The 142,737-nt window shown below is 35.3% G+C and overlaps 14 protein-coding genes, 2 long non-coding RNA genes and 2 pseudogenes across 19 annotated transcripts; 5 read left to right on the top strand and 13 right to left on the bottom strand.

Moving 5' to 3' along the window:
• Nucleotides 1-1,876: 1,876 nt before the first annotated feature.
• LOC113712163 (uncharacterized) lies at nucleotides 1,877-2,752 on the bottom strand. Its single transcript, XR_003453241.2, has 2 exons — nucleotides 2,251-2,752; nucleotides 1,877-2,169 (listed from the first exon to the last, which is right to left on the bottom strand). It is a non-coding gene; the product is annotated as an uncharacterized lncRNA (long non-coding RNA).
• A 5,907-nt stretch (nucleotides 2,753-8,659) lies between these two features.
• LOC113712152 (protein NRT1/ PTR FAMILY 5.10-like) lies at nucleotides 8,660-46,894 on the bottom strand (annotated as a pseudogene).
• Nucleotides 32,640-33,705, bottom strand: LOC113712157 (putative germin-like protein 2-1). Its single transcript, XM_027235448.2, has 2 exons — nucleotides 33,541-33,705; nucleotides 32,640-33,317 (listed from the first exon to the last, which is right to left on the bottom strand). The coding sequence occupies exons 1-2, from the start codon at nucleotides 33,659-33,661 to the stop codon at nucleotides 32,764-32,766; spliced, it is 675 nt and encodes a 224-aa protein (XP_027091249.1). The 5' UTR covers nucleotides 33,662-33,705; the 3' UTR covers nucleotides 32,640-32,763.
• A 5,281-nt stretch (nucleotides 46,895-52,175) lies between the features above and the next one.
• LOC113711270 (uncharacterized) lies at nucleotides 52,176-52,655 on the bottom strand. The gene has a single exon (XM_027234433.1). It carries the CDS (start codon nucleotides 52,653-52,655, stop codon nucleotides 52,176-52,178), a length of 480 nt encoding a protein of 159 aa, XP_027090234.1.
• A 14,038-nt stretch (nucleotides 52,656-66,693) lies between these two features.
• LOC113712156 (putative germin-like protein 2-1) lies at nucleotides 66,694-67,759 on the bottom strand. The gene is made up of 2 exons (XM_027235447.2): nucleotides 67,595-67,759; nucleotides 66,694-67,371 (listed from the first exon to the last, which is right to left on the bottom strand). Exons 1-2 carry the CDS (start codon nucleotides 67,713-67,715, stop codon nucleotides 66,818-66,820), a joined length of 675 nt encoding a protein of 224 aa, XP_027091248.1. The 5' UTR covers nucleotides 67,716-67,759; the 3' UTR covers nucleotides 66,694-66,817.
• An 11,660-nt stretch (nucleotides 67,760-79,419) lies between these two features.
• Nucleotides 79,420-80,759, bottom strand: LOC140015090 (uncharacterized). Its single transcript, XM_072066972.1, has 3 exons — nucleotides 80,622-80,759; nucleotides 80,241-80,537; nucleotides 79,420-80,136 (listed from the first exon to the last, which is right to left on the bottom strand). Exons 1-3 carry the CDS (start codon nucleotides 80,757-80,759, stop codon nucleotides 79,420-79,422), a joined length of 1,152 nt encoding a protein of 383 aa, XP_071923073.1.
• An 8,379-nt stretch (nucleotides 80,760-89,138) lies between these two features.
• LOC113712151 (protein NRT1/ PTR FAMILY 5.10) lies at nucleotides 89,139-92,981 on the bottom strand. Of its 3 annotated transcripts, none has more exons than XM_072067627.1 (4): nucleotides 92,815-92,981; nucleotides 92,464-92,681; nucleotides 90,795-91,342; nucleotides 89,139-90,391 (listed from the first exon to the last, which is right to left on the bottom strand). In XM_072067627.1, exons 1-4 carry the CDS (start codon nucleotides 92,933-92,935, stop codon nucleotides 89,575-89,577), a joined length of 1,704 nt encoding a protein of 567 aa, XP_071923728.1. In that variant the 5' UTR covers nucleotides 92,936-92,981; the 3' UTR covers nucleotides 89,139-89,574. The 3 variants fall into 3 exon arrangements, with proteins under 3 accessions (XP_071923728.1, XP_027091245.1, XP_027091246.1); XM_027235444.2 differs by having other exon boundaries at nucleotides 92,785-92,981; XM_027235445.2 differs by having other exon boundaries at nucleotides 90,795-91,203; nucleotides 92,785-92,923.
• A 5,920-nt stretch (nucleotides 92,982-98,901) lies between these two features.
• Nucleotides 98,902-104,353, bottom strand: LOC113712161 (protein NRT1/ PTR FAMILY 5.10-like). The gene is made up of 4 exons (XM_027235454.2): nucleotides 104,124-104,353; nucleotides 103,802-104,019; nucleotides 100,263-100,810; nucleotides 98,902-99,854 (listed from the first exon to the last, which is right to left on the bottom strand). The coding sequence occupies exons 1-4, from the start codon at nucleotides 104,275-104,277 to the stop codon at nucleotides 99,035-99,037; spliced, it is 1,740 nt and encodes a 579-aa protein (XP_027091255.2). The 5' UTR covers nucleotides 104,278-104,353; the 3' UTR covers nucleotides 98,902-99,034.
• Nucleotides 104,354-106,587: 2,234 nt separating this feature from the next.
• On the bottom strand, nucleotides 106,588-108,407 carry LOC113712162 (uncharacterized). The gene is made up of 2 exons (XR_003453240.2): nucleotides 107,972-108,407; nucleotides 106,588-106,871 (listed from the first exon to the last, which is right to left on the bottom strand). It is a non-coding gene; the product is annotated as an uncharacterized lncRNA (long non-coding RNA).
• Nucleotides 108,408-109,144: 737 nt separating this feature from the next.
• Nucleotides 109,145-111,621, top strand: LOC113712153 (F-box/LRR-repeat protein At4g14103-like). Its single transcript, XM_072067725.1, has 3 exons — nucleotides 109,145-109,405; nucleotides 109,573-110,644; nucleotides 110,787-111,621. The coding sequence occupies exons 1-2, from the start codon at nucleotides 109,247-109,249 to the stop codon at nucleotides 110,410-110,412; spliced, it is 999 nt and encodes a 332-aa protein (XP_071923826.1). The 5' UTR covers nucleotides 109,145-109,246; the 3' UTR covers nucleotides 110,413-110,644; nucleotides 110,787-111,621.
• Nucleotides 110,461-111,131, top strand: LOC140015091 (FBD-associated F-box protein At3g49020-like). The gene is made up of 2 exons (XM_072066973.1): nucleotides 110,461-110,616; nucleotides 110,787-111,131. The coding sequence occupies exons 1-2, from the start codon at nucleotides 110,461-110,463 to the stop codon at nucleotides 111,129-111,131; spliced, it is 501 nt and encodes a 166-aa protein (XP_071923074.1).
• A 271-nt stretch (nucleotides 111,622-111,892) lies between the features above and the next one.
• LOC113711272 (protein NRT1/ PTR FAMILY 5.10-like) lies at nucleotides 111,893-117,682 on the bottom strand. The gene is made up of 4 exons (XM_027234435.2): nucleotides 117,388-117,682; nucleotides 117,083-117,300; nucleotides 113,709-114,256; nucleotides 111,893-113,113 (listed from the first exon to the last, which is right to left on the bottom strand). The coding sequence occupies exons 1-4, from the start codon at nucleotides 117,545-117,547 to the stop codon at nucleotides 112,297-112,299; spliced, it is 1,743 nt and encodes a 580-aa protein (XP_027090236.2). The 5' UTR covers nucleotides 117,548-117,682; the 3' UTR covers nucleotides 111,893-112,296.
• A 7,076-nt stretch (nucleotides 117,683-124,758) lies between these two features.
• Nucleotides 124,759-125,829, bottom strand: LOC113712158 (glutathione transferase GST 23-like). The gene is made up of 2 exons (XM_027235449.2): nucleotides 125,470-125,829; nucleotides 124,759-125,238 (listed from the first exon to the last, which is right to left on the bottom strand). Exons 1-2 carry the CDS (start codon nucleotides 125,779-125,781, stop codon nucleotides 124,879-124,881), a joined length of 672 nt encoding a protein of 223 aa, XP_027091250.1. The 5' UTR covers nucleotides 125,782-125,829; the 3' UTR covers nucleotides 124,759-124,878.
• Nucleotides 125,830-126,544: 715 nt separating this feature from the next.
• Nucleotides 126,545-129,518, bottom strand: LOC113712154 (protein NRT1/ PTR FAMILY 5.10-like; annotated as a pseudogene).
• LOC113712160 (uncharacterized) lies at nucleotides 126,579-127,441 on the top strand (the record flags this gene model as incomplete). The annotated part of the gene is made up of 1 exon (XM_027235453.2): nucleotides 126,579-127,441. A coding segment is annotated over one exon (732 nt), but the record flags the coding sequence as incomplete, so codon positions are not given.
• A 1,638-nt stretch (nucleotides 129,519-131,156) lies between the features above and the next one.
• LOC113712159 (glutathione transferase GST 23) lies at nucleotides 131,157-134,044 on the bottom strand. Of its 2 annotated transcripts, XM_072067413.1 has the most exons (5): nucleotides 133,780-134,044; nucleotides 133,488-133,705; nucleotides 132,861-132,966; nucleotides 131,911-132,230; nucleotides 131,157-131,694 (listed from the first exon to the last, which is right to left on the bottom strand). In XM_072067413.1, exons 4-5 carry the CDS (start codon nucleotides 132,220-132,222, stop codon nucleotides 131,347-131,349), a joined length of 660 nt encoding a protein of 219 aa, XP_071923514.1. In that variant the 5' UTR covers nucleotides 132,223-132,230; nucleotides 132,861-132,966; nucleotides 133,488-133,705; nucleotides 133,780-134,044; the 3' UTR covers nucleotides 131,157-131,346. The 2 variants fall into 2 exon arrangements, with proteins under 2 accessions (XP_071923514.1, XP_027091253.1); XM_027235452.2 differs by lacking the exon at nucleotides 132,861-132,966.
• A 2,515-nt stretch (nucleotides 134,045-136,559) lies between these two features.
• Nucleotides 136,560-137,571, top strand: LOC140014988 (uncharacterized). Its single transcript, XM_072066741.1, has one exon. It carries the CDS (start codon nucleotides 136,828-136,830, stop codon nucleotides 137,371-137,373), a length of 546 nt encoding a protein of 181 aa, XP_071922842.1. The 5' UTR covers nucleotides 136,560-136,827; the 3' UTR covers nucleotides 137,374-137,571.
• Nucleotides 137,572-138,345: 774 nt separating this feature from the next.
• On the top strand, nucleotides 138,346-140,786 carry LOC113712150 (wall-associated receptor kinase-like 20). The gene has a single exon (XM_027235443.2). It carries the CDS (start codon nucleotides 138,351-138,353, stop codon nucleotides 140,262-140,264), a length of 1,914 nt encoding a protein of 637 aa, XP_027091244.1. The 5' UTR covers nucleotides 138,346-138,350; the 3' UTR covers nucleotides 140,265-140,786.
• The last annotated feature ends 1,951 nt before the right edge of the window (nucleotides 140,787-142,737 follow it).

Consider the following 142,737-nt stretch of genomic DNA (forward strand, 5'->3'; position numbering starts at 1 on the left):
AATGATGCAGAGAGGATCCTAAGCATTCCACTAAGCTTGTCAGGGAGGGAGGACAGTTATTATTGGCAACCACAAGCAGGAGGGACATACACAGTCAACTCAGGCTATAGAATCTTGATGGAAGAAAATAATTGTGTTGAAAAATGCAAAACTGATGCAGCTGGTACAAGCTACTTAGATGGAAGCCAATAAGTTAAACAGATGTGGCACACCCTATGGAAATTCAACATCAAACACAAAATCAAGATCTTCATCTGGAAATGTATAAAAGGTGCATTGCCAGTAAGAGAAGCAATATACAAGAAGACAGGACTGGGAGATCCAATGTGCAGAACCTATGGGGAGGAACAAGAAACGGTAGAACACTTACTACTAAGCTATCCACACACTGTTGACATATGGAAGGCTGCCCCTATCCAATTGGATGGTGCTAAAGATCAACAGGGAGACTTCAAAAGATGGTGGATCAGAATTTCTGAGGCAAGGAAAAGACCGGAAGGGCTGGAACATATAGGTCTAACTGCAAACATCTTGTAGCAAGTATGGAAAGATAGAAACAAAAAAAGAATTTGAGAACTCAAGCAACTCCTCACCAGTAAGGACAGTTGAAAAGGCTCACAAAGAATGGTTGGAGCATGAGGCAATTGAGAAATCTAAGGGAAGGATGAGCACAATAGAAACAGCCTACATGCATGCAGAGCAATGCCAGGATCAGGATGGTGAAGAAACCATAGTCCTGGATGTGGCAACAACAAGTCAGCAAGGACATACCTCACTTGGAATTGGAGTCACAGCTAGGATAACTCCAAACACTAGGATTGCAGAATGGGAGCTAAAATAGAGAAGTTTGGGAAACAAAGTCCTAGATGATGCAGTGGCATTAAAACTTGTCTTATGCAAAACTGTGCAACAACAGTGGAGTAGAGTTAAGCTCAACTCACACAACAAGGAATTGAGAGACAAATAACACATCAGAGTCCCTCGGATAGCAGAATGGCCACTTTGCTTAAGGACATCTCTAATATGCAAGTTGTTTCGCATGTGCTCTTTTGCTTGGTTAGAGAAGAAAATATGGAAAATAGTATAAGACTTAGCTTTAATGCCTTAGGCATTCTTTTGGATGAGGAATGGAATGTTCCTCAGTGTCTTTGAACACTAAATGTATAGTTCTCTCGAGTCTTTGCTTGCATATGTAAATTTCTTTACACTGAATGAAATTATCCTAACGTTTCGAAAAAAAAAGAAAGCCAAATTATTCTGTTACAGATTTAAATAATAAAAAATGCCAAGTTTTCTTTGTTATTCTTTTTGCAGTATGGAGATGGCAGATAGGTTTGTTTATTACGGAATAAGTGATCAGTTAATTGATGCGACCACAGCTACGGCGGCCGAGAACGTGAATGCTTGGTCCGGCACAGCGCAGCTTTTGCCACTTTCGTGTGCTTTTATAGCCGATTCGTTTCTCGGCCATTACCGGACCATAGTACTTTCCTCACTGTTCTATATCCTGGTTGGTACTTGTATTTTGGCTTCATCCCTTGCAGCCTTGTTAGTTGGAATATTCATTGTGTACTTGTGCTTGTTGCTTTATCTCTGGTGCCTACTTTGTTTTCTCCATTTGTTTGTACCTTTTGTTTATAGTATGTTATTTTAAAGCAGAACTCTACTATAGTTTGATCATATGGAAATGGAACCATAAATCCTTTTGCTTATGAAGTGAACTAGACAATTTTTTTAAAAATTTTTTATTGGGCAAAAAACCTCAGCGGCCATTAAACTATTGACGGGATCAGGTTTTGACCATCAAACTATTTTTTATCAATAATTGGCCACTAAACAATTTAATCTATAAACCCGTGACCATTTCGTCATTAATTGCTCTTAAGTTCTGAAATTAGCATTCCACGTGGCAATTTTCGGGGGCAATTTTGTCCAGCTACAACTCAAATCCTCTGTTTACTAAAAAAAAGGGGGGTACTACCCCCATTGTAGGAAATGATTAAACAACACACGGATGAGATGATGCCTGCTATTACCAGAGGAATTGAATTGGATCTTCTAAGGCTTGGCGTCTTTATCAGCCGTCCTCCTTGCCCGCCTTTTTCTAGAGCTCATGGATGACTCGAAACCTCCATTACCAGTAGACTCTTCCAACTCTCTAAAAGATTTCTGGAGGGTACAAGTTAGTTAGTTAGTTAGGAGGAGTATGAAGATGGATTGGAAAAAAAAAGGGAGTACGGAACCTCCTACCTCTCTAAGCTCGGCGAAGCTCATGGCATAGAAGGTAATAGAAGCAGCTGCAAGAATTCCCAATACAGGAAGCGCTACCTGCTGAATCGTCTACAGTGGAGGTCCATGAAACACCCTCAGCTAAAATTCTGGTTTTAGAGAATTCTTCTTCTTCTCCTTCATCGTCATCTTCTTCTTCTTCTTGGTTATCTTTTTCTGCATTTTCTGAAATTTGAGTAATGGGTTGGGCTTGGGTTGAAAAAGGGACTTGGAACTAAAAAGATTGAATCTTTGGGACTTGAATGGGAGTTTGAATGAAAGAGAGGGAAAAGAGAGAGTGGCGTTGAGCGTGGGAGGTTTGTGGTGAAGCTGAGGAAAGGTTCTGGTGGAAGCAGAAGAAGTTTGTGGGACATGATGGCAAATGGAGAAGACGAAAAAGTGCCATTTATGGGTAGAGAAATCAAAGTTGAAAAGAAAAATCTAATGACTATTCATGATTTGTGGTGTTGGGTACCCTGTTTCAGAAGGGGAAGAAACAGAGGGGTTGAATTGTGTCAGTAAATTACTGGACAAAATTACTCCTGAACATTGCTACGTGTAATGCTAATTTCAGAACTTAAGAGCAATTAACAACGAAATGGTTACGGGTTAATGGATTAAATTGTTTAGTGGCCAATTATTGACAAAAAATAATTCGATGGCCAAAATCTGATCTCGTCAATAGTTTAATGACCGTTGAGATTTTTTGCCTTTTTTTATTTAAGGAGGTAGATAAATTGGTGGACAAATTATAAAGAACTAGCCAATTTTTAATTAAGCTTGGCTCAATCGATTAATCAAATTTGTTTTCTTTTTCAGAAGCCCTTTTGCGGGGTTAGAGCTTGATTTGATTATTGAGAAGCTCGGTCCACAATGCGTACAATATTATTCTCACATTCAAATTTTGGAATTAGGAGTAGTGCATTGTTAGGTGAGAAAAGTTATCTTTTCAAATGGATAAGTGTGAAAAGCAGTGGCTGAGCCACATACAAGCAAGTGAGGTCAATTGACTCCACCTAACTTTGAAAAATTAGTTCTTAGGCTTAAGAAATTTGAAAAATTTTAAAGTTACATATTATTTGACCTCACTATATTTTATCAAATTCTCTTTCTTATATACATTGACCCCAAAAAATTGAAAATTCATAATTCTTACCATCACAATAATTTTGAATTTATTTCAAATTATCTATGGAATTTAGTTCAAGAATAAATTCATCTAAAATTTCCAAACACAAGGGGAGAACTTTCTTGAGTGGAGTGAGAGAACCAATTTTTCAAATCATTTTTTTCAAACTTCAAAATCTTCAAAAACAAGAATTATTCAAGTGGATAGTAAACTTTTTATTTATAATACGAAATCAAGTTATTATGATTTTTATTTATAACATGGTAAAGATAAATTTTATAAAAGAAATCTGTAGAAGATCAAGTTGATGGTGATTTGTAGATTATTTTAAAAAAATTCAAGAGATTCAGTTACTTACATTGAAAAAGATGCATTTAACAAAATTGATAATGAATTGATTTTGCAACATTTTTAAAAAAAAGAGTACTTGTAGGGCATAATTACAACATGTATATGATATTAGTAGTTTTTATTTTTAAAAAAAAAATAAATTTTACTGTACTAAAATTTGACCCACTTACTGTGGGGTCTTAGCTCTACCCCTGGTGAAAAGCAATGAAACATTCCATTGACATTTCAAATGTGGCTCCTATTTTGAAGCATTAAAAAAGTGAAATAATGAAAAAAAATTGAGGAAGTAACATGGTAGCACTTGAATGTGAGATAAAAAAAATGATTATAAAATTAAAAAATTAGATGAAAAAATAATGATGCAAATAATGTCTATCCATACAATTGTCTTTGAGAAGATAAAGAAAGTGGCTTCAGATCCTCTGTCCCCAAAATAGTCCATGTCCCCTCTGTCCCTTATTTGTACAGCTGTCACGTGTCTCTAACCTTTTGTTAATCCAAACTCAAATAAAACCGATAATAATTGGTTTACAAGTTTTGTTAACCCAAATTCAAACAAACCGATAATAGTTGATTGACAGGTTTACTCAAAATCAATTAAAACAGATAACTCAAAACTATTTTTTATTTTCTTTTTAACAAAAAAGAGTCTTGTTGATCATAAACATAGAAATCAACTAAAACTCTTCTTTATTTTTTACCCCAAATCATCTTTTTCTTAAACCCTAACAAGTATTTTGATTCACTCATTATATCTTTAATCTTGCAGCAAAAACGCTCAAAGGATCAAGTAGCAAGATTCAATTTCATCTTTATCCAGGTAAAACAAATCAATAGATCATGTATGCCAATTTTACAATATATTTGATTCATGATTTGTCTTGTTATATTAGAAATTACCTGTATTCATTGGAACTTGTATGCGTTGGGAACAATATTGTACAATCCCCTCTCAACATCATTGTTCATATAAGTATCTATATACACTGTGAAGTCAATATAGTTCATAAACTAGTATCTAATTGAAGTAAAGCCTTTAGTAATGCCGTAAAGCCCCTTTCAGTAATAAACTAGTACAATCCCCTTTCAGTAATGCCGTAAAACCTTTAGTAGTCAAAGTGATTGAAGTAAACTTTTTCAGTGATAAACATTATAGTTAAAAGCTTTTATTTTTGACTAATGTCATTCGATATTTAAGCAGGTCTATTTGTATTTAATTACGTCGTAGATATTCACTCTTTATTGCTTTTTTAAAAAAAAATAGATTCCAGTTTTAGCTCCAAATCAAATGAACCAAGTTGCACATTTTAATTTTCTTGAAGAGTTGCAAGATTCTATGAGATTGACAGACTTACTTCAGGTAACTTAGTAATTGTCCATTGATAGTATTTGATGTTATGAGAATTTCATCTCAATATTTTAGTATTTATGATTATTTTTTCTACATTTACAGGTTGAAGTAGGACACAAGTTCAGTGGATCAAGTGTCAATGACTTTATAGACCTTAATGTCATTTCCAGCCAACCGAGTTCAAGTTTGGTTGCTTGTAATGAAATTTGCGGCTGTCCCATGCCATGTCCTGGTGGTTTTGTTTGTAGATGCACAACTGATGGAAAATCCGACAATCTTTAGAAGTTTTGAATTATGAATAGGCAAGGGTTTGATATTACAAACCAACATGATAGACCATGGTTATTCAAGTATTAGCAGGGTTTTTAGGTGTACTTAGTAAGAGTGGTTGAAATTTTATTACTATTCTCTTATTTTTATCCAGCAGATGATTTTTTGAGAATCAAATTCCAATATCTAACATTCTTATCAACCATGTGTGTGTTTATATCAACTTATTTAGCTCTTTCTAATTTTTTTACATCTCGTAATTATGTAAATACGATGATTTAAAATTAATTACTTAATAGTTTTGAGTTATCTGTTTTAATTGATTTTGAGTAAACATGTCAATCAACTATTATCGGTTTGTTTGAATTTGTGTTAACAAAACTTGTAAACCGATTATTAACGGTTTTATTTGAGTTTGGGTTAACAAAAGGTTAGAGACACGTGGCAGCTGTACAAATAAGGGACAGAGGGGACATGGACTATTTTGGGGACAGAGGATCTGAAGCCCTGCTGATGAGGAAAAGAGTCGGCTTCAAGATTTCTTATCCAGCAATAAATAGAGCTAAAAACAAACCGAGTTGAGTTGAATATCTCATGTTTGAACTCTATTCATTAAACTACTCGAACAAATCTCAAGTTCGCCCGATAATATTTGAGCTCCAAATCTATGTTTGTATTCGGCTCGTAAGCAAAATTCTAGTTCAATTTCGAGCTCAAACTCTACTCGTTTAACATAAATGAGCTATTCACAAACAATTAGGCCCATATTTGCAAGCAATTAAGCCCAGAATTAGGGATTAGAAATACAATATTAACCATAAATTTTGTGAAATGACAATTAAGTCCATTTTTGCGAACAATCGTTTAAATTCGTGAACGAGTTCGTGTTTGTTCGATTCGTTTGATTACTTATTGAATCAAAATATTTGTTCCAACTCAGCTTATATAAAATTTAGAATGAGCCTTTATCTAACACAAAAGAGTCTAAACGAGCCAAGCTAACTAACAGCTCGGTTCGTTTAAGCTCGTTTAATAGCTCTAGCAATAAAAACATCTTCCCAAATCTCGCAAATTTTGGATTTCGCAAATAAGCAAGCGTGCCCATACCAGAATTCTAGTAGTTTTCTAGAAAATTCTCCTTTTTAAACTCCTTTTAAGCTAAAATGTCTGTAAACAACACAAAGCACAAAATGTAAGCCTAATCTATCAATTAACACCATATTTTGCCAAATTTATGATGAAACATTCACGAATAAAATGCATTATTATCTCTCTATCACTTAGTTTCAAAAGTCTTAACAATCTTCTTGATTCAAGTGCTATTTTCCATTTTTCAAATAGGATAGTGGAAAATTTTTATATTTTTAGGTGGGGCAATATGAGAATAAAAGAAAATGTTGCAAAATTCAGGGGTAGAATGTGAGATAAATTAAAAATAATAGAAACTTTTAACGCTAATTAATATCTAATTTTTTGAAAGTTAGAGAGAGGGGAGACAATTGGCAACCCTCACAACCATTTGACTCTGCCCTTGAGTGTTGTGATTTTTTGGAAGTTGGATGCTCATATAGGACTTGTTCTCGATTAGTTTAGATTTTGCAAAATTTGATTATAAAAAGTAATTACGAAAAAAAATATTCACAATCAGCGAAAATTATCCTTTAGGTGATTATGGATTTTAGCACTTTTATTATTAAAAAATTGATAATCTGAATATAAAAGCAAACAAGAATATAAAAACTAATTATTTATAATCAGAATCTATAATCATTCAAAAAAATCAGCGAATAGCAAGCCCATATTCTAATAAAGACCGTTATTGTATACACTTGATGAGGACGAAATGTTTATCTTTTACAATTTATGTTCAAGATTACAGGTGCTCTTTAAATGTAATTATTTCCAATAACTATTAGAACAAATATATGGAAGAAGCCTATTTTATTTTATTTTTATGGTTGCCCCTTTTGCAGTAGAGAAAACTTCTATCTTCACTTTATTTATTTATTTATTTTGTAGGTACATGTTAATAATATGATATCAGGATCCTAAGGTGAAAGGAAGTTTTCCACGGCTCCCAAATTATCTGAGAACACACTCAAATCTCTTCTTCTCTTTTCTTTTGCCAAAACTTAAACTTTTATTTTTATTTCTTTATTTATTTATTTACTCTTTTTTCTTCCTCTTCTCTCCAAAACTCCCAAATTAGGAGTAGGGGGTATTATAAACAAGTCCAAGTGAAATTTCCTGAATGGGAAATGATCAAGCACCCCGTCATAATTTACAACTAGGTTACAAATACCAAATTTAGAAACCAGCTGCTACTTCGACTACAACATAAACCAGTGACCTTTTATGTTTTCTGAGTTGATTATCCACTTTGTTCTGTTTAGAGGAGACAATGGCTGATGCACTTGTCCCTTAGTTCTCTTTTCATAGGCAACTAGATCCGAAAATCACGTAAGCCATTAATCCAATCAGGCCCTACGAACATAGCAGCATATACTAGTAATTATTTTAAATAATATTCCAAATAAACACCAATCCAATCAAGAAAATTGTTTCCCCACGACATCATATATCAGGTTTGAGGCAAACTTTTCCGCACAATTACTAACCTGATTACCTTGTCCTTTGACAAAGGCAAAACTACAGCTACTGTATCTATCTCTTAATCTAGCAACTTCCTGTACAAAAACACTAAGATGACTGCCGTCATTGCTACATAGAGCATCCCTTCTTGTCGTGCACAAATTTTAAAGGGCAAATTTCACTTTACCCCTGTGATTTAGCATTTTTACATAATTTTCCTATAGTTTCAAAAACTATACATAATTCTCTTATGATTTGAATTAAAATGACAAAATGACGGGAATGATCATTCGTAACAGAGTCATCTAAAATGTCAAAATTACCCTTATGTAAAGTTGAAAATTATTTATTAACCAAAGGGGGTTATGTGTATATTTTGAAAATCATAAGTGAGTTGTATGGTACAGCATTAAACCACAAGGGGGTTATATGATAAAATATAAAAATCATACGAGGTTAATGTGTCATGTATTTATAAGGGTAATTTCATCATTTTTAGAAGTTCCGTTACAAATAACTATTTCCGTCACTTTAATACAAACCATGAGGGGGTTATGTATACCTTTTGAAATCATAGGGGGATTATGTAAAAAAAAGCTAAATCACATAAGGGTAAAATATAATTTGCCCAATTTTAAATCGTGACAGTCCACAAACTTTCCACACAACCATTTAGCAAGGAATGGTATGAGGCAAATTTAAATACTACTTCCTCGATTATAAATATAGGATTTTGCAAAATATAGATAAGCAGTAAATGCAATAGCACTAAGTCAGGCAAGCAACCAGAAAAAAATAATCGAGGTGTGCCTTATTTGAGTTGTCGGAAGAACCAACTCTGATGTCCATGCCAGCTTGTGCCTTTCTCAAGAACGGAGATGAGAAAGCTGCTTAGAGAGCTTCCTATCCCAAAGATGATGATAAATAGAGCGAGACTTGTGGTTCTCAATCCACTTGGCACTCGATCATAAAAAAATTCTTGCAAACAAACCATAGTAAGCGCTTCAGAAATTCCCAGAATCAAATATTGAGGTGTTAACCAGACCAGATTCATTGGCACTGTAGCCTTTGGCTTGTCGACAACCCATACTCTTGAGCAGTTTGAAGACGCTTCATCTCAACAAGGGCAGCTATAACCATGGAAAGACATGACAGAACTATTCCAGTTCCAATTCGCTGCAGCGTAGCCATACCCGATGATTTTCCAGTTATGGCTGTTGCAATAGGAACCAAAATGTGGTCATAGATAGGAATAAAGGCGACTAGTGATAGGCGGAGGAGAACATGCAGGGAAGCAGCTGGTACATCAATGCTTGGGCTCATAGATCTGTCCATTGTAGCTCCTTGCTTCGCAAACAAGGTGGATGACTGGGAAAATACAATTCCATACACCAAACAGGTGGCCCATATTGGAAATTACCGCAGAACTGCTTTTGCCTCCTCAACTTCCTTGATACTACAGACATTCCTACCTCCCTCTGAACCATCAGTGCCAGAAGGTCAAGGAAGTTGGTGACCTCATAACAGGGGACCCAGCGACCGAAGCCCCAGTGAATGATGGCCGTAACTATAATGGTCCTAAAGTAGCGAAATTCCTTGTTGAGTAAGTTCCAACCCGCACAAAAGGCATAACGATCTAGGCATTGTCTCCGACAGAGACTGGATGAAATAAACATGTCCGTTAAGATGCGGACTACCGGCACCTGGACAGAAAGATCCTACGAAGTTTCACTGTTCCCTGGGATTGGCTTTGGGCCTTTCCTGCACAGCTTAGGTGGAAGGAGAAGAAGACCTCCTTGCGGGGGGGCCCGAGCCATCAGGTGCTAGCAATGCTTTGTTCAGAAACCTATGACAATTGCGAACTTGCAATGAGCATAATAACCAAAATATTCAAAGGAAGAGTGTTTGTTTGGTTCCGGGGTTCTGAACATGAAAGTTAAATATAGACCTCAAGAAGTTGAGCGGTAAGATCAGTAGAAGTCTTGATTTAACCACATCCGAAAAATGGTCATCATGAGCATGATTTTACAAAATCCCAAGAACCATCAGATTTGCTTCCAACTACATTCAAATAAGTTCATTAATTTGATAAGCGAGAACAGACTTATGCACGTTATGTTTAGCCAATCCTTTCAAGACAGAAGACATTATCAGAACATATTAAATCATATGGACAACGTATTTAGAAGTCAGCAGTATCTACGAGAAGTTAAAGATCAATAACTTCATCTCAGGTAGTCATGATAAATTACAGGACAAGATAATTCCTTACTTGAATTGTTGACAACTTAGATAAGGCAGAAAGCCCTCAGACTCCTCTTCAGTGGATATTACTGAAGAATTGGTTTTACAATTAAGAGCTGCTTTCAGAAACACCCGGCCAATTCTCTCAAAGGGGCTCATCTCCTCACTGCTGAAGCAGAATGGGTAAGTAAAAGTGCCAAGCAAGAAAAAGATAAGCGCAAAACCAATGGCGAGGCAGAGATTCCCAAATCCAAGGCCCCAACTATGGTTATCCCGAAAATAGATCAAAATCAGTACCCAACTATGGTTATCCCGAAAATAGATCAAAATCAGTACCAAATCCAAGGCCCCAACTAAGGTTATCCTGAATATAGATCAAAATCAGTAATATGACCGACACAACCCCGCAGACCCCAAAGTTCCACCAGTTGAAAAACGAGCTTTTCGCCTTGCGTTTTTCTCCATCAAATTGGTCAGCTCCAAAAACTTGTATACAAGGCTTAAACCCTCCATGGGCTACAGCTACTAGATACAATGGAAAAAAGAAGAAAATAACTTGGAACTCCGAAGGAGAACATTTCACAGCATTTGCCGCAGGGTTAAAGCCATGCATTAGTAGCGTGCATGATGAGAAATTATATTCAATTCTCAGAGAATACATCTACAAGACTACAATGTTTTTTTTTTTTATTTAGCTTGTAGTATGACTTCTTAGAGAATAGAGTATACTACAAACATCTTGTTACGTACTTGGGTGTTAATTTTCCCTCTAAATCACCAAGATTGAGCTTAGGCATAAAAACATCCACTTTGTTTAATCCTCCGCCCACTAAAAATTTTTAAAAGATAAAATTAAACCAAAAAAACATTATATTCAAATTCCCAAATCCACAAATAATGTTGGAAAAGGGGTACCAGTACAGGCACAAAATATCAGAGTTAGCCCAGGACAAATTTCTCTTCCCACAAGTACCAGTTAAAAAGGAATAAACCAAATTACCAAGTAATAATACCAACAGTGATAATAAAATGCAGGAAAATTAAAAGGCACAGGACACCAAGATTTTTACGTGGAAAACCCAAATTGGAAAAAATCACGGGACCTAATCCAGTCAAAAATCTCCACTATCACAATAATGGGAATACACAGGTCTACCCGAAATATCCTGATGACAATAATATCACCAATACCAACCAAGCCAATCTGCTACAAAATCACCCTCAAAAACTACAACTGTCAAAGAAGTAGGTTTGGAAAGGTGTTACCAAACGAAGAGGAAATCTAAAATCTGAACCGATAGATGAATAGATCTTGTCGAGAGAATCACGTGTGTAAAATTTCGTCTCAATCGGGTTTCGAATCATCCTCCAATTAAGACCTTGAAGTCTCTCTCTCTCTAGCCTCTCTCTCTCTAGCCTTTCTCTCTCTTCGTTTCACTCAAAAAAATGCCGGCTGGCTCTTTTTCTTTTTGTCGCACAAGCACCGAAGAAAAAGAATTACTACCTGCGGCTGCTGCTTGCCTTTTTAAGCTTGAGAAAACCCTCAAGTCTTAGTGGCTTGTGGTTTTGTGGGCTGACCCACACCCAACAAATAACAGTACCAATATTAATTAACATAAAATAAAAGGTAAGATAAAAAGAGAGGAAAATAAGATGGTAACGGCCCGTGACTTATCCCAGAGTTGTGCTAAAATTGTGGGAGGAAATGGATTATCTTATATTTTTATCTTTCTATGTTTCTATCCATCCGCTCTCCCTCTCCCACTGCACCCTATAAACTTTCTATCTCTGCCGTTGGCTCCCAAATCCTTTTAATTACCAACTTATTTGTCTATTGACGGCAATCATTAGATTCTAACCGTTACTCAGACCTTCTCCCCATCCGACTTCGTCTCCCAAATTTTCTTTTTCTTGAGAAAATTCTATTTTTTATTATCTATTGAAAAAAAAAGAGAAAGGAACTTGTACAATTTGAAAGGACAAATCATTGGGTTTTTAACTACAATTTTCTAAAACTGTTTTAAATGTTTGGCTTCATTCCTGTTTGCTGTCCATTTTTGAGGCATTGAAAGCTAATTAAAAATTTTGGAGACGTTGCTATAAGCAAGGGATATGATTAATTTGAGATTCATTTTGGTTTTCATTTTGATTTTTACATGTCATTTAGGATTTGTTGTTGAAAAAGGTTAAAGTTATGCATCGATTTGGTAATGATTTGCAGTCGCTGTTTCGTGTCTCCAATGGGATTGTGATAGGTTGTGGTTGCCGGCTATTATCTCCATCCAGATTGTGGTGCTTGCTCCCAGCAGTTGTGATCGGATGCAATTTTCCTCTTTCCATCTTAATTGAATGCGAAAGTATTTTCCTAGCACTAAATTATATTATTAACTGATCTGACAGACCTCCTCTGTAAGATTCAATCTAACAGACCTCGGTAGATTCAATCTTAAAGGCGTCTGTGATGTAAATGTTGCTCAAAAAGAAATAACAACGAAAGGAAAGCAACAACTAATACATGGCCTCAAGATAGGATGCTTTTAAAATTCAAAAATCAGGTACACTTTCTTTATCTTCTCAAAGACAATTGTATGGATAGACATTATTTGCATCATTATTATTTCATCTAATTTTTTAATTTTATAATCATTTTTTTATCTCACATTCAAGTGCTACCATGTTACTTCCTCAATTTTTTTTTCATTATTTCACTTTTTTAATGCTTCAAAATAGGAGCCACATTCGAAATGTCAACGGAATGTTTCATTGCTTTTCACCAGGGGCGGAGCTAAGACCCCACAGTAAGTAGGGTCAAATTTTAGTACAGTAAAATTTATTTTTTTAAAAAATAAAAATTACTAATATTATATACATTTTATAATTATACCCTACGAGTACTCTTTTTTTTTTAAATGTTGCAAAATCAATTCATTAGTAATTTTGTTAAATGCAGCTTTTTCAATGTAAGTAACTGAATCTCTTGAATTTTTTTAAAATAATCTGCAAATCACCAACAACTTAATCTTCTACAGGTTTCTTTTATAAAATTTATCTTTACCATATTATAAATAAAAATCATAATAACTTAATTTCGTATTATAAATACTATCCACTTGAATAATTCTTGTTTTTGAAGATTTTGAAGTTTGAAAAAAATGATTTGAAAAATTGGTTTTCTTACTCCACTTAAGAAAGTTCTCCCCTTGTGTTTGGAAATTTTAGATGAATTTATGTGAAACCCATGACTGTTGGCACCAATTTTTATTATTTTATTTTCTCAACTAATTAAAAAGATAAAGTTGTTATGTAAAAGGGAAAAATAAAATAAAATAACTGTAGGATTGGGTTAAGGGGGCTAATAAAGTAAAACTCTTACCCAAGCCACCTACTAGTAAGTAGTGCTAGGTTTAGGGTTTTATTAATACCCTAGACAAAAAAAAAAAACCCCTTTCTTTCGTCCGCCTCCCTAGAGCAAGAGCCGTCAGAGAGGAGAGAAGGAGAAGCAGGCGACACCGTCAATCGATCCGACGATTAGACACCTAAACCTGTAAGTCTCCGTTCACTCAAGAAAACCTTCTTGTAAGTTTTAGTTGTGGTATTAATGGTTCTAGGAATTTTATGGGCATGTATTGTCGCTATATAGGTATAAATATATATGTTTTGATAAGTTTCGTATCTGGATTAATAGAATAGGGGGGTTGATTTTCTTAGCCTTGAGATTATAGGGGGATTGAATCTGTTTTAAAAAAAAAAAAAGTGAAGGGAAGAGCAGCAGCGGCTGCCGCTGCTCTGTCTTGGTAGGACGTTGCAGAAGCAACGCCGCACACAGGGATGTGTGAGCCGCCACTTCTGGCGGCAGAGAAAAGGAATTCCAAGAAAAAAAAAAAGAGAAAGATGATGTCGCCGGCACTTGCGGGCGACAATAGAGCAAATTCATGGTTGGCTTGAAGTTGGGTCGCCAGACCCTCTGGCGACCATGGTCAGACATGGTTGGCCAAAAAGGGTTTTTGGCCAACCATGGGTCCCACCCGGAAAAAAAATAAATAAATAAGAATAATAATAAAAATAAATAAATAAATAGAAATAAAAAGGGAGGCAATTTAAACTTGGACCAAACTATAGTATAAAATTTGGTAAATGGTTAATAAATAAATTTTAAATATAACTAGTCCATTTTTATGGTATATCGTGAATATTAAAATTCAAGACCCAATTTAAGGCAATTGTTAGAATTGAAGGGTTGGCCATTTAAACATTATACTTAATTAATTACGTCTAAGATACATAAAGGAAAATCTAAAACGTCTTTATCTAGCTTTATTAGGTTAATGTAGACAAAGTGGGTTAAGTTCTAAATAGTTAAACGAAACATGTAAAATAATAATAATAATAATAATGATGATAATAATAATAATAACAATAATATTGGATAATCATGAACTATAAATAAATATAGTAAGATAGTAGTCAGGATAATAAACAGGATTGTGAATAATTATTTTCTTTTAAATTAGGAAACCTTACAAAATGAACACTTTCCAAATTAAGAAACGTTCCAAATTAGGAAACTTTCCAAAAAAATAGAAATCGTCCAATTTGAGGGAAATGCTATTAGGGTCTGTTTAATGGTCGAGATACGAATCTTTGACGTACTCAGAGGTTGTATATTTATGCATCTATAGGAAGTAACAACTAATTAGGGAACCTATGCATTTGATAGGTATGATACAAGGACCTAAGGTAGTTCCACTCAAGCAGCCAAACAGAGGTAGGTGGTACTTACTCTTCTGAGATTTCAAAGGTGCAAAAATGAAATTTTTTTTTTCAATTCTATGTTGTTGTGTTGAATATAAATGTATTTGGTTAAATGCTTTACTTGGATATTTATGAAAGTTATATTTCTTTTTATACAAAAATGGACCATGTGACTTCTTTGAAATGTTTTGATACGTTATTATATACCAAATGAGCGGAATCTTTTATGAAATCAAAGATTTATATATGTGGCGTGTGGAATGAATTTTTGACAAGTAAAGCTCAAAACAGTCATGGAATAGACGGTAGGGGCTATAGTCCTGTCTAATCGCCATGGTAGCCTGGTATAAAATTCGGCCGATTGGCGAGGTTATGGTAGCCTGGTTTAAAGCCCAGCCGATTGACCGATTGATAAAGTCATGATAGCCTGGTATAAAACCCAGCCGATTGACAAGGTTATGGTAGCCTGGTATAAAGTCCGGCCGATTGACCCATGTATAAAATGAGACCAATCGGTAGTCATGAAACTTATTGGTCGCCTACCTAGAAGGGGTAAAATCTCTAGGTTGAGTACTCAGTAGCCGGTCCTTGCATGTACTTGTTATGAGCTGAACTGATAGAAGATTTATGAACGGATATGAAATGATTTATGAACTGTTTTGAAATGATCTATGAACGGATATGCGACGTTTTATGGGATGATTCATAAATGGATATGAAAAGACTTATGAATTGTTACAAAGTGATTTATGACATTGCAATTTCTCATGTATGGTTATCAATAAAGTGCTTTTAAATTTCTTGTCATTCTTTACTACTGATTGTTTTACAAATGTCGTTACTTTCAGAATTATAGAGGTGATTTATGTGCAAAGGATTTGATATGTATTTATAAAGTTACGAGTACGTGGTCCAACAGAGGGGTAGATATTATCTACTGGGCGATTTGTCGCTCAACCCACTTTTTACCATTTTGCAGATTTTGAGGAGTATGAATTGGTTTACGTAGAAGACCCTGAGGATGACTTCTATTAGTTTGGAAGTTGGCAGGCTAGCTACTCTAGTTGTTAGATTCATTTATTTTTGTTTCCGTGGTTTTAATTAGAGAATAAATGTACGAACGTTATTGGATACTCGTAGACTACTTGGTATATGAGATTTGTACCGCACTTTACTTTAGTTATATTATTTCGTACTTTTGAAGTTTGGATTAGTTAAATGATGCCTTGTATTCTTGAGTGGGATTTGAGAATATGGCGAATGTCACGTGACGGGCGCATGCGGGCTCGGGGCGTGATATTTTTAGTGGTATCAGAGTCTAGGTTCAAAATAAGACCATAAGGTAGAATAATTCATGAAATAAGTAGTATAAGTAGTAAATTATGTTTGAAAAGATCTGTGTACTGTAAAGGGGAAGGAAGCATGACTGATGGTGTTCCATTTGGTATTATAGGAGATGGCTGAACCAGTGCACGGGAAGCAGGAGAATTGCGACTGCCCAGGCCATTTGACAGGATGTGACGTGGCTCGTCTTAGGAAGAGACAAAGGTTTTATAGGGACAGGTTCCTCGAGGAGTTAGAGAGAGCCACGGACGGAGCTAGGAAGGCTTATACATTGAGTGACCGAGTAGCTGACCAAAGGCAAGAGATCTCGTCGCTGATAGTGTCGAGGGAACATATGAGACAGGACATGGAAGGCTGGCGTGGAGAGGCCCTCCGCCTGCAAGAAGAGGTCATTAAGTTGAAAGCAAATATGGAAGTACAGAAGGGACTAACTGATATGTATAATGAAGGATTTGAGGAAGTAGCTTCCCTACTCCAGAATCGACTGGCGGAGTACGAAACCCTAGTGGGAAAATATAAAGAGAGAAGGCAACGCGTGATGAACTGGATAGCTAACCACCAGCCCCTTGCACCTCAAATGCATAGGTGGAATCACCTATGGCCTGATAGTGATGCGGAAATAGAGGATGACCCCGAGGAGGACCCTGGGAACATGCCCATGGGAAATCAAGAGGGGGAAGATGGAGTTGAGGACCAGGACGGCGCTGGAGAGGGCATAGGAGATGGAGCTATTGTGGATGCGGATCCACCAGTTGATGAGTAGTAGAGTTGGTCTAAGAGAGGTTTCATTTGACGAATCACTCATTTTATTAGTATTATGGAATATTATTCCAAAAACATTGGTAGGTTGATTAGCGATTGTTCGCGTAGATTAGTCCTCTAGCCAGTCGTAGGCTATAATTAGACAGTTTAGACGCTAGGTTGTTAGACATTTTCTTCTTGGGAAAATGTTGGATTATTGGCCCCGATGTGTAAGGGGTCGATTGTTCTTCTCGTTCGGAGTTAGCGAATGAAACCTCCTACTTAAATTTTTTTTTAATATTTATTATCATTATAATTTGTTTAATGCAATTTTTTCGCCCATATTATTTTAAGGGTAGTATGCGTAAAGTATACAAGTAGGCAACTCTAGTTGGATCGTCTTAACAGCGTTAAAAGCGTGTTTTCTTATGTACCTATATATATGTATACATGTATGCATAATAATAAATAGGGGTTAAATACTTAGTATGGGGTTCATTTGTGTGACTTAGGAAATGGTACCAAGAACTAGACGCAGCGGGAATCGCAATGGCAGCTCTAATGGCGAGAACGTTCAGGGTAGTCACAGCCAAGAACCGTATCAAGGAAATAATGATCAGGATACGGGTTACCAGGGGACTGGTTCAAGCGGGCATCAACCCTACCTAATGCTACCAACGGAATTAGTGACTGCACTAACTGGAGTACCCCAAGTATTACAAGCCCAATCACAGTTAATACAAATTCAGGCTGTCCAAACCCAGGGTCATGGACAAGGGGGAATCCAATCCGACTATAAGAAAATGAAACCCTACCTAATGCTGCCAACGGAATTAGTGACTGCACTAACTGGAGTACCCCAAGTATTACAAGCCCAATCACAGTTAGTACAAGTTCAGACTGTCCAAACCCAGGGTCATGGTCCATGTCCCTACGTTTGATGGAACCCCTGACTCGGACTTGGCAGAAAAGTGATTAGATGAAATAGAAAATAATTTTGCGCTTCTGCAAGTGCCGGAGGAGATGAAGTACCTAATCGTCAAACCCTTTTTGATAGGAGAGGCCAATAAGTGGCGGGCAACTCTGGAACCTACCGTCGTCTCACCAGTAAGTTGGACAAAATTTAGAGAGGAGTTCCTGAAATACTTTTTTCAACCTGTCGTGAGGATACAGAAAATAGATCAGTTTGAAAACTTGAAACAAGCACCGGGGATGTCTGTGATGCAATATTCGAATAAGTTTACGGCACTGGAAAGGTTCGTGCCGTCAACCATGCCGGATGTCGAGTTGAAGAAATATAAGTTTATACGGGGGTTGTCGAGTAGGATTCAAACTAGGGTGAACACCGCTTATACCCCTACGTTTAATGATGTACTGGATGCCAGTGTTAAGGCGGAGGCTGATTGCAAAAGATTAGACGAAGAGGGTAGGAATAAAAGGCCTAAACTAGGAAACGAACTTGCGGTGTCGGGAGCACCGAAACCCGGCGGACGATTCCGCTTAATTAAGAAGAGTCATGGGTCACTACCAAAGGTAACTGGGGGAAATACCTTTCCTGCGTGCAAAACTTGCAGGAAGATGCACCGGGGAGAATGCCGATTTAAGACGACTTTCCCTCCGTATAAGACTTGTGGGAAAATACATCGAGGGGAATGCCGAATAAGAACTGGAGCTTGTTTTGAATGTGGACAGCAGGGTCATAGAGCTATGGATTGCCCAAGTAAGAACGTAGAAGGAAATAAGGATAACAATCTCCCTGATAAGAAGCCAAAGGTTAACGCGATAGTGCATGCCATGACCAATGTTGAGGCAGGAGTGTTAGGCGACGTGGTCATAGGTACTCTTCTAATTAGTTCTGTACCTGCATACATGCTATTTGATTGTGGAGCTAGTCACTCTTTTGTCGCTAAGAAATTTGCAAAGTACTTGTGCATACCCCCTGAATGGATGGACCACCCCTACCGAGTAGCTGCTCCAGGAGATAAAATCTTAGTGTCTTATACTAGGTATCCGAACTGTAGTGTGGAATTGGAGGATAAGAAATTAGAAGTGGATCTGGTACAAATAAACATGAGTGACTTTAATGTTATCCTAGAAATGGATTGGCTAGCTAGACATTTTGCACAAATTGATTGTAGGAAGAAGAGGATATTATTTATGAAACCGGATGAGAAGGATTTCTCATACCAAGGAACTGTTGGTAATAGGAGAGTTCGTAGGTTACCTCTTCTGTCTGCCATGCAGGCATATAGGACAATAAGAAAAGGGTGTGAGGCCTATTTGGCTTATATTGTGGATACGGAGAAAGAGGAGATGTCTTTAGAAAAGATTCCAGTGGTGAAAGACTTTCTTGACGTGTTCTCGGAGGACCTTCCTGGTCTACCTCCGGATAGGAAAATAGAATTTGAAATAAATGTTATACTTGAAACGAATCCCATATCTAAGGCCCCATATAGGATGGCGCCTGTGGAATTGAAGGAACTCAAGGAGCAATTACAGGAGTTATTGAATAAAAAATTCATTAGACCTAGTGTTTCTCCTTGGGGTGCGCCAGTGCTCTTTGTAGAGAAAAAGGATGGTAGTTTGAGATTGTGTATCGATTATAGGGAGTTGAATCGGATCACAATAAAGAACAAGTACCCCCTTTCAAGGATAGACGACCTTTTTGACCAATTGAAGGGAGTTAAGGTATTCTCTAAGATAGATCTAAGGTCAGGATACCATCAATTGAAGATAAAAGTCGAGGACATCCAGAAGAGTGCATTTCGTACAACGTACGGGCACTATGAGTTTTTGGTAATGCCCTTTGGATTAACCAATGCTCCGGCAGCCTTTATGGATTTGATGAATCGGGTATTTAAATCGCAAATAGACCGTTTTGTAGTAGTGTTTATTGACGACATTCTAGTGTACTCTCCAGATGAAGAAACTCACGCTGCCCACCTCAGGGAGGTCCTAGAGATACTCAGAAGAGAGAAACTGTATGCTAAGTTCAGTAAATGTGAATTTTGATTGAAGAGTGTGGCATTTTTAGGATATGTGATATCAGGTCAAGGGGTGTCGGTTGACCCAAAGAAGGTAGAGGCAATTGTGAACTGGCCACAACCCACTAATGTAACCGAGGTGAGGAGTTTCTTAGGATTAGCTGGATATTATCGAAAATTTGTGGAAGGATTCTCCACCATTGCTATGCCTCTCACTAGGTTAACTCAAAAGAGAGCAAAGTTTGAATGGACAGATAAATATGAATCAAGTTTTCAGAAGTTAAAGGAGAAATTAGTGTCAGCCCCAGTACTTACCCTACCCTTTGGAACGGAAGGATTTGTGATCTATAGTGATGCCTCTAAGAACAGTTTAGGATGCGTTTTGATGCAAAATGGAAAAGTTATTGCTTATGCCTCCCGCCAACTGAAATCTTACGAGCAGAATTACCCAACGCATGATTTGGAGTTGGCAGCAGTAGTATTCGCATTAAAATTTGGAGGCATTACTTGTATGGTGTACAATGTGAGGTGTTTACCGATCACAAGAGTTTCAAGTATTTGTTCACTCAAAGGGAATTGAACATGAGGCAGAGGAGGTGGTTAGAATTAATTAAGGACTATGATTTGACAATCAGTTACCATCCGGGCAAGGCAAATAAGGTAACAGACGCCCTTAGTAGGAAATCGAGAGTGTTAAGAGAGCCCACGGCAAAGGATCAGATGAAAAACTTTGAAGTGGAGATGGTAGACTTCACGGCCCAAGTGCTAGTTGCCCTGATAGTCGCACCTACCTTGATAGATAGGATAAAGGAGGCGCAACACTCGGATGCCGGGCTTGCAAAAATTAAGAAAAAACTGGAATTAGAACCCTTTGATGGGTTTAAATTGAAAGACGATGGGAGTTTGTGGAAGGATGGTAGATTGTGTGTGCGAAGAGATGAAGGATTAAAACAGGAATTGCTAAAGGAGGCACATAATTCAAGCTTTTCGATCCATCCTGGTGGAACCAAAATGTATCGAGATCTGAAGAGGAATTATTGGTGGAATGGGATGAAACGAGAGATAGTCGAATATGTGGCGAAGTGTCTGGTGTGCCAACAAGTAAAGTCCGAGCATCAAAGACCTGCCGGCTTTTTGCAACCCCTAGAGATTCCCCAATGGAAGTGGGAACATGTGACAATGGATTTTGTAGTGGGATTGCCCCGAACCATTAGAAATAATGGTGCCATTTGGATTATAGTCTATCAATTAACCAAATCGGTCCATTTTCTACCAATGTCGAATGGGATATCAATGGAGAGGTTAGTAGAGAAGTATATGGAGGAAATCGTATGCCTTCATGGTATTCTAGTGAGTATAGTGTCTGATCGAGACTCTAGATTCACGTCCAAATTTTGGTCGACTTATCAAGAGGTTATGGGGACTGACCTAAGATTAAGTACAACCTTCTACCCCCAAACGAATGGACAATCGGAGAGGACCATACAGACTCTAGAAGACATGCTCAGGGCTTGTGCACTAGACTTTACGGATAGTTGGGACAGGTTGGTAAAGCTAATGGAGTTCTCGTACAACAATAGCTATCATAGTAGTATAGATATGGCGCCGTTTGAGGCATTGTATGGACGAAAGCGCAGATCCCCCTTATATTGGAAGCGCTAGTCTGAAACATCTAAGAGATTTCATAATTACTTGTCAAAAAAAAATCCTTTTTAAAAGTGTATTCTTTAGAGATTTTCTTTTCTCATTTCTATTATAGTTGAGTAAAAAATTCGTTTAGACAATTATTGTTTTGTATATATTCATGTACATTTCATTCTTTATTTGCACATTAAAAGATTTCATGATGGACTTTAAAATAAAACTAAGTTGAGATTTTTCAATCTCTTGCCTGAAAATTCACAAGTGTATATTTAATTTTCTAAAATCTTTGCTTATATTAGATTTGTGGTCTAGACTATTCGATGAGAGCGTTCGAATTCAAAAGAGTAGTTTGTTTTAAAAGACCAACTATGATACCTTTTCTCTTTCATTTTACAATTCATATTTTGTCCGCTTCTATTAAGCCTTCAAAATCAATCACATTGGTTGACAATCTTCAAAGTAGGGCAATTTTTATTTTGGAAATGCCCACTGTATCTAACCAGATTCAATCCACATCTGAATGAAAGCAAAAATATATATATTACTCTTATTTGTTTTGAAAATTTGCAATGATACTTTAGGCGTTCGTTTATCTATCTATACAAATTTTATCATTTGTTCTCCCATTTGAGCCTTTAAATATACAATTTTGTTTCACATAAGAGCCTTAGTGATCATAACCCTACATTGAAAAAATTTTCAAATGTCAAAAAGGAATGGATTCTCTCAATGGACTATTCTTTATTTTGGTTGCTATGCGAAATAAGAATGATACTTTGACCATCATTTCTACTATCTGAACATTGTTTATCCTTTGCATCCTTATTTGAGTTTAAATTGGTGGTTCGTTTCAAAAGCACTTATGATCGCACCCCACATTGGGGAAGAAAATTGAAGAATTTTTCAAAAATAGCAAAAATGCTAAAATTAAAAAAAGAAGAGAGAGAAACTACAAGTTGGGGGAATTTGATCCTACCATTAATATTTGGACTCCAATTTTGAAAAAAAGAGAGGGGGCATCTATACTCTAAAAGTTAGGGGGTTTTCAATTCTATTATTAATTTCGGTATTGGCAAAAAAAGAGAGAAAGAAAAGAAAATAAAAATAAAAATGCAAAGAGATTTAATGTTGAAATTTCCTTGTGATTAATAATAAAAGTCAAGATGGAGTCCAAGATCTTTGAATCCAAAACTGGGGCAATTTTTGAAAAAAAATGCGATTTTAAGTGCAATGTTCTTGAAAATCTTGTTTCTTTTAACTATCGTTATTAAAACCACATTACAAGTTCGTAAAGTCCATCGCTGACTTATCTTTTTTGACAATTCGAAATAAGGATCATGCCTCTAAGGAATCTACCAATCACTCGTGATCATAAGACCATAACCTGTTTCCATATGTTTAACTATCGTTTCTACCCATATATTACAAGCTTATAGAACTTATATGTTGACTGAATTCTCTCAAAGAAATAAGAGTGATAAACTATTCGCTTTTACCAAGATGTGATATTAAACGAGTTAAACATAATTTCGGCACAAAAGCAAAATAGATACTGACATACCATTTCTCATAACCACCTCAAAATAAAAAATAACACCCACTTGATTGGTCCTGAAAAATGAACTAACAAGAAAGGGTAACCATTGTCCCTCAACACCGATCTTCAAGTGAGGAAGAGATCTTTTGCAATTTGGTTTTATTTTGAGAGGTTCATCATGGAATCTTCTACATGAGTCTAAACACGACATTTAAATTTCTTCATTTGAAAAATGCAATTTCTACTGTACATCAATTCATATTGCAAATTAGTATGTGATTATTTTCTAAATTTTAGAAAACAAAGTTTTCTTGTTCTATCCAAATAAATGGATAGTCATCTGAACAAATTTTTTGCAACTAAAATAGGTCCAAACTAGGGCAAATTTTTGTAATATATTTGTGAGATTTCAAAAAATAGGTTCAAATTGGGGCAATTTTTTTGTAATATATTTGTGGGATTTCGCCCAAGAATCAATTAATATACTTTTGAATCTATTGTTCAAAATTCGACTTTGACAAGACCGTTCCTTTCATAAATAGAAATTGCATCATTTTTCAAATAAAGTAAGAAATTTTTTTGTGAAAATTCAAGTGCATGTTGTAATTTGGCAAAACCCCTCTTTGTAGGTATTTATGACTGAAAATGACAAAGAAGTGCAAGTCAGAATTTTACAAATTTGAAGGTCAATCACAAATAAAAAGGAGTAATAATACTACATGGCAAAGTGGAGGATTGGCTTATTCATTCAAAATGAGTACAAACTTCAAAGAAAAAAAATGAAGAAGAGAAGTCCAATCAGAATTAAATTGGGGCAATTTTTAGTTCAAAAAAACAGCCAAATGGGGGCAAGTTTTCAAAAATGCGATTTCAAACCGTTTATTTTGTTGAATTTGGGTTATCTCACCAACCTTCATCTTGTTGGGTTTGGATTTTATCTCACTAACCTTTATTTTGTCGAGTTTGGGTTTTATCCCACCTAGCATTTATTTTGTTGGATTTGGGTTTTATCCCATCAACCGTGTCGGATTTGGATTTTATTTCACCGACCATTTATTTTGTTAGATTTGGGTTTTATCTCACCAACCGTGTCGGATTTGGGTTTTATTCCACCGATCATTTATTTTGTTGAATTTTGATTTTATTCCACCAACCGTGTCGGGTTTGGGTTTTATCCCATCGACCGTTTATTTTATTGGGTTTGAATTTCATCCCACCAACCATATCAGGTTTGATTTTTATCCCACCGACCGTTTATTTTGTTGGGATTGAGTCTTATCCCACCAACCTTTATTTTGTTGGGTTTGGATTTTATCCCACTAACTTTTATTTTATTGGGTTTGGATTTTATCCCATTAACCATTCACTTTTTTGGATTTGGATTTTATCCCACCAGTCCTTTTATTTTTTGTATTTAAATTTTCTGATTCATTAAGTTTTGCTAACTGTTTCGATTATAGTTGAGTCAGACAGGCGAGTAATTTGATGTCTACATCTTTGTCTGGAATTTTTTCAAAACTCAGACAAAAAGGAGCAAGCTATAGACATCAAAATTTTACTTTAGTTTATTTGTTTATTTATTAGTATTATTATTACTTTATTTTTGTTTTATTTATTTATCTATTTATTCCTTTTCATTTCATGATATTTTTATTTTTCTTAAGAAAATCATTTCAATACATTTTTTTAGAAAATTAGAAAGAAAAGAAAAGAAAGGCAGAAAAAATCAAAATCAGATTTTTACGAACAAAAAAAAAAAATCATTCCCACGAGCACACACGCCATTCTTCTTCAATGGTACAAACCCATAAACCAGAAAATAGTACAAGGAAGATGCAACTGCCATTTGATCACATTTCCACTCAATTTTTTTTTTTTTGCATTTTTTCTTTTCATTCAAGCCCCTCGGTACAGAGATACGTAACCACAACCAGAAACATCAAGAAAGATCTAGAATCAAACTATCTAATGGCTCTCAAAGTGTCACAAAAAATGGGTTTCATAGGATCCATTGAGATGAGGGTTTGGCAACCCTTATCTCATATAAATGGAAAAAAAGGTGCATTAGAGAGAGAGGAAGAGAGGGAGGCGGCGGAATGAGAGAAAAAGAGAGAGAGCACAGGGAGAAAAGAGGAAAAAAGAGCAGAAAATTTTTGGAGCCAGGGTTGAGTGTTCAGCCCTATTTCCGATCAAATTCCGATCACGATTCTAGTCATTTAGGCATTTTGTTGATTTTTACACACTCTTTGAAGTTAATAGAGAAACTTTTGTTCATAAACCTTGTGGAAACAATCACTGGAAGTCCATCGTATTCAGCCTCAAACTCGCTGCAGTCGGAATTCTTGAACTTCTGCAACAAAGCTAGTTTTTCATCGTCCAACATCTGGGTTCATTTGCTTGTGATTTCCCACGTTATTTTGGCTCTTTAAAGCGCTAAAAGGTAACTTCCTTCATCCCTTTTCTGTCATATTTGCTCAAATCCTCGCCAAATTCATGAGATTCTCGTTGCTTTTGCTTGTTCTTTCTTGCTGGCTTTCTTATCCATGTTGCATCATGTTAAGTTGGATTTATATCACATAAGATTGTTTAAATAGTCCATTTGGATTGTGGATTTGTAGTTGGGTTGCATAAATACTTGTGTGGTTGGAAGATAATATGAGTTTTGCGGTAATCATTCTCATGTGTTCATAGAGAGTTGCTGGGTCTGCAACTCCCCTTCAAGCTTCGAACTAGATGCATGGAGTTTTCAGAAAATTGTACTTAGACTCCATGATTTTTACATAATTTCACTATGGCTCAAAAACTTCTGCAAATGATCCATTTTGTCCCCTTTTAAATTTTAATCATCTTTTGCATATTTTAAACATGTTTTTGGACCGATTAATTTTGGATTTTAGGGGATAAATAAACCTTAATGATTTTTGTTGATTTAATATTTTGGTTGGGTTTTGTAAGAAAGAGAATTTTTGGGTTTAGGGTTAGTCTAATTGGGTTTGGCAAGGGTGTTTTAGTTTGTTTTTCTGGTTTTGACATGGGTTTGGGACGACAAAACCCACACTTTTTCGGTTGAGCTTGATTGGTAAAAAAAGATGGGTTGGCCTACTTGTTTTCTTGACCACTGGGCCAATGGCTCAGTAGCCACCAGGGAGGGACTTAAGTCACTCCTTGGGCTGTAGGTTGAGGGTTCAAACCTCACCTGCAGCGAAAAAAATCTAAGGGTTGTGCCATAGCACTCGCTTGGTCTAGTTGGCTCTGTATACCCACTAGCCCCTATCTCAGCCTCCTTAGGCTCCCCCTCCCCCCTAGATTAGGATAGAGTAGGTTATACAAATGTATCGTTACTGACAAAAAAAAAAAAAAGGCCTAATTGTTTTCTTGGACTTTCTACTGGGCTTAGAGAATTCTGGCCCAAAGAAATAAGGAAAATGGCTCGTGGCCTGATTTGTCAAGAAACATGAAAATATGTTTGCAGATAAGTCCCTAAACTTTTGTGTAACTACATTATCGCCCTAAACCTTGAGTTTTCTTTCAATCAGGTCCCTAATTTATATGCATTTTGGTCTCTAAATTTTATTTTTCTTTAATCTTGACCCCTAATATTTGTTAAAATTATAATTTGACCTAAAAACTTTCTTAATTTTTGCAATTAGGTCCCTAATAGTTTTGATTTCTTAAATATAAGTTACTTTTCTTCTTTAATTGTTAATTATACTTCATTTAAGTGATTTAATTGGTAGATTTCATGATTATTTCCATTTCTTTATAATTAAATTGGTGCCTTGATCATTTTATTGATTTTGGAGTATACGTAGGGCAAATTTCACCCCATTTAACCACAACTTCAAGGGAGGTAATCTCTTTTATTATTTTAAATTCTTTTATGGGCTCCAATGTGTTTTTTATATGTAATTGCATGTTTTGAGTGCCTTTTCTTTTAATTATTCATTTTTATTCATTTTAAGTTTCATTTATTTTATTCAATTTTGATGATTATCTGAGAGTCATTAAAATGCCAAATTATAATAGATAGGTACTAAAGACATGAATTTAACTAGCATATGTAATAGATAGGCTTTAATTTTTGCTAAAAAATATATTTAGTTGGATAAATGTAATAGTTAGGTTATTATTTTTAAAGTTTCCCTCTTAGATTGTAGTTAGGGCCTCGAATGTAATAATTCAATTTTTATTTGCATTTATTTGCTTGTGTGCTTGCATTCTTGTGTGTTTACTTGTTTATTTGCTTTCATTAGGGTTTTGCATATAGAAATTATGCTTATGTGTTATGTGTTTTATGTGCATTATGAGTTTATTTGTTTTAAATGTGTTAAATTTATTATCAACCAGTATTTTGATAGCAATAAAAAAAAAAAAGAGTTTATTTGTTTTAATTATGCTTTATATGATTTATTTAGTTATAATAAATGTATGACGTCATCACACTAGTCCAACGCTAGTTGTGGCCTTTCTCTCCGATTTCTCACTAGTCCAATGCTAGTAAAGACTTGTAAAAATGGGCTAATTCAATGTTAGACCCTTTAGGCCGTCTCGCTATAAAATCACATTTTTTGCATGACATTCATCGCATTTCATACATATTTTTCATTTTTAGGATACTTTCTCATCTTACATAATATTTCCTCTATATATTATCTCCCTTATCCCTTTGTGCATGAAACATGACATTTAGACTTGTATTCCGTTCAGGAAATTAGAAATAGGCTAGTTCATTTACTTGATTAAATTAGGAGAGTCATCCTTCCAGTATGGGAAAGGAACGAGTGTGGCTTTTAGCCTTAGCACGCTCTCATCCCCTCTATAAAAAGGAAAATAGAGTCACGAATCTTAGTCCCCCGTACCTGTTATGTTGCATTTCACTCCTTTAGGTCACATATTATAATTCTTCTTTTCTTCGAGTCCCATTTTTGCATATTCGTGACCTCTTCTAAGAATCATTTTTGGGCATCACAATTAATGTGATTTGCACCAATTAAATTTTGAAGAAATATTTCGACCATCTCGATATCCATTAGGTGTAGATTTGCATCCATGTAGAAACATCTAAATTTGATAAGTTTTATAGGTTAGACTAAAAAAATTTTCGACTAAATCTCGCAGCTAGCTTTGGTTAGGTTGAAAGAGGGTGCCTTTGATTAAGTCTTTGCCTTCCTTTTCTTCAACTGTGATTCCCGAACTCTTTTTTCTTGTTTTTCGAAGACCTGGAGTCGTCTAAAAAAGGTTTTATTTATTTTTTATTTAAAAAAAAAAACACATTTTGGGTGAATTGGTATACCTTAACTCAATACCAAGTGGTGACTCCTATTTTTTTCTTAAAACTCTTTATAGACTTATTTTAGGCTAAAACCGTCACATATTTTAAGTCCTATTTAGGCCCTTTTTTCTTTATTTATCCTCTGAAATCAAAAACCAACTTTGAAATAAAAATTAATCAAAAAACCATATTTTTCTAATCACTTATTTTATTTTTCAAAAATAGATTGTGACACCTGGTGGTCACTGCCAAACACTTAAGTTTTGGTGGTGTTGGGAGGTCGGCAAGGGTTCAACCCTTGTCTCCCACCAAATTGCCACTATATGTGGCTATTTTCAATGGCTTTCTCAGATGGAGTTTCTATTCTTATCAGCTCCCTATCCCCCAGATTAGGATAGATTAGATTATAAGAATGTTACCATTGCGACAAAAAAAAATGGAACCATCAAGGAGGAAGATAAAGTTTCATAGGAAGATAAGAGTTTTATCATCCATCAATTTCCTACTTTTCAAGCTTGAGAAGAAGCTGTGTTTTAAGGACAAGGGAATGCCAGGAACTTAAAATTATTATAATTGTCATATTACATAAAGTAACTTGCCGTTTGTAATAAGAGTGATTACAAGCCCTAGACTAGGTCGTTTACTTAAGTGGCAGTTATTTTTACAAATAATCTATATATCTATATGTATTGCAAGAAGGGTTTTCAGAATGATTAAATCAGAATGCTTATAACTCCTTTTTTTTTTTATAGAATTTTGAATTTTTTAAATTGTTATATATCCTTTCATGTTTTTTGAATTTAAAAGTAAGAAGTGGCCCACTTATGTAGGATTTGATTTGAAATATATTAATGTGACGGTAAATAAAGAGGAAAAATTACCAAACCTACTAAAAGTAAAAAAGTAAATAACAATATTTTACCCTTCAACTTAGTAATTCTAACTAAAGGGTCAAATTATATAGAAAACAAAAAGAAAATAATATTCGTTGGTCTTGGATTAAAAATATCAATAATGGTACCATTTGTGAATCCTAAATTATGAAATCACTGAATAAAAAAAATATTACTAGCCTAAAAAAACAAATTATGGATTTAAAGGGTTTGGGAGAATGGTGAAAGGAAAATAATAGAAAATTGGGGGGGTAGGGAGGCAATGATAGAGAGCTAGAGGCTAGCTATAGGTGAGGGAAAGACAATAACAAGGAGTTAAACAGTGGTGGAAAAAGTCGAAAAAGGAAGGTGAACTATTACAAGATTGGACGAAGAGAGGGGACAAGAAAGGATGGGATTATGGGGATATGACAAGAAAAATGGCACCGTGATAAGAAGTCTGAAAGTCATAGAAGGTAGCAGATAGCCAGTTAGCAGGTAAAAGATAGGAGAAATAATTTTCTAAAATTGAGGAAAATGAATTAGTTGTACTTTATATTTTTAATGTTAAAAATTTTGATATATAGGTATAACATGATATATTAATGAATAAGTTTATAATTGCTCTGTCATATAAATTGTTATATGTTAAATTATTTCATTCAAATTGTTATCATATATTGACAAACAATAGGTTAACAAAATTTGGTTTCAACTTATTTAAAATATTAAAATTAAGAAAGTTCATTTTGTATTTACGAAATAAACCTTTTTTAACATGTTAAGTAAACACTTCTTTGAATTTTTTTTGTCTTTTCATATACTTTATCCTATACAATAATATATAAGTATTGTTTTGAATTGAAATATAAATCTGTGCCTAGCACAGGTCAGAATACTAATGGCTACGTATTAAAGGCAAGAGATATAACAGAAATTGTATAGGATAACTGAATGAAAGATTCTGGGAAAGTTGGGGTAGGAGGAGTAATTAGGGATGAAATGGGAATCTGGAAAAGGGGATTTTGCACAAACTTAGGAATAATTAGCAATGTCACTGCTGAGCTATGGGGCATAATCCGGGGTTTGGAACTTGCATGGGAGGAAGGCATCAGGAAGATTGAGGTAGAAATAGATTCACTAACCAGTATTATGCTGATAAAGGAGAAGAATAGAGAGGGACCGTATGCAAACTTGGTGAAGATGATTCTAGACTGGGTGAAAAGAGATTGGGAGTGCAAGATAATCCATACAAGGAGAGAAGGAAATAGAGTAGCTGATTGTTTACCTAAGCGCAATATGGAACAGGACATGGGATTGACAATTGTGCAAGAACCACCAGATAGTATGAGGAGTCTTTTACTTGAAAATATTATAGGGGTTGCTATCCCAAAGTTTGTAAAAAGTTAGTGGGCCTTAAGCCCTCCAACGCACTAAAAAAAAAAAAAGATTCTTCCTCCTTGCTCAATTCTCTCTCTCTTTCTCTTTCTGTGTATATATATAATTAGTTTTGTAACTTAATGAAAATGAAACGTTGCAAAATTCAAAACAATGGCCTTCTACATAAACAAAATGAATTTTGTGAATTTTTCAGTAAAAGTAAAAATATAGAGTAATTGTGTTGCTTAGTAAAAATAAAGTAAACCTAATTTTTTTTTTCAAGAAAGTGGAGGTGACTTTTTAATAAAACAAGAAGTTTTATATCCTTGTGCCTTAGAAAACTATAGCTATGTGGTTACTTTAAAAGGTTTTTCATATATTTTTTAAGGAAAATTATTGTATTATTATGTAATTTTGTGTTATATTACTCATTGAATAGAAATTTTTATATCTGTTCAAAGCGACTACTTGGCATGTCCAATTGTTGCTCCAAAAACCAATAAAAGACTTCCATGTGAATATACAAGATCCCCACTAAATAGATGTAATATAGTTTATGTGAATATTGTTGTTATGTACTACTTTTAGGAAAGATAAGGAAGAAATTTTGATATTATTTTTGCTCCCACTAACAATTATTTCGGGCTCCGCCACTGTTGAAGCCCCACGTTTAGGCCACTGATCAAGCTTACTTCTCATGTTGCAGATATTCTAGATAGTTATATCTATGCAAAAGTCCTTTATGATTTGATCGTGATGTACATGGCCTGTGATATAAAGGCTTAAAGATGTACCACACAAATTTTCTTTTGGATTAATGCAGTAAATTATGCTATTCATCACATATACACCGCAAACAATGTGGTTCCTTGTTTAAAGAAGTACAAACAATATTCCCGTTTTTATACACTTCCTTTAGGAGTATAAAAAAAATATATTTGACATGTTAGATCCTGATCAAATTTTTGCTGATAATAGTAGCAGAATTAGAAAATTTAATTTGAGGGTGTGAAATGCATACACATATAAACTTTGGAGTCAATATAAAAATTTTTGAAAAGTTTCGAGGGACAAATAGCTTAATGCATATAGGTAATTTTGAAATTCTCAAACTTTTAAAAGAAAAAGCATGATTTTCTAGAAACTTGGGAGCAAATGGCTAAATATATATAGAATATTTTAAAAATTCTTAAACTTTTATAGAAGACAAAACATGAATTTCTAGAATTTATGAGATGGTGGCCCCTCCCTGCCCTTAGTTCTGCCTTGCCTAAGAACATGCTGAAGATTTTTCAAAATTGAGAATCCGGGGTTGGATTCTATGGAAACTGAAATGGATTTAATGTCCGGATTCAATCCAGAGAATTGTGAAAATTTTGTCGAAATCTGTCAAACTGGATCCATAAATGGATCCATTAGGATCGCGGTCGAATTCTTAGTAGCATTCAAAAAGTTTCAATTTTTTGTTTTGGCACATTTTTGTATTTTGGCACATTAGGATCGCGGTCGAATTCTTTGTTTTTGTTCAGCCATTTTATTTGTTATATCCATAAAAGAGCATTAACCCGGTGCAAATTTTTTTGTTTAGCAAACAGAAGAGATAACTTTGGTGTTAAGCTAACTCTTCTAAGAGAATTTTGTAGCGAGTTATTTGATGCCAATTAATTTACGTTTCTCAAATTTTAATAATTCAGTCCTCTACTCGACAACGTTGGAATGAAGTCTAATCAATAAAACTCAGCAAGGTCATTATTTTCTGACGCTGTCACCTTCAATTTGTGTACTAACCATTTTATTTTGAGCTTGGACAAGCCACGTGACGTTTGGTAATTCAACATAACTCCTTTTTTCTTCCTTGTTGACTTGTATATGCAAAAATTACTTGATCTAAAAGGACAGATTAAGTAATTAACAAAATATCACTTTATTCTCATACATTTAATAAAGTAGTATTACAAATCAATCATTACAATGCCCTGTGCATATATAGCACAAGAGTCATGCTAGTAGAAATTTAGAACAAATCCATGGATCATTTCAAAAACTGTGCCTCAAGTAAGTCAATGACTTTCTTGTCGACTTGGAATGCCTTGGCGAGAACATCTGCAGAAATGAGAGGATCTGATCCAAAGACTGCATTTGCAATAGTAATGACTCCTGGATTTTGGCTGCCAAAACCAGCAAATGCAACAGCATTCGTCTTCGCAACATTAAATTGGAAGTGAATCAGACCTTCAGGGAACACGAAAACATCTCCTGGATTCAACGTTTTCGTAAAGAGTTGATTTTTCATGTTATTTGGTGGATTTGAAGTGACAAACCCAACATTAAGAGTGCCCTCTAACACGAATAGGACCTCGGTTGCACGAGGATGAGTATGGGGTGGGTTTAGGCCATAAGGAGCGAAATCGAGACGAGCTAGGGAAACTCCCAAAGTGTTGAGCCCAGCTAGATTGTTGACGTTCACAGCAGTAACATTAGAACCTTGTCGATTTGCTGTATTTCGAGGTATGTTCAGTCCCTGAAAGAAGAAATCATTGGCGTTCACGACCTTTGGGTCCTTACAAATCTTTCCGTTCACAAACACTGCATTAAAAAAACTAGCTGTTAATAATGTAATAATGAGACTAAACAAACCCACATTGAATTTTGCATGTCTTATTAGGTGTCATGCACGATGTTGTGAAAATAATAATAATAATAATGAAGAGAGAACTCACAGGTCAAAGCAAACATGATAGGATACGAAAATTGTGCTTAGAAAAAGAAAAATGTTTTGCAACATGTTCTGATAGGTATAAGGAATTACCAGCATTTTTGGGATCATTGATTGCAACACAAAAATCCTGCAAAGGGCTAGGATCAGAAGCGATAGCAAGGGATGAAAGTAGTGCCATTGTGGCTATGGTTATCAGGAATGGAGTTCCCATGGTAGTTGTGGATGAGATCTAGTATTTCTTACACTAACTCTTTGGTTGATGGTTTGAGGGATTTGGGCAAAGATTGAAGGTATATATATATAGGCATGTTTCAATTGACTAAGTCACCAAGTTTTTCACTATTACATTAAGAAAATCAGATTCCTTGACAACTAGGCCATCAGGTTAGGTTGGTGACTTTTTAAAATTGCAAGTTAGTCAGCAAGAGCGAACTTTCCCCAACAACTAGGCACATGCATTTAGCTGCCTAAGTCTCTTATCTGAACTCTATTTTTTTTTTTTTCGCCTCTTTCTTGAATCTTTTTTCTTTGGATAAATTATTTATTACCCCCTATGATTTTACCTAAAACTAGATGACCCCTCAAAGGTATTAAAATAACCACATAACCCCCTGTGACTTTATATAAAGTGAAAAATGGATGGAATACACAATTAGTTATGGCATTTGTATCAAACGTGCTTTAAAAATGCATGTGATAAAATCGTAATATCCACGTAACTCCCTTATGATTTGTATAAGTATCCATTTTACCCTCCTATGATTTTTACATTTATCCACGTAATCTCCTTATACTTTTATACAAGCCGGTTACGCCGTTGATTAATTTAGCATTTAAGTAAGGGTACTAATAGTATTTTAACTAACAACGTTATATAGGTTATTTTCTATCAAATCCCGCTTTACACAAAATTATAGGGGAGTGAAGTGGATATTTTAAAACATTAAAGAGCTCATGTGGCAATGGACGAAACCACCGGAGGGTTATATGTAATTTAACCTTTTTCTTTTCTCAATGTCATGCACCAACCAATCCGATCATTTCTCCATTGCTAGCGCTTTACTGGAAAATGTTTCGACTTTCATTGGGCACTTTAGTTTCTTTTAATGAAATTGGTTTGGGCAGATAGTGTACGATCTAACAAGCATGGAATGTCTGGATTTGTTGCCACTCGACTTGTATTGTATGAGAGCATGTTGCTCCAAATTTATAAGCCTATATCTTCTTATGGCCAATATTCTAAGTATTCAATATCAGTTTTTCCTTTCCTGCTCCTACAAGAAAAAAAAAAGAGAAAGAAAGAGCAAGAAAGGTATATACCAATTGGAACGGTCTCCTATCAGTGTTAATTTCTTGATTGAACTTTTACTTTGATGGTAAAAAGTTTGAAAAGGTCATGAAGCTATTCTTGAAACCCTTGTAATTCTAGATATAATGATTTTTTTCTGTTGACCATCCTCCAACAGGTTCTAATGATATGCTTTGTTTGAATGTTCAGAGTACAGCTAATACTTCGAAATTCGTCTTTAATGCAAAAGAGTTAGCATGAGAAGCAGTCAGAAATTCAATCTTAATTATCCTTTTTAGATTGGATCCTCTGACTAAATATACTTAGCTTTGTTTGGATTTCATTTTTCTGGATTTTTTATAGAAAAATTACTATAGCGATTTGATATATGTGAAATAAAAAAAAATAATTAAAACATGTATCCACAAAAAAATCGTTTTGAAAAATTGCAATCCAAACAGAGCCTTAGCTGGATATGCAATAATAAATTAGAGCATTAATCTGATCCAAACTCAGAAAGGCTTTGTGATAAAACGTACTATCCCACGCCATTGTAATTTTCCATATTACCTAGTCAAACCTTATTAATTGTGCCCTCAGGGGCTTGGTCTGGTGGTTGAGGTTGTTGAAGATGGAGTTTCAGATCTCTGGTTCGAACCTTGCTGCCAGCAAGTTGTTGAGGGTGGTGAATAGTCTGCGGGATCCACTCCCTGCGGGACACACCTAAAACAAAAACAAAAAAAAACCTTATTAATTGTTTCTAGAAGTTAAGAAGTTAATATTCATGCACTTCTGCCCGCTGTAAATCCAGAGAAATTTGGTAGCACAACTAATCTCGTTTGCAAATTAAGTCTTTTTAATATTCAGTTGGTGGTGTTAGTTGATTAAAAAAGATATATGACCTAAATATCAACCGTTTAGGTGATCATTTGTCATGACCTGGTTTTTAAAAATATAGAAAGTAGTTAATTCCAACCGCGTTATTAAAAAAGCATGCACTTCCAGGCAGGCCAGAAGAACTTCTTTGCCTCTTTCTTGAAAATGATATATGAACTTACGTTAAGGATAAGAGATGCCCGAAAGTCTTTGCTGCTGGTTCAATGCAAACATGCTCAAACATGGCCTTCAGGGATTCAAAAAATATTTGTACTCCAGTAACTAGAAATGACAGAAGTGCTTATAATTAGAAGGCTGCCTTGCAGTTTTTCTGCCTGTAGTTGATTGCCCATGTTTTTCCATTTTATTTTTTGTTGATTCCAAATATTTTCCAATATATTGGAAATAATTTTTTTCACATTATGTTAATTCATTTAGGATGTTAAAGAATCCCATTATCTTTCTTAGTTTCATTTCAAGCGTAGAAAATATGCAACCATTATACAGTCACATACTCTCGAATTGCTTTCAAAATAGAGGTATCCCATCAGTAAATATACCTTAATAAGTTATATACAAAAGAGCATGCAATACTCTATAAAGGTCATCAGTTATTAGCAAAAGTTGGAGAAACTCTTGGTTCCATTTGTGGCTATAATTGCCCTAGTCAAAACAAAGCAGGGTATTATTTCCACATTGATTTTTCCTATGATTTTCATTGCACCTTAAGTTATATCAATATTTATAATGAAATACTGTACTATCCAAAAAATGGATATAAAATTCACAAACATGCCAAAACATCATCTATGTTTTAAATGTCAAAGCATCATAAGCTAAATGCAGGGATTCATGTCCTCCGATGCAGTCATTACAAACTTACGAGTGACGGAGTCAAAACTTCATAATTAGAGGGAGCGAAATAATCACCTAAGCTAATAACATACTGTTAGTAAAATTAGGCTGGTACAATATAGGAAAGAATAAATATAAACTGAAAATGGGTGGAGATAGAAAATAACAATCTGAGGCTTGTGAGCGCAATTTCCTTAAAACAGATTTGCCCCCTATAGGTAGAGTGCTCGAAGTTAAGTAGGCGTCTGTCTCCCAGGATACAACGGATTAAAGGTGAAAATGTTAGCACCAAACTTCTTCACCACAGCGAACTCGAACTAGAGCAATATATATGAAACACTATAAAAGATGAAGATGCAAAAGAATTAAAAAAAATTGGAGAGAGAGCTCTATTTTTTTAAAACAAAATAAAAAGAGAGTTATTTATAGATGCTGGCCAAGGGTGATTGTAGACATTGGAAACAAATGTTAAATTTCATTTAATTATCTTCACATTTATCAAAGTACCACATTCACGTACATACATGTATTCTCGATAAGAAAACTCCAAATTCATGTATTAACAATTACGTACATAAATACTTAATTCCTAAGTACATGAATCCTAGATACATGAATCTTTAAGTACATGAATGATAGATAATTATCCTTGGATTCTATCAAGAGTGTCATTATGAGAACGATTTTCTCATTCACTCTACAATGGATTTTCCATTTTCCCAACAATCCCCCACGTGAATGAAAAAATTGTTTTGAATTTGACTCTACAGTAGTGTTCCACAACTGAGACCTGCATAAGATAGGTTGGTGTTACCCTTTGAACCTTCTCTCGTGAAATACACTTACTTTACTAGCAATCCAGTAGACATGATGTCTTTGAACTGTCCCGCTTTTCAGTGTAAATGAACCATATATTTCACACAGGAATCATGCTCCATTTGTTCAGTTCTCATAGTTATGTTCGTTTTGGCCATGAACATCAACCTGGTTCAGCAAGAGTTTTTAGAATTGAGCCCTAAACAATTCTCTTTTGAAGCGGCCCCACTTCACTCTCACATAGGTGATTTACTTAAGTCTCTAGCAATTAATTACTGCACTTAAGAATCATTAAAGCACACCATTGTACTATCCTCAATTCTTCTTTGCGTCATTTTTTCATTATGGAATGGGTCTAGGGATATCCCCCCCACAATTACTATGCTAAGTCCTTATAATTAGGTTGTCCCTTTGAACCTAGATATTGGGATCTCCAGTCTGTTAGGTTGGGTTTCCTTTATAACACTTAGCCTTCCATGGGCTTTAGTCCCATTCCCTTTGCCATTTTTTCAACCAACTCTCTATTCAATCCTTTGGTTAGCGGATCCGTTATGTTATCCTTTGATTTCACATAATCAATAGAGATAACTCCTGTTGAGAGTAGTTGTTTAATGGTATTGTGCCTACGACGTATATGTCTAGACTTACCATTATATATGTGATTTTGTGCTCTTCCAATTGCTGATTGACTATCACAATGAATACATATTGGTGGCACAGGTTTTTCCCATTTTGGAATGTCCTCAAGGAAATGGTGTAGCCATTCAGCTTCTTCTCCACATTTATCCAAGGCAATGAATTCAGATTCCATTGTAGACCTAGCTACAATAGTTTGTTTAGAAGACTTCCAGGATACTGCCCCACCGGCAAGTGTGAACACATATCCACTTGTAGATTTTGAATCTTTTATATCAGATATCCAATTTGCATCAGCGTACCCTTCTAGAACAGCAGGGTATCTAGTGTAATGCAGTCCATAGTTCCGAGTGTACCGTAGGTATTTAAGTACCCTTGAAATTGCTTTCCAATGATCAGCACTCGGATTGTTTGTAAATCTGCTCAATTTGCTCACTGCATATGCAATGTCAGGTCTAGTGCAACTCATTAAATACATTAGACTTCCAATGATTCGTGAGTATTCTACTTGAGAAATACTCTCTCCTCTATTCTTAGATAGATGGAAACTATTGTCTAATGGAGTTCTTGCAATTCCAGAATCATTCTTATTGAATTTTTCTAGAATCTTGTCCACATAATGAGTTTGGCTCAAGACCAAGCCGTCTGATATTCTTGTATAGTGTTCCATATTTTGTAGGAGCTAATATAGTGTTCCATATTGCTCTAGTTCGAGTTCGCTATGGTGAAGAAGTTTGGTGCTAACATTTTCACCTTTAATCCGTTGTATCCTAGGAGACAGATGGCTACTTAACCTCGAGCACTCTACCTGTAGGGGGCGAATCTGTTTTAAGGAAATTGTGCTCACAAGCCTCGGATTGTTATTTTCTATCTCCACCCATTTTCAGTTTATATTTATTCTTTCCTATATTGTACCAGCCTAATTTTACTAACAGTCTTAAAACAGATTCGATTCTCAATGGCTGACAATAAAGGAAGAGAAACCAACAATTCTACTTCTGATGCCTCTGCCTCTGGCACTATTGTGAAACGACCTGAAGGAATGATTACTCCTATGGTTTCTACCAACCATAGTAAGAAACCTGAGAAGTTCCATGGCTTGAACTTCAAGACATGGCGACAAAAAATGTTGTTCTATTTGACAACATTGAATCTCTCGAGATTCTTAAGTGAGGATGCTCCAAAACTACCTGAGGGCTTAACTGATGCACAAGCTATCAGTGCTATTGATGCTTGGAAGCACTCCGATTTCCTTTGTTGAAATTATATCATGAACTGCTTGCATGACTCGCTGTATAACGTGTATCAAGTACACAAGACGGCGAAGGGCATTGTGGGAATCCTTGGATCAGAAATATAAAACCGAAGATGCCGGGGCAAAGAAATTTGTCGTCGGAAAATTTCTAGACTATAAAATGGTGGATTCCAAGACTCTTATCAGTCAGGTGCAAGAAATTCAGATTATCTTGCATGAGATTCTAGCTGAAGGCATGATTTTGAGTGAAACCTTTCAAGTAGCTGCTGTTATTGAAAAGCTACCTCCTGGGTGGAAGGATTTCAAGAACTATCTCAAGCACAAGCGCAAAGAGATGAGTATGGAGGACCTTATTGTTAGACTTTGAATTGAAGAAGACAACAGGGGTTCCGATTACAAGGCATTAAATTCTTTTGATGCTAAAACAAATATTGCGGAGTGTAAGCAAGAGCAAAACTCCAAAGGCAAAAAGCCAAATCGAAATTTTGGGGCAAAAGGGAAAATCTCTAAGCAGAAATTTCAAGGGAAATGCTTCAACTGTGACAAAAAAGGTCACAAGTCCACTGAATGTAAGCTTCCAAAGAAGAAGAAGCATGAAGCGAACTTGCTTGATAGAATCGAGAGAGACATGGAAAACATGAACCTGACTGCTGTGGTTTCTGAAGTGAATATGATGGGGTCAAATCCGAAAGAATGGTGGATTGACACTGGAGCAACAAGACATGTTTGCACAAACAAAGACCTGTTCACTACCTTCGAAAAAATTAAAGGTGAAAATGTTAGCACCAAACTTCTTCACCACAGCGAACTCGAACTAGAGCAATATGGAACACTATAAAAGATGAAGATGCAAAAGAATAAAAAAAAATTGGAGAGAGAGCTCTGTTTTTTTAAAACAAAATAAAAAGAGAGTTATTTATAGATGCTGGCCAAGGGTGATTGTAGACATTGGAAACAAATGTCAAATTTCATTTAATTATCTTCACATTTATCAATGTACCACATTCACGTACATACATGTATTCTCGATAAGAAAACTCCAAATTCTGGTATTAACAATTACGTACATAAATACTTAATTCCTAAGTACATGAATCTTCAGGTACATGAATGATAGATAATTATCCTTGGATTCTATCAAGAGTGCCATTATGAGAACGATTTTCTCATTCACTCTACAATGGATTTTCCATTTTCCCAACACATACAACTTAAGTTTTAATTCTTGTTATACAAAAGAAAAATTAGGCAAAAGTTATTCTTTGTGCTTGTTGATAGGAGTCAATATCACCAAAAATAAAATATCTACTCTTAATATCTACTTTTGAGTGCAATGGCGAGTAAGGTCATATCCATAGGGATTGGCTAATTTATTTTTTTGCAAAAACTACAAGCAACATGAGAGGGGGGAGACTTTTAGAAATTTAACTAAATAATTTAATTAAAAGTAAATAAAAATGCAACAATATAATAATACTAAATTAATATTATACAAACTTCTAGTTAACTAATCATTGATGCAAGGATAAAAATCATATATTCATAAATAAATTGGTTATAGTTGTTAACAAACTCTAATAACCAATCTTTCCTTACTTTCTCAATAATCACAGCAGGCTCTATAGTTACTTTTTAAATCAAAAGACAACCCTAAACAAGCTATTAGGATTTGATCTTTCAAAATCATTAAGAACTAGAAAAGCCAATTCTAGCCAACTAACTCGCAGATTCGATTCATTTAGATTGGATTATATATTTCCATGACATATATTTGAAAGTTTCTACTACAATCAAATTATATCACTAACCATAAATACTAAAACTATTAAAAATTACGGAATTGATATTTTAGATGTTGATAGATTATTCTGACAATTAAATATTGACCAGATATTTAATCATGCAAAATAATTATCTCAAGAAAGCACATAGAATTTATAAATACCCATGAACTAATGAAACATAAAAAAATCAAATTAGATCTCATTGTAGAACCAAAAGCCTTTATTATCTGTCAACTAGAGATGAAAGTAACAAGAGAAAAATATAGAAAAAAATATAAAAATAGGATTCACAAGAGAGTGAAAGAGATAGAGAGAGCCGCCCTCCAAAAAGAATGTTCTTATGTCTGTCACGTCTCCTTTTATATGAGACTCTTTCCCCAAAATTAATCCTCTACTAAAAAGGAATCACTCTTATTTTATAATATTCTACCTACTAAAACCTCTTCTAAAAAGGAATAAAGTAATAAATATCCAAGACTAATTGGTTACTATCTAAAAATAAAAGTTTGCTAAACAAAGTTGGATTCAAAGTCTGCTGCCGATAAGGAAAAGAGTCGGCTTGAAGATTTCTTATCTAGTAATAAATAGAACTGAAAACGAACCGAGCCAAGTCGAATATCTCATGTTTGAACTCTGCTTATTAAACTACTCAAACAAATCTCGAGTTCGTTTGATAATATTTGAGCTCCAGATCTGTATTCGTACTCGGCTCATAAGCAAAATTCTAGTTCGATTTTGAGCTTAATCTCGACTCGTTTAACATAAACGAGCCATTCGCAAACAATTAGACCCATTTTTGCAAAAAATTAAGCCTAGAATTAGGGATTAGGAATACAATATTAACCATAAATTTTGTGAAATGACAATTAAGTCCATTTTTGCGAACGATCGTTTAAATTCGTGAACGAGTTATGTTTAGCCAATCCTTTCAAGACAGAAGACATTATTAGAACACATTAATTCATATATACAACGTATTTAGAAGTCAGCAGTATCTACGAGAAGTTAAAGATCAATAACTTAATCTCAGGTAGTCATGATAAATTACAGGACAAGATAATTCCTTGCTTGAATTGTTGACAACTTAGATAAGGCAGAAAGCCCTCAGACTCCTCTGCAGTGGATATTACTGAACAATTGGTTTTACAATTAAGAGCTGCTTTCAGAAACACCCGGCCAATTCTCTCAAAGGGGCTCATCTCCTCACTGCTGAAGCAGAATGGGTAAGTAAAAGTGCCAAGCAAGAAAAAGATAAGCGCAAAACCAATGGCGAGGCAGAGATTCCCAAATCCAAGGCTCCAACAAGGTTATCCCGAAAATAGATCAAAATCAGTACCAAATCCAAGGCCCCAACTAAGGTTATCCTGAATATAGATCAAAATCAGTAATATGACCGACACAGCCCCGCAGACCCCAAAATTCCACCAGTTGAAAAACGAGCTTTGTGCCTTGCTTTCTTCTCCATCAAATTGGTCAGCTCCAAAAGCCTGTATACAAGGGTTAAACTCTCCATGGGCTACAGTTGAAAAACGAGCTTTTGGCCTTGTGTTCTTCTCCATCAAATTGGTCAGCTCCAAAAACTTGTATACAAGGTTTAAACCCTCCATGGGCTACAGCTACTAGATACAATGGGAAAAAGAAGAAAATAACTTGGAACTCCGAAGGAGAACATTTCATAGCATTTGCCGCATTGTGACAGCTTGGAACTCCGAAAGGGTCAAGAAGCCAAGTCCCTGATGATTGACAGAAATGTAAAGCTTAAAAAATTGTGATACCGAAATTAAGCTTTTGGCCACTTGTTGATGACTAAGTAACAAATCTGGAGTCATGCATAATTTTCTCTAGGTAATTATTCCGTTCTTCCTTTGGTAGTAATTAACCCCTCAACCTATTTTCACTCATAATTGATATATGAGGTACACATCAAACTTCTTGCGGAGCGCTTTTTTCTTTTTCTTTTTTTTTTTGTTTGGGCTTCTTGTGGAGCATTAGCCATTGAAAATCAAATTCAGAGCATTATACAGCCAAAAGAGCTGAGAGTTTTAACTACAAAATTGTCTAAATAGACAATATTCAATTATATTCAATTCTCAGAGAGTGCATCTACAAGACTACAATGTTTTTTTTTTTTTTTTATTTAGCTTGTAGTATGACTTCTTAGAGAATAGATTATACTACAAACATCTTGTTACGTACTTGGGTGTTAATTTTCCCTCTAAATCACCAAGATTGAGCTCAGGCATAAAATCATCCACATTATTTAATTCTCCGCACACTAAAAATTTTTAAAAGATAAAATTAAACCAAAAAAAAATTTTATATACAAATTCCCAAATCCACAAATAACAGTACCAATATTAACATAAAATAAAAGGTAAGATAAAAAGAAAGGAAAATAAGATGGTAACGGCCCGTGACTTATCCCAGAGTTGTGCTAAAATTGTGGGAGGAAATGGATTACCGGTTCCTCCCATATTTTTATCTTTCAGCTCTCCCTCTCGCACTGCACCCTATAAACTTGCTATCTCTGCCGTCGGCTCCCAAATCCTTTTAATTACCAACTTATTTGTCTACTGACGGCAATCATTAGATTCTAACCATTACTCAGACCGTCTCCCCATCCGACTTCGTCTCCCAAATTTTCTTTTTCTTGAGAAAATTCTACTTTTTATTATGTACTGAAAAAAAAAGAGAAAGGAACTTGTACAATTTGAAGGGACAAATCATTGGGTTTTTAACTGCAATTTTCTAAAACCGTTTTAAATGTTTGGCTTCATTCCTGTTTGCTGTCCATTTTTGAGGCATCGAAAGCCGATTAAAAATTTTGGAGACGTTGCTATAAGCAAGGGAAATGATTAATTTGAGATTCATTTTGGTTTTCATTTTGAGTTTTACATGTCATTTAGGATTTGTTGTTGAAAAAGGATAAAGTTATGCATCGATTTGGCAATGATTTGCAGTCGCTGGTTGGTGTCTCCAATGGGATTGTGATAGGTTGTGGTTGCCGGCTATTATCTCCACCCAGATTGTGGTGTTTGCTCCCAACAATTGTGATCGGATGCAGTTTTCCTCTTTCCATTTTAATTGAATGTGAAAGTATTTTCCAAGCACTAAATTATATTATTAACCGATCTGACAGACCTCCTCTTAAAGACTCAATCTAACAGACCTCTGTAGATTCAATCTTAAAGGCGTCTGTGATGTAAATGTTGCTCAAAACGAAATAACAACGAAAGGAAAGCAATAACTAATAAATGGCCTCAAGATAGGATGATTTTAAAATTCAAAAATCAGGTACACTTTCTTTATCTTCTCAAAGACAATTGTATGGATAGACATTATTTGCATCATTATTTTTTCATCTAATTTTTTAATTTTATAATCTTTTTTTTTTATCTCACATTCAAGTGCTACCATGTTACTTCCTCAATTTTTTTTCATTATTTCACTTTTTTAATGCTTCAAAATAGGAGCCACATTCGAAATGTCAACGGAATGTTTCATTGCTTTTCACCAGGGGCGGAGCTAAGACCCCACAGTAAGTGGGGTCAAATTTTAGTACAGTAAAATTTATTTTTTAAAAAAATAAAAATTACTAATATTATATACATGTTATCATTATGCCCTACGAGTACTCTTTTTTTTTTTAAAATGTTGTAAAATCAATTCATTATCAATTTTGTTAAATGCATATTTTTCAATGTAAGTAACTGAATCTCTTGAATTTTTTTAAAATAATCTGCAAATCACCATCAACTTAATCTTCTACAGGTTTCTTTTATAAAATTTATCTTTACCATATTATAAATAAAAATCATAATAACTTAATTACGTATTATAAATAAAAAGTTTACTATCCACTTGAATAATTATTGTTTTTGAAGATTTTGAAGTTTGAAAAAAATGATTTGAAAAATTGGTTTTCTCACTCCACTCAAGAAAGTTCTCCCCTTGTGTTTGGAAATTTTAGATGAATTTATTCTTGAACTAAATTCCATAGATAATTTGAAATAAATTCAAAATTATTGTGATGGTAAGAATTATGAATTTTCAAATTTTTGGGGTCAATGTATATAAGAAAGAGAATCTGATAAAATATAGTGAGGTCAAATAATCTGTAACTTTAAAATTTTTCAAATTTCTTAAGCCTAAGAACTAATTTTTCAAAGTTAGGTGGGGTCAATTGACCTTACTTGCTTGTATGTAGGCATGGCCACGGTTCCAGAACCAACGGTTCTGGTTCCAGAACCGCCGGTTCTGGTTCTTCAAAGAGGTAGAACCAGAACCGCACCATATAAGATGGTTCTGGTTCTGGTTCCAGAACCGGCGGTTCTGGTTCTTCAAAAAGGTAGAACCAGAACCGCATAGTTCTGATTTCGATTCCTTATGGTTCTGGTTCTGGTTCTGGTTCCGGTTCCGGTTCCGTATGGTTATATACAATTTTATTTAATTTCTTATCCTTACCAATTTTAATACGAATATAACAATATATTTAAAATTTTAAATAAAATGTAAAAAAATAAATACAAAATAAATATCATATTTTAATTTTATTATTATTCTACAAAGTACGAAATAATAAATAGATAATAGATGAAGAAATTGAGAGTAGTTTAGAGATGGAAGAGAGAAGATTGATTTTGGTGTAGTAGAAAATAAAATTTCAAGTCTTATTTATAGGACAAAATGAAATTAAAAATTTGGAACGTTGTATTGTAACGTTCCAAATTTGTAACGTTGTATTGAAAATTTGGATAAAATTACAACGTTGAATTGTAACGTTGTAAACTTGTAATTCACCCTAACCCCCAATTTGTCAAATTTAGCAGGCAGCCACCTTTCTTGTTTTTTTTCTATCCTTTGCTTTGTTTCTTTCTTCCGTTGAGAGCCTGAGGACCTTTGTGCAAGTCAGGAGGAGCCCCCGAGAGCAAAAATTGAGAGCAAAAATTGTGGTGGCATCATGATGACCTTGGTCATCATGATGCCTCTACTTTTATTATTTTTTATATTAATTATTTTTAAATTTTTTAACGGTTCTGGAACCGGCGGTTCTGGTTCTGGTTCTATTTTTTAGAGAACCAGAACCGGAACCTTTATCCAAGGTTCTACTACGGTTCTGGTTCCACGGTTCTGGTTCCGGTTCTGGTCCGGTTCCAAACGGTTCGGTTCCGGTCCGGTTCCCGGTTCCAAGTGGAACCATGGCCATGCCTACTTGTATGTGGCTCCGCCACTGCTTTTCACACTTATCCATTTGAAAAAATAACTTTTCCCACCTAACAATGCACTATTCCTAATTCCAAACTTTGAATGTGAGAATAATATTGTACGCATTGTGGACCGAGCTTCTCAATAATCAAATCAAGCTCTAACCCCGCAAAAGGGCTTCTGAAAAAGAAAACAAATTTGATTAATTGATTGAGTCAAGCTTAAATAAAAATTGACTAGTTCTTTATAATTTGTCCACCAATTTGTCTACCTCCTTAAATAAAAAATTAAAAAATTAAAAAAAATTGTCTAGTTCGCTTCATAAGCAAAAGGCTTTATGGTTCCATTTCCATATGATCAAACTATAGTAGAGTTCTGCCTTAAAATAACATACTATAAACAAAAGGTTCAAACAAATGGAGAAAACAAAGTAGGCACCAGAGATAAAGCACAAGCACAAGTACACAATGAATATTCCTACTAACAAGGCTGCAAGGGATAAAGCCAAAATAAAAGTACCAACCAGGATATAGAACAGTGAGGAAAGTACTATGGTCCGGTAATGGCCGAAAAACGAGTCGGCTATAAAAGCACACGAAAGTGGCAAAAGCTGCGCTGTGCCGGACCAAGCATTCACGTTCTCGGCCACCGCCGTAGCTGTGGCCGCATCAATTAACTGATCAAATTCCCACTTATTCCGTAATAAACAAACCTATCTGCCATCTCCATACTGCAAAAAGAATAACAAAGAAAACTTGGGCATTTTTTTTTATTATTTAAATCTGTAACAAAATAATTTGGCTTTCTTTTTTTTTTCCGAAACTTTAGGATAATTTCATTCAGCGTAAAGAAATTTACATATGCGAGCAAAGGCTCGAGAGAACTGTACATTTAGTGTTCAAAGACACTGAAGAACATTCCATTCCTCATCCAAAAGAATGCGTAAGGCATTAAAGCTAAGTCTTATACTATTTTCCATATTTTCTTCTCTAAGCAAGCAAAAGAAGCACATGCGAAACAGCTTCTGCATGTTAGAGATGTCCTCAAGCAAAGTGGCCATTCTACTATCCGAGGGACTCTAATGTGTTATTTGTCTCATCAATTCCTTGTTGTGTGAGTTGAGCTTAACTCTACTCCACTGTTGTTGCACAGCTTTGCATAAGACCAGTTTTAATGCCACCGCATCATCTAGGACTTTTTTTCCCAAACTTCTCTCTTTTAGCGCCCATTTTGCAATCCTAGTGTTTGGAGTTATCCTAGCTGTGACTCCAATTCCAAGTGAGGTCTGTCCTTGCTGACTTGTTGTTGTCACATCCAGGACTATGGTTCCTTCACCTTCCTGACCCTGGCATTGCTCTGCATGCATGTATGCTGTTTCTTTTGTGCTCATCCTTCCCTTAGATTTCTCAATTTCCTCATGCTCCAGCCATTCTTTGTGAGCTTTTTCGACTGTCCTTACTGGTGAGGAGTTGCTTGAGTTCTCAAATTCTTTTTTGTTTCTATCTTTCCACACTTGCCACAAGATGTTTGCAGTCAGACTATATGTTCCAGCCCTTCCGGTCTTTTCCTTGCCTCAGAAATTCTGATCCACCATCTTTTGAAGTCTCCTTGTTGATCTTTAGCACCATCCCATTGGATAGGGGCAGCCTTCCATATGTCAACAGTGTGTGGACAGCTTAGCAGTAAGTGTTCTACCGTTTCTTGTTCCTCCCTACAGGTTCTGCACATTGGATCTCCTAGTGCTGTCTTCTTGTGTATTGCTTCTCTTACTAGCAATGCACCTTTTATAAATTTCCAGATGAAGATCTTGATTTTGTGTTTGATGTTGAATTTCCATAGGGTGTGCCACATCTGTTTAACTTGTTGGCTTCCATCTGAGTAACTTGTACCAGCTGCATCAGTTTTGCATTTTTCAACACAATTATTTTCTTCCATCAAGATTCTATAGCCTGAGCTGACTATATATGTCCCTCCTGCTTGTGGTTGCCAATAATAACTGTCCTCCCTCCCTGACAAGCTTAGTGGAATGTTTAGGATCCTCTCTGTATCATTGTTGTTGAAAGTTCTAAAGATGATATTCCTCTTCCACCTTTTATGACAGATTAGCTCATTCACCATCTTCAAGTCACAGTTTAGAGGTCTACTGGAAGTTGGTTTACCAGTGGTTGCCCCTGGTATCCATTTGTGTTCCCAAATGCTTGTACTCCTTCCATTTCCAATTCTTCTGATCAGACCTTTATCAATTAAACTTCTGGTTCCCATTAAACCTTGCCAGATCCAAGAGGCATTCTTGAGTGGTTTGCATTTTAAAATGGATTCCTTAGGGAAGTATTTGGCTCTCAAAACTTTACTGACCAGGAGGTTTGGTTTGGTGAGAATCCTCCAAACCTGCTTCCCTAACAGTGCTTTATTGAAAGCTTCTAGGTCCTTAAAGCCCAATCCTCCTTCATTTCTCTTCATTGCCATTTTCCTCCAAGAAATCCAATGCATTTTGTTATTGCCATTTGTTTCTCCCCACCAGTAGTTGGCCATCAATGCGCTAATATCTTTGCAGAGTTTCCTTGGTAGCTTAAAGCAGGACATGGCATACGTTGGCATTGCCATTGAAACTGCCTTCAGCATTACTTCTTTTCTTGCTGTGCTAAGAAGCTTGTTTTTCCAGTCATGCAACTTTCTCTTTATGTTTTCTCTGATGAAGTCAAAGATCGGATCTTTTGTTCTCGAGATCACGATTGGAAGTCCTAAGTATTTCCCTTGGTTTGCTTCTACCATTCCTCCCAGTGATTTGCACACTTCCTTTCTTTGCTCATAGGACATGTTTTTACTAAAAAAGACTGCAGATTTGTCAAAGTTGATCAATTGCCCTGAGGCCACTTCATAGGTTTTGAGGACTTTCATAATTTCGGTGGCCTGTTGCATGTTAGCTTTACAGAAAATGAGGGAGTCGTTTGCAAAGAAAAGGTGGGTGATGATAGGTCCTTGCTTGCTGATTTTCAGTCCTTTTATTTTGTTGCTTTCTTCAGCTTTCCTCAGCGAGTTATAAAAGCCTTCTGAGCAGATTAAGAATAAGTAGGGAGACAAGGGATCTCCCTGACATATTCCCTTCTTGGTGTTACAAAGACTTTAGTTTCTCCATTGCAGTTGAAAGAATAGGTGACAGTCTTCATACAGCTAGTGATCCAGTTGATCCATTTTGTACAATAGCCCATCTTCTGCATCATTGCCTGCAAAAAATGCCACTCCACCCTATCATAAGCTTTGGCCATATCTAACTTGATTGCCATATATCCTTCTTTTCCTTATCTTTTGTTTTTGAGGTAGTGCATGTACTCATGAGTTAAGATCACATTGTCTAAGATTTGTCTATCTGGGATGAAAGCAGATTGAGTTTTGCTTATGCATTTATCCAAGACAGATTTCAGTTTGTTGGCTATGATTTTGGAAATGATTTTGTACATCACACTACAAAGGCTGATAGGTCTATAGCTTTTCAAACAGGTTGGGTTCAGGATTTTGGAAATGAGTGATATGATAGTATGATTAACAGATTTAAGCATGAAACCAGAACTAAAGAAGGATTGAATTGCTGGGATTAGATCAACCTTGATAGTGCTCCAGAACCTCTGAAAGAACAAATGAGACATACCATCCTGTCTTGGAGCTTTTTCAGGGTGCATGGAGAAAAGTGCAGATTGAATTTCACTCTCCTCTACAGGCTTAGTAAGCTTAGCATTCATCTCCTGAGTGATGGAATGGGGAATACCTTCTAGAATTTCTGACATATCACTACTTCCTCCACTGTTAAACATGTCCCTAAAGAAATCTGAGATTTCAGACACTAACTCATCCTTATTTTCTATCCAAGAACCATCCTCCCTTTGCAGTTTCCTAATCCTGTTGTTCGTTCTTCTCCCCTCGATATAGGCATGGAAGTACTTAGTATTCTTATCTCCATCTCTAAGCCAGCTAATCCTGGCTTTCTGACTCCAGAAATTTTCTTCCTCTTTGTAGGCCTCTTTCAACTGATCTTTGAGTTATGCAATTCTACCTTTTTTGTTTTCTGCACCTGAGTCTCTTACACTCTCCAATTCCTTCTTCAAATCAAAAATTTTACTTTTAGAGTTTGCCTGGAAGGTATTTCTCCATTTCAGAAGCTCAACTCTACAATTTTTTATCTTCTTTGTGATTTTGAACATTCTGAATCCTTGTTCCTCTTTCTGCCAGGCTCTCTCAACCACCTGTTAAACCCCTTCCCTTTGAAGGCATCTTTTATTAAAATAGAACCTTTTTTTCCTTTTTTCTTTATCTGGAACTGTATCTAGCAGGAGCATACTATGGTCAGAAGCATAAGTATCTATGTGCTGGCATCTTGCCTTATCAAAAGTTTGAAACCACTCAAAACTACACAAACATCTATCTAATCTTTGTCTTACCTCTCCTTCATTATCCCAGTGATTGCTCCATGTCCAAGGGTGTCCTTTAAATCCTATGTCTATTAAACTATTCTGGTCCATGAAGTCTTTAAAATCCTTAAAACTCCTTTCCTCTCTGACTACTCCTCCCCATTTTTCTTCGTTAGACAAAATATCATTGAAGTCCCCAGCAATCATGTATCTAGCTCCCCACAGTCTTTTCCTATCACTCAGGACCCTCCACTACTCCTTCCTGGTCTGAGGCTCACAACTAGCATACACACCAACAAACCACCAGTCCATTTGAGTATCATTGTCTTCTATTTAGCTTCATAGGTAAACACTATTTTGTTCACCTCCAAAATATATGCATCCTCCTTCCATAACAGAGCCATTCCTCCTGTCTTGTTCATTGCTTCTACTACTGCACCACTATCAAATCTAAGGCCTTTAACCACTCTATCTATGACTTGTTTCCTATTCTTAGTCTCACTTAAAATATCAGATTTGGAGAGGAGAGGTTATTCACCTACCTCAGATGGGGAACTGTCAAGGGGCTCCCCACTCCTTGGCAGCCCCTTGACAGTTCCACACCAAGACTCTCATTTCCCTTGGGGGGTCCCATTAAGGAAGGACCCCACCTCCTCTCCAATCATCTCAGTTGGATCAAGTTCATCCGCTAGTTTGGCCTTTTTCCATAACACTGTAACCTGGCTTACTTCCTCTATTTCTTCATCTCTGATCAGTGCCTTCCTTTTGCCAATACTTAAATGGTTATTTTCATTTCCATTTATTTCCTTCAAAGGCCTTCTAGTTTTAGTTGGAGACTTCAACTTTTTGAATGTTCTTTTGGTCTGCTTCTCAATAGCTTCCTGTACTATCACATTCCTTTGGGGCTCTTCCTGTATCACTTCCTCCCCTGCAGCTTTCTCATTCATTCTATTTTCTTGATCCTTCGCTCGAAAAACTGTTTCTCTGTCCTCCTCCATATCTTCTACCTCAACTAGAATTTGGTTCTCTTCTTCCTCCTGTGCTTGTTGTGGGAGGTCTTGTTTTCCCTTATCTAGGTACAGGGGGCCATTACTGTACTCTTGTGCAGGTTCTCTAGCTTCTAGTCTATATGGTGAACCTCCTAGACCATGCTCAATTCTCATATCCTCCAACTCCTTCATAAGATCCTGATTGCCTTTTCTTTCTTTTCCTGTGATCTTAAGAGTTTCCAAGAAGCTTTCCTTCAACTGTGTCCTGGTTCTCTCTTGCTCAATCATTTCTCCATTCTGGAATTTCCAGTAACTTTTGTCATTTGGCATGTCAGTCCTCACTGGTTTTTTCTGTGGTGAATTTTTGTTATTTCCTACTCTCAACCAGGGCCCATACTGGTTCTCTGAAATGCTTCCTGATATGACTCTCTTATCTTTGCATGACCGTTCACTGTGACCTACTATTCCACAACTATAGCAAAAGTCTGGGCATCTTTCATACTTAAAGGCTACCCATTTGATAAACCCTGTCAATTTCACCATTGTTCCTCTGAGAAGGGGCTTTGACAAATCTGTTAAGGCTAAGATTTTCAAATGTCTACCCTCTTTACCCCCTGTCTAAGGAATTGGGACCTCTTTTACTTCTTTGAACACAGCCCCAATCTTTCTACCTACCTCTTTGGTTAGCCAGTGTACTGGCAGGTTCCATATCTGTACCCACAGAGGTGCAGTCACAAAGGCTCCATAATTCTCTTCAATTCCTTCTGACCACCTGTTCAACACTAATATTTGACTATCTATCATCCAAGGGCCTCCTTCTACAATTCTGTCTTTGTCGTCTAGATTAGGGATGTTGAACTGAAACAAGTTAGGCCCCAGTTCCATCACTGTCATTTTTCTAGGATACCCCCATGCTGCAACCACAAAGTTCTTAACCCCTGTGAAGTTTGCTACTTTGTCTCCCATAATTCTCCCTATTAGGCTACCTTCACATTCCCTCACTCCACTATGTAGATCTTCAAGCTCTAGCGTAGCTCCTGAGAGCTCATTCCCAGCAAGAGAGAATTTTTGCATCAGCTCAGTCAGGTCACCCTCCATTGATAGTACCAGTCTTTCTAGGCAGTATTTCCTTCTCCACACTCAGGAGAGTTTGAAGTTACTATAGGAAAGGGAGCAAGACACTACTATAAGAAAACTAATCTATTCCCACTAAAGTCAGGGAAAAAACTACTACAAGAACAGAACTAGCTCTTGTATAAAACATAAAAGTTGTAGCTTTGAGTTAGCTTTCCAATGTATCAAGAATCATCCAATTTAGAACTCTGTATACTGATAAATGACCAAAATACCTTTGACTGGTCAGCGCTCTATTTCAGCTTTCGATCATGAAATTGCACTTCTGTATTTCGACTTTTTGACAATGAAAATGACTGAACTGGACTTCGATGTCTTCATACCAAATGTAGATCTATCTCTTAGCTTCAAAATGGTATAAAAATCACCTCAATTCAATACTTGTATCTCAAGATATAGCCGAAATACCACAAGGTATCAAAGATGTCTTCATTTGTATTTCATCATTTGAGTATTTTGCACTTCATGTCTTTTTTTTATCACTTCAAATCATCATCAATTATCCAATTATCTTCTGAAATCACTCCAATTGATGATTGAATCATTAAATCTACAAAAACATGAAGTTTTTACAATTAAAATTCATAAAAATGTAATTTTTACCACTTAAACCACAAAATGCATATTTTCACTAGAAAATTAGTTAATTAGCTATAAAAGTAAATAAAATACACCAAAACTAAAGAATAAAACACACAAAAAACACGTAAAATATATGCTTATCAGCGAGCTCTACAGGAAGTTAAAGGTTATGTTCAATCATCAGAAAACGCAGCTTTTAATTTACGTATACATTCATAGAACATTGAAAAGCCAAGGGGAGATTAAGTAGACTTCAACTATTACCATGTTATTAAAAAACATGACGACTTTGTTTCTAATTTCAACAACCTTGTTATCAATTCATTTGTCAAATCACATATCTTACAACTAATAATTAGCCGCCGTAACAGTTGAGAGTTTCAATATTGATCACCTAATAGAGAAAAATTTAGCAAAGCTAGCTAACTATTGCCCAATAATAATTGAAATTGGCAATCTTGACTGCTTGGCGCCCCATTATGCATTTCCCATTGGAATTAACATTCAAATAACTACATTTAATATCACCACCATAGTTGGAAAATCACCAAAAATTCAATCTTTTTTAGCAGAATTTAACAAAAAACTAGAGAACTTTGAACATTCAGTTAACCAACACTTGATTAAATAGTTGGATGCTTTATTAGCCCCATTCCTCCAATACAAGTCCTAAAATAAAAACCCACTATGTGATTGTCAGACATTGAATTAATTGAAGCAAATCAAGCAAAAAAAAGTTGATATGTAATAATATATAAGAGGAACTGAACATAATTTCTATGCCAACATGCTCAAACATGATCTTCAGGGATTCAAAACATATTCGTTCTCGAGTTTATGTTACATATTAGTTCGGGGCTTTGAACTAGAAATGATAGACGTGCTTATAATAAGCAGACTACATATAATATAGGGATAATTTCAGAAACCTCCCCTGAGATTTATGACAATATCATTTAGCATCCTTGAAATTTGAAAGATATCGCTTGTCTCTCTTATTTTAAACTTTTTATAACATTATAAATCCATTTTAAAATATATTATTGGAAAAACTCATTTTTGGATAGAGAATTTGTAGTCAATCCAATATTGCCCTTTTCTTCGGCACCATTTTGTTTTCATAACAAATGTAGTTAATCCTTTAAACTTTTAAAAACTTCGCAGATATGGTTTTGCAGTTAAGAATTATAGGATATTAACAAGATTGAAAAACATTTTAATAGTGTTCATGCCATTAGTTGGTGCAATAAATATTAAATTTATAAATTCAAAAGCACTTTTTAGTAAAATAATAACTTCTTTTGATCTTTGAAAACATATCAAATGAGTTTGTAAACATAATTTAATTTTTTTCCAATTTTTCAAAAATTATAATAATTTGAAAAACTCCTCAAGTAGACTATGAACACTTTGTAGTTAATAATATTTTTTTGGCCTGAAAACACCTTAAATATAGTCTTAAAATAAATTATTTATACCTTAAAGCGACTACTGTTATATTGTATCCTGTAAAATTGCACATTCACTCAATTTGTCTATTGATTTCAAGCTTTTGTTAATATACTTTTAATTTTGAAAAAAAAAGTAGGACAACAAAGGGCACTTTTGGAATGAAAACATCTTCTCTCTTCAAAAATGAGTTTGTTAATAATTTATTTTGTAATGGGCCGATAATGTCACAAAAATTAGAAAACAGGGAAGACAAGTGATTTTTTCAAAATTCAAAAGTGCTATAAGTGAAATTGTCAAAAATCTCAAGAGAAGTTTCTAAAATTATCCCTATATTATATGCCTTGCAGTTTTCCTGCCCGTAGTTGAGTGCCCATATTTTTCCACTTTACTTTTGGTTGATTCCAAATATTTTCCAATTTACTGGAAATAATTTTTCTTTTGCATCATCCTCATTCGTTCAGGATATTAAAGAAGGCCATTATTCTCTTTCTTAGTTTAATTTCAAGCGTAAATATGCAACCATTATACAGTCACATTCTCTCTAAGTGCTTTCCAAACGGAGGTATCTCATCAGTATATTAACGGTAATAAGTTATATAGTACAAGAGAGCATGCGATACATGTCAACGTCTCTTAACGTTTATAGTCACCAATCACTCTCTAAACCATCACTAACGGTAGTGGCAGTGGTGTCACCATCAAAGTTCCATCACCAACGGCGATGGCTCTCGTGTCACCACAGGTTTGTAGCCCCTCACCACTCATTTACGCTTCTGTCGGACTTTAACTTTGGTCGGTAAGTCTATCTTATAGCAATTGTATCCTTAATAAATGCCAAGAAAAAAATTTGTCTGCTTAGAGTCCCACAATTCGATTGGAGAAATGTGCATAGAGTAGGTGGAAACATTTACTAATTTTCAAAATTTTTCTGCACTATATAGTACTAAGTTAAAGCCTCAAGCCTCACCAACCAAACAGTTAACTTACATGTCCAGGCTTATAATGTTACGAGATAATTAATTTTAAGGGAGATTAGTGTAATTTTTGAAATTTGGAGGAAATAGTCAGGAATTTGTGAAATAGTCAGAAATCTCAAAGGGAGTTTATGAAATTATCTCTTTGTAATAAGGGTGATTAAAAGCCCCAAACGTCATCGTTTATTTTAGTGGCAGTTATTTTTATAAATAATGGCTGTGTATTAAAGGCAAGGGATGTAACTGAAATTGGTATTTGATAACTTAATTAAAGATTCACCCTTCCTGCTCAATTATCGCTCTCTTCATATCTCTCTTTCTTTTCCTCTTTTTCTTTCCGTCTTCTTTTCCTTTTCTCTTTGTGTCTTCATTCTGCACTTATTCTTCTTTATTCTAAGCTACTAAAATCTTCCTATTGATTCTAGTTATGACAATTGATATCAGAGCCGTCGAATCCTTGCCGCACTAAGACTAATTTCACGGTGGAAAACCTAGATATCAGTCTTGTTACACCCAAATCATTGCATAAGTTCAGCATAGTTTTGTCTCTTTTAATTCATTGATCGTCTAAATAATAAAGATGTTTTAGTAGTGCCAATAATTATCCAATCTTCCTCATGGGATCGACCCGATATCTGTCATAAACTACTAATTTGACCTGTATACTTGCAGTCAAAACGAATATATTTCGGAATTGAACTTGTACTTATACTAAAAACCCGTCAGTTACCGAAATTAAAACTTTCATTTATTAATATAAATAAGAAAACGCAAATCACTTAGTGTAAACACCAAAATCACTTGATTCCCTAAATGATCTAAATCAAGAAGTTTTCATTCCTATCATCTTATCAATTTAGTATCAGTGATTCCAACTTGCATTAATTTGTTTTAATTTAATTTTTCCAATACTTTTGGAGAATGGACATATTTTAGCCATGAAATTACATTTTTATATATAATTTTTAGGTGTCAGTTTGATTGTAAGTCTAATATGTTTGGAATATTTTATATAGTTGGCCGGCATAACCAAGAACTTAATTTCAATATTTTTGAAACTTATATAAATATAAAATAATTATGACATCATGCTGATATCAACGAAATTTTTAGAACGGTCTGACCGATTCGACCAGTTGACCACTGATCTAATATTTTAGCTGAGTCATTATTCGGTCCGAGTTTAACAACATTGCCAGATATTGCTCTCTTGAGGAACAAATCAAGCAACAAGAAACTCGCCTTCAAGAAGGGTTGGACTCAATGGCTGCATTTCAAGTGAACTGCCAGCAGACTCTATAGCAGAATTTGCAGCAGCAATTCCACGATGAGTTGGAAGAAGAATCATGGAGCTTGGTGGTTGGGACATAATCCTAGGTGTTGATTGGATGTGTCATTTCAATCCAATTACCTTTGATTTCCATAAGTTAAGCATTGCTCTCAGCAATGAGAGGGAACTAGTACATTTGGCTTTATTAATTAACCAGTGATGGAGTTGGTGAAAGGAAGGACCTCAGGACATTTATACAGGACAAAAAAAATGTCGTGCTTCCATGCAATTGGACATGATAAATGTATGAGTTAGTGAAACTCTTGGAGAAGTCAAAGCTGTGTTGCAACAATTTTCCAAAGTATTTGAGACTCCACAAGGCTTGCCACTAAAGAGATCATTGGATCACCAAATTACACTCAAACTAGGAGCTAAGCCTTTCAAATTAAAACCATGCAGGTATCCTTATGCCCATAAAACTGAAATTGAGCAGCAAGTTGCTGAAATGTTAACCAATGGAATTATAACACATAGTGGTAGCGCTTTTGCATCTCCTGTTTTGTTGGTTAAAAAGAAGGACAACACTTGGAGGTTGTATGTAAACTACAGGAAATTGAATGAAATGACTGTCAAGGACAGATTTCCTATTCCCAATATTGATGAGTTGTTACATGAACTGCATGGCACAAAGTATCTCTCTAAACAAGAACTTACAGTTGGATATCATCATTGAGGGTTAAAGCTATAGATGTTCCCAAAACAGCTTTTCAGACTCACCATGGATGCTTTGAATTCCTGGTGATGCCTTTTGGATTGACAAGTGCTCCAACTACTTTTCAAACTCGATTGAACCAAATCTTTCAACCATACTTGAGGAAATTTGTATTAGTCTTCTTTGACGATATTCTTGTTTATAGTCCCACCTTAGAAATGCATGTGCAGCACCTACAGATTGTACAAGGATTATTAGCAGAAAATCAACTTTATTGTAAGCAGTCTAAATACACTTTTGCTCAGACTTCTATGGAGTATTTAGGTTATATTATATTTGAAAAAGATTGATGGTTTAAAAGTAGAGTGCATTCTTTCTTAGAGAAGTTCCAAAGACTGCGAAGGAGTTAATGGAACCCCAGGCTACTATAGAAGGTTTATCAAGGGCTATGGAATCATATGTAACCAATGACTCAATTACTTAAAAAATATGGCTTTGTTTGGGATTTTGACCCTCAATCAGCATTTGAGGCATTAAAGCAGGCAATGACTACAACCTCAGTTTTAAGCATGCCTAACTTTGAAATTCCACTTATAATAGAAACTGATGCCTATCGATTGGAAATTGGGCTGTCTTGATGCAAAATTGACAACCAATAGCTTTTCTTAGTAAAGCTTCGTCACCTCAAAGCCTCCGTATATCAGTTTATGGAAAAGAGCTGCTTGATTCAGTAATGGCATTAACTAAGTGGAAACATCACTTGGATGGCGATCATTTTATAATCAGGACAGATCATCAAGCTCTCAAATACTTGTTGGAACAAAGGCTCACTCACTCACTGCAACAGTTTAAGTGCCTGACACAAAAATGTTGGGATTGGATTATGAAATCCAGACAAAAAGGGGACCGACAATAGGGCAGCAGATGCTCTCTCTATAAGGAGGATCTTGGAGAATATAGAGTCTGGATCATAAATTGGAACCCTATATGCCTCATCCTCAGCTCAACAATATGGATGAATGAGTTATGACAAAGTTATGAGGGAGATGTGTTTGCTCAGGATATCATTGCTCAACTTATGTTGGATCCAAACTCCAATCCTAGGTATTGTTTGGAGAATGGACTACTTAAGTTCAAAAGTAGACTATATGTATGGACTGCCAATGAGACCAGAATCAAATTAATCAAAGCTTTACATATCTCAGCTGTAGGAGGACACTCTGGGCAAAAAGGATGCCTACATAAAGTCAATACACTCAAGCTTGGTCCCATTTAAAGTCAATACATAAATTCAATACACTGAAGCTTGGTCCCAAAAAGGATGCCTACATAATGTCAATACATAAAGTCAATTTATTGGCCTCACATGAAAAATGATGTGCCACAGTTTGTGAGAACTTGTGATGTTTGCGAAAGAAGAAAAAGTGAAAACATGCCTTATCCATGTCTATTGCAACCAACTCCTGTACTTACTCAAGCTTGGTCCCATTTAACAATGGATTTTATTGAACAATTGCCACTATCTAGGGGTTTTGACACTAGATTAGTGGTGGTGGACCGTTTGACAAAATTCAGTCACTTCATTGCACTGACTCATCCTTTTACTACCAAACAAGTGGCTCGGTTGTTCATTGACAATATTTATAGACTTCATGATTTATCATAAACATTAGGGATATGGTGTTTACTAGCAGATTTCTAGTAGGAATTGATTAAGATGATAGGCATAGACCTTCATTATAGCTCTTCTTACCATCCTCAATCAGATGGCCAAAATGAAAGGGTGAATCAGTGCCTTGAAAACTACCTAAGGTGCAAGTGCAGTGAGCATCCTAGGCAGTGGAGTAATTGGATCCCTTTGGTAGAATTCTGGTATAACACCAAATTCCATACTAGTTTGCAACTCACTCCTTTTGAAGTATTATGTGGCTATCAACCAAATCATCTTCCTTTGGGGCCATTCCATGATGCTACAATACCTACTGCAGCTGCTTTAGTATAGGACAGACTTCAAGTATTATCCAACATCAAGGAGAACTTGGTTAAGGCACAGAATCGAATGAAGTACTGTGCTGAGTAGCATAGGACTGAAAGAGAGTTTTTGGTTGAAGATTGGGTATTTCTCAAATTGCAGCCTTACAAACAGCAAACAGTGGCCATTAGGAAAAATTTAAAACTATCAACCAAATATTATGGCCCATACTAGATCTTGAGGTTGGAAATGTTGCTTATAAGCTCAAACTTCCACCAGGACCACATATTCATCGAGTGTTTTCATGTTTCGTTACTAAAAAAGAAAATTGGGACTGATCATAGTATTACTTCTACGTTGCCAGAAATGGATACTTTTTGACCATTGTCTTTTGGAACTAGAGAAAGTGTTACAGAGGAGGGTTATTTTGAGGAACTCAAAGCCAGTTATTTAGTACCTAATAAAATGGAAACATCAGCCACCAACCTTTAGGCCTGGTGGTCACCGCAAAGCACTTAAGTTTTGGTTACCAAATTGTCATTATATATGGGTGCTTTTAGTGACTTTTTCCGATGGAGTTTCTACTCCTATCAGCTCCCCATCCCCCTAAATTAGAATAGATTAGATAATAATAATGTTACCACAAAAAACAATTTTGAACCATCAAGGGGGAAGATAAAGCTTCATAGGAAGATAAGAGTTTTATCAACCATCAATTTCCTACTTTTCAAGCTTAAGAAGAAGCTGTGTTCTAAGGGAAAGGGAATGCCAGGAACTTAAAATTATTATAATTGTCATTTTACATAGAGTAACCTGCCTTTTGTAATAAGAGTGATTACGAACCCTAAACTAGGTCGTTTACTTTAGTGGCAGTTATTTTTACAAATAATCTATATATCTATATGTATTGTAGGGATGGTTTTTAGGATGGTTAAATCAGAATGCTTATAACTCCTCATTTTTTTTATAGAATTTTTAATTTGTTTAATTGTTATATATCCTTTCATGTTTTTTGAATTTAAAAGTAAGAAGTGGCCCACTTATATAGGAATTTGATTTGAAATATATTAATGTGAGGGTAAATAAAGAGGAAAAATCACCAACCCTACTAAGAGTAAAAAAGTAAATAACAATATTTTACCCTTCAACTTAGTAATCCTAACTAAAAGGGCAAATTATATAGAAAACAACAAGAAAATAATATTCATTGGTCATGGATTTAAAATATCAATAATGGTACCATTTGTGAATTCTAAATTATGAAATCACTGAATAAAAAACAAAGTATTACTAGTCTAAAAAAAAATTATGGATTTAAAGGGTTTGGGAGAATGGTGAAGGGAAAATAATAGGAAATTGGGGGGAGGGGGGCAATGATAGAAAGCTAGAGGCTAGCTGTAGGCGAGGGAAAGACAATAACAAGGTAAAGAGTGGTGGGAAAAGTCAAAAAAGGAAGGTGGACTATTACAAGATTGGACGGAGAGAGGGGAGAAGAAAGGATGGGATTGTGAGGATATGACAGGAAGGATGGCACCGTGGCAAGAAGTCTGAAAGTCATAGACGGTAGCAGATAGCCAATTAGCAGGTAAAAGATAGGAGAATAATTTTCTAAAATTGAGGAAAATGAATTAGTTATACTTTATATTTTTAATGTTAAAAAGTTTGATGTATAGGTATAACATGATATATTGATAAATAAGTTTACACTTGGTCTATCATATAAGTCGTTATATATTAAATTATTTCATTCAAATTGTTATCATATATCGACAAACAATAGGTTAACAAAATTTGGTTTCAACTTATTTAAAATATTAAAATTAAGAAAGTCCATTTTGTATTTACGAAATAAACTTTTTTTAACATGGTAGGTATACACTTCTTTGAATTTTTTTTTGTCTCTTCATATGCTTTATCTTATACTATAATTGACGGGCTTTTACTACAAGTGCAAGTTTAAATATGATTTTATACCCGTTGTCTGCAAGTATACAGGTTAATCAAATAATATATGGCATGTATCGGGTCGATCCCACAAGGAGCAATGTCTACAAGTACTAGGTTCTTATTTTCTCTATTATTTAGACTTATAATGAATTTGAGCAGAGAAATAATATTGCTACTGTCTACAATTCTGAGTTAACAAATTGCAAGATACAAATGGAGATTTTTCACTAAAGACTTAAATCTAGGGATATAGATTTCACTTATGGCACAAAAGATCTGATTTAATGAACTTAACACTTGTTACTACTCTTGTTTAACCAGGGATTCATTTCCAAAAATACCAAAATCTCATTCTCATGATAATAATGGTCAAGAATAGTTTAGTTTTTCCTAATCTCTTGGTAAATAACTAACTCTGTTCTTACTTCATGCATGAAATGCAGATTAATCCACTTGAATGTATTTCTATTCTCATGAACATATAACTCAAGTTCTACTCATGTTTTTCCATTGTTACTACCAATTCTCATTGAATAATAATAACTATAAACCTGCTATTGGTGATCAAATAACAACAAGTAATTAACCATGAACAAGTAAACAAGTTAATACAAGATACAACAAGTGTAAATCACATTCAATTCATATCATTTGGCCACAAGTTTCATCTACTCCCTAAATATAGAAATTTAGCTACTCATGGATGATATAACAATCAAACTCATAACTTCAATAATGAAAAACATCTCAAGTTACAAGTACTAGAAGGTTAAGAAAAGCTTAGCCAAGTTAATGGTGAAACCCTCCAATTTTTGCTATGTCTTGCACTAGAAATGATTACAAGATGAAGTCTCCAAATGCTCCTTCAGGAACTTCAAGCTAGAGAGAAAATGTTACAAGAAGAAAACTAGCTACGTATGGTCTCTGTATTGACTTCTGGTTGTTTCCCTCCATAAAAGCTGATGGAAAGTCCTCTTTTTCTCCCCTCATGATTCCAAAATCTCCAATTTGTTAAGAAAGTCAAAAGAGATGTTGTTTTGACTTGATCATAAATCATTTTGTCCTTCTTTTTGCTTCAGAAACATGTGCCACCGAATTCTCTTACCAAAGATAGCTGGAAAGTAGTGTGAAAAGAAAGAAAACCGACTGTGCCACTTGCAGAGGAGAGATGCAGATCCGAGCCTAGGATCTGAGGGGTGCAATACGATCCAAGCTCGGATCAAGACTGATCCGAGGCCTTTCTAACATGGATCCGAGCTCGGATCATCTGTCCTCGGATCCATTACTCCAGAAGTACAGACGAGGGCTCGGATCGACCTTGGTGTACACAGATCCAAGCTCGGATCCCTGTGCTTCAATTTCCAGACTTTTGATTCCTTCCTTTTTACTTCATTTTTGCTCCTAGTTTCTTTTGTACTTTATCCTTCAGATGATCCTTGCTTTTTCTTTATCTCGTACATGAATTTCCACATATCAATATCCTTCAAAATATCACAGATTAAAGCATTAATCCACTCTTTTAGCAAGTTTTGATTACTCAAACAACACTTAAGCAATTAGCACCAAAAAGAGTTCAAATATGGCTTTAATCCTCTCAAATCATGCCAAAAGTTCATGCCAACTTGTACAAAAATATGCGTTAAATATTCACTTATCAATAATATATAAGTATTGTTTTCAATTGAAATATAAATCTGTGCATAGCACGAGTCAGAATACTAGTGGCTATGTACTAAAGGCAAGAGATACAAAAGAAATTGGTATCGAATAACTGAATGAAAGATTCTGGGAAAGTTGGGGTAGGAGGAGTAATTAGGGATGAAATGGGAATCTAGAAAAGGGATTTTGCACAAACTTAGGAATAATTAGCAATGTCACTGCTGAGCTATGGGGCATAATCAGGGCTTGGAACTAGCATGGGAGCAAGGCATGAGGAAGATTGAGGTAGAAACAGATTCACTAACCAGTATTATGCTGATAAAGGAGGAGAATAGGGAGGGACCATATGCAAACTTGGTGAAGATTATTCTAGAGGGGCTGAAAGGAGATTGGGAGTGCAAGATAATCCATACATGGAGAGAAGGAAATAGAGTAACTGACTGTCTAGCTAAGCGCAATCTGGAACAGGACATGGGATTGACAATTTTGCAAGAACCACCGGATAGTGCGAGGAGTCTTTTACTTGAAAATATTATAGGGGTTGCTATCCCAAAGCTTGTAAAAAGCTAGTGGGCCTTAAGCCCTCCAACGCACCAAACAAAAAAATATATATATTCTTCCTCCTTGCTCAATTCTCTCTCTCTTTCACTCTTCCTATCTTTCTTTGTTTTTCTCTTTCTCTTTCTCTTTCTCTTTCTGTCTTCGTTCCGCACTCCTGCCTCTATATTCTTCTTCATCTTTAATTCTAAGCTACTAAAATCTTCCTACTGGTTCAATTGTGATAGCAACTTGAAGACTCTTAAAACCTTTTTTTGGCCACTTAGCTGAGCCTAGTGATTAAGATCTATGTTAGCAAATTGAGTTCAAATTTATATACCATTTGGTTTGTTATGACTCAACAAGGCTTGAATAATTTTTTAAATAGCTCTTAATTAACATATATTTTATAAAGTGATAAAATTACATTAAAAATTAATAATAAATAAACAAATTCAATTTTGAATAGATCTTGATTTTATGGGAGATAAGATCTAATAGGCTAGGCTCCACTTCACTGTATTGAAGAGAATTTTTCTCCATTACACCCCAATAAAATTAATTTCAAAATTATATTCAAAAATCAACACCATTCATAATATATTTTTACTATTATTCATATAATAGTAGAATTTTTCAGTTATGCCCCTATTATGACCCATGCAATTTTGAAAAATTTTCAATTGTACCCCCATTATGTTGTTTAGAAATGTGTGTGTGTGTGTATGTGTGTGTGTATAATTAGTTTTGTAACTTAATGAAAATGAAATGTTACAAAATTCAAAACAATGGCCTTCCACATCAATAAAATGAATTTTGTGAATTTTTCAGTAAAAGTAAAAATATAGAGTAATTGTGTTGCTTAGTAAAATAAAGTAACCCTAATTTTTTTTCAAGAAAGTAGAGGTGACTTTTTAATAAAACAAGAAATTTTATATCCTTCTACCTTAGAAAACTATAGGTCTGTGGTTACTTTAAAAGGGTTGTCATATATTTTTTAAAGAAAATTATTGTGTTATTATGTAATTTTGTGTTATATTACTCATTAAACAGAAATTTTTATATCTGTTCAAAGCGACTACTTGTCATGTCCAATTGTTGCTCCAAAACCAATAAAAGAGTTCCATGTGATGTAATATAGTTTATGTGAAAAATGTTGTTATGTACTACTTTTAGGAAAGACAAGGAAGAAATTTTGATATTATTTTTGCCCCCACTAACAATTATTTCTGGCTCCGCCACTGTTGAAGCCCCACGTTTAGGCCACTGATCAAGCTTACATCTCATGTTGCAGATATTCTAGATAGTTCTATGCAAAAGTCCTTTAAGATTTGATCGTGATGTACATGGCCTGTAATATAAAGGCTTAAAGATGTACCATAAAATTTTTCCTTTGGATTAATGCAGTAAATTATGCTATTCATCACGTATAAACCGCAAACAATGTGGTTCCTTGTTTAAAGAAGTACAAACAATATTCCCGTTTTTACACACTTCCTTTAGGATTACCAAAAAATTATATTTGACATGTTAGATCCTGATCAAATTTTTGCTGATAATAGTAGCAGAATTAGAAAATTTAATTTGAGGGTGTGAAATGCATACACATATAAACTTTGGAGTCAATATAAAAATTTTTGAAAAGTTTCGAGGGACAAATAGGTTAATGCATATAGGTAATTTTGAAATTCTCAAACTTTTAAAAAGAAAAAGCATGATTTTCTAGAAACTTGGGAGCAAATGGCTAAATATATATAGAATATTTTAAAAATTCTTAAACTTTTATAGAAGACAAAACATGAATTTCTAGAATTTATGAGACGGTGGCCCCTCCCTGCCCTTAGTTCTGCCTTGACTAAGAACATGCTGAAGATTTTTCAAAATTGAGAATCCGGCCATGGATTATTGAGAATCCGGGGTTGGATTCTATGGAAATTGAAATGGATTTAATGTCCGGATTCAATCCAGAGAATTGTGAAAATTTTGTCGAAACCTGTCAAACTGGATCCATAAATGGATCCATTAGGATCGCGGTCGAATTCTTTGTAGCAATCAAAAAGTTTCAATTTTTTGTTTTGGCACATTTTTGTATTTTGGTGGTTAATTAACCTCCAAATGATGTCTAAACCATTGAAGAATATCTGAACACTTGCATTAGTATCGAGAAACCTTTTGACCAATATAATTCAAAGAAAAGTTACAAATTAGTTCGACAAAAGTTGCAACAATTGATCACTTTACAATCACTCTTTTATAAAAGGTCAAGTAAAAAGTGGTTAGCTGCAGAAAATCACTTTTCTACTATTTAGAATTATGTGCAAAAAAATGCATCATATTTCAAGTTTGTGTTTGTCTCATTTAGTGCAAAAGTAGAAGACAAACAAATTTCAAATTATTCTAAAGGATATTTGTCCAAATTCTTTTGTACACGAATTTTGGACAAATAAAATCTAAAGGAAAGTGATTTAGAATTACTATTTGAAGCCATCTTTGTATCTTAAACTTTGTTTTTGTTCAGCCATTTTATTTGTTATATCCATAAAAGAACATTAACCCGGTGCAAATTTTTTTGTTTAGCAAACAGAAGAGATAACTTTGGTGTTAAGCTAACTCTTCTAAGAGAATTTTGTAGCGAGTTATTTGATGCCAATTAATTTACGTTTCTCAAATTTTAATAATTCAGTCCTCTACTCGACAACGTTGGAATGAAGTCTAATCAATAAAACTCAGCAAGGTCATTATTTTCTGACGCTGTCACCTTCAATTTGTGTACTAACCATTTTATTTTGAGCTTGGACAAGCCACGTGACGTTTGGTAATTCAACATAACTCCTTTTTTCTTCCTTGTTGACTTGTATATGCAAAAATTACTTGATCTAAAAGGACAGATTAAGTAATTAACAAAATATCACTTTATTCTCATACATTTAATAAAGTAGTATTACAAATCAATCATTACAATGCCCTGTGCATATATAGCACAAGAGTCATGCTAGTAGAAATTTAGAACAAATCCATGGATCATTTCAAAAACTGTGCCTCAAGTAAGTCAATGACTTTCTTGTCGACTTGGAATGCCTTGGCGAGAACATCTGCAGAAATGAGAGGATCTGATCCAAAGACTGCATTTGCAATAGTAATGACTCCTGGATTTTGGCTGCCAAAACCAGCAAATGCAACAGCATTCGTCTTCGCAACATTAAATTGGAAGTGAATCAGACCTTCAGGGAACACGAAAACATCTCCTGGATTCAACGTTTTCGTAAAGAGTTGATTTTTCATGTTATTTGGTGGATTTGAAGTGACAAACCCAACATTAAGAGTGCCCTCTAACACGAATAGGACCTCGGTTGCACGAGGATGAGTATGGGGTGGGTTTAGGCCATAAGGAGCGAAATCGAGACGAGCTAGGGAAACTCCCAAAGTGTTGAGCCCAGCTAGATTGTTGACGTTCACAGCAGTAACATTAGAACCTTGTCGATTTGCTGTATTTCGAGGTACGTTCAGTCCCTGAAAGAAGAAATCATTGGCGTTCACGACCTTTGGGTCCTTGCAAATCTTTCCGTTCACAAACACTGCATTAAAAAAACTAGCTGTTAATAATGTAATAATGAGACTAAACAAACCCACATTGAATTTTGCATGTCTTATTAGGTGTCATGCACGATGTTGTGAAAATAATAATAATAATAATGAAGAGAGAACTCACAGGTTAAAGCAAACATGATAGGATACGAAAATTGTGCTTAGAAAAAGAAAAATGTTTTGCAGCATGTTCTGATAGGTATAAGGAATTACCAGCATTTTTGGGATCATTGATTGCAACACAAAAATCCTGCAAAGGGCTAGGATCAGAAGCGATAGCAAGGGATGAAAGTAGTGCCATTGTGGCTATGGTTATCAGGAATGGAGTTCCCATGGTAGTTGTGGATGAGATCTAGTATTTCTTACACTAACTCTTTGGTTGATGGTTTGAGGGATTTGGGCAAAGATTGAAGGTATATATATATAGGCTAAGTCACCAAGTTTTTCACTATTACATTAAGAAAATCAGATTCCTTGACAACTAGGCCATCAGGTTAGGTTGGTGACTTTTTAAAATTGCAAGTTAGTCAGCAAGAGCGAACTTTCCCCAACAACTAGGCACATGCATTTAGCTGCCTAAGTCTCTTATAACTCTTTTTTTTTTTTTTTGCCTCTTTCTTGAATCTTTTTTCTTTGGATAAATTATTTATTACCCCCTATGATTTTAGCTAAAACTAGATGACCCCTCAAAGGTATTAAAATAGCCACATAACCCCCTGTGACTTTATATAAAGTGGAAAATGGATGGAATACACAATTAGTTATGGCATTTGTATCAAAAGTGCTTTAAAAATGCATGTGATAAAATCCTAATATCCACGTAACTCCCTTATGATTTGTATAAGTATCCATTTTACTCTCCTATGATTTTTACATTTATTCACGTAATCTCCTTATACTTTTATACAAGCTAGTTACGCCGTCGATTAATTTAGCATTTAAGTAAGGGTACTATTAGTATTTTAACTAACAACGTTATATAGATTATTTTCTATCAAATCCCGCTATACACAAAATCATAGGGGAGTGAAGTGGATATTTTAAAACGTTAAAGAGGTCATGTGGCAATGGACGAAACCACAGGAGGGTTATATGTAATTTACCATTTTTCTTTTCTCGATGTTACGCACCAACCAACCCGATCATTCTCCATTGCTAGCGCTTTACTGGATAATGTTTCGACTTTCATTGGGCACTTTAGCTTCTTTTAATAAAATTGGTTTGGGCAGATAGCGTACGATCTAACAAGCATGGATTTGTGGCCACTCGATTTGTGTTGTATGAGAGCATGTTGCTCCAAATTTATAAGGCTACATCTCCTTATGGCCAATTATTCGAAGTATTCAATGTCGGTTTTTCCTTTCCTGTTCCTACAAGAAAAAAGAAAGAAAAAAAGAGCAAGAAAGGTATATACCAATTGGAACGGTCTCCTATATATCAGTGTTAATTTCTTGATTGAACTTTTACTTTGATGGTAAAAAGTTTGAAAAGGTCATGAAGCTATTCTTTAAATCCTTGTAGTTCTAGATATAATGATTTTTTTTCTGTTGAACATCCTCCAACTGATATCGACTACTTCCAACAGGTTCCTAATGATATGCTTTGTTTGAATGTTCTGAGTACAACTAATACTTCGAAATTAGTCCTTAGCGCAAAAGAGTTAGCAATGAGAAGCAGCCAGAAATTCAATCTTAATTATCCTTTTTAGATTGGATCCTCTGACTAAATATACTTAGTTGGATGTGCAATAATAAATTAGAGCATTAATTTGATCCAAACTCAAAAAGGTTTTGTGATAAAACGAACCATCCCACGCCATTGTAATTTTCCATATCACCTAGTCAAACCTTATTAATTAATTGTTTCTAGAAGTTAAGAAGTTAACATTCATGCACAAATTTCGTGCCACAACTAATCAGGTCTTTTTAATATTCAGTTGGTGGTGTTAGTTGATTAAAAAAGGTCATGATTGCAACGTAAAATATAGAAAGTAGTTAATTCCAACTGCGTTATTGAAAATGATATATGAACTTACGTTAAGGAAATGAGATGCCCGAAAGTCTTTGTTGCTGGTTCAATGCAGACATGCTCAAACATGGCCTTCAGGGATTCAATACATATTTGTTCTCCAGTAACTAGAAATGATAGAAGCGCTTATAATTAGATGGCTGCCTTGCAGTTTTTCTGCCTGTAGTTGATTGCCCATATTTTTCCATTTTATTTTTTGTTGATTCCAAATATTTTCCAATATATTGGAAATAAATTTTTTCACATTTAGGATATTAAAGAATCCCATTATTCTCTTTCTTAGTTTCATTTCAAGCGTAGAAAATATGCAACCATTATACAGTCACATACTCTCTAAATGCTTTCAAAATAGAGGTATATATCTCATCAGTAAATATACGTTAATAAGTTATATATAAAAGATCATGCAATACATGTTAACGTCTTAACGTTTATAGTCTTTATAATTTACCAACTACTCTATAAAGGTCATCAGTTATTAGCAAAAGTTGGAGAAACTCTTGGTTCCATTTGTGGCTATGATTGACCTAGTCAAAACAAAGCAGGGTATTATTTCCACATTGATTTTTCCTATGATTTTCATTGCCCCTTAAGTTATATCAATATTTATAATGAAATACTGTACTATCCAAAAAATGGATATAAAATTCACAAACATGCCAAAGCATCATAAGCTAAATGCAGGGATTCATGTCCTCCGATGCAGTCATTACAAACTTACGAGTGACGGAGTTAAAACTTCATAATTAGAGGGAGCGAAATAATCACCTAAGCTAATAACATACAACTTAAGTTTTAATTCTTGTAATACAAAAGAAAAATTAGGCAAAAGTTATTCTTTGTGCTTGTTGATGGGAGTCAATATCACCAAAAATAAAATATCTACTCTTAATATCTACTTTACAGTGCAATGGCGAGTAAGGTCATATCCATAGGGATTGGTTAATTTATTTTTTTGCAAAAACTACAAGCAACATGAGAGGGGGGAGATTTTTAGAAATTTACCTAAATAACTTAATTAAAAGTAAATAAAAATGCAACAATATAATAATACTAAATTAATAATATACAAACTTCTAGTTAACTAATCATTGATGCAAGGATAAAAATCATATATTCATAAATAAATTGGTTATAGTTGTCAACAAACTCTAATAACCAATCTTTCCTTACTTTCTCAATAATCACAGCAGGCTCTATAGTTACTTTTTAAATCAAAAGACAACCCTAAACAAGCTATTAGGATTTGATCTTTCAAAATCATTAAGAATTAGAAAAGCCAATTCTAGCCAACTAACTCACAGATTCGATTCATTTAGATTGGATTATATATTTCCATGACATATATTCAAAGTTTCTACTACAATCAAATTATATCACTAACCATAAATACTAAAACTATCAAACAATTACAGATTTGATATTTTAGATGCTGATAGATTATTCCAACATTTAAATATTGACCGGCTATTTAATCATGCAAAATAATTATCTCAAGAAAGCACAGAAAATTTATAAATACCCATGAACTAATGAAACATAAAAAAAAAAAAAAAATCAAATTAGATGTCATTGTAATACCAAAAGCCTTTATTATCCATCAACTAGAGAGATGAAAGTAACAAGAGAAAAACATAGAAAAATGGGATTCACAAGAGAGTGAAAGAGATAGCTAGAGAGAGCCGCCCTCTAAAAAGAATGTTCTTACATCTGTCGCCTCTCTCTTTATGTAAGACTCTCTACCCAAAATTAATCCCCTACTAAAAACGAATCACTCTTATTTTATAATATTATACCTAATTAACTAAAACCTCTTCTAAAAAGGAATAAGTAATAAATATCCAAGACTAATTGGTTACTATCTAAAAATAAAAGTTTCCTAAACAAAAGTTGGATTCAAAGTCCACTGCTGATAAGGAAAAGAGTCGGCTTCAAGATTTCTTATCTAGCAATAAATAGAGCTAAAAACGAACCAAGTCAAGTTGAATATCTCATATTGAACTCTATTCATTAAACTAAATCTCAAGTTCGCTCAATAATATTTGAGCTTCAAATCTATGTTTGTATTCGGCTCGTAAGCAAAATTCTAGTTTTATTTCGAGCTCAAGCTCTACTCGTTTAACATAAATGAGCTATTCACAAACAATTAAGCCCATATTCGCAAGCAATTAAGCCTAGAATTAGGGATTAGGAATACAATATTAACCATAAATTTTGTGAAATGACAATTAAGTCCATTTTTGTGAACAATCATTTAAATTCGTGAACGAGTTCGTGTTTGTTCGATTCGTTTGATTACTTATTGAATCAAAATATTTGTTCGAACTCACCTTATATAAAATTTAGAATGAGCCTTTATCTAACACAAATGAGTCTAAACGAGCCAAGCTAACTAACAGCTCAGTTCGTTTAAGCTCGTTTAATAGCTCTAGCAATAAAACATCTTCCCAAATCTTGCAAATTTTGGATTTCGCAAATAAGCAAGCGTGCCCATACCAGAATTCTAGTGGTTTTCTAGAAAATTCTCCTTTTTAAACTCCTTTTAACCTAAAATGTCTGTAAACAACACAAAGCACAAAATATAAGCATAATCTATCAATCAACACCATATTTTGCCAAATTTATGATGAAACATTCACAAGTAAAATGCATAATTATCTCTCTATCACTTAGTTTCAAAAGTCTTCACAATCTTAATGATTCAAGTGCTATTTTTCATTTTTCAAATAGGATAGTGGAAAATTTTTATATTTTTAGGTGGGGCAATACGAGAATAAAAGAAAATGTTGCAAAATTCAGGGGTAGAATGTGAGATAAATTAAAAATAATAGAGACTTCTAACGCTAATTAATATCTAATTTTTTGAAAGTTAGAGAGAGGGGAGACAATTGGCAACCCTTACAACCATTTGACTCTGCCCTTGAGTGTTGTGATTTTTTGGAAGTTGGATGCTCATATAGGACTTGTTCTCGATCGATTAGTTTAGATTTTGCAAAATTTGATTATAAAAAGTAATTACAAAAAAAATAATCACAATCAGCGAAAATTATCCTTTAGGTGATTATGGATTTTAGCATTTTTATTATTAAAAAAATTGATAATCTGAATATAAAAGCAAACAAGAATATGAAAACTAATTATTTATAATCAGAATCCATAATCATTCAAAATAATCAGCGAATAGCAAGCCCATATTATAATAAAGACCGATATTGTATACACTTGATGAGGACGAAATGTTTATCTTCTACAATTTATGTTCAAGATTACAGGTGCTCTTTAAATGTAATTATTTCCAATAACTATTAGAACAAATATATGGAAGAAGCCTATTTTATTTTATTTTTATGGTTGTCCCTTTTGCAATAGAGAAAACTTCTATCTTCACTTTATTTATTTATTTATTTTGTAGGTACATATTAATAATATGATATCAGGATCCTAAGGTGAAAGGAAGTTTTCCATGGTTCCCAAACTACGTGAGAACACACTCAAATCTCTTCTTCTCTTTTCTTTTCTCGAAACTTAAACTTTTATTTTTATTTCTTTATTTATTTATTTACTCTTTTTTCTTCCTCTTCTCTCCTAAACTCCCAAACTAGGAGTAGGGGGTATTATAAACAAGTCCAAGTGAAATTTCCTGAATGGGAAATGATCAAGCACCCCGTCATAATTTACAACTAGGTTACAAATACCAAATTTAGAAACCAGCTGCCACTTCGACTACAATATAAAACAGTCACCTTTTCTGTTTTCTGAGTTGATTATCCACTTTGTTCTGTTTAGAGGAGACAATGGCTGGTGTACTTGTCCCTTAGTTCTCTTTTTCATAGGCAATTAGATCCGAAAATCACGTAAGCCATTAATCCGCCATTAATCCAATCGGCCCTACGAACATAGCAGCAGATAGACTAAAAAGTAATACAATAATTATTCTAAATAATAGTTGAAATAAACTCATATCCAATCCAGACAATTGTTTCCGCACGACATCATATATCAGATTTGAGGCAAACTTTTCCGCACAATTCCACACAATTACTAACCTGATTACGTTGTCCTCTGACAAAGGCAAAACTACAGCTACTTACTCTATAGTGAACTGTGTGGGCCTTCGATAGCGTCGGAAATGTTAGTATACCTGATTCAACTGTGAGTGAAACTTAGGCCCGTTTGATAAAACTGAATCTGAATTCAGAATTCTGAATTCTGAATACTGAAACAATTAATTTGCTGAATATTAAGCACTGAAAAGAGATATATGAATATCTGAATCTTAATAATGAACATATTTATACTGTTTGATAAACATTTATAGCTTAATGCTTAATAAGCTAAATTGTACAATTTTGCCCTTCTATCTTTTAATCCAAAAAGGAAATAGAACCTATGATTTAATTAGCTTAAAATTGTTAGGTATGAAAATGACAATATTTATTTTTAAATCAAAGTAATATAAAAAATTATATTATGAAAAATTCCAAATATCGGTGCAAATATATTTTTAAATCAGAGTTTGATAAGAAAAGTCCAAATATAAGCAAAAGGAAGCTGCAATAAACAAGTTTTAAATTAACACCAAATTATATAGAAATTTAATTACTTCAATGGAAAAATGTTGAAGCAAAACAACAAAAAATCAATGTCACATACCTTGGAAATAATGAATTTGAGATCGGTGAGTACGGTAGCAATAAAAAAAATTGGGAGGAAAAAAATGACAAAATTATGAAAGAGTAGAAAGATGGAAAAAGATAAGGAGTAGACAGATGTGAGGAGCATAGAGAAATTGTAAAAAAGTCATTAAATAGGGAGAAAATAGAAGTAAAAAGCCATTAGACAGAGAATGTCAGGTTGTTTAATTAGATAAGGATTTTGGATAGAGAATATTAGGTTGTTTAATTATATAAGGATTTTGGATGTAATTAACAAACAAGGATAGATTTGGTAGATAAGATAAAGTAGTTAAAGTAAATCTCTTGATTCTTATCAAATTAAGCATTCAGTTACGATTCTTGAGCTAAAAAAAATACATACAAATTCAACACCACTTAATAAGTTCAGCAGAAAAATTTTTATTTATCAAACAGCCAAAACATCTGAATGTCTGAATGAATTTAGTTTCAGCACTTTTTTATGTTATCAAACAGACACTTAGTGGGGAAAGGCTCAGCACGACCAGAGAGATCAATAGAGAGCGAATGATCACCATCGAATCAGATGGATGCACACGCATTCATATAAATTTAGAATAAGTCATATATAGTTGCATATTAATAGAAGATAAGGTTTAAACTCTTGATCTCTCACTTTACAAAGGCTTAAAAGTCTCTCTTATGAGTGATTAGGGATGAGCAACTCCAAAATTTACTAAATTTGAAATAAATTTCGAAACTTGAATTCGGTTATTTATAATTTGATTGATAATTTAGAAATCCCGAAGTATAGATAATTGAATTAAGATTAAATATGGCCGTGGATTTTTTCAATTCAAAGCTACAAGTATAAATTAATATAGGTTCTAGGAATTAAAGATCTTGGATTCAATTATTCTTTTTCCATCCCCATTTCTTAAATCTTAAATCTCACCCCTCCCATCCGTTGAAACATATATATATATGTAGATGTAGATGTATCTATGAATATATATGTAGATGTATGTATGTGTTCATGTATATGTGTCACTCCTCTATATATTACTTAACTCTCTCTCTCTCTCTCTCTCTCTCTCTCTCTCTCTCTCTCTCAACCATATTAGTCAGTGGCCACTATACTTTCACTCTCTCATACCTCAATCAGACCTCTATCTCCTTACTTTTCACTCATCAAACACTGCGAGCATCATTTCTTACAGCAATTAGCATGAGAGGAGCTTCTAAAAAATGTTTTGCCATTTGTGGGATTTGATTGTAATTTGACCAAAGTATAGGGCATATTTTGTAATTTGGTTAAATCTCAAGGAAAGTAGATGTAATTAACCAGTTTCAAAAGTACATCCTTAACAAATCGTAGATTTGATATCCAAACACCTTTTTATCTTAACATGTGAATCCAAAAAATTCCTATTGTTGGAGGTAGGATCCTACTCGTTGGCGTAATTGTCAAGTTGCAAGTGTTTGACTTGTTAATGTAAATTTATTGTGAAAATCATATGGTTTGTTTTGTTACAATAATTTGCAAAAAAAAAGAAAAGAAATGAATATTGTTCATCTTGCATCATAAATACAATCACCAACTACCTTTTTATATCACATTTATTACATCACAAAGATTGCTACACTACTGTTTCAAATAAATTTTTTAAAACTAATCTCCTATCCAAATACATCCTATAGTGTTTAAGCTCTAAAAAGTCGAAACCTTTCATTTTTTTTTCTTTTTTTTCACCATAAAATAGCATTCATGTTTAGTTTAGAATAGTTCCAAAACTTTTGTTAAAGGTAATTACTACAAAATTCTTCTATGGATATGATAATTTTATAAAATGCAAAAAGGAAATGTAGGCGATAGAGTGGAGTATGTAAAATTTGAATAGGGCAATGTAGTCAACAAAGAAAATTTACAATATTGCAAGGAAGCAAATATGCTGCATTAAAAATATTACTAAGTTTTAAGTTTATTATGTAAATTTCTAAAACCCCTAAATTAGAGTTCTATAAAGGGTTAAATCCAAAACACTCCTTGTGGTAGCAGGTCATATATATTTTATTTATTCATTCTTTATAATTTTTCCTTTTCTTTATTCTGAAATGCCATCCTTTTCCTTTTTATATATTTCTTTATGAATTAATGTTCTAAATACTGACAATATATACACTTTCACCATTGAATGTATAATATATAATCTGAATTTGAATTTAAAATCTAAAATTTACATATATGTCATGCATCCAATCATTGTGTATATATACTATCAGTGTATATAAGATTAACTATTTCTTTATTTCCTTTTCATTCTTTTCTTCTTCTTCCTCATCATTCCCGCCATCCGAGTTGTCATCTTTGCTATTGCTACAAACTCTACCCCTCACCACTCTCACCACCACTGTTGCAAGTTCCAGCCACCTTCCTCCTCTTCCCCTTGTCACCCTTCCTTACCCTCTCTCCTTCTCTTTTTTTCTCGCCCAGCCATGACATCCATTTCTCTTCCTCTTTTTCTCTCCTCCTTCTACCACCTTTTTCCTTTTCTGCCTTCTCCTCCCTTTTTTTTTACGGAAACGATAGGAAATATATTGATTTCAAAAACAAGCTATACAAGCTTGAGCAAAGGCCCATTACGAGCTTTACAATTGTGTCGTTTGACACAGAGGACTTAGATATTCCTCATCTTGCACTAATGTAGTAGCATACTTGCTAATTCTTCTCCCTAATCTATTACACTGGTTTTCAACCAAGCTGAATGAGCAGTTCATAAACAAAGCTTTGAGCATGTGAATGTCTTCCAATTGACCAAAAAGTCTGATGTCTTGTGTCTTGTGAGTTCGCAGCATTCGTAACAACTGAGCGGATGAAACTAGCAGATTAACCTCTGGCCAAGGCATTTGTCTGATTTTGCACAATGATAATTTGAGCGCAGCAATATAATCCAGTAAAATGTCACCTGTACTTCTGTCGTGCATGGCCCATGCAGTGTGCACTTTGTTGTCTTTTGTTGCCACTATGCCAATGCCAACAATTTTGCTTTCCTTCAGCTGGCTCACCTCCACTTCAATTGTCATCTTGTTGCTGTGTCTAATATGTGACACGGTCCCTCTTCATCACTAGCTGATGTTTCTTGGCTGCTCACCCGCTTCTCTCTACTTGTCACTTCAGTGTACTCTATCCATTCTAGATGAGCTTTCTGTACAATGTCAAAAGGATTCCTGCACTTGTTGTTAAAGACCTTCTCATTTCTCGCTTTCCACAGTTGCCAGAGAATGTTCACAGTAAGAGCTTGGTGCTGGTGACCTTTATTTCTGCTTGTTGCTTCCATTAGTCCACTCCACCATTTGTTGAAATTGCCTCTACTGTCAGCAATGCCATCCCACTGCACTGGTGCGAACTTCCATACTTCCTTTGCTGGATTGCAAAAGAAAAACAAGTGTTCTATGGTTTCCTCTCCTGCGCCACATACTTGGCAAATTGGTTCCCTCATTCTAGTTCCGTAGTATATGAGCTCGTTCACTGGTAGAGCTTGGTTCAGACATTTCCAAAGACAGGTCTTGTGTTTACCCTTAATGTCCATTCTCCACATTTTGCTCCGATCTTTCTCCTTCTGTCCATTAAAGTTAGTTTCCCCTTGCCCTCTAGCTACTCCCCTTCCAATATTAGTAGTTTTCTCCTCCCCTTCCAACATCTTGTAGGCTGACTTCACAGTGTAGTTTCCATTGTTGCTTGCTATCCAGTAATTGCTATCTGCCCTTCCTGCCACACTTATTGGAATTTTGAGGATTTCTTTAGCATCTTTGCCATTGAAAGTACTGAAAATCAGTGGTCTATTCCACCTAAAGTTTGTTATCAGTTCTTTCACTTTTGTTAGGCAATAGCTTTGGGGTTTAGGAGTAATAGGTGTCCCCCTCCTTTGTTATTTGGGATCCAACGATCTTTCCAAATGTTGGTACTGCTACCATCCCCAATTTTCCTCCAAATTCCTTTCCTTACTTCATCTCTAACACTGGCCATACTCCTCCAAACCCATGAAGCAGTTGGGCTCACCTTACACTAGAATAATGATCTGTCTGGAAAGTACTTTGCCTTCATAATTTTGCTTAGCAATAAATTTGGGCAAGTTACCATTCTCCAGAGTTGCTTGCCAAGGAGAGCTTTATTAAAATTTTGCAGGTCCCTGAATCCCATTCCCCCTCTGCCTTTGTCCTTCGTAAGTTTTGACCAGGAACACCAATGCATCTTCTTTTTTCCCTTGTCTTCTCCCCACCAGTACCTTGCCATCATAGCACTAATATCTTTACAGAGTTTTCCTGGAAGTTTGAAACAGGACATGGCATACATAGGCAAGGCCATTGTGATGGCTTTTAGTAGCACTTCCTTCCCTGCATTGCTGAGCATTTTGTTTTTCCAGCTTGCCATCCTTTGTTGGCAATTATTTTTTATAAAATCAAACAGTTGCTCCTTCGTCCTTGTAATGACCATAGGTAGTCCAAGATATTTACCTTGGTTTACCATTTGGACATTTCCTAACTTTCTGCACACAGTAACTTTCTCTCCCTCTGGTGTGTTCTTACTGAAAAACACGGATGATTTGTCATAGTTTGCCATTTGACGAGAGCTTTTTTCATATTTGGCTAGAATGTTCATGAGCTCCTCAGCTTGATCTGGGCTTGCTTTGCAAAAACTAAAGTATCATCAGCAAAGAACAAATGTGATACTGATGGGCCTCTTCTACTGATACTAATACCTGACATCAGTTTGCTTGCCTCGGCTCTTCGCAGCAAGTTTGATAGACCCTTAGAACAGATTAAGAACAAATAGGGGGACAGAGGATCCCCTTGTCTTATACCTCTCTTGGGAGTGACATAGCCTTTCTGATCACAATTAATCTTGAACGAGTATGAGACAGTTGATACGCATTTCCATTTCCAGTTTATCCATCTCTCTGAGAATCCCATTTTCTGTATGATTGCACCTAAGAATTTCCACTCAACCCTATCATAGGCTTTTGCCACGTCAAGTTTTAATGCCATACACCCTACTGAACCTTGTCTTTTGTTTTTCAGATAATGGAGATATTCATGGGACACAATGACATTATCTAATATTTGTCTCCCTGGAACAAAAACTGCCTGGTTCTTGCTTATACAACAGTCCAGAACATGTTTAAGTCTGTTGGCAAGCACTTTGGAAATGATTTTATACAACACATTGCAAAGACTTATGGGTCTGTACTGTTTAAGATTGATTGGCATCTCAACTTTGGGAATCAAAGAGACAACCTTGTGATTAAGAGACTTTAGCATGAAACCTAAGTGGAAAAAACTCTGGATAGCTGGAACAACATCAGACCTGATAACCTTCTAGAATTTTTGGAAAAATAGAGGTGTCATCCCATCAGGCCCAGGGGCTTTGTTGGGATTCATAGAAAAAAGTGCAGACTTAATTGTGTTTGGTATTTCCCTCAAGATATCCTCAATGCCTTCTGTGCCCTGACTATCAAAGAGTTGTTGGTAGTAGCTAACCACTTCCTCTCCTAGTTCCTTCTCACTTGAAGTTCGTGATCCATCATCTCTTTGTACATTAATCATCCTATTCCTTTTCATTCTACCTTTGACACTAGCATGGAAAAACTGTGAATTTTTGTCCCCCTCCTTCAACCAAGTAACTCTAGATTTTTTAGACCAGTACATTTCCTCATTAGAGTAAGCTCTCTTAAGTTGAGTCTTAAGGTCATCCATAGCTCCTCTGTGAAACTCAGTTGACTCTCTAAGCCTCTCCATGTCTGCCTTGATTCTGTTAATCTCTTTCCTAGAGTTATGCTGAAAACTATTTTTCCACTTCAGAAGAGCCACTCTACAATTAGAAATCTTTCTAGTGACTTGGTACATTCTTGATCCTTCCACTTCTAATTTCCAAACTTTCTCAATCACTTGTGTAATCCTTTCTTGCTGTATCCATCTTTTGTCCAAAATGAATTTTTTCCTTCTTTTGGCCTGTTCAGGTTCAGTATCAACCATAATCATACTATGATCTGAGCTGTAATTGTCGACATGTTTGCACCTTGTTTTGTCAAAAATCTGGAACCAGGTATGAGTACAAAGCATTCTATCCAACCTTTGTTTAATTTCTCCTTCATTTTCCAGTTATTACACCAAGTCCAAGGATTTCCATCAAAACCTACATCGATTAGCTCATTATCAGCAATGAATTGCTTAAAATCTCTAAAGGTCCACTCCTCTCTTCTTCTTCCTCCCCATTGCTCTTCATTGGACACTATATCATTAAAATCTCTTGCAACTATCCACCTTTGTCCCCATAGTCTTTTCCTTTCATTCAACACTTTCCACTGATTCTTCCTAGTTGCTGCATCACAACTTGCATATATACCAATCAGCCACCATTCGGTATGTTGATTGTGGTCCACTATATGAGCCTCAATGGTGAACGCTGTCTTATGTATTTCTGTAATTTTCACTTCCTATTTCCACAAAAGGGCCATCCCCCCAAACCTATTCATAGACTCTACAATCGCACTATGATCAAAATTCTTCCTTTTCCTAACAGTCTCCATATACTTGTCCCTATTCTTAGTTTCACACAAGAAAACAACACTTGGGGAGAGGAGGTTGCAAGCCTCCCTCAGCTGGGGAATTGTCAAGGGGCTCCCTGCACCTTGGCAATTCCACACCAGCACTCTCATTGTCCACTTGGGGACCCATTAAGGCTGGTCTCCCTCCCACCTTCAGCAATCTCTAACCGTATTTCCAAGGACTGATCCATCTTATTCCTTTTTAAATTCAAGCACTCACCTTCAGCTACTTCCATTTCAGTATCCTCTTGATACGATTTCCTTTTTCCTCTAGTCTCTATTTTACTGACATTTCCATCCGTTTCACCTAAAGAAGTCCTCTTCCTACTCAGAGGCTTAAGTTGTCTTCTAATCCTAGTGTTCATCTTCTGGATAGCCACCTGTTTCCTCTCCTGTATCTCATTTTCTACCTGCAGCATTTCTTCCATCCCTACATCCCCCTCATCCACAGTTACAACATTTGTTGCCTCGCTTCTCCTCTCCCTCTCAATGTTACATTGATCTCCTGACCTCATATCCTGTCCTTCAGTAATGCTATTTGTCTCCTTGTCTTGTACCTCAACAGGTGCTGAAACTCTCGGATTTCTGCTTGTCCCCTCTAAACTATCCTCCTGGCTCATTATACTTGGAATTGCTTGGGCCTCCCTTTCCTGTCCTTCTATCACCTTGGTTAGCACCTCTTTTCTCATAACCCTTTGTTCATAGCCTCCCTTCGTGCCATTCTCCAAACCCTGAGGGTCCTCACTTCCTCCTTTTCGCACCAGTTCCCCATCCTTAAAACCCCACAGCACCTTATCTTGTCTTCCTCTACTTATGGTCTGTTCAGCCTGTGAAATTCCTTTATTCCAGTTACCTCTTAGCCAGGGTCTGTATTGGTTATCTGATAGTCCTCTCCCTATGGTAGGAGAAGTTTTACAATTTCTCTCACTATGTCCAACTATACCACACCCATAACAGAAGTCCGGGCACCGTTCATACTTGAAACTAATCTGTTTCCCTACTCCACTAAGCTTTACTACTGATCCTCTCACCAGTGGACAGGAAATATCTACGATCACCAACATCTTCAAGTGCCTCCCTTCCTTTCCTCCCGTTTGGGGTATTATAACCTCCTTCAGTTCTGGAAAAATGGATCCAATTTTCCACCCAACCTCTTTCGAGATCCAATGTACAGGAAGATTCCACACCTGTATCCACAAAAGAGCCAACTTAAAAGCACCATTGTCCTCCTCTATCCCATTATACCATCTTCTGAGGATCAATATTTGGCTATCTACTATCCAAGGTCCTCCATTCAGAATCCTCTCTCTATCAGTAGCACTCAGAATGATAAACTGAAACAAGTTAGGTCCTAACTCCATAACAGTCAACCCACGAGGATAGCCCCAAGCAGGCTTACAAAATTTTTCACCCCCACAAAATTAATCATCTTCTCCCCTATCACTCTTCCTACCAGACTCAGCTGGCACTCCTGAATACCCGTGTTAGCATCTCCCAGTTCAAGAGCTGTACCTCCCAACTCTTGCTCAGAGAGTGCGAATCTCTGCATTATAGAAGCTAGTTCCTCTGCCATCGACACTTTACCTCCCAGGAAAATACCAAACACAACTTTTGATTTTGAAAGCAAAGCTAACCAAGAGCTGATCCCGCCAAGCAAGAGAAAAGTCTGACCTTTACTGACCAAAAAGGACTACTACTCCTAAGACTTACACAAGCAGAAAATAAGACCTACAGCCACCAGAGGAAAAAAACGAAGAAGAAATAAAAGACAAAAACACGATCGGACAAAGTTCAGAAGGTAGAGCAAGCAAAATCCATCGCTCTACATTTTATTTTCCTATCAAAAGTTTACTCAAATTAGGATTGGAACATGGTTATGACAAAGGCACGATAGATTTTTATACAATTGGAGTTTTTTATGCTAATTGAGAAAATCTAATTTTGAAATCATGTTTGTATGTGGTGCTAGTGCTATTGATTAGTGATGGAGATGGTGGTGAAAATGGTAGTGATAGGTGGTAGAGATGATAACTTGGTGTTTAGAAAACGTTACTACTGTCCGGTGTTGATGCAAGATAGAAGGAGAAACAAACAAAAAAAGGGAGGGGGGAAGGGGATGAACAATCACAAGAGTGAATTAAAAAAAAAAAAAAGAAGTGAAGAAAAAATGAAAAAATTACAAAGGGATAAAAAAAATTATTAATTTGGATAAAAGATTGTGTTGTTTAGTTGCGTGCACATCACTTGCAAGCAACTTAGCTAGTAAGGGGTTAATTTTCAGATCAGTTTGAACTACGATGGGGTTTTATGGGTCTTTCTGAAAAATAGGGAGGTTTCCCAAATTTTTACGATATCATAACGGGGTTTTCTGAATTTTACCCTTCTATAATCATAAAACCCTCATCATAATATTATTTTTTTTAAAAGAAAACCCTCAAAAAAAATCCATTGAAGCGTATGCAAATACATGAACTTAATACTTACCCAAAAAAAAAAAGTACATGAACTTAATATTATTTTTTCTTTTACATGCGTAGTACATTTTCATATTTCTTGCTCTTCTTAATAATCTTCGAGAGGTCGTACCCACTTGATTAATTTATTCATTTGACGTTCTCTTCGTAATAAATCCCCTCCTTGGTTGTTTTAGCGCATGTTATTGTTGTTTTCGGAAGATCTGCTTTTTATTATAACTAGTTTTTTAGGCCTCGCGCTACGCGCGAGGTTGCCCTAACTTGTGTTAATTTAATTTAATTTTATGGAGTAGGTTAAACGATGATAATTGGTAATATGATTGCATTCGATAATTAGAAAGTCATTTTGTATAGAAGGTATAGATGTATCAGTGTATGTATATAGATATATACATTTAATGTAGAATGAAGATAAACTGATTCTTTAAAGACGTTGGATGAAAAAAATGTCAGATGTGTAAACAAAAGAAACCATAGTGTTTCGGTACTGTGTTATCACATAAGAATATAGGTCGTTTATAATACGTATGGGTTTAAACTTTACAAAAGATTAAGTCACACTGGAATTACATTGTTGATGTGAGTTTATGAAAAAGGAGATCAATAATTTTAGAAGGAAGAATCTGACAACTTTGATCTTTTTACTGCGAAGAAAGCGGTCATATTGCTGGTTCAGAGCTCAAAAGGAAGCAGTGATTGCTCATAATATCAGTATATCAGAAAACTGTTTGTGTGTTGCTTGACTAAAAGAAAGGTCATAGATGAAATCTAGGAAATTGTTGTATTAAACTAATTGGAATCGTGAGACCAGACGAAGCTGCTGGATGATACAGAGAAAAACGAAAACGTCGGACGGGGAAAGAATCTAGAGGTCTCTCGTACCCTCAGGTAGTTATCAAGAAGCGTGATTGAGTAGGGATTGACCGTATTGGAAATTTTTTTCTAACTATTTTGTAACGACGGTTGACTGATTAAGGCACAAGAATTTTGTTCATCTTCGAGGATGGTGCTGCGAAGGATGGTTGAAACTTGAGACTCGAGAGCAAGTAAAAAATGTTGAATGATTGCTTTCTTAATTATGATCAAGAGATATCTCAAGTATTCACTACCATTTAATAAAGTAGTTAAACGAACTTTCTCTCCTTCATTTCATATGTTCCAATATTTCTTCACTTGAGACAGTTACCTATGATCCGCAAGAAACGAACCCATTTCAATCTTGTCCCTCTAGCAGGAACACTGCTGTCTAACCATTCTAATGACCTGCACTTGTACTCCAAAACGATTATCACGTCAAATCAAACATCATCATCTCTCTAGCTTACTTCGCAACAACAACATTAACTCCTGCTGATCCTCAATACTATGAGTCCTGCAAATACTCTCCTCCACTTGAGATAATTTTTTGGTACACGTGCATGCACATACTTGCTATAGAGAGAGACAGAGAGAGAACAATTGTCGCTGCGAATTCGAGAAAGAGTTAAATTTAAAGCATAACATGTCAGGCCGCATTCATCCATCGACAGCTCTAGCAGAGATTGTGTTCTGGTACTGTGCCTTGTTCCTGGCTTTAAAGTTGGTGTTAAGCTGCTGTGAATCAACTGAGGAGGAGTTTGAAGTGCAACAGTAGAAGCAGCAAATATTATCTTCATTACTACTTGAACAGCCGTGTGATGAGATTCATGCGGTACGTGAATGAGAGACTCTGCATACTATCAGTGGAAAATGTGGGGATCCTTACATCTTTGAGCAGAATCCCCATATTCATGATCCAGATGATGTTTTCCCTGAGTTAGTCATCAAGATCACCCCTTTCACAAATATGTAGATGTTTCTCCTTTTAACTTATTCTTAAGCTCGTATGTTTGTTGCTCCTTTGTTTTGTTGAACCGGATGTTGAGGTTCAATGCTAATAGCCCCATGGTCATCTCTCCTCTGTTTTTCTTTTTCATGCAATATATTATTTTGATTGTGCGTGAACCACGGTCTGTGGCTGCTTGTCTTGCTAGTTTCTATGATGAAATATGCAATTGCATGTTACTATTTCATCATTTTCAACTTTTTGCTTCTTTCTCGCGGGAAGGCATAATTTCTCGAGAATAAGTTCAAACTTGTACTGTGTTTTACGGTATTGTTCATCAAGCTTTTGCAGTAAAACGAAGGATCAATAGAAATAGTGAGACAGAGTAACGAGCTCTTCTTTCACTTATACTATAAAAGAAAAGATGGGGGATGGAGTGATAGACTCAGATTGATTTCAACCGTTATATGTAGTTGTTTTTAAACTGGTTTTTTTTCCCCTGGTTGAAATATTTATTTTAAGTTAAACGTTCCTTTGTTGGAACACAAGGGAAATCGTAGTGAACAACAAATTCAGTTTATCATGAAAATTCTTGCTTCTCAAGGTAAAACAAAGCAAGAAAGCTAAAGTGGGGAAACAAAAATGTTGGGCTTGAATATAAAGTATGGAGTACAGGTGTTGAAATGGGTGACTTGGGTGGGTTTGGGTTGGATAAAATGGGTAATGGGTATAAGTGAATTAACTCATTTATACCCATTTAATTAGATAGGTATAAATGGGTAAGTCAAAAAATGAATTGGGTAACTCAATTACCCATTTACAATTTATTTATTTTAACTTTTGGTAAACTCATTTAAATTTATTTTTGCAAAACAAGTTATCAATTTGTACCACTCTTTGTACCCATTATTAGTTTTAAATATTTATTTATAATGTTCAATAAATTTAATTATCAATTTTTTTTCATTTATACTCTATGTTACAAAATTATCTATTATTATTGAATAATAAGAATATAAAAATTTGAACTAAGTACTATAAAAATTAATAAAAAAATTTAATTCAAAAATTTTGAACTTATACCATCTATTCATGGACCGGTATAGGTAAATTTAATTAGGTGGGTTGATTTGTCACCTCTAGTATCGAGCCATTATAACAATTGGTTTGAGTTTTATTAATATTGTCAACAAAATGGCTACGAAAAATGAGTACGAATTTGGGTTGGATAAAATGGGTAATGGGTATAAGTGAATTAACTCATTTATACCCATTTAATTAGATAGGTATAAATGGGTAAGTCAAAAAATGAATTGGGTAACTCAATTACCCATTTACAACTTATTTATTTTAACTTTTGGTAAACTCATTTAAATTTATTTTTGCAAAACAAGTTATCAATTTATACCACTCTTTGTACCCATTATTAGTTTTAAATATTTATTTATAATGTTCAATAAATTTAATTACCAATTTTTTTTCATTGATACTCTATGTTACAAAATTATCTATTATTTAATAATTGAATAATAAGAATATAAAAATTTGAACTAAGTACTATAAAATTAATATAAAAATTTAATTCAAAAATTTTGAACTTATACCATCTATTCATGGACCGGTATAGGTAAATTTAATTAGGTGGGTTGATTTGTCACCTCTAGTATCGAGCCATTATAACAATGGGTTTGAGTTTTATTAATATTGTCAACAAAATGGCTATGAAAAATGAGTACGAATTTCATCCAACATGGTAAGTTGTTTCTTCTACAATCTATACTGAAAATGTTTAAAAGGTAAGATGAGGGTTTGAAAATCAAAGTCAAAGGTAGATGCCACGAGTGCAGGACCATCTCTCGCTCTCTCTATCTCTGTTGGGCTCAATGTATCCAAAGTGGCAAAATTTTCGTTGAAATGGAATTTCTCATTTCACATGTTAGGCGTAGCTGGTGTATTCGGCGGCTCCCTATTCAGTGCCCATAACAAAGCCACGCGGATAGCAGGAAATTTCCAGCAAAGCCACCACCACTGAATGGCAAAAGACCAAACTGCCCCTCAAGCTCACTCAAATCACGCTATAACCGGCCCATTTTCACTGTAGCTAAGCCAACTGACGCTTTTATAGTATAGTAAAGCTATGTTTTCAGAACCGGACCGGATAGCGACTCGGCCGAGGTCAGGGGTCAGGGGTCAATGGGTTCGACCGGGGGTCGATAGGGGTCGAACCGGATGACGTCATAAATAAAAATTATTTTAAAATTAAAATGTTATATATATAATATCTAATAATATATTGATATTAATAAAGGCATATTCATATATATTTGATGTTTCAAATATATTTAACAAGAAAATACAAAGAAATTAGAACAATCAAGTAGCAATTTATATTATTTAATAAATATTAACAAGTTTAGAATTAAAATTATGAATTTAATTGAAAAATAACATCAAATTTTAGGACAATATTTATAAAGTATCAAATATTTGAGGTATATCAATAAGTTTTAACAATTTAGGGGGTCAAAACATAATATTAAAAAGTTTGAATTTTTTTTTTAAAAAAATACTGTTGAACCGGAAAAACCGGTTTTTTCCCGGTCAAACCCGGTCAAACCCGGTTTTTGACCGGGTTTTAAATTTCCGGTTTTCTAATGTGACTCGGACCGGCTACCTGGCCGGTTCCCGGTTCAACCGGTTCGACCGGCCGGTCCGGTCCGAGTTTGAAAACAGAGTAGTAAAGATGGGTGGGTGAGTTATTCCTGCAGAATGACGAACAAAGCACGTGGCATGTGCTAAACAAATTTTTCCGACTGCATTTGTAAGAACAGAATGCCTGAAGCTAATTATGAAGTGCCAAAACCACTTAATTGTTAGATTTTTTTTATTTTCTTTAAGTAGACAATGAGTGATTGATGCCCAAAACGTAGAAGTTTTGGGTTCTAATCCTCCAATCTTTTTCTCGTTTTTTAAATTTCATCCTTCTCTTACTCAGAAAAAAAGACAGAAAATGAAAGAAATTTAAGAAATGAAGAGAAAAAAGAAAACTTAAATTCAAAACCTCTAATATTTGGAGCTCGATTTTGACTACTAAACTAAAACTTCCTCGACCACCACTTAATTGTTGGATATCTTGCTATAAAGCACAGAATCTAGGCTGGCCATTCGAAGTCTCTAACTTGTTTTACCTACAACATAGACATCCATTAAATCCCTTCTTTTTATTTCTTCTTCTTTCACACAGTTTCCATGCACATTTTTTCTAACACACCTTTCCGAAGCTAACGTCTGGTTCTTCACGGCTTCAACTAAACCATGTTTGTTAACAAATGTTATTGTAGTTAATAAAGATGAGTCACTTTCACACAAAAGATCATATGTTAAATTCTATTGTCATCGATATTTAATCTTTTAGAAACACATCTTGCCTATGACAGTAACTGACTGAAGTCGAAACCATCTAAACTTTTTTTTTATTTTTCACCAAATAACAAAAAAAAAAAAAGAAGAAGAAACACACTAGACCATATTTTCCATCACTAACGGCAGTGATTTTGGTGTCATCATCAAACTTTTAAATTAACCTGGTTTGTAAACCCTCACCACCCACTTACTCTTTTGTCGGACTTCAACTTGGTACGTAAGTCATTGTCTTATAGCAATTGCATCCTTGTTACATGCCAACAAAAAAAATTGACTACTTAGAGTCCCACACTTCGATAGGAGAAATGTCCATAGAATAGGTGGAAACATTATTAATTTTCAAATTTTTCTTTACTATACACTAAGTTAAAACCACTAGACTAACTAATAATCGACGAAATAACCATGGATGTGCCGATTAGTTAATTTAGTGGCTAATTTATGATGAAAAATTGTTTGATGATCAAAAATCAACGTGAGTATTAGTATAATGATCGTTTAGCTTTTTTGCCCCTCCAATTTTTATGAAATACAAAATGCTCGTTGAAAGATAAGTTAAGTAATTAATTTCCTCGGCATGCAAAAGTTTGGGGGGGAGAAAAAAGTAGCATGCCAAAGTCCCACTTCCTATTTCCTTACGTACGTCCCGACAAAGTTAAATTAAAAAGGATCTCATCTTGCTAACTCCAAGTCGCCCATTACGAATGGTAATCTACCCATATTTTGGAGGAACTTGGCACCAAGGCTTCCGTGGTCGACTCACAAAACTTGAGATACCTTTCATGCTGATTGACAAAAAGAAAAATGGAATCTTATATAAACAATTCAATGATATATACAAGTTCAAGCAAAAAGATTCCCCTCAAGGGGAAAGATGAAGTTTGCCCTAAACCATATTTAGAAGTACGCCGCTGTTCAGGTTTCACCATGACCAGTCTCGACTTACCAAAGCATATTGTACCCTCATACAAGTTGGGGATGCAGTGTATGCACCGTATGCACTTTGCTCTCTTTACTGGAGGAAAAAGCTTCTAATTGTCCCTTGCTCGTCGTGACGGGCTGCAGGCTCATCTATTGCTGTCATGATCAGCAGCAGCACAAACAGCTTGAGTTTAGCACAAGCTGCAACACAATTTGCCAGTGCTGTCTTAGAAAAATCTTACAATCTGTACTGTCATCCGCTATCTGTACACCTTTTTGCAAGGTAGACATGGTTAGGGCAACTTCAGGTATTACTTGCTTGATTATAAACATAGGATTTTGCAAAATATGCAAAAGCAGCTAATGCAATAGCACTAAGTCCAGCAAGCAGGAAGTAAAAGTAATCAAGGTGTGCCTTATTTAAGTTGTCAGAGAACCAACTCTCATGTCCATGCCTGCTTGTGGCTTTCTGAAGTACAGAAATGAGAATGCTGCTTAGAAAGCTTCCTATGCCCAAGATACTGAGGTATAGAGCGAAACCTGTACTTTTCAGTCCACTAGGTACTTGATCATAGAAAAATTCTTGCATACCAACTATAGCAAATACTTCAGAAACTCCCAGAAATAAATATTGAGGTGTCAACCAAAACACGCTCATAGGAATCGTAGCCTTTGGTTTATCATCCAATCCATATTCCTGAGCAGTTTGAAGGCGCTTTGTCTCAACTAGAGCAGCTATAACCATAGAAAGAAATGACAGAAATATTCCAGTTCCAATCCGTTGCAGCAATGTTATACCTGAAGGTCTTGTGGTTATAGATCTTGCAATAGGAACCAAAATACGGTCATAGATTGCGATAAACACAACAATAGAAACGCTGATGAAAGATTCTAGTGAAGCAGCTGGTACTTCAAAGCTTGGACCGATAGATCTGTCCATTGTAACTCCTTGCTTGGTAAACAATGTGGATGACTGTGCATATACAATTCCATACACCAAACATGTGGCCCAAATCGGAAATAGCCTCAGAATTGCCTTTGCCTCTTCAACCTCACCAATGCTACAAAGGTTTCTCTCTTCCTCTGAACCATCAGGTACAAGCAGTGCTTTGTTCAGAAACCTATAACGATTCATTAAACAAAAAAAAAATAACTTAAACATTTAAAGGAAGAGAATTTGGTTTCAGATTTCTGATCATAAACATCAACAACGCATGAGGTTTGACAAGCAAGAGGTCAATCAAGCAAGTTCTCACAACTTTTAAATTTCAACTTAAAACACCTTGTCACATTTAAACTGATTCATTATTTTATTAAGTGGAAATTATCTTACCCATGTTGCCATTACTAATCTTTTCAAACCAGGAGAACTTAACAAAATACATTAAGCATATCGAAAAAGTCATTAGAACTCAATAGCACCAAACTTCCAAGAAGCGAAAGATCAAGAAACTTTATCTCATGTAGCAGCATAGGCAAAGAAAAATTCTCGGTATTCAAAAGTAAAGAACAAGAATTTCTCACTGAAATTCTTGAGAACCTTGGTAAGGCAGAAAGCCCTGAGACTCTTCTTGCATTGATGATGCTGAAGAGGTGGTTATCCAATTCCTAGCTGCTTTCAGAAATACACGACCAATGCTCACAAAGGGGCTCATCTCAGCACTGTTCACCTGAAACCTGTAGGTAGTAGTCCCAAGCAAGAACAGGAGTAATGCGAAACACATGATGAAGCAGGGAATTCCAAATCCAAGGCCCCAACTAAGGTTATCTTGAATATAGGTCAAAATCACCAATGCAACAGTGATTGCCCCACAGCTAGCAGAAAACAACCAGTTGAAAAACGAACTTTTAGCTTTGCTCTCTTTGGGATCTCGTCCATCAAATTGGTCAGCTCCAAAAGCTTGTACACAAGGCTTATGCCCTCCTTGGGCTACTGCTATTAGATACAATGCAAAAATGAAGAAGATAACTTGGAACTCAGAAGGAGAACATGTCGTAACTTTTGCTGCATTTTGACACTCAGATAACTTGACAGAGGTAAAAACTGTTGAAAGAGTCAAGAAGCCAAGCCCCTGTTATTCACAGCAATGCAAGGCTTAACAAATTGTAATAATAATGTAAGCTTTTTGTTGCAGGATTATTGACCACTTTAGTTGTCTAAGTAAAAATTCTGGAACCAGGATGTAAGTTCTCTCCTGAACTATTATCTACTTCCTTTAGTAATAATTAACCACTCAATCTAATCTCATTCTCATAATTTAAACATAGCTAGGTCTCACTGTTGTGAAACATAAACTATTGTACTACCAGATGCAGAGGATTATTGTATCCAAAATATATTAAATTTTTAACAGCAACTAAAAGAACTATAGACGAGCTAAAGCAAAGCAGTAGTAATCTATAATGATTTCTTTGTTCTTTTAAGCTTCTTTCTGGTATAATGATAGCTTCTTAGAACAAAGAGTAACTGATCCAGTGTTCCTATTTACTACCAACATGTTTATATTCTTTTGTGACAGCTTTCCCCATAAACATCGGAGGAAAGCTTAGGCATAAACTCACGCACCATCTCTTTTTAGAGATTTGACTTTGATCTTAATCCACAAATTAGTGGTCATCAAGAATACCAGCTAATTTCTCGTATAGTTGCCGTATTTTGCTCAAGGAGCAAAACAAGATACAAAAGGGAAAAAAGAATGAAAACAAAGCAACAAGTATTAGATGGAGGATTCCTTAAATTCCACAAGAATAATCACAATTTCATTTTCTTTTCAGCCCTAACACTGAGCTCATGATATGAACTACATAGCAAGTTCATCGATGATCGAATCAAGCTTGACCTGTGGCTAGTTAACTAACTAATCGCACGGAGCTAGGATGAGATTTAGCATTGATCAACTTGTCTAGCTCAACTCATGATATCAAAACCTTAACAAAGCTTGTCCTTTTTCATGGACGCATCTTGCCACCTTAATTTAGTATAACTTTTTCCTTTGTAAATCATTATTCAACGCCTACTTGTCACTTTTCGGGCGTCTTCTAGATGGAGCTTCATTCACATATGGATAATATCAAATTATCAACAGACTAGTAACTAGTAAACAAAGACACATCCTTAATTTAACTCAATTACAACTCTAGTATCGAAGTAGTACCGAAGGTAAAGCACAAAGTACAAGTAGTAATTACTGACCAGGATATAGAGCAAGGAAGAGATTAAAATGGTGCGATATCGACCGAGAAATGAGTCGGCCACAAAAGCACCCAAGAGCGGCAACATCTGCGCCGTGCCGGACCAAGCATTCACGTTCTCCGCCGCCGTAGCTGTGGACTGGCCGAGTGGCCCCGTCAAGTAACTGATCAAATTCACGCTTATTCCATAATAAACAAACCTCTCTGCCATCTCCACACCTTCAATAAAGACAACAAATCAAATTTGGGTGATTGATTTTTATTTTGCTTCAAATTTTACTAGCTCTGAATTTGAAAGTATAAGATAGTTTTGGCTTCCTACATATGATGAAAGATGCCGATTTCCAACGACCTGATTTGGACCGCTTGACAGGGCGGCCTTTATAGTCGACGTTTCCATCCACGACGTCGTCCAGTAACGGAGTTTCAATGGCGTCGGAAATGTTGGCCTCCGTGGCGGGAGATCCAGCCATGTTCCTGGCAACGTCACTTGCCGGTTACGTGGAAGAGAAATTTTTTTTTTTTTTGTTTTTAATCTACTGTTGGTTTTAATTATTTTCCTAAAAGAATTGCAGTTTTGGTCCCTAATTTTTGGTTTGTGTGCTAAACTGGTCTTTAAAGTTTTGATCAAAATAAATCTAGTCCCCAAAGTTTCTTGTTTTAAACAAATTTTAGACAACTAATGTCAAATTCAATTTAAAATTAGTCAAAAGTTTCTTCCAAAAAAAAAAAAAAAGTTAGTCAAAAATTTTCACTTTACATTTTTAGTCCCCTAAGTTTCTTGTTTTAAACAAATTTAAGACAACTAACATCAAATTCAATTTAATGTTAGTCAACAGCTTCTTCCAAAAAAAAAAGTTAGTCAAAATTTTTGACTTTACATTTTTTGTCCCTAATATTTGAAGCTTTAGTCATTGTGGTTCCTTAAGTTTCTAGTAGTCATAATTAGGGGTTTTAAGATGAATTAAAATATGTATTCCTAAATCCCCACAAAATCTTATGAAAACATATTATATGAAAACAACATTATTGTTTAATCTATTTCATGAATAAGTTACAATTGAATGATAATATAAGGGTAATATATAAAATAAATTTACTCAAAGAAAAGAAGATTCTAATTTTAATGTGGGATCATTTCAAAATCCTCTTTTGAGGTTTCTAATAATTTCACTTAGTACTCTTAAACTTTGAAAAATATTATTTACTTTCCTACTTTTGACTTTTTGTAACATTATCAACTCATGTCAAAATAAAATATTATAAAACTCATTTTTGGATAGAGAGGATGTTTTCAATCCAAAAGTACCCTTTGTTGTCCTACTTATTTTCTCAAAATTAAAAGTATAGTAAGAAATGCTTGAGACAAATTGAGTGAATGCGCAATTTTAGTGGAATACAATATAATGATAGGTGCTTTAAGGTATAAATAATTTATTTTATTAACTACAAAGTGTTTACAGTCAACTTGAGGAGCTTTTCAAATTGTTAGAGTTTCTAAAAACTAGAAAAAAATTTTAAAATTGTGTTCATAAACTCATTTGATATGTTTTCAAAGATTGAAAGAAGTTACTCTTTTACCGAAAAAGTGTTTTTGAATTTCTAAATTTAATATTTATTATGCCAACTATTGGCATGAAAAGTGTTTAAATGTTTTTAAATCTTGTTAACACCTATAATTCTTAACTACAAAACCATATCGAAGAAGTTTTTAAAAGTTTTTTAAAAGTTTAAAGAATTAACTAGATTTGTTATAAAAAAAACAAAACAAAAAAGGTGCACAAGAAAAGGGCAATATTGGCACATACATATTCTCCATCCAAAAATGAGCTTTTAATAATATATTTAAAATAGGTTTAAAATATTTGAAAAATTGAAAATATGGGAGGCAAGTGATACTTTTTAAAGTTCAACAGTGCTAATTGATATTGTCACAAATCTCAAGGGAGGTTTCTGAAATTATACCTTTTAATGTAAAAGTTTATTATCACCACTATTACACAAATTCTTGCATGTCTTGTTGGACATTGGTCTCAAATTGTTTGTTGATTTTAGTCCCTAACTTTTGGTATTTTCAAAACAAATGGATGATACTAATATCTCTTCAACATATACTTTCAGTTATGAAACAAATCAGATTCAAAGATCAAGTGCAATTGAAATAAACAAAGGTTGCTGAAAGTTGTCGGACGCTTGTGAAGACAAGATCGGACGTCCGGTAATCATTTCGCAACTTCGGACGTCATGATATTCCCCCTAACTCACTGATCTCGATCGGACGCAAGCATTGGACGTCCGATAGAATTCTTCAAACTTTTTGTCTGCTATCGGACGGAAGTACCGGATATCCGATAGGATCCTTGAAATTCGACGAAAGCTGTCGGGCGCTCACAAAGACAATACCGGATGTCCGATAGAATTGAGATATTCCTTCTAACTCATTGTCTGCTTTCGGACGCAAGCACCGGATGTCCGATAGAATTAAAGAAGATTTTTCAAAGTCACTGCCTGCTATCGGACGCATGCTTCGGATGTACCGGACATCCGATACTCCCAACGGCTAGTTGATTCTGCAGCTACTTTCTATCTGTTGGAAGTATTAATGAAGCACTTTTTTTGGTCTTCTATAAATAGAGCATGGTCAGAAATTTCAAATAACTTTTGCACACTGAAAATACAAAAGATTTAGAATAGTTTTAGTGAAAAAATACTCACCAAAGAAGATTTGTAGTTTTGATGGTGTGAAGTTCATTGTAAACTTTTCATTTGCGAGTGAATACTTCAATAGTGTAACTCTGGGAGGGTTGTCCTGAGGGATAGTAAAACTTTCTAACTTGATTGAGTGAAACTTGGGGTAAGGAGGAAGTGAACCTTCCTTTGTACATAAGATTGGTTATATTTCACCAACTTGAAGAAGGTTGTTTTGTGAATTGAACTTCGAGCTCAAGAAGAGCTTGGTAGTCAATTGGTTTACAACTCTTCCCTTCTTATTTATTGATTATTATCTTGTGATTCTTAAATTGCATATCTCTTCTACTTCTCTCAAGTGATATTGTTCCTTCATTGATTAATTCATTGTATGATCACTTAGAAAAGAGGGTAAAATTCATATTAAACAAAAAAGTGCCCATAATCTGATTAGTTTCTTAATCAACCTAATTCACCCCCCTCTTAGGTTGTCTTTGATCCTTACATTGTTGTAGTTAGGGGTTGTAACAATAAAATGTAGCCAAGGTAAGTACCATTATGAAACAACTTTAGGAACTTTTGAATTTTTTTTGGTTTATTGTTGTCTTCCTACCTATTAAAAATTTAACATTTCAATACTAAAGTTTTAAAATTTATTTTTAATATTCCGTACCTTGATAATTAAGACTAATTCATATAATTTTACAAAATACTGACTTCATTTCAAATTCAATTTATAACCTAATGAATACAAAAATAAAAAGGATCAATGGAATATATTTTTATAGAATATATTCTTCATATTCTAAAGATATATTTAATTAAGTTTTTTAATTATCACTAAAAGTGAAAAATGATAGAACTTATAATTAGCTAATTATTTAATATTATACCAAATGTAAAACTAAATATGCAAAAGAAGGGAAGAATGTGACCAATTAGTTGCATAAATAAATGCAATAAAAATAAAAAAGAAAAAATGTTTAATTGGAATTCCTATTGCCCATTCAAGTAATTTAGTCTAATTTGCATCTCGCTTCATTCTAAAAATCTCAATATGACTATTTAAATTTTATGAGACTATAGTGACTCAAATTCCGAACATTAGGGATTGAAAGTGCAAAATCAAGGTTGTTGACTAACGTAATTAGACTTTAAGTGTTAGTCAATGTTGAATTTTCGCCATTGTCCTAAATATGCCTAATATCAAAAACTTTGGGGGACTAGAATTGTTTTGTCTAAAACATTGAGTATTAGATTGACACATAGACTAAATATTAAGGACTAAAACTACATTTTTTCCATTATTTTCCTGGTAGTTGACTCATTAGAGTTACTGCTACATGTGCAATGAGTCATGTCGAATCGATCTTTGACCCAATCAAATTGAGTTAAGTCTCAACTTAGTTTTATCAAACTCAAACTCGCATTCGACTCAAATTTGAGTTGAGTTCAAGGTTAAAAAATAAAAAAATAAAAAAATAAAAAAATAATTTTTTAACAAATATTAGGAATATATATGTAATTTTATTAATTAAATAATATATATATATATATATAATCAAGTTGGCTCACGAACCAACGAATTAAGTATCTTTGGCCTTGAGTTCGAGCTCAACTTGGTCGGCTCAAGTTCGACTCGAGCTTTGGCTTGAATTGCTCGCGAGGAGTTCGATTCGTTTGCAATCCTAATAATTACACATTAAACATACAATATTGTAAGTGTTTTTTTTACATCACGATTTAGCGTGTACTAATCCTAGTTAATAAAAACTCGTATTACACTCATATAATACATATTTATGTGTATAATTCAAAAAAATTGTCTTTCGAACCTTTTAAAAATACTCCAAAAAATAATTGTACTTTTCAACTAATCTTATAAAACACGTAATAAAGTTTTGACGTATTATACTACATGAACTATTTGAGTAAGGATAATGCCAACTTTCCAAATTATATACAAAATAAGAACGACATATATATATATATATATATATATATATATATATATATATATATCTTGATTTTTATAGACACATACATACGACAATAATAAGGTGATAAAATCTTAATAAATTTAACGTCTCATATATAAAAAGAAGAGTTAAAATTGGTGTAAATGTAGCATAATTTCTAAACACTATGTTACTTTTACGTGTATCTTTAGTTCCATAACTTTCACATATACATGCACGATTCAAAGTATGAATTTAGAAATGTAATTTTGCTGAATTCGTATTTTTTGTGACAAACATTTAATTATACTTTTGGAAAAAAAATTCGTATAATATGCATATGTATAATGTCCCATATCATACCCGTCCTTTATTTTACTAACTATGGTATAACTTAGGTTAATGCACAGTTTTTTATTAGTCTTTGAACTTGGTAATTATAAATGATCCATGAAAAAGATAATAAAAGTATTCTTAACTTTTAATTATGATTTATTTTTGAAAATTAGTATATTTTGTTTTATCACGGATGAAGCTTCTGACTATAGCAATGTTAGTGATGATGTAACAATTAAAATTTACTGACTAAAGTCACTCCATATAAATGAAAAATAAATTATATTAAGATCTAATGGACTAGGCTCCTTTCCATTGCCTTGGAAAAGAATTTCTCTCCATTACTCCCTAATAAAATTAATTTAAAATTATATTAAAAAGAGCACCTTTTGCAATAAATTTCATCACATTTTTTAGTTATATATAAAATTTTGTGTGAAATTAACTGAGTTTTGCCCTCTAATTAATCATTACAAAATTTGTTATAATTTTAATTTATTTTTAACCGTTCAAATGTTTCATGTAAATTGAATGTCATTTGCAAAAGAATATCATTTCTTAAGTATGCTGATCTAAGATCAAAACAAAAGTAATGACACAATTAGATTAATTTATAGAGTTATAAAATTTTAGATATAAATAAATGGAGAAAATAATGGAAAGAAAACTAATGAAGGGGATCCTAACCCAGATCTAATGGGGCTGGGGCTCCAACTCAATTTAAATTTGTATTAGTGCTTTTGGCACGCCCTAGGCGTGTGCCAAGGGTGAATTATTGTAGGAAGTTATTGTATTTAAAATTGGATTAATCTTTCCTACACTAACACTGTCAGCGTTGGATGAATAATAACTATGCAAAATTTCAATTTGAAATTCAACTTTTGCACACATATCATGAATCAAACGATGACGTATATACTGTCAGTATATATAAAATTTACTCTTTAAAATTATGATAGAGAAAAATAGGGAATGTGAATAGTGTGAAAACTTACTTTAAAAGGTATTTTTGATATGATGTAAGGTGATACAAAAAGTTTGCACCAACATCCTTCTGTCCTTCTGTATATAGTAATATGAATATTATTTGAACTCAAAATTTTGATTTGAGTTTTGACAGTTTTAAAGTTCGACTCGATTACTTTCCAATCCTACTTCTCTTCTTCTCTTTCTTGCAACGCCTTCTCTATCTAATTCTCCCCAAACCTGCCTCTCCTTCTCATCAAATAGCCTCGAAGTAGATTGTTCTGGAAGAATTTCCTCCAAGTTACGGTTTCGATTTGTTACTTGTTAGATGGAAACTTGAGAGTTAAATAAGGAATCTCAGGATTAGCTGATTAATGTTTAAATTTGTTGATTTGAATCTTAAGGCAACTTTATTCTGTCAAAGGTTTTTACAAAGTAACTCAAAACTGTCGCATAAAATCAGTAATAAATGGCAAAGGGGAAAAGTCCCGTTTTCCTACCAATGTCCGTCCATCATTTTGCCATCATGGTTTATATAAACACTTTCCATATAAATGTCTTACATCCTGTACTGTCGTCTCCTTTCTACCAAACCATTGAGCAGGATAGACATGGCAGGCAACTTCATATATTACTTCCTCCTCTGTTATAAACATAGGATTTTGCAAAATATAGGTAAGCAGTTAATGCAATAGCACTAAGTCCGGCAAGGAGCCAGTAAAAGTAATCCAGGTGTCCTTTGTTCAAGTTGTCCGAGAACCAACTCTGATGTCCATGCCTGCTTGTGGCTTTGTCAATTACAGAAATGAGAAAGCTGCTCAGAAAGCTTCCTATCCCTAAGATACTGAGGTATAGAGCCAGACCTGTACTTTTCAATTGATTAGGCACTTGATCATAGAAAAATTCTTGCAAACCAACCATGGTAAGCGATTCAGATACTCCCAGAATTAAGTATTGAGGTATCATCCAGATCACACTCATAGGAATTGTAGCCTCTGGTTTATCAACCAACCCGTACTCTTGAGCAGTTTCAAGACGCTTCATCTCAACCGCAGCAGCTATACACATAGAAACAGTTGACAGAAGTATTCCAATTCCAATTCGCTGCAGCATTGTTATACCTGAAGGTCTTGAGGTTATAGCCCTTGCGATGGGGACTAAGATTCGGTCGTATATAGGTATAAAGACAACTATCGAAAGAGTGATAAAAGACTGCAGCGATGCAGCTGGTAGTTCAAAGCTTCGACTAATAGATCTGTCCATTGTAGCACCTTGCTTTGTAAACACAGTGGATGATTGCGCAAATACAATTCCATAGACCAAACATGTGGTCCATATCGGAAATAACCTCAGAACTGCCTTTGCCTCTTCAACCTCCCTGATACTACAACCGTTGCCACCTTCCTTTGAACCCTCAGGTGCTACCAATGCTTTGTTCAGAAACCTATGACAATTTAACAAAAAACAACCAAAATGTTTAAAGGAAGAGATGTTGATTTCAGGGTACTGATGGTGAAGATCAGACTGTAGAAGTCTTAATTTAACCACATTCTAAACAAGATACTCGTGATGAGGCATGATTTCTCAAGATTCAACCTTGAAGTGAAAACACCAATTACATTCAAATAAGTCCCTTAATTTGTTAAGTGGAAACTGACTTACTCATGCTATATTTACCAATCCATTCAAGCCAGAAGCCAATAATGAAACCTTTAAGTCATATGGAATAAGTCATCAGAAGTCATTAACACCCTACTTACAAGGACCTAAAGATCAAGCAACTTTAGAGCATGCTAATGAAGGAAAGAAAATGTCTCGGTAACTAAGAGTTTAGAACAAGATTGTTTCTCACTTGAACTCTTGTGAACCTTGGCAAGGCAGAAAGCCCTGAGACTCCCCTTCCATGGATAATGATAAAGAGGTGATTCTCCAATTCCTAGCTGCTTTCAGAAATACCCGCCCAATTCTCACAAAAGGGCTTATCTCCTCACTAGTGACGCAAAATCGGTAGGTAAAAGTCCCAAGCAAGAACAAGATGAGTGCAAAAACCATTACAAGGCAGGGAATTCCAAATCCAAGGCCCCAACTAAGGTTATCTTGAATATAGGTCAAAACCACTAATGTGACTGTTATAGCCCCACACATACCGAAATACCACCAGTTGAAAAATGAGCTTTTGGCTTTGCACTCTTCAGGATCTTGTCCATCGAATTGGTCAGCTCCAAAAGCTTGTACACAAGGCTTATGCCCTCCTTCAGCTACTGCTATGATGTACAATGCAAAAAAGAAGAAGATAATTTGGAACTCAGAAGGAGAACAATTCATAGCATTTGTTGCATGTTGACAGTCAGATGACTTCGAAGAGGTAAAAACTGTTGAAAGGGTCAAGAAGCCAAGTCCCTGTGATTCAAAGTAGTGCAAGGCTCAACAAATTGTTGCAAAAATTCTGGATGTATCCATGAAGAAATCCCTAACTACTCTGTTCTTCCTATTTTTACTCCCGGAATGGAAACATCAAGTAACTAGGCCTCAAACATGTGGAACATAAGCAGTCAAACTATCAAATTTGGAGCATAATTTGACCGAAAAGAAACTAGAGTTTCAACTAGCAACAACAAAGAGAACTGTGGACAAGGCTTAAGTGATGCTGTATATTCAATTTTAAAAAAATACATCTACAAAACGATATCTTTATCTTTGTAGCTTGCACATGAATCCTGCTTCTTAGAACGAAGAGTCACTGTTTTGGTATCACTATTAACTAACTTCCCTCTGAATCACCAAAATCAAGCTTAGGCAGACATACATCCACCTTAGATTATGTTGTACGAGCATTGTTTTGCAAATGGCTTTTTAACATAATTAAAGGCACTGTATTTAAGTCCTAAAACATGTCAACGTAGCTAAGATTGCCAAGAAGTGATTTTTAGCATTCTTTGACTTTTCTGCAGAAGAGTTTTTAAATTTTCATTGGCTATAGCAGGTGCAGGTTTTCCAGTAATGAGCATATAAAGGCAAAAAGGTTTTATGGATACACGGGGGTATATTTATCAGTTAGTGCAGAAGAAAAAGATAGTAAATGCCGATATGCAATTGGGGAGTGCCTTTAAAATTTCAAAAAACAAGAAGTTAGAGTTTATATTCCAATACCTCCATATATAAAAGTTCACCAATATTACCAATTTATTTTGATGTTTCAATTTGCCATATTTTGCTTATAGAGCAAAACTAGACAAATAGCAACAGAAAAAAAAAAGAAAAAAATTAAAGAAAAGCAACAAGTACAGAAGGCCTTTTATGAGGGTCCTTTGAAATCACAATATAAACCACACTTTTTTTTGAATCTTTTAAGGGCAAACTTTTTACAGTAACATTAAGGCTATATTATCCGCCGAGATTGCAGACAACCAAATCAAGCTCTTCACCAGTGTAAGAGTTGTAAAAGTAAGATTGGTTCTTGGTGAATTGTTAATTGAGCCAAGGTTGAACAAGATTGGTTTACACCCCTTCCCCCTCTCCCAACACCCGCTGTCCACCATCGTTACCCATCTCCTCTACTGATGCCTTATTTATTTATTTATGTTTTTCTGACACTTGTAGATGTTTTAAAGTGTTAGTGTAGATGGTATAGTAAGTTTTTTCCTAAAATAAATTGGATTAATCTTTCCTACACTAACAGTGTATATACCGTCAGTATTAAATAAATGACAATTATGCAAAATTTAAATTTAAAATCCAACTTTCGTACATATGTCAAAAATCCAATATATATAAGATTTACTCAAATAAATTTGCACTCTGCCTTAGTCAAAGACAGAGTTCATTTTGGATAGGGTAAAAATTTATTTGGATGGTAAACATGTGCTGTGACATTATTATGGCCTTATTTTGAAATGGATAAATTTGTGAGTTAAAAATTTACTTTGACACCTCACTGTATATAAAACAGGAAAGAGGAATTTGGTGTAAATAAATTATGTCAGTGCTTTACCTAATCTACCCTTATTTCTATAGACAATAACATCATTTCAACTGTCTCGCCCCTACAACCACCCCACTTCCTATTGAATTAATTAACTATTACTTCTCTTAAAAAAACTACAACTTCACTATAGACAATAACATCATTTCAACTGTCTCGCCCCTACAACCACCCCACATCATTTGTTGTGTTTCTACAATTCAGTTGTGTTAGTGTTTACTTTTATTGTTCTAGTATCTATATTTATTATACTAATGTCTACACTGCACGATACCGTCGAGACAAATAAGTGTTGTGGTGGAGTTATCACAGCCTTGGGTAACTAGGGATGAGGGGCCTCTATAATTACCAGTCGCAATGGCACCGTACAGTGTAGACTCTAGTAGGGCTGCAAACGAATCGAGTGTTGTCCTAATCGAATCACGTCTCGATTTAGTTTTCTCAAATTCCAACTTGAACTCGAGCTCGACAAGGTCTCAATGTAACAGCTCAAGCTCGAGCTTAAAAAAATTTATTTTATTTTATAAAAAATAAATAAAATAATAATTTTCTTAATAAATAATAAAATATTAGAAATCTATATGTACTTTTACTATTAAAATAAAAATTCAAAAATATATATATAATTGAGTCGACTTGCGAGCTAATGAGTTGAGTATCTTTGAGATCGAGTTTGACTTATTCAGCTCGAACTCGAGTTCGATGTTGACCAAGCTCGAGTCGAGTTTTGACTCAAAGCTGATCACGAACAGCTCGATTTGTTTGCAGGCCTAAACTATAGCACAATATATGTAGACACTAGAATAAGTCGAACTCGAGCTCGATGTTAACAGAACTCGAGTTGAGTTTTGGCTCAAACTGCTCGCGAGCGGATCAATTTGTTTGCAGGCCTAAACTATAGCACAATATATGTAGACACTAGAATAATAAAAGTAGGCACTAATACACCAAATTTCAACGAATTTTAAAAGTAGGCACATGTAAAAACACAACAAATTTTAAGACACAAATTTCAACAAAGAGAAAACTTATTGTGTTTTTACTTATTGTTGTGTTAGTATCTATATTTATTATTGCAATAATGTCTACATTTGCTCTGCGAAGGACTGCACCGTACTGTGCAGCTGTTACCAGTAATTGTAGAGGCCCTTGATCCGGGTAACTAGTGTTCCCTATCCACAAGCAAAAGTCCATACGGACAAATTTGTCGAGTTTGGCTCGGAAATTAGACTTGAACAAATGACTTGGCAAGTTGAATTTTATTCATTTTTGTGTTGATTAGTGCACAAAATACTCTCTTATCAAAAGCACACAAATAATTTAAAGAGGCATCAAATAGGAAGTACAAAACTATGCACACTTGGTATTAACAAGGCACCAATGGGTAAGCACAAAGTACAACTACTAACCATGATGTATAGCAGAGAGGAAAGTATGATGGTGCGGTAACGACCCAGAAACGAGTCGGCGACAAATGCACCCAAAAGCGGCAAGAGCTGCGACGTACCGGACAAAGCATTGGCGTTCTCGGCCGCCGTGGCAGTGGATTGGCCGAGAGGGCCTGTCAAGTAACTTATCAAATTCGAATTTATTCCGCAATAAGCAAACCTCTCCGCCATCTCTACACCTGCAGTGCAGGAAAATTATAGTAAAATCAGAAGAAAAAAAAAAATGGGCCGGGATATATGTTGTTTGACTAGTTTTCCATCTTTATACAGATGGTTATTTTACCTATGATGAAAGATGCGGATTTCCAGCGGCCGGATTTGGAGCGGTTGACGGGGCGGCCTTTGTAGTCGACGTTTCCTTGGACGACGTCGTCCAGTAATGTTGGAGCTTCAATGGCATCGGAAATGTTGGCGGCTGTGGCTGTAGAGGACGCCATTGTCTGTCTGGTACAGCTATGCTGAGCTCACTTGACCTTGGCCTTTATTGTTTGGTCAGTGGGATCATATAAAAAACTTGTACGAGCTATGATATTGCGCAAGTAATATACTCCACCACGAAAATGACTTTTTTGGATTTTGTTTTTTAATGTTTTCAAACCCAAACAGATGGGTGAACTTGTTGGATGAGCTTCGCGATTCAATTGATTCAACCATCAAAGTTTTTTTTAAAAAAAAAAAAAAATTATTGTGGGATTGAATAATTTGGATAATATTGAGATATGAAAAAAGAAGAGAAAAAAAAAGTGAAAATCAGTTTAATAGTTAGATTTTTATTGATTTAATATGTTCTTGATCAGATTTTATCGATTCTTTTGGTTTTTTCAAATTGCATATAGAATTGGACCAGCGTCATGTTTGAGTCACAGTTTAACCGATTGAACCTACCAATTCGCTCTGAATATTTAAATGATAATTTTTTTTTCAAGCAACACCATTACCTTGTTTAAGCATGATACTTGCCTCTATGAACGGGTTAAGCTTAAATGAAGTTAATAAGTATAGGAAAATTGTTTGCAGAGATCTACTTACAATAAGTGGAGACGTTACAATATTCTATTCTTTCAGGGATGTACCAAGATCAATCTCTCAAGCCAAATAGCCTCTAATTGGACCTATCTGTCATTAGCATTCACCAACCAAACATGTGACTTGCATGTCTGGGGGTTTAATCATCCATAGATTTCTTTATTATAGAATAAGCTGGCAGCATATTAGTTTGGATATCTTTATCATACAATTGGAATCACTCCTACAAATAATTCGTTTTGAGCCAATTGAGGTATACAAGGTTGCCCAGGACTTTCCCATGAGGGCTCTCTATTTGGGACGACCTTTTGCACATGCAAGTTTTCCTCTCCTATGTAAGAGTTGTATATGTGTGTGTCTATATATATATACATATACATATACATATATATATATATATATATTAAAATTTATAAAATAATCTAATATTCTATGTCATTGTAATCGATACAAACTTTTTTAGGAAAAGGAAACAAATGAAAGATTGAATGTACATGTAGATAAAACTTTGAAAATAAGTAATTTTAGTTGATAATAGTTCTTTTTTGAATTTATAATATTGCATTCAAAATCTTGAATGTTAATTTTACCATTTAAAAATAAAAATTAGATGGTATTTATGCTATTTTTGAATTCTATATATTTTCAAAATATTTTTATTTTAGTTCTTCATTTTACATTTAGAAAAAAAATGTTCAAAATACTTTTGTTTTAGTTCTTCATTGCATGTTCAAAATATATTTGTACGCCCTATACTCATAAGGTGTGCCTCTTCCACTAATAAGAAATATGTATGTCAATTGGTCGACTTTTACAATATACTTTGGTGGGAATTTATTTTAATTTGTCAAATCTAAATCCAAACCCTATAAGAGAGAGTCTAGGTAAGATTTGATTTTCTATAATTTAGACCTGAATTTAGATCCAAATCAGACTCTATTCAGATCCATGTATAAATAATATGTGTATGTGTATATATATTAGTAAATTCATAAAATAATCTAATATTCGATATCATTGTAATTGATACAAACCTTTTTAGGAAAAGGAAAAAAATTAAAAGCAAATAAATGAAAGATTGAATGTAGATATATATAGATGAAACTTTGAGAATAAATAGTTTTAGTTTATAATAGTTCTTTTTTTGAGTCTATAATATTGCATTCAACATCTTGAATGTTAATTTTACTATTTGAAAATAAAATTTAAATGGCATTTATGTTATTTTTAACTCTATATATTTTCAAAATATTTTTATTTTAGTTCTTACTATATGTTCAGAAAAATATTCACAGATACCAATTGGATACTCAAGAATATAAGGGTCCGAGTTTTAATTTACTTTTTCAAACCCACAAGGATCTGGGTATAGATCAGGATCTAGATCTGAGTTTGGCTAAATTTAAAAGTCTAAATTTCGATCAAAGAAATCCAATTCAAACCTTATCCATTGACATACTTTATAAGCAGTGTTTTCAAACTCAAATCGAACTGATCGGTTCAACCGATCGAACCGAGAATTGGTAAGGCTTCCAGTCCAAAAGTATATGAAAAACCGGCTATCCATAGATTCGATCAAAAATGAGGTTTAACCGGTAAAAACTGAAAAAATTGGTTCTTAAAAATCCTTTATCTTGTGTTTCTCCCAAAAAAAAAAAAGGAAGCTTTTCTTCTCTCCAAAATTTCAAGCCATTCAACATCTGGTAGGGAAGAGGCCAAGGTGGTGAAGTTGCTATCATTTTCAAATCTGAGCACCTAAACAATGCTTAAAAAGAAAAATAGAAGGAGAAGACGAAGAAAAAGGGCACATCCAGTGACATGGATCCAAACTAAATTAATAAAAAGAGCACATTCAGCGACATGGCACAGCAAGGCATGCCGAATCTGTACTTGATCTCATCTCATATTGAGTCAGCTAGTTGTTTTGACTTTTGCCTCCATGACTGTAGGTTGAGGCAATGGACGCTTGTGTTGTTGATGACTCTGGATCATGCCCTTTGCTCAACTGCAATGTTTTAAAACTCGAACCGTTAAATGAACCGGTGAAGTAAAAGGGTCGAGGTTCAACCGATCGGACCGGTTCAACCCCGGTTCAATAAATAAATAAATAAATAAATTATATATATATACACACATACACACATATACCTATGCACAGAAAATAATCATAGTCTTGTAATAATTGCCAAAACTAAAATATACACCTAGTGTTAATAATGGTTGACATTTTCTTTCTTCTCAAACTTCTACCTAAAATCCAAGACCAGAAATTCCCTTCATGTTGAATCATAAGTAAATTACAGGTAAATACCAAGAACTATTAGCAAAATTCAAGGTAGACATAATACCCAAAGAAACAAGAACAAAAACAAACAGCCAGGTAGACAGCAGCTTAGTACATGGAGGCCTAATGGCTAATTAAGAATTATGTAAATTGCTCAATCATAGGTAAGTCAGTTATTTCTTTGTCCATGCATGTTAAAACTAGGTGAGATGCGGTGGCATGTGGAGGATTATGCTATTGCATCATTCTGCTTTTGCATCCAAGTGGAAATATTCTTAATGAAACAAATGATTGCGAAAGGTCAAACATAGCCAACTAGCATCTGCTTGGTTCTTTCTTGAAGAGTGCCTTTCATAGTTTCAGTTAAAGAATCAATCATATGAGATTGGCAGCTCTTAGTTCTGTTCTTTCTTATTCCAAATTCTTTTACTGCCTCATTCAATTGAATCCCTCTGCAATCTCCTAATGGACCAAAATAACGAAAATGCTACTACCAATTTTTAGACAACAAAGAGAGAAACACTGCAACAGCCAACGAGCTCATCACTGCAACGTGCAACAAAGCCAACTAACGAGCCTTCAAGCCAGCAATAAGATAAAAAAAAAACCCACTGATTCACCTTTGCTACAATCTTCAAGCCAGACAACAAAGCCAATTAACGAGTAAAAAAAAAATTGCAGGACAAACTGATCAGCTTATCTAATTTGAGGACAAACCCAAAAAAATACCTTTTCTAATTTGAGGACAAACCAGATCTTTTGTGAAATCAAACTAAATAAGAGGGTGGTGGTGAAGCCGTGAAGGTGAAACCAGATCTTACCTGAAAATGAGCTACGAGGATCAAACTCATCAAAACCATCATCTTGCTTCTGATCAGCAACTGAAGGTGGTGGTGAAGCCGTGAAGGTGAAGCAGGGGCAGGCTATGGAGGAAGATTGTTGGCTGAAAAACAAAAGGGCGAAGCGGCGGCGAAGCAAAGGAAGAAGAGTAGAAGACCGAATGAAGATTGAAAAGTGAACTAAAGAATAGGTTTAGATAATTTCGGTCAAAATTCAATCAATTTTGCTCAAAATTAAAAAACCGCGGTTCACGGTTCGATTCAGGTTTAACGGTTTGAACGGTTTTTTACGGGTTTGACCGGTTCTTGAACCAAGTCAACACAAGTAACGAACCGGACCGGACACATGGCCGGGTCACGGTCGAACGGGCCGGACCGGCCGGTCCGGTCCGAGTTTGAAAACATTGCTCAACTGACAGAGTATGACGGCTTGTAGAAGTCCACAACTTGAGGAATTAGAGATGAACGCTCAAAGTTTCATAGTACTTCACTTTTACCCCCAAATGTTTTGGATAGTCATAATTTTTGCCATAACATTCTCTATTATTTGTTTGCAACCTTAATTCGGTATCTAATTTCAAGTAAGTTATAAGGATTTAGTTTGTACGGTTTTATTATTTGTATTATTTGTAAACTCACCAAGTATATCAAGTCTCGAGATATTTATTTTGTACTATTTTATTTTTATATATCATTAAATATATTTATGGCATCATTATGATTTATGATATCAGAAACATAATTTTCAATCCATCTTTTTATATTTCGAATCAATTTTTTTATCTCACGTATATCACATCACAAAAAAATATTAATATAATACTCCCTTCGTTCCATTAAAAGTGCCGTACTTTCCATTTTAAGATGTCTTAAAATATTTGTTATGTTGAAAAAGTCAAAACATATTTTAGTCTCTCTTTCTAATAGAGTTTTTCTTTCTAATCATATGCAGATTACTATTCAATTTGAATTTTGAATTTGTAGAGATAAAATTAAAAAGAAAAATATAAATATTACAATCAAATCACTATTTTTAAAAAGTTAAATTTTATAAATATGACTAATTAATTGAAACGAAGAGAATAGTAAATATTTCAAATAATATTCTACCCAACCACTCGCGTAGCAAATAAGTAATAACCATAATCACCAAAAAAAAAAACTTGCGGATGTACTTTTAATTGACCAGAAACAAAAGCACGAAATGCAGAGAAGAGAGGAGGGGGTTGACTAAAAAGAGCGAAGTTGGGCCCTAAGATGATGAATAATGAATTAATGATGGGGGCTGGAGCTTCTTCCGCGGCGGCTGCCGCCGCCCCTGCTGCTGCTGCTGCTGCTATTTACTACAGCGAAGACATTAGGTATTCGTTCAACACCCTTAAGCCATTGAATCTCTTCAGCAAAAACAGCAAACAGGTGCTTTTTCTTTTTGCCCTTAATTGCTTTAGGAAATTAGTTTTTAACTGAAATCTCTTTAGCAAATTAGATCGTCTTGTTCCAGATCATCTTGAGCTAATGTCAGATCACTAATTAATTCGACTTTCCATTTGGTGTGATAACATTATTATTAAATACTGGAGAAGGCTGTTGAAACCACCCCAGATGATGATGATGATGATAACAGTGATGGTGATGACAGTCAAGTTAATAGAATCAGTGCCATTCCGGACGAACTTCTTTCCCACATCTTATCATTTCTACCAACAAGAGAATCAGCGGTTACCTCACTTTTGTCCACTCGATGGAGATACCTTTTTGCTTCACGCCCTGAGATCGATCTCGAATTCCATCCTGAACCTGAACGTAGCCATTCTGACGCTGATATCGATCTCGGATTCCATCCTGAACGTAACCGTAACCAAGCTGATAAGCTGTTTTCTGAGTTCGTAAATTTTGGCAATAGACTAATTTTGCTACGAAACAGGGCTCCATTAAGGAAATTTAAGCTCTCCCTTATGAGGGTTGTGGAAAGCTATCGTGGGGCACTCGATTCACTGATATCTGCTGCACTTTTGTGTCAACTTCAAGAACTCGAAATTTCTGTGGACAACCGGAGTAGTTATAGGGAACGATTATCACCGGAGGGAATATTCACCTGCAAAACACTGACTTCCTTGAGACTAGTGTGGCGCGGTGTGGATTTCAAAGTCCCCAGTCCAGTTTGTTTGCCTAATCTTAAGCTCTTGTGCTTGATAGGACCGATGTTTCAATTAGGAGATCATGATGATTCCCTGCAGAGGCTTATCCAGGGTTGTCCTTTGCTTCAAGAACTAGAGCTGCACTGTGCACTGGGGGATTTGGATCAAATTTTTGCCGAAGGTGCATGTATGCAAATTGAAATTCGTGATATGTCTAGTCCTTTTCTGAAGAAAGTAGTGCTGGATTTAGATGGAGGTCTGGATGCTAAGGTTGTAGTGGAGTAGAACAATCTTGAGAGTTTGGAATACCATTTCGTAGGTGCGGAGTATAAGATGAGCATAAATGCTCCAAATCTTAAATACCTTGGTTGTGGAGGCGATATAAATGGAGTAAACTTTATTCAAGACCTGAATTCTCTTGTTAGTGCCAAAATTGGCTCCCTCCTTGAAATCCCTAATTCTGAGATTTTTTACAATCTTGTCAACCAGGTGAAAAGTGTGGAATCACTTACTGACGGTATGATTTTTGTTTTGAACTTTCATGTTTCTCTCCGACTTTGAAAGCTTTTCCTTCCTTTTGAGTTGTCTTAGAGTAATTGGACGATCATACTTCCAAGTTCGTATGTGAGTTTTTGATTATTTTTCTCATGCACATGAAGGTCGGTATTTCCAGTTATGTGGTGCCAACTTTCAGCAATTTGATCAGCTTGGAGTTCATTCTCCTCAATTGCCATGCTGTTGAATCCTGGAAACTCATGCCAATCTTAATTAAAAGTGCCCCTCACCTCGAAAAGCTAGTCTTCGGTCGAAAGATGTTTCACTCTGAGCGTGTAGAAAAAGAATTTGAGCTTCTATTTCCAGAATTCATGCCCAAACACTCCATTGAACATCTCAAGGAAATAGAATTCACAAAATTTTACGAGAAGCACTATGAATTCAAGCTAGTTGAGTATCTTCTGCAAAATGGAAAAGCTTTGAAGAAGATGGTGCTACGTGGATCTTAGCAACCTTCTAGCTATGATAGAATAATGTCATACATGAGATGCTCAGAGGATTGTCAAATTGTGGTAGAAGAACGTGGTTCAGAGGAAATCTGGTGGATGCTAACAGTTGACTTATAAATGATATCTGTTTCAGTCATGCAGCGAAGTCGCGGGAAAATGAAGTAACAAAATCATCTGCTATGTACATTTGCTTTTTGATCTATGCATAAAGGATCAGAATTCCCTGTTGTTCATGTCTTTTGTTGCTTGAATTGATTTGTGCTTTTTACGAGGGAGGAGTGGATTTGGGATGGGAAATTGCAGGAGTGGAGGTGTTCCGGCTGATGCTTTTCATGTAAAAGTTAGATATGCATGTATATTATGATGATGTAGAAGTTATTAGGTAAGTTAAGGGAGGGGCTTCTACACCTCTCAATTTTTAATTCACACCTTGTTGGAGTTCCAATATGGTACAAATCACAAATGCATCATCAGAGGTGTGGATTTATGACGGAGGAATATGGATTTAATCCCTTCGATTAAGTAATTCGTGAAATAGCTCTTTTGACAATTATATATGTTAGGCATAATCACAATTTTCAACTTGATGCCAGAGCAACAACAAAGCAACAAGATTGAAAGTTTTCAAGAAACAAAAAAAACTGTCCATCGCACACAATATCTTGAAATATACTAATAAACTACCAGAAGACCACTGCTTTCTAAAGATCTAATGCTACAACAAGGGAACAAGAGTGAATCGTACAATGAAGGAAAACAGATATGAAACTGCTAATCTTGCTAATTGACTAAAATGAGTATCAAAATTGTATGGAAAACATTTCGATGATGGAAAGCAGTACGAGTAAAAACCGTGCCATTCAGGGAAGTATCAGGTTTAATAGACCATTATACCTAGACAATATACAGAAACATGCCGCTACTAATATTGCAGCATGAACCAGTTTCAACCAGTGAATGTACATACAATACCCATATATTGATGCCTGAGTTCGTACTTACCGCTGTTTATTGGATGAAAAAGCACAGCTGAGAATAGACCTAAGAGATTAGCACGCTGCAACACAGATTACCAGCAATGTCTTGGACAAACCTACATACTGTAACAGCCTTTTAATTTCTATATATGCACCCATCTAGCAAACTAGGTGTGGTTTAGGCAACTTCAGATACTACTTCCTCGATTATAAGCATAGGACTTTGCAAAATATACATAAGCAGCTAATGCAATAGCGCTAAGTCCGGCAAGCAGCCAGTAGAAGTAATCCAGGTGTGCCTTGTTCAAGTTGTCTGAGAACCAGCTCTCGTGTCCATGCCTGCTTGTGGCTTTCTCAATAACAGAGATGAGAAAGCTGCTTAGAAAACTTCCTATCCCTAAGATACTGAGGTATAGAGCGAGACCTGTGCTTTTCAATTGATTCGGCATTTGATCGTAGAAAAGTTCTTGCAAACCAACCATAGCAAGTGCTTCAGAAACTCCATAAATCAAATACTGAGGTATCAACCAGACCACACTCATGGGAATCGTAGCCTTTGGCTTATCAACCAAACCGTACTCTTGAGCAGTTTCAAGACGCTTCATCTCAACTAGAGCAGCTATGACCATTGAAAGATTTGAGATAAATAGCCCTGCTCCAATCCGTTGGAGCATAGTTATACCTGAAGGTTTTGTGGTTATAGCTCTTGCAGTAGGAACCAAAATACGATCATATATAGGGATAAACACAATTATCGAAAGAGTGATAAATGATCGTAGTGAAGCGGCTGGTACTTCAAAGCTTGGACTGATAGATCTGTCCATTGTAACTCCTTGCTTGATAAACAAAGTGGATGACTGTGAAAATACAATTCCATATGTCAAACATGTTGCCCATATCGGAAATAGCCTGAGAATTGCCTTTGCATCCTCAACCTCGCTGATGCTACAAATATTCCTATCTTCCTCTGAACCATCAGGTACTAGCAATGCTTTGTTCAGAAACCTATGTCGATTGCAATAAACAAAAAAAAACTAAAACATTTAAAGGAAGAAAATTTGGTTTGAGATTTTTTATCATAAAGATCAAGGATACAGTTCAAGAAGTCAGTGAAGCATGATCTAGCAACATTATCCCATTCAAACAAGTTCATTAATTTGTAAAGTGGAAACAACTTTACACATTTTTCTATTTGCCAATCTTTTGAAAACACAAGAGATTAGCAACCAGATCGCAGGGGAGAGGTGGAAGGGAGGGGATGAGAGAGGAAGAAAGGAGGGAGGGGAGGAAGGGGAAGAAGGAGGAGGGGGGAGGGTGGTGGCAGCGGTGAAGGAGGGAGGGGTCGTGGCGGCAACGGATGGTGATGGATGAGGTGGTGAGTGGTTGTGATAAAAAAAATTTTAATAAAATTTTTAAAAATATTCCAATTAAATTTTAAATTTTAAAAACACCCCAAATACATTTACAGTGTCAAGTTTTTATATACATCGTTACAGAAAAAGTTTTTAACAATACTCCCCAAAAACACCAAACTCGTACGGCCAAGGACATAAAATTAAAGTCTTAGTTACTAAAAGCTTAGAACAGGTTGGTTTCTCACTTGAATTCTTGAGGACCTTGGTAAGGCACAGAGCCCTGAGACTCCAGTTGCATGGATAATGTTGAAGAGGTGGCTCTCCAATTTCTAGCTGCATTCACAAATACTCGACCAATTCTCATAAAAGGGCTCTTCTCCTCACTATTGACGCTAAACCGGTAGGTGACAGTTCCGAGCAAGAACAAGATAAGTCCAAAACCCATTACAAGGCAGGGAATCGCAAATCCAAGGCTCCAACTTAAATTATCTTGAATGTAGGTTAAAATCACTAATGCGACCAAAATAGCCGAACACATACCAAAATACCACCAGTTGAAAAACGAGCTTTTGGCTTTGCATTCTTCTGGATCTTGTCCATCAAATTGGTCGGCTCCAAAAGCTTGTACACAAGGCTTATGCCCTCCTTGGGCCACAGCTATTAGATACAATGAAAAGAAGCAGAAAATGATTGGGAATTCAGAAGGTGAACATGTCACAGCATTTTCTGCATGTTGACACCCAGATGAGTTGAAAGAGGGAAGAACTGTTGAAAGGGTCAAGAAGCCAAGTCCCTGTGATTCACAGCAATGCATGGCTTAAGAAATTGTTATCAAAAGAAAGTAAGGCCTTGTTTGGACAGCAATTTTTCAATACGTTTCCGTGAACACATTTTTCAATCATCTCTTTATCTCACATATATCAAATTGCTACAGTAATTTTTCTACAAAAAATTCAGAAAAATGAAATCCAAACAAGGCCTAAGTTTTTGTTTGAGTAATGGCCATTTCTCTTGATTAAGTCAAATATTTGAAACGGTAGCATGAAGTTCACTTCATAATTTTTCTGTTCTTCTGTTAGTTCTCCTTTCAATTTTTATCTTTTTTATCTTGAGATTTGAAGAATCATCCTCTTACATCAGAATTAAGCTCGTTTATTAATTCTACCACTAATATGGAATTATGTGGCTATATTTAACCCCTGGACTTATTCTTATTCATAGTTGAAACATCAGCTAGGCTGAAAGATCTAGAGCATTATAACATCAAAACAAAATCAGAAGTTAAGGATCGTCAAAGAGGCTAAAACCATCGAATAGTTTCCGGTAGGAAAAATCTATTTATCCGAACTCTTCACTTTGTCTTGTCGTACTCGTGTTCTACTCTTCATTTTGCACTAGAATAATAGCATCGATAGCACTCCCATAGATGAGTGCGAGAAATAAAGGAGGAAATATGTTCACTTCTCCGAAAATGCTACAAATGGCTCCAATTGTTTAGCTTCTTTTGTTAGCTATTCTGTTTATGTTCATAATTGTTCAACAGATTACGCTTCTTTTTTCCCTTTTTTGAGCAAAAATTAACCTTTTATAAAATAGAGCAAGAAAGCTTACACATTGCAGCAATGAGCAGCCTTTTCATCCTACTATCACCTATACCTATATATACAAAGAACTACAAAAATCTACAAAACACCTATGTACTCGTGAGCAAAATACTTGTGTGTAATCCCCCAATCCTTGATCAAGCTCCAATTTACTCTTGACCTCGGAATTCCGCGCCAAGTAGCACCAACATATCTCACTTCAGTAACTATACTCCTTATAATACGTAATACGGAGTAATGTAGGCTTGCTGGAACATCACCTTATTTAGTTATTTCTACTATAAGCATGGTAGTCAACAAGCTTATGCTTGACTACATTCACCTCCCCTTCTTGGATGTGCTTACTATTATCTAATTCAAACCCTCTCCCTCATCTACCTCCTCTCCTCTCCACACACACACACACACACAACCCCCCCCCCCCAAAAAAAAGAAAGAAAATACATCTGAGTTTTTAAAGAAATAGATGTCATAAAACCAAGCTTGAACCCCTCCAGTCCATTTGGCCCACATACCCATCAAACTAATGGTAAAAAAAAAAAAAAAATAGCCGTAGTGATGCCAAAAGACTTATTTTAACTCTAGCTTTGTCCTTCTCACAGTGAGTGAAATGACTCAAAGTGATAATTTTTTTTAAAAAAATTCCCAAAGGATGAGCTGTCTTTTTTGTTTTTTACACAATCGATGTTGATTTCTGCATACATTTATTTTTTAAACAATCCAATCACTAAATAAATTGTTTAAAAATTGTAATCACTGAAATATATTTTTTTCAACTCTAATTATTTGAGAATTCTTTTAAATTTTGGAAATTTCTTATCCTCAAAGTGACCCCAGACAGTGGCAGAGCGAGGACCTAAAATCAAGGGAAACAACAGTCTATTATTGGGAAATGTAGGGGTTGGATTGAGAACCATCTATATTAGTGATAGTTGAAGTTGCCCAAGGTTCAAAACAACTATCTTGGTGATATGAGTAACTACAAAATGCAAAAATGTCTAATTCTTTTATATAATATGTAATGTATTATATTATTAATTGATAGTCAGCATAAAGTGACTAATCTTAAGAAATCTAGTGTGGCCAATAAAATTTGTCAAACTAACCAAAGTTAGCTAGTGAATTCACTTATATATGTTTCCTTGAAAAGCAAAAATTAGAATTAGCATTTTCACTTATTTTATTGGCTAGTTGAATAACTAATATTAGTGTTTTACGAAATCATATGCATAATTTGTGAGTATTAAATTGCAGTGTACGTATTTAATATCCAAAAATAAGCTACATAATTACAAATCATCCAAGAGTGAGTTGATAAATCAATCAAATAAAAGAGTAGTAGTACAAGATAAATCAAATTTAGTAAAGAAAGAAATATTCTAAGTTTATTTTTCTTTATTCTTCTTTTCTCATAATTAGCTGTTTTCACTCTTAAACACATTCAACTAATTGGCTATCCCTTCCGTATTAGTCTCAATCTAATATGGCATTAGATGACGTTTTAAGCATGTATTATCTTCTTTCTTATTTTTTTCGATTTTGCTTCAATTGTTTCTCATTATACATTATGGATTTTGGTTAATTTAAAGTTTAGCGAGTACCCCTAATTATTTAATTTGAGGGGATGCAATACGTAAGTTTTGTCGTTTGAGGGGCACAAACTATTAAACTATAATTAAAGTAAGATACAATTAGTAATAATTTTAAACTACAAAAGAGGATTTTAAATATTTGCGGAGAACAATTGTCCACCGTAAAATGTTTATAGCTCGACGATTATAATTGGGAAAACTTTGCTGTGGCACGATATGACAGGTGCTGTCATGTTGTGGCAACATATCAATTGACACGACGTACAGCATAGTAAATCCGAGCATCTTTTCAAGCTCATTAAGAGTTAAAAAATCGCTTCCCAAATAAGAGTAAAGTAAAGAAGGCGCCTTCCAAAGATAGAGCACAAAGTATAACTATAGAGTTACTGTTAAACAGCAGTAGAAAGTTCAAGTTCAACTAACCATGATATACAGCAATGAAGAGATTATGACGGTCCAATATCGACCCAGAAACGACTCGGCGACGAATGCACCCAAGAGCGGCAGAAGCAACGCTGTACCGGACCAAGCATTCACGTTCTCCGCTGCCGTAGCAGTGGACTGGCCGAGTGGCCCGGTCAAGTAACTGATCAAATTCGAACTTATTCCGTGATGAGCAAACCTCTCTGCCATCTCCATACCTGCATTAAAAACAAATAATTAACCTGCAGTATTTCATTTTATCATAGTACGGTGAGGATGTTAATACTTTATGATGGTTACTTCACCTATGACGAAAGCTGCGGATTTCCAGCGGCCGGATTTGGACCGGTTGGCAGGGCGGCCTTTGTAGTCAACATTTCCTTCGACAACGACAATGTTGTTTAGCAACGTCGGAGTATCGATGGCGTCGGAAAGGTTGGCCTCCGGGGCTGTAGAGATTGCCATGCCTGGAGTGGAGTAACTGTGCCGAACTCACTGGACTTTGGCTTCAGTTTCTACGTTAACGCTATAATTGTTGGCTCGGACTGGGTATATTATTGAGTAGGTTAAGATACTCCTGCACGTTAACGAACAACGGTCAAATCTATCGGTATTTTGGTGGCAGTGGCACTAATTGTTCGTTGGACTAATAACAGGAGATTGTTGTTTTTTTTTCCTTGTCAAAATAATAATAGGAGATTCCACCGATCCTTTGGTGTTATATAGTAAGGTTAAATTCATCGTTGAATGATGAAATAAGTGTTTACACCCTTGAACAAATATTTAAAATGTAAACTGCTATCATCATCGTTGAGGGAATGGTTTCTCTAAAGAAATTATAGAATTTTCTTAATTTTTTTTATACTAGTGATGGATCACGTACTTCGGACGTGAACATAATGCTTTTAGATTTTTTTAAAAAAATTTTAAAAATCAATTGTTTTAAAATAATAAATGTAATTGAGACAAAAAAATGTGATATTTAATAGTTATATTATTTTTTTTCTAAACTTGGTTTGCCATAACCAACATAATTGCAGAAGCAATAAAAGCATTCTTTATCCCAAAAACACTTTTATTTTGTAATAGTATCAATATTTTTAATCTTTTATTTTTAACCCTCCTACATTTAAAAATTATATATAATCCTCTCATGGTTTGGGTTAATGTATTACCATTAGTTTTTTTGTTAAAATTAATGGTCAGTAGTAAAAAATCAAAATCAAAATAATAAATTGACAAATTTATCCTTTCATTACTTCTTTTTTCCTCCAAATATAAAAAAAAAAAAAGAAATTGAAAAAAATAGATAACTAAGAACTAGAAAATACCATTAAAATTTTGGTTTAAAAACCTATAGTAATATTTGTAGTCAAAAAAATTTTCTATTTTTATTTATTTATTTTATATTTCCCTTCCATCTTTTTTGTTTCTTATTTATTTTTTTATTTCCTCTCCATCTTTTTGGCATTTGGAGAAAATTAAGATTTATAGGCCATAGTATAGATTTTCAAAATCATCTCTTTTCTTCTAATAACAACAGAGAAAGGAAGGGAAAGAAGGAAAAGGAAAAAAGAAAGAAAGTAGTACAAGAGTGAATTTGTCAATTTATTAGTTTGATTTTGACTTTTTACTATTAATCGCTAGTTTTAACGGAAAAACTAATGATGATATTTGACCTAAGGGAGTTATCTAAGATTTTTAATTCATAGGAAGATTATGTAGTAAAGCACCAAATCACAGGGATAAAAGATAATTTATCCAAAAGTAAATAACTAACTTGTTTGGCATTTTATTGTACTATGGTTAGGATTTCAATCTTTTATGATGGTCACTTCACCTGTAATGAAAGAAGCGGATTTCCAACGGCCAGATTTGGATCGGTTAACAGGGAGGCCTTTGTAGTCAACATTTGCTTGGGCGACGTCGTCTGGTAATGCTGGAGCTTCGATCGCATCGGAAAGGTTGCCCTCTGTGGCTGTGGGGGCCCATATGTGAAGTAGAGCAACCGTGCTGAGCTAGCTAAGATCACTTGACTTGGGAACTTGGGTTTAGTTTCAAACGCGCAAGCTATTATTGTTGAAGGTTGAAAATATTTAGGGATAATTTGAGAAACCTCCCTTGAGGTTTCTAGCAGTCTCACTCCCTTCCCTTAAGATTTCAAAAATATGAGAGACCTTCCCTAATAGAATATTGGGTCTCAATTCTTACATCATCATGAGTGAAATGACTCAAATACCCACATAACTTAGCAAATATTTTGCAATTATTTGGACAAATTTACTTAAGTTAATTATAAATATGATTAATGTAATTGACGACAATTTAGAAGTGCAATATGGACCTATTCTTCCCTTTGCATTGCTAAATGTCTTCCTTCTCTTTGGTTACTCACCTCTTCCTCTTCAGAACCTTCATACTATTCAAAGAATCTATAATTTGTGTAGCAAAAGTACCGCTTGTGAAGATTCCATTCACTCTAAAAAATTTTAATTCTCGCTTGGCGATTACATCAACAATATCTGTTTCTAATTGTAAATGATGTAGGTGAATTCCAAAATTCACCTCTATTGCTTGAACTGGCTATTTATGTGTGTTTGTTGCTACTACAATTGCTTACTTCATTTGCTGCTATTACTTTTAACTCATCCAACACCAAGCACTTTAATTGCATAGAGGCTGATACACAGAGTCCTATCTTGCTGCTTCATTTTGCTTTTATAAATAGTTTGCCAAAATGGCCATTGCACGTAGATGTTAAAAATGACAAGCAGAAACAACCGTTGGTTTCCAGGTGTCAAACTGAAGTTCAGACCTTCCTTGAGCCATTAGTTCCACTTACAATCCTGAACTTTCATTCTTGTTAAATTGTCTAAGTACTGTTAATACTGGTCATATGAAATTATCTCACTAATGTAAGACTTGAGGGCATTTGTGGTATCAGGCTGTGTTCTCTCTCCATACCTCAATTTTTTATTGTTTCTCTTTTTGAATTGGGTTGGATTTGATACTACCTATTCACTTTTAGGGGAAGTCTTTGATATTTTGAAAACCTTAGGGGAGGACAGTGAGATTGTTAGAAACCTTAAGGGAAGTTTTTGAAATTTTTCCAAATATTTATTGAGTAGGTAAGATACTCCGACACGGTAACGAGCAACGCAAAAATTTAGGGTAAAATACCAAAAAAAAAAAAACTCTTTGTGGGTTGTTGAATGTTTAATTTAACTATTTCTGATTTGGAAACCTACACTATAGCTCATTGTGGTTTCGACTAAATTGAAAATTGGACGGAAGACATCCAATTTGATGATTTGTGCATGAAATGTCAATATTGCCCTTACAATACGTGAAATGCTTTCCGTTTAATTTTCAATTTAGTCAAAACTGCCAGGAGCTATAGTGTAATTTTTCAAATCATAAGGAATTAAATTGAACATTCGGCAAATCACAGTGAGTTCATTTAGATAGGGGCAATATTGAAATTTCATATACAACCATTAGATTGAATGCTTTTTGTCTAATTTTCAATTTAGTTGAAACCACAGAAAGTTATAGTGTAGGTTTTTAAACCAAAGAGAGTTAAATTGAACAGTTGACAAATTACAGGGAGTATTTTGGTGGCAGTATTGCATTTCTAGTTTGGAAAAGAAAGTTCTACCATCGCCTTTGTGTATAACATGAGATTCTATAGTCTCTTACAAGTATTATACAGTGTTTTATCCCCTTAAATTTTAATAATTTCAAGGGGAGGAATGGATTGGGTGGTTTGAGAGGAGAGAGTCTAAATGAGAGATCTTGAATTCGAACCTTACAATTTATACTAAAAAAATTAATAATTTCAAATATTTAAAATATAAACTACAATCATCATTGAAGGAAGAGTTTTTCTAGACGAATTGGATATGAAATTTTCCTAATCTTTTTTATATTAACATTATATACACCATCATGATCAGGATGTGTGCATGATATTTTTTAATTTAAACTTAAAACTCAAAATTTGAATATCTATCATATATTTAAACTCAGTAGTGTATGCCGTTCAATTAATTGTTGTAGTTTTCTACTACTAATCCATAAAGACCGGGCTGCTTTCCGGTTTATATTCTCTCGAGTTCCCACAGTGTAGTCTTTGATGTCAAGCACGTGGCTTACATGTTTTTCAATGGCTGCTTATTCTGTTGACCATCACTCATGATAGGATAATGGGAGCATCACGGAAGTTACAGACAATTTCTAGCCACTCATTCTAGGCCCTATTTGGAACTGAGTTTTTTACCTAAGTTTTTTAGCTATTAGTTTTTTAATAACTTTTGCTACAAGAACCCCAAAAAAATTTTCAAAATTTTTTACCTACACACTCCCAAAAATCTAATACACAAAAAATTTTTCAAAAACTTTTCTTCTTTTTTCTCCCTCACCCACCACGCCAGCCACCACCTCCACCACCTCTCCCGGCGCCAATCATCTCAAATTTTTTTTTCTGTCCCTCACCCTCACCCCCTCTCCTCCCCCGCCACCCTCCCCCTCCTGCTAGGTGCGATCTAGTCTCGCGACCAGATCGCAAAAGGAGAGGGGGAGGGTGGCGGAGGAGGGAGATGAGAAGAGGGGAGGGGTGGCGGGCCTAAGAAAAAAAGCTAAAAAAAATTAATGGTCCATGGCCGGCCTTCCTCTGTTGTCGGAGTGCGAGGGGGAGGGGAGAGGGAGAGGGGAGGAAAGGGGTGGCGGTGGAGGGAGAGGGAGGGGTGGCGGGTAGAGAGGGTTAGCGGGGGAGAGGGGAAGAAAGGGATGGTGGGCAGAGGGGGTGGCGGGGGAGGGAGAGAGAGGGGTAGCGGGCCTAGGGGGATGGCGGGCAGAGGAGAGAGGAAAGGGATGGTGGAAAAGTTTGGGGGTGGCGAGGCAGAGGTAACGGGGAAGGGGGAGGGGGAAGGAAGAAAAAGAAGAAGAAGAAGAGAGGAAAGAAGAGAAAAAGGAAAGAAAAAGAGAAAAAGAAAAGGGAAAAAATGTTTTTCACCTTACAAAAACTTCTATAAAATTTTTCACATCACAAAAACTTCTACAAAAAAGTTTTTCACCTTACAAAAACTTCTACAAAATTTTTTCAAAAACTTCTACAGTGCACTACAGTAAAGTTTTAGACAAATTCCTAAAAAACTTAGGTTCCAAACGGACCCCTAATTTGGGTGCCCGGACTACTAGCTTGTCCGGAAACAATCGTCTTATTTCACATTGTCTTCTCTTTGCCCTTTTCTTTTACATTTTACATGTTCCCAACTCTATAATTCTTTGCCCTGCCCATCTCTACTCTGCTCCAATTCCATTCTCCTTAATTAAGAGAAACTAGGAGTCAGGCAACAAAAAGGAGCAGATAGGTAGAATCTAGTGGAGGAAAAAAAATATTCTAGGTCTTTGAATAATTAAGTATAATTAACCAACGACTCTTATCCAACTACTCTTATCCAACTACTTTAAGAGTAGTTGGCTAGCAGGAAGAGTTTCAAAACTCTCCGTAGGTGTAGGTCAATTAATCGAATCTCTTGATCTGCATTCTTGTCAAGGATTTCTTGAAAATTTCACCAGTATGTACAAAGATACTCCTTTGGTCCGGTAGCGATTTAGTTTCTTCCGGATTCTCCATTGATCCCTTTGAAAAACTCTCTTTGAATATAGGTTAATGAATCGACTGCATTCTTATCCAAGATTTTCTGAAGATTTTACTAGCAGGTGCAAAGGCACTCGTTTGGTACGATAAAGGTTCAATCCCCTCCGGATTCTTCATTGACTCCCTTGGATCCATCAATTCCTCTTAATGTAAAGTAGAAATAGGTGTCGAATAAAATTTCTCGTGTTTGGAAAAAATGAATAATTAAGTATAATCAAGGAACTAAATTTGCTAAATTAATGAAACTGTCTTGATAAGCGTATGTGAGTGTGAAACTCACAGCATGTGGCATCGTATTGCTGTTCCTCAGGATAATGGTTAGCCTTAACAAACTAACACTTGAAATCAATGAAAATTCTACAAAATGGTAAGAGATTTCCACCATTTGATGGTCAAAGTCACATCGATTGATATATTCATGACATGTGATTGAACACGAAACTCAATGACATCGATGGCATAGAGTTTGAGGTGACACTACCCCAATTGCACAATGGTACCGGCACAAGTTGCAATATTGCAGATACTAATGTAGAAGAAAAGGAAAACAAAATATTAAGGAATAGCTTTGACTGAAAAAGGTAATTAACAGGCCTAATGATTAGACAACTTGTCAAGTTCAGTAGGAATGCATGGCAACTTAATTGGGCCGAAAAGTTGTTGGGATGAAGTTTTTTTCTTTTTTCTTTTGATAAAAACTATGGGATGAATTTCTAAAGCAATTGAGAGGAAATTAAGTTGATTTATCATGCAGTTAGTGAACGCATTAGAGGATGATTAAGAAAAGGTACAATTAGTTATCAGCAGAAAAGGAATGCAAAATTTTGTAAATTTGCAGAAGATAATTAGTGGTAGATATGCCTTGAAAAAAATCCAAGTTAACAAATACTGAAAAGAGATTATTAATTAGAAGAGAAACTTATTGAAACTGTTTCCGCATTGTTATGCTTAATTTGTAACAAATGAAAGTGAGTAATTGGGATAATTTGAGTTTGTGGTCAATACGATCTATTGTTTAATATGTTACGTTACTTGTCGCATTTATCTATTATATGGTAATTTGCGCTCATAATTCTGATTTGGAAAATAAAAGTAAATGGAGAACAAAATATACCATTGAATGAGTAAGAACTGTAAAGATTGTCATGCATAATTAGGAAGATATCTGGTAATATATTAGCAAAAGCCATTTAACATGGATTTAATTTAGATGTATTTCTAACTCATCCAGCGCCAATTTGTAAAAATCTAACCACTGTCATCTCTTTCGAATGAAGAAAATATTTTTTAGTTCCTTGAAAACACCTAAAATAAAATTTTAAACATAAATTCGAGTAATTTTTTTTTCTTGCAGGGTAGGATTTAAAAAGTTGAGAACAAAAAGAAGAATTTGAATTTAGAACTTCTAAATTCTGTGACCTTGAAATGTGCAAAACACTTAATTCTTACAAAGTAACGCACAGAGTAATTTTTATATTTGTCAATTAGACAGTTTTATTAAAATACAACAGTGATAATGGTCCAAGAATAATTACTAGTGCAAATTGCTTTTCAAAAGAGAGATTGACTCTGGAAGAGATAGATTTGGAAATGCTGAGGGATAAAATGCTAAAAGAAAGAACAAGGAATCAAGAAGATGAACCTTATGCAAGTGGGAAAGAAACTGAGATGATTTAGTCAATATGTGTCAAGGGGACAAGTTTTGAGATCATTAAAGTTGGCTGTTTTTTAAGGAAGGCAGATGGCTTGCTATATTGAGTGCTTTATTTGCATACATTGTGAATAGATTTGTGGTGAACCAACAAAAGTTAAAATTGGAAGTGGGAACGACATGTTCTTTTTCAATTGTTTGTTTGTGTTGTCTAATTATTCTTTTCTTTCTTTCGTTTTTTTTCCCCTTCTTTTGTTTGTTTTTTTTTTTTTTGGGGGGGGGGGGGGGGGTGTGCGTGTGTGTGTGTGGGTGGGGGAGAATTTCTTGTTACCTAGTCAAGGTGAACTTAACTGACTACATATCTGGCAAATCTTCAAGATCATTAGACATATTGGTAAATTTCAATAGACATATTGGTAAATTTAGTAATATTGGAAGAAGTTCAATATCCCCACCAGCTAATAAGCATACCATCCTGTGATACTAATTAGGCTTTGACACAAGATTTGACCTCAGCCTCGCATAATACTCCAACAATTTCTCAGGGTCAGGAAGATTTTCTTTGATGATGGGCTCTTCCTTGAAATTCTTGACCCATGCGTGCAAGCGTGGTAAACGACTTGGTTCCAAAACCTTGATCCCCACCAACTGTTCCATGGGTTGAATCCAGCAGGCAAACCAGGCAAATATCAAGTCCACCATATTGATCGAGTTGCCACCAAAAAACTTCTTGTCCCCAAGAGCTTGCTCTTCAATAATTTTCAGAAAGTCAAACATTTGTTCTGCAGCCTCTTTCTTGCCATCTTCTCCTCCCCAGAAGAGGGATCTAACAGCACTACGTCCCTAAATCATGATAATTTTTTCAAATCATCAGAAGTTAGTTAAGCTAATATTATTTTAAGTAAAAGATTAACATGATCCTTTTTTTTTTTTTTTTGAAATAAGAGCTTACCCCAAAGATAACCAATTCAATGTTTTCTACAATGTAATCCTATTAAAATCTGCTTGCTTGAAAACAAGCTTGAAAACAAGAAGATAAAAGGCTATCAAGGAGTTTTGCGAAGATGAGATTACCTTGTCTGTTGCAAAATTTATCCAAAACCGAGCTACAGATCTCTGATAGGGATCTTTTGGCAGCAGTGGGGTATGGGGCCACACCTCTTCAATATATTCAAGGATTACAAGGGACTCAGAAATAGGTTTTCCAGCATGAACCAGAACGGGAACTTTCTTGTAAACTGGATTGTAAAGTAACAGCAACTCACTCTTGTTAGCCAGGTCTTCTTCTATGTAATCATACTCGATGCCCTTCAATTTCAGTGCCCATATCACCCCATAAACAAAGGGGCTTGGCCAAAAGCCATGAAGCTTCACTTCGTTGTCCATTTGATCTTCTAGGGGAATGGGGTGCCAGGCTTAATTTTTCTTTATAGGAGCAGTGATAGACTAATAATAATGCATTTAAATGTCAAGTTATTTTTAATATTATAATAAATGCTTGCTTTTCTTGCAATATTTCTAGTTTAGTCAGCAATGGCGGCCTAACATAGTCAACAAAGATGAGGGTAAAGAAAAAGCCAAAAGATAATCTTGTTTATACAGTCATTGGAAGGTTCCAAAGACCAATGTGTAAAGATGATTTGATTCCTTAGAGGGGCAATTCAAACAGTATTTTGAAGCAGACATGTAAGGCCATGTTTGTTCAATTATCACAATTAGCAATGCCAAAATTGATTTCCACAGGTGAATGAGTCAATAAAGATGGTAAGATTGAGTTGCAAAAAGACAAAACAAGGTTCAATGACGAATCACAGACCAACAAAACCAAGAAAAGGGAAGGAAATTCAAACAATGCCCCTGCATCGTGGGACAGGGTGTTTAGTTCTGCTGTTGGTATTTTCGTGTTTTGGGGCACTTTAATCCACTTGGATCCTCGATTACATTTTTTTAGTGCCAATCCAATGTCACCACTAGAATTGTGGCAAGTGTCTTGTTATCATTAGCACTTTAATTTTTTATTAATTCAAATTGGTTCAAAATTAACACAAATTTTCTTATTCTCTAAAACTCTGAACCAAAAGGCACCCTTTGGGGAATCTGCTGCTTTGGGGAAAAAGAATAAGAAAACCCTCTGTTTCCGATGATTGCCTTCATTTGTGGCTTGATCGATGGTGCTCCAGTAAACCATTAGCCCAAGAGCTTTGTGTCGTGGATCCGCCGCATCAGTTGGTTTCGGATTTCTTTGGTCCAAGAATTTGATGCGGCAAGGAGTTAGCATTGGGATTCGGAGTTCAACCAATGAATGCGTCTGCAAGGTTGATATTAAGCCTTGGTTATTTACTCCAAGAAAAGGGTTCAGAAGTTCAGAGGCCAATTCCACTGCAATTGACATATATTGGGATTTTTCATCCGCAAAATTTGGTTTTGGCCCGGAACCGCTAGAGGGGTTCTATTTAGCTGTTGCATTTAACCAAGAACTTGTCCTGCTCCTCGGGGATTTGCAAAAGGAAGTGTATAAGAAAATAGGTCCTAGCCCTGTTGCATCTAATACGGTGTTTATTGCCAAAAGAGAGCACATCTTTGGGAAGCGAGTATACACTACAAAGGCTCAATTCTGTGACCACGGGCCGATACATGACATCGAAATTGAGTGCGATACTGGGGGGATTAACGATCCATCTCTGGCCATCAGCGTGGATAGCAGAGCGGTGTTGCAGGTGAAGCGGCTGCGGTGGAAGTTCAGGGGGAACCAGACTATTTTGGTGGATGGACTGCCGGTGGAAGTGTACTGGGATGTTCACAGTTGGTTCTTAGGGAATGTTATGGGCAATGCTGTTTTCCTGTTTCAAACCTGTCTCTCGGCCGAGATGCTGCGAAACAGAGGGTTTTCTTATTCTTTTTCCCCAAAGCAGTAGCTGTACAAAATTATTGATGCTCGAGTTAGACCGGCCGGGTGCCTTTTGGTTCAGAGTTTTAGAGAATAAGAAAATTTGTGTTAACTTTGAACCAATTTGAGTTAATAAAAAATTAAAGTGCTAATGACAACAAGACATTTGGCGCAATTTTAGTGGTGACATTGGGTTGGTACTAAAAAAAATGTAACCGAGGATCCCAACTTTAACCGCTATCAGACTCGCTGGTTATTGAGCATTAAAAACTTCAGCACAGTTTCAACTACCCCTCAAAAGTCTAACTCCATCCTGCAATCAAAGGGCAATTAGTAGCTCATCTTTGCCCTCTCCATTGTGAAGCCCAAACAACTGATAAAAGATTGCGAAAATCAATGAACCCTTAGAACAAGAAATGCTTCCGTGAAATTGCAAACATGTAGTACACCAACTCAAGTCAGTTAAAATTATATAGATTGGCAACCGCAGAGTGATGTGGTACAACAAAACAACCAGCCAGACCTTTCCTTCAGTTGCACTTGAAGTTTCACAGAGAAGAATTTCAATTCCAAACCAAAACTATTTTAACAACCTCAGAGGCGAGCTGCACTGCATTTGGGATGACAACTTAATTTTGACTGTAGCAATTCAACCTCTCAGATTTTTTGTCTACAAGTAACTTACCATTGATCCTGCTGGAGAGATTGACTCCCAATTTTTCCTGCAGTGTTCCTAATTTGTATCCCTTTTAGAAAACGCCAGCGAGAGTTCCTCAACTATAGACAAAGGATTGAGCAAAATACATGCAGGCAGTGAATGCTAACATGCAAAGTGCAGCAAGAAACCAATAAGAGTAATCCAAATGTGCCCGATTCAAGAAGTCTGCAAACCAACCGCCTTGATCCCCTCCACTTGTGGCTTTCTGAATGACACAGATTAGAAAACTACTTAGGAAACTCCCTACTCCAAAGATACTGAGGTATAGAGACATACCTATACTTCTCAAGTCACCAGGAACCTGATCATAGAAAAACTCTCGTAAACCAACCATTGTAAATACTTCTACAATCCCAAACAACATATATTGAGGAGTCAACCAGAATACGCTCATTGGAACTGTAGCATCTGGCAAATGAACCAGCCCATATTCAAGAGCAGTTTCAAGACGTTACCTCTCAACTAAAGCAGCAATCACCATGTAAACCACAGATAATAATAGGCCAAGCCCAATTCTTTGACTTGAAGCGCTTCTATACCCGAAGGTTTCGCAGTAATAACTCTGGCAACAAGGACCAAAACCCGGTCATAGATAGGAATGAAGATGACAACTGAAACGTTGATGAAAGATTGTAGTGCAGCAGACGGTGCTTCAAAACCTGAGCCAAGTGATCTGAATCCTTTCTTGGTGAGGTGAATGCTTGAACAAATATTACAGCATAAGACAAACATGTAAACCATATCAGAATCAGTCTGAAAATTGCTTTTGCATCTTCAAGCTCACTTGTCATGCAAACTTCCCCCTCATCCTTGGAACAATCAGGTGTGCAAGCAGTGCTTTGTTAAGAAACCTATACCAGAACTCAGATTCAGTGACGGTGCAAATGAAAATTTTAGTACTTTGCAGACAAAGAGCATCTCAACACTAGGATATTTAAGGAAAATTACTACTTCCCTTAGTGAACATTTAAGGAAAATTTCTCTCTCTCTCTCTCTCTCAACAAGACAAAATCACCACGCTTCAGCAGAAAGGTCAATTTGAAACAAGAAAAAAGTCAAGTATGACTACAACTCAAAATAGACATATTGCTAGAGGGTCTTCCTCTATGTTTCAACTTCCAGATGTTCTCCTTCTGAGTTCTTGTTGTATGAGATCAAACAACTTTATCGAGAAAATTAACTATAACATAATCAGGTGAAAAGTACTCATTGCAACTGCATATATGGTAGGTAATAACCAGACATTTTAGCCTGCTTACTTGAATTGTTGAGAACCTTGATGAGACAGTGTTTCCCAAATTTGCTCTTCACTCGGAACTCAACTTCGCCAGTTCCTAGCAGCTTTAACAACCCCAGAACCAATTCCCACGAATGGGTTTTTCTCATCACTTTTGCTGCTAAATCTGTAGGTCGTAGTTTGCAGCAAGAAATTGGCTAGTGCAAATCCCATAACATGGATTTTGATAAATTTAAAGTTTAGCAAGTACCCCTAATTATTTTATTTGAGGGGATGCAATACGTAAGTTTTGTCGTTTGAGGGGCACAAACTATTAAACTATAATTAAAGTAAGATACAATTAGTAATAATTTTAAACTACAAAAGAGGATTTTAAATATTTGCGGAGAACAATTGTCCACCGTGAAATGTTTATAGCTCCACGATTATAATTGGAAAAACTTTGCTGTGGCACAATATGACAGGTGCTGTGAAGCTGTGATAACATATCAATTGACAAAACATACAGCATAGTAAATTCGAGCATCTTTTCAAGCACATTAAAAGTTAAAAAATCGCATCCCAAATAAAAGAAAAGTAAAGAAGGCGCCTTGCAAAGATAGAGCACAAAGCACAACTACGGAGTTACTGTTAAACAGCAGTAGAAAGTTCAAGTTCAACTAACCATGATATACAGCAATGAAGAGATTATGACGGTCCAATATCGACCCAGAAACGACTCGGCGACGAATGCACCCAAGAGCGGCAAAAGCAACGCTGTACCGGACCAAGCATTCACGTTCTCCGCTGCTGTAGCAGCGGACTGGCCGAGTGGCCCGGTCAAGTAACTGATCAAATTCGAACTTATTCCGTGATGAGCAAACCTCTCTGCCATCGCCATACCTGCATTAAAACAAATAATTAACCTGCAGTATTTCATTTTATCATAGTACGGTGAGGATGTTAATACTTTATGATGGTCACTTCACCTATGATGAAAGCTGCGGATTTCCAGCGGCCGGATTTGGACCGGTTGGCAGGGCGGCCTTTGTAGTCAACATTTCCTTCGACGACGACAATAGTAACGTCGGAGTGTCGATGGCGTCGGAAAGGTTGGCCTGCGGGGCTGTAGAGATTGCCATGCGTGGAGTGGAGTAACTGTGCCGAACTCACTGGTCAAGTTCAGTAGGAGTGCATGTCAACTTAATTGGCCCGAGCGTTGTTGGGATGAAGTTTTTTCTTTTTTCTTTTGGTAAAAACTATTGGGATGAATTTCTAAAGCAATTGAGAGGAAATTAAGTTGATTTATCATGTAGTTAGTGAACGCATTAGAGGATGATTAAGAAAAGGTGCAATTAGTTATCAGCCGAAAGGGAATGTAAAATTTTGTAAATTTGCAGAAGATAATTAGTGGTAGATATGCCTTGAAAGAAATCCAAGTTAACAAATATTGAAAAGAGATTATTAATTAGAAGAGAAGCTTATTGAAACTGTTTCCACATTGTTATGCTTAATTTGTAACAAATGACAGTGAGTAATTTGAGTTTGTGGTCAATAGGATCTATTGTTTAATATGTTACGTTACTTGTTGCATTTATCTATTATATGGTAATTTGCGCTCATAATTCTGATTTGGAAAATAAAAGTAAATGGAGAACAAAATATGCCATTGAATGAGTAAGATCGGTGAAGATTGTCATGCATAATTAAAAAGGTATTTGCTAACATATTAGCAAAATCCATTTAACATGGATTTAATTTATATGTGTTTCTAAATTATCTAGTGCCAATTTGTAAAAATCTAACCACTGTCATCTCTTTAGAATGAAGAAAAATATTTTTTAGTTCCCTAAAATCACCTAAAATAAAAATTTAAACATAAATTCGAGTAATTTTTTTTTCTTGCAGGGTAAGATTAAAAAGTAGAGAACAAGAAGGGAGATTTGAATCCAAGACTTCTAAATTCTGCAACCTGAAGACGTGCAAAACACTTTATTCTTACAAAGCAACTCTGAGAACCACATAGAGTAATTTTTCTAAGTGAAATTTCAATAGACATATCGGTAAATTTAGTAATGTTGGAAGAAGTTCAATATCCCAACCAGCTAGTAAGGATACCATCCTGTGATACTAATTAGGATTTGACCTTATCCTCGTATAATGCTCCAACATTCTCTCAGTGTCAGGAAGATTTTCTTTGATGATGGGCTCTTCCTTGAAATTGTTGACCCATGCATGCAAGCGTGGTAAACGACTCGGTTCCAAAACCTTGATCCCCACCACCTGTTGCATGGTTTGAATCCAACAGGTAAACAAGGCAAATATCAAGTCCACCATATTGATCGAGTTGCCACCAAAAAACTTCTTGTCGCCGAGAGCTTGCTCTTCGCTAATTTTCAGATAGTCAAACATTTGTTCTGCTGCCTCTTTCTTGTCATCTTCTCTTGCCCAGAAGAAGGATACCAGAGCACTACGTACCTAAACCATGATAATTTTTTTCTAATCATCAGAAGTTAGTTAAACTAATAGTATTATTTTAAGTAAAGATTAACATGATGCTTTTTTTTTGAAATAAGAGCTTACCCCAAAAATATCCAATTCAATGTTTTCTACAATGTAATCCTATGAAAACCTGCTTGCTTGAAAAGCCAGAAGATAAAAGGCTATCTAGGAGTTTTGCGAGGATGAGATTACCTTGTCTGTTGCAAAATTTATCCAAAACCGAGCTACAGATCTCTCATAGGGATCTTTTGGCAGCAGTGGGTTATGCGGCCACACCTCCTCAATATATTCAAGGATTACAGGGGACTCAGAAATGGGTTTTCCAGCATGAACCAGCACGGGAACTTTCTTGTAAACTGGATTGTAACGTAACAGCAATTCACTCTTGTTAGGCAGGTCTTCTTCTATGTAATCATACTCGATGCCCTTCAATTTCAGCGCCCATACCACCCAATAAACAAAGGGGCTTGACCAAAAGCCATGAAGCTTCACTTCTTTATCCATTTGATCTTCTAGGGGAATGGGGTGCCAGGCTTAGTTTTTCTTCTTTATAGGAGCAGTGATAGACTAATAATAATGCATTTAACGGTCAAGCTGTTTCTAATATTATAATAAATGATTGCTTTTCTTGCAATATTTCTAATCCTGCCAGCCTTTTAATAGCTCAGTCAGCAATGGCGTCCTAACGTAGTCAACAAAGACGAGGGTAAAGAAAAAGCTCCTGCAAGCCCTCTTTTACGTCTTCACAGCCAAAAGATAATCTTTGTTTATACAGTCATTGGAAAGTTCTAAAGACAAATGTGTACAGATGATTTGATTAAGCAGGTGAGGGGCATTTCAAACAGGACTTTGAAGCAGATATGTAAAGCCATGTTTGTTCAATTATCACAATTAGCAATGCCAAAATTGATTTCCACAGGTGCATGAGTCGATAAAAATGGTAAGATTGAGTTGCAAAAAGACAAAACAGGGTTCAATGACGAATCACGGACCAACAAAACCAAGAAAAAGGAAGGAAATTCAAACAATGCCCCTGCATTGGCCCACGTTTGGCCCATCTGTTTGCCTGATTCAATGATGTCTTAAAAGCAGATTTCAAGACAATGGATTTGAATTACAGGAAAACAATATTAATCTCTAACCTATAACTGTAACAGAGTGGAGAGGTCATCTTTGCCCTCTCTATTGTGAAGCCCAAACAACTGAAAGATTGCGAAAATCAATGAACCCGTAGAACAAGAAATGCTTCTGTGAAATTGCAAACATGTAGTACACCAACTCAAGTTAGTTAAAATAAGATAGATTGGCAACCGCAGAGGAAAAGAAAGTCAAGGGAGGAAAACATTTAATGACACTAGCAGGACTGTTACAGTCAGAATGGAGCACAGCCAAAAGGGACAAGAAACTAAGTCCCTGTTATCAGTCCAAAATAATAATCATTTACTATCATATACACAAGAAAGAATGATAAAAACACAAAAACAAATCAAACAGCCATTGCAAATTAGACAAAATACCTCAAAGAAAGTCAAGGGAGCTATCTTATCTATCAAAACTTTCTGGGTTCCAGACCAAAGTTCATTCCAGTAAAATGTGACAACATTTGACATAACGTCTATAAAACCAAAAAAATTCGAGAACGAAGGGTGATCTGCCCAGGCCAATTAAACTATGCTCTCAAAAATTAGATAATAACAACAACATAAATCACAGTAAAACATAGTCAAATCTAGGAAGGAAAGGGGGTGGTGGGTATGCTATTTACTAACCAAAATGTAGAGCAATGAAGCAAGAATGAAAGTACGATATCAGCCCGGAAACGAGTCAGCAAGAAAGGCACCCAAAAGGGGCAAAAGCGACCCCATTCCAAACCAGGCGTTGACATTCTCGGCGGCGGTGGCAGTGGACTGGCCCAAGTGTCCGGTCAGGTAATTTATTAAATCCGAATTTATCCAGTAATACGTAAATCTCCCAGACATCTCAACGCCTGTATTAAATTGATGAAATTAACATCAAATTTGCTAGTAGTAAGAGAATTGGGATTTGGGAGTTGAAACTTACATATGATAAATGAAGCGGGTTTCCATCCACCGGATTGGGATCGGTAGACTGGAGGACCCTTATAGTCGACTGAGCCATCAACGACGTCGTTGAGCAGCGGAATCCCGGCGTCGGCATCGGCAATACCTGTTCCGGTTGACATAGGCGATAGAGTTCAGTCATGTGGGGCTCTGGCTCAGCCGGTCAGCTCAGCACACTTAGCTTGAAGTGCGGCGGCTCTCGTCCTTTTGACTCTAAAGCGGGACCATGTGACCCATGTGTGAGAGCATTAGGACGTAGTTATTATTAGTAGTATTTTTTAAGTGAGGTAAAATTTGCCTTATTATGGATCGTTACATAAATTGAGTTTTAGCCATAGTTATTAAACTCAACCCGGGAAGGAATCCGGCGAAGGAGGTGGGTCAACGTGTTACTGATTGAACCGGTGGGTAACTACATATATTTAAATATTATATTTCATAATTATTTATATAAGATATATGATATAAATTGTAATAAATAATGCCATAACAAAAGCTCATTTAATTTAATTTGTTATAAAATAATTAATTCATATAAGAATCAATCAAATATAAAGTTATTTATTAATATACCAAACTTCAAGTGTAAAATTTTATCTATATTTAGTGTAATTATCTAGCTTATTTATGAATTTTAAGTGTAAAAAATTATTAAAAATAATATTTGTCTTTAAATGAATCATGTAATATGTTATTTTTGGAATCCATTTTATAACTTATAAAGTTTGGAGGGTAATAAATTTTTATTAAAAGATTCCAAATAAATTTGTTTTAGAGAAAAAAAGATAGAATTGAAAAATCATTTATATATCATAATAAAGCTACTATATTAACATATTTGGAAGTAGTTTGGTGGTAAGCAGGTGGTAGTGTTGGGGCAGAGGTCCGAAGTTTGAGTTCCAACAATAGCAATATAATTTTTCCACAAAATCCGGTTAGTGACAAAACCGGCCGGGTTTCCGGTTTAATCCGGTTCGACCGCCGGGTCGTTGACTAAGTCAACGGTCTCTTTGCACAAACGATCTGATTCCAAACCCGGTCCGGTCTAATGACCGGTCCACCGGTTTGACCGGTTCGATCGCCGGACCGGGCCGGGTTTAATAACTATGGTTTTAGCATTCAAATCCAACTTGAAATATTAATTTTGGCCTATCAAGGATGCAGTCCAAATAATTTGATTTGACTTAACAAAAAAAAAAATTAAAAAATGCATCGGGGTAACTTTTTTTTTTTTTTTTTGCGAAAACTAGCATTTCAATTTTTCTGCGACAAGCAGCAATCCAAACAAGTCCTTAATTTTTTTGATAAGGTCAATAGTTGATATTTGAATTTGTCATATCTGTACTATTTTGAGAAAACATACCTGTGGAGAACCTAAGTGGAGTGGAAACTAATTGAGCTTTAATCCTGGTAAGAGTTTGCTTGGTCAAACCTCTTACAAGTAGCTCGAATAATTTAATGAGTTTGACTTTGAGTTGTCGCTTACATCGGAGTCGTTAGAAAACTGTCAAACATAATTGGGTTTTTGAATGTATATCTTTTATTTTTTAATATTTATTGTTATGAAATGTTTTTTGTATCTCTTGTTTATAATTATTACATTAACCTCTGTTGAACCCGATATAGGTATAGACTTGATGGAGTTCATCTAAGCTGTCTCAAGATTAAGTTTCAAAATACAATCAGCTCAACCTCTAGAATTCGGCTCACACTTAAATGGATCCGATTTTCAAATGTCCAATGCCCAAATTACAGAGGTTGAGTTTTAGAATTTTGAGCTCAACCTCAAAATTCAAGTATTTTAGCCGGTGTCTAACCTGAGCTATTTATGTCCATGTTTTGTGTCTTTTATCTTCACTTTTGGACATAAATTATATGGCCTTGGAAAACTGCCTCCGAAAGAGGGGTACACAAAAAGGCCTTGGAAAGCTTTTGTGTGTGGAATATTTGCTTAAATTCATTTTGAAGCAGAAATCCTTGGAATTTGAGTAAAATTTTGAAATGAGTAATAGTTTATCGTTAGTAAGTACAGAAGTATGTATCTCTGATACTCTATCCTAAACACAAAATCTCAACAGTAGTGACTAGCAATCAGTTATCTAGAACTAGTTAACTTATAAAATTCTCTCCTAAATTTGATGAAGATACTAAGAGGAGCCACAGAAGTCTAGATGCCTTATAACCTAGTACAGAAAATACCCCTCCTCTGTTGATAATAAAAAAAAAAATCCAAATTAGGGTATAATGTGATATCATGAAATCTGATTTAAAATTTAAAATTCTAATTCCCAATTTGGCACCATAGTTAGTAAACTATGGGATGAATATAATATAAAATATTATACATACGTATATTATATGAATTTTTTCTCAAAAGTACGATAAAAGGTTCGGTATAAAAATAAGTATTCGATAGAATTAAGTATATAAGTTCGTATATGAATAGTATGAACATATTTGAAAGTTATGGAACTAAAAGTACGGATAAATTTGCTATAATTTTCAAAGACAATGCTACATTTGTACCAATTTTAAATTTATTTTTATGTATGAGACATTACATTTATTAAAATTTTATCACCTTATTACCTAAAATATGCATATATCTACATTTATTATGCTATACATCACTCTTATTTAGTATATAATTCAAAAAGTATGTCATTATCCTTACTCAAATTTTAAAATCTTTTGAAAAATTGAAGTATAATTGGTGAAGTACATATCATGAAATCACCTTTAAATTTGGCAACATGTCTAAGCGACCAACCACCCTTCCCATCCTAATCCCTTCCTTCCAGCCTTCCGCATGCCTCAACAACACACAGTCACACACCAGAATGGCTGTCACCTCAACCTGACTCATCCCAACATTCCGCACTGTAAATAAAAAGTCGTCACTGTCACTCAATTCAACACATTTCATCTCTGTTCGCCAAAACAAAAAAGGGAATACAAGAAACAGAGACACGTTAACTATCAATGATGCCGTACTAATTAAGCACAGCTCCACAAGTCATCATCTATCATGTGGGGCTTGTGCAAGGTATTCTGTTCCTATTTCAACCTCAACGGCCACCCTAAGTGCCAGAACCACAAGAAACAGAGCAATCAAGAGAATCTGCTACCCATTCGAATCCCAGATGAATACGAAGACGTCCCACCACTTTCTTCTTGCAAGATGTTTTTAGCATCTTGGCTATTTGGTTCTAGTAATAACGCTAGTGCTTTTGTTAAGTATTTAATTCTAGCCCTTTTCTCCCCGTTGCTTCTTCCTTTGATTTGTGCCACGTTTCCGTTTCTTTGTGCTTTGGAGCTGTTCTTCCACCTCAGCCGCTGGGGGTGTTGGAGGAGGAGGAGGAAGAGCAGCCCGGCTGCTGAGGAGGGTTGCGCTGGAGATGGGAAGATCCGGGGGGAAGATGGAGGAAACGGAGAGAGGCTGTTGCAGAGGTATCTTGAAGATCAGCTGATGCTTGTTGCCAGATCTTTGTACGGGGACGATGATGATGACGAAGAGGAAGAGATTTTAGAGGCCGATGTAGAATATTTTGGTAGTAAAAGCCCTTCTACGTAATTTTTTTGGGGGGGGGGGGAATTGGAATTAGTAAAAGTGTAAAACAGGTGATGGCATTTGTTCTGTTTTGCAGGACCATCTGGTTTCTTGACATGTAGTTTAACTTTACGTGTATATAAAGGTCAACATGACTTGACTTTTTTGCGTTGGACTGGATTCCTTAAAGGCATTTATGAAAGCAAATTTGAGGTTTTTTCATGCTTTTGAGTTGAGATGAAGTTTTCTCTTTTGGGTTGTTTGTAATGTATATGAATGTAACTGAAGTTATAGAACATATATGGCAAGCTTTATTAAGTACAATTGTGTTTGAATTGTAAATTATTTGAGATATTTTTACTGTAGCATTTTTTTTGATGTGATGTATGTGAGATAAAAAGATAATTGAAAAAATAAAAAAGTGTATTAAAAATTGTAATGGTGACGTAAGCAAATATATTTGAGCAAATAATCTCTTGTCTAAACACACAATTTTTCCTTTTATGATTCTCAATTTTTTATTTTTTTTTGGTTTAAGAATCCAGTAACTCGTGACGGTAATATCTTATTATATAATAAAACTTATGTAGGAGTTTGATGTTAATAAAAAAGTGTTAACATTTTTTCTTTCAAAAAAATCCTTATAACATTTACTATTATTTATCTAAAAAATTTTCTACTGTTATATAATTATCACTACATAACTATCATTACACTTGTCAATTAGCTGATTAATTAATCTATTAATGAACATTGTATTCCTTCCAAAAATCTCTCTAACTAATTTTTTATTTTTTATTTTTTTATTATTTACTTTTTTTAAATATACACACACAGTGTGTGTCCCACCCGTACCATAGTTGTCATTATTGTTATCATGGATTCGTCCACCAACTTTTCATTTTCACTTCACATATTATTCTTTTAGCTTAGCCTTTATCTAACCCCTGCTTTCTTCTTTGTATGGCTGTGTTTTTGACCTCTTCCCATTCTCCTACAACATGACCCTGAGCGTTACCCAGTGGAAACTACCTAGTTTGTGTGTCTCTCTGCTATTTCTCCACTTCTTTCATTATTCTTCACCCCAGAAAACCTGCCCAAGCTGTGGCTCTCTACAAATTCCATATCCATTAAGCACCAATCCTACCTGTGGTGATTCAGATTATCATGTACGTTGTGACCCAAACTCTCAGAAACTCTATTTTGATTCCCTCAACGGGAGCTCTTACCTTGTCCTCAGAGTTATGCCTTCTTTGCAACGCATGGTTTTGCAACCATCACCCTGGGTGCCTGGCACTTGCATCACTCAAGACATGCCAAGGAGTGAGGGATTCTGGTTGAACCAGACACTCCCTTTTAACCTAACTTCTTCTAATATTATATTCCTATTCAATTGTTCACCTCGTCTCATGGTCTCTCCTCTCAATTGCACTCCATCTAGTCTTTGCCACAGGTACCTGGAGAGCTCTGGACATGTTGATGAAGAACGTGCACCAAAGTGTGCAAGTGGTCCTAAACCATGCTGCACCTTTATTGCTGGTGGCATGCCATCAGCATACAAGATAAGGCTGCATAGTTCGGGCTGCCAAGCATTTAGAAGCATCCTTCACTTGGATGCTGAAAAACCTGCAAGTGAGTGGGAGGAGGGACTGGAACTACAATGGGCTCCCCCAGCTGAACCCCTCTGCAAATCCCAAGTTGACTGCACTGGGCCTTCGACATGTTCAACAGCTGGTAAATCTGGCAATCTTCGTTGTGTTTGCAATAAAGGATATTATTGGAATCATGGCTCAGCAACTTGCTTGACGACGAACAAGAAGACCTCAAACTCTAGTCTCGCTCTGAAAGTTTCTCTTGGGATTTCTGCATTTTTAACTTTTGTTGTGGCACTAACTACGTTTACTTTGAGAAAGTCAGTCAGATTTTCTGGCCAGCCGAAGCTTGCTAAAGCAAGAGAAGACATGTTGAAGCTTGAGAATGATGGAAAATCTGCAAGGATGTTCAGTTTCAAAGAGGTAATAAAAGCTACAAATGGTTTCTCTAAAAACAGGATTTTGGGGAGTGGTGGATTTGGAGAAGTTTATAAAGGTGAGCTTCAAGATGGAACTGTTGTTGCGATAAAATCAGCAAAGGTGGGCAACGTAAAAAGCACAGAGCAAGTCCTCAATGAACTACGCATACTTTCTCAAGTCAATCACAAGAACTTAGTAAAACTTTTAGGGTGTTGTGTTGAAGCTGAACAACCACTGATTATTTATGAGTACATTTCCAATGGAACCCTCCATGACCATCTGCATGGCAAATACTCCCATTCTCTGGACTGGAAAACAAGATTAAAAATTGCTTTAGGAACAGCTGAAGCATTGGCTTATCTGCACTCAGCAGCATATACTCCAATCTACCACAGAGATGTCAAGTCGACAAACATACTCTTAGATGATGACTTCAATTCTAAAGTGTCAGACTTTGGGCTATCAAGATTGGCTTGCCCAGGATTGAGTCACATATCCACTTGTGCCCAAGGAACATTAGGGTACTTAGATCCTGAGTATTACCGCAACTACCAGCTGACTGACAAAAGTGATGTTTATAGCTTTGGGGTTGTGCTCCTAGAAATTTTGACTTCAGCGAAAGCAATTGATTTTTCACGAGATGATGATGATGTAAATTTAGCCATTTATGTGAGTCAGAAAGCTAATAGTGGCCTCATCATGGAAGTTGTGGACAAAAAGTTGCTAGTAGAGAAACCTTCAGTAGAAATGATGTCTAGTATTAGGGCCTTCTCTGAGCTTGCTCTTGCCTGTTTAAAGGAAAAGAGGGTGGACAGACCAAGCATGACTCACATCGTTCAGGAACTTAAATACATCACTGAAATGGTAAATCAGGAAGAGGTTTGTACTAACATGAGTGTGTGAATATATCTTAGTATCTTTCGAAAGGAATGCAATAAAGTGCGAATGTCTGTGATCTTTGAATATCCAGATAATCTGTGGATATGAGGAGAATAAAAAGGTATATGTATAGCAAGAAGACCCTTTCAGTTTTCATGATTCAAGAAGTCTGTAAAGGGATTCTGCATATGGATACTAGTGGGATGCAAAGACATGAAAAAGATATGCTTTGGGATCAGATGCTTACTTTGACTGGAAAGTAAGTATTGAATTGAAGGTCTTAGGTATGGAATAGTGGTTTGAGAGGTCTCAAATTTGTGGTTTTAGATCTGGTCCAAGGATCCGTCTTGGATCAATCAGATACAGCACCAGATCCTTTGAACCCTTAATGTGTAGAATCAGATTCAGTCCCAAATTCTCCAAAATTCTCCTACCAATTGTAGAACCATTGGCAAATATCATGTGTAATTGTTGGTATTAATTGGATAAATCGAGTATGGAAATGTGGCCTAAAGATGAATATATTTTGCTAGGCCATTAAGTTTATACAGCTGGTTTCCTTGGAGTCTTAAATTGGATAAAAGTACCGTACCCAAAAACAAGCCATTTTGTAATCTTGAGTAATTTTTTAAATTTTATCTAGTAGTAGCTGACTTTTTCTTCACTTAATTCCTTCAGAGACCATTCAACTCTTTTAATGGACTCTGTCTGTAAAAGAACTTGTTCATAGAATTTGCGGGTCTTGAATAGGCATTCAGTGGTATAATAATAGTCATTGTGAAAGTAGGTTTGGATCAATTTTGCAAAAATTTTTTGAAAAATAATCTAGTTTAGTTTTGGTAATAGAAGCCTTCCTTTCTTTAAGAAAATAATTTTGTAAATAGGAAGAGGTATTGGCTTGAATAGGGGTAAAAATATTTGTCTAATCACGTGTTTGTGGAGGTGTTTCTGATTAGAAAAAAAGGATTAATTTTCTATATATTGACAGTGTATACACTTTCGCCATTAGATGTATAACACATAATTCAAATTTAAGTTTGATATCTAAATTTTACATATATGTCGTGCATCCAAATGTGATAATATATATACTTGTCAGTGTATATAAGATTTACTAAAACAAAAAGTCGTAGAATGGGTGAGCTTAGGCTATTTGAGTGAGTGCTTGGACAAATATCTTTAGAGTAAAAGGCGTTGGGCTCGATGATGGTGTAGTTCTTGGTGTAGTAGGCCTTGGACTTACGGAGTTAGGATAGCTTAGCAATGGTCTGTTAGCCCTGCAATCAAGCTATCTTGCCATTACGTTTCTAAAATTCTTGAGTTGAGAAATTTGGCAAAGAATTCTCTTCTCCTTTGATGTATTCAATATCAAACTCAAAGCTGGATAATATAGCTTGCCATCTTGTAAAAATTTGTTTAGAAATTAAAATTTTAACATATTTTGTTATCTTGCAATCAACTTGTTACAGAAAATTTTTATTTATTAAATCATCTTGAAATTTAGAAATGCATCAATTGATAAAATCTCTTCTTTGACAACAAAGTAATTTTTCTGAACTCTAACCTAGACACCTGAGTGGTATCAAAGTAGTTGCCCTATTTGTTTGGAGTCGAGTCTAGAATTATGCATATACTTATGATGACACCAAGTTAACACCAAATTAACACCAACTGAACTACACACATTTTATTCTTGTAAAGAATTAAACAGTGGGCTGAAACTTTGGACCGTTTTTCATGGCAATTTCAAGCCACTAGAAAGGCTTCAGTCCAAAGTCCAGCCCATGCCAAACAAATAGCTACTTCAACCCAGACAAAAGCAAACCATTATTGATCAATCATTAGTTTCAATTGCACCATCTTTGTCAAACACTCCGCCTAGCCATTATATCAAAACAGCAACATACATGATAGTTACCCAATTGAACCAAATTTTTGGCACAATGACCCTATTTTGTTAACCAACTACCTCTCTAATAGTTGGCCACACATGTCTTTTTGAAATAGGAGTTTAAGAGTTCAAAACTTATCTTTTATTAAAAGTTGTCACTTAACGTGACTTCTTTTAGATCCATATAAATGCTTCTTGTACTCATATGATCCGATGGTGATTCAATCCTCGTCTATTCTCCGTAACCCTGGTAAGTCACTCCCTTAATACGTGTTAGGATAAAAATAAGAGTAGATGTAGACGATGACAATAAACAAAATAAAGAAAAATGGCCTATTTTGTTGGCCAGGACAATCTTACCTCCAAATTGTAACTTCGTCCCTTCCACCTTTACCTAAACACAAGAATATTACAAACAAGTTTTGATAGATCCCCAATCAGTCTCCTTTAGATCATTCACTAGTAACCTAAAGGATAGCAATGAGGAATGTGCCACCTAGAGCTGGCAATTATACCCAAAACCCAACAACCCACCCAACCCACCCACTAATTTAAGAGGTTGGGTTGGGTAAGTTGGGTATTGGGTAAATTTTGGGTTGGGTAATA

The sequence above is a fragment of the Coffea arabica genome, chromosome 10e (genome assembly GCF_036785885.1).
Source record: "Coffea arabica cultivar ET-39 chromosome 10e, Coffea Arabica ET-39 HiFi, whole genome shotgun sequence".
Lineage (NCBI taxonomy): Eukaryota > Viridiplantae > Streptophyta > Magnoliopsida > Gentianales > Rubiaceae > Coffea > Coffea arabica.

Excerpts from the sequence above, each read along its gene's own strand:
- LOC113712157 (XM_027235448.2), bottom strand. The coding sequence starts at position 33,661 with ATGGGAACTCCATTCCTGATAACCATAGCCACAATGGCACTACTTTCA. Across the intron at positions 33,318-33,540 it reads CAATGATCCCAAAAATGCTG|TGTTTGTGAACGGAAAGATT; the intron begins GTAATTCCTTAT and ends TTTTTAATGCAG.
- LOC113711270 (XM_027234433.1), bottom strand. The coding sequence starts at position 52,655 with ATGGAGGGTGACCTGACTGAGCTGATGCAAAAATTCTCTCTTGCTGGG.
- LOC113712156 (XM_027235447.2), bottom strand. The coding sequence starts at position 67,715 with ATGGGAACTCCATTCCTGATAACCATAGCCACAATGGCACTACTTTCA. Across the intron at positions 67,372-67,594 it reads CAATGATCCCAAAAATGCTG|TGTTTGTGAACGGAAAGATT; the intron begins GTAATTCCTTAT and ends TTTTTAATGCAG.
- LOC140015090 (XM_072066972.1), bottom strand. The coding sequence starts at position 80,759 with ATGAGAGTGCTGGTGTGGAATTGCCAAGGTGCAGGGAGCCCCTTGACA. Across the intron at positions 80,538-80,621 it reads GGGACAAGTATATGGAGACT|GAAGTGAAAATTACAGAAAT; the intron begins GTTAGGAAAAGG and ends TTGTGGAAATAG. Across the intron at positions 80,137-80,240 it reads CTGATAATGAGCTAATCGAT|ATTTTTGACAAAACAAGGTG; the intron begins GTAGGTTTTGAT and ends ACCTGGTTCCAG.
- LOC113712151 (XM_027235444.2), bottom strand. The coding sequence starts at position 92,935 with ATGGCTGGATCTCCCGCCACGGAGGCCAACATTTCCGACGCCATTGAA. Across the intron at positions 91,343-92,463 it reads CTTCCTTGCTCTATATCCTG|GGGCTTGGCTTCTTGACTCT; the intron begins GTCAGTAATTAC and ends TGTGAATAACAG. Across the intron at positions 90,392-90,794 it reads CAAGGTTCTCAAGAATTTCA|GTTTCTGAACAAAGCACTGC; the intron begins GTGAGAAATTCT and ends GAATCGTTATAG.
- LOC113712161 (XM_027235454.2), bottom strand. The coding sequence starts at position 104,277 with ATGGCGTCCTCTACAGCCACAGCCGCCAACATTTCCGATGCCATTGAA. Across the intron at positions 100,811-103,801 it reads CCTCTCTGCTATACATCATG|GGACTTGGCTTCTTGACCCT; the intron begins GTTAGTAGTTGT and ends TTTGAATCACAG. Across the intron at positions 99,855-100,262 it reads CAAGGTTCACAAGAGTTCAA|GTTTCTGAACAAAGCATTGG; the intron begins GTGAGAAACAAT and ends AAATTGTCATAG.
- LOC113712153 (XM_072067725.1), top strand. The coding sequence starts at position 109,247 with ATGATGAATAATGAATTAATGATGGGGGCTGGAGCTTCTTCCGCGGCG. Across the intron at positions 109,406-109,572 it reads TCAGCAAAAACAGCAAACAG|GCTGTTGAAACCACCCCAGA; the intron begins GTGCTTTTTCTT and ends ATACTGGAGAAG.
- LOC140015091 (XM_072066973.1), top strand. The coding sequence starts at position 110,461 with ATGAGCATAAATGCTCCAAATCTTAAATACCTTGGTTGTGGAGGCGAT. Across the intron at positions 110,617-110,786 it reads TTTACAATCTTGTCAACCAG|GTCGGTATTTCCAGTTATGT; the intron begins GTGAAAAGTGTG and ends ATGCACATGAAG.
- LOC113711272 (XM_027234435.2), bottom strand. The coding sequence starts at position 117,547 with ATGGCAATCTCTACAGCCCCGGAGGCCAACCTTTCCGACGCCATCGAT. Across the intron at positions 117,301-117,387 it reads ATCCGCAGCTTTCGTCATAG|GTATGGAGATGGCAGAGAGG; the intron begins GTGAAGTAACCA and ends TTTTTAATGCAG. Across the intron at positions 114,257-117,082 it reads CTTCATTGCTGTATATCATG|GGACTTGGCTTCTTGACCCT; the intron begins GTTAGTTGAACT and ends TGTGAATCACAG.
- LOC113712158 (XM_027235449.2), bottom strand. The coding sequence starts at position 125,781 with ATGGACAACGAAGTGAAGCTTCATGGCTTTTGGCCAAGCCCCTTTGTT. Across the intron at positions 125,239-125,469 it reads TAAATTTTGCAACAGACAAG|GGACGTAGTGCTGTTAGATC; the intron begins GTAATCTCATCT and ends ATCATGATTTAG.
- LOC113712159 (XM_027235452.2), bottom strand. The coding sequence starts at position 132,222 with ATGGATAAAGAAGTGAAGCTTCATGGCTTTTGGTCAAGCCCCTTTGTT. Across the intron at positions 131,695-131,910 it reads TAAATTTTGCAACAGACAAG|GTACGTAGTGCTCTGGTATC; the intron begins GTAATCTCATCC and ends ATCATGGTTTAG.
- LOC140014988 (XM_072066741.1), top strand. The coding sequence starts at position 136,828 with ATGTGGGGCTTGTGCAAGGTATTCTGTTCCTATTTCAACCTCAACGGC.
- LOC113712150 (XM_027235443.2), top strand. The coding sequence starts at position 138,351 with ATGACCCTGAGCGTTACCCAGTGGAAACTACCTAGTTTGTGTGTCTCT.